Source organism: Bos indicus, chromosome 4 (genome assembly GCF_029378745.1).
Source record: "Bos indicus isolate NIAB-ARS_2022 breed Sahiwal x Tharparkar chromosome 4, NIAB-ARS_B.indTharparkar_mat_pri_1.0, whole genome shotgun sequence".
Taxonomy (NCBI): domain Eukaryota; kingdom Metazoa; phylum Chordata; class Mammalia; order Artiodactyla; family Bovidae; genus Bos; species Bos indicus.
The window spans coordinates 93,060,732-93,196,955 of NC_091763.1; the positions used below are offsets into that span (position 1 = coordinate 93,060,732).

At 50.5% G+C, this 136,224-nt stretch overlaps 9 protein-coding genes, 1 non-coding gene and 1 pseudogene across 28 annotated transcripts in view; 8 read left to right on the forward strand and 3 right to left on the reverse strand.

Moving 5' to 3' along the window:
• Positions 1-4,799, forward strand: part of GARIN1B (golgi associated RAB2 interactor 1B) — a 16,061-nt gene extending 11,262 nt beyond the window's left edge. For 2 of the 4 annotated variants that reach the window (XM_019959041.2, XM_070788111.1), the window contains exons 6-7: positions 3,063-3,233; positions 4,167-4,799. In XM_019959041.2, the coding sequence (XP_019814600.1) occupies positions 3,063-3,233; positions 4,167-4,180 (185 nt within the window). In that variant the 3' untranslated portion in view covers positions 4,181-4,799. Of the gene's footprint in view, positions 118-3,062; positions 3,234-4,166 lie in introns of those variants that run through there. The other 2 variants (XM_070788109.1, XM_070788110.1) reach the window with 1 other exon arrangement.
• An 8,420-nt stretch (positions 4,800-13,219) lies between these two features.
• Positions 13,220-36,656, forward strand: CALU (calumenin). 2 transcript variants are annotated; one of them, XM_019959044.2, is made up of 7 exons: positions 13,220-13,368; positions 20,973-21,204; positions 26,013-26,206; positions 30,194-30,360; positions 30,558-30,618; positions 32,444-32,643; positions 34,281-36,656. In XM_019959044.2, exons 2-7 carry the CDS (start codon positions 20,984-20,986, stop codon positions 34,383-34,385), a joined length of 948 nt encoding a protein of 315 aa, XP_019814603.1. In that variant the 5' UTR covers positions 13,220-13,368; positions 20,973-20,983; the 3' UTR covers positions 34,386-36,656. The 2 variants fall into 2 exon arrangements, with proteins under 2 accessions (XP_019814603.1, XP_019814604.1); XM_019959045.2 differs by lacking the exon at positions 26,013-26,206 and adding an exon at positions 26,280-26,473.
• A 262-nt stretch (positions 36,657-36,918) lies between these two features.
• OPN1SW (opsin 1, short wave sensitive) lies at positions 36,919-40,701 on the reverse strand. The gene is made up of 5 exons (XM_019959042.2): positions 40,356-40,701; positions 39,891-40,059; positions 39,412-39,577; positions 38,755-38,994; positions 36,919-37,844 (listed from the first exon to the last, which is right to left on the reverse strand). The coding sequence occupies exons 1-5, from the start codon at positions 40,699-40,701 to the stop codon at positions 37,725-37,727; spliced, it is 1,041 nt and encodes a 346-aa protein (XP_019814601.2). The 3' UTR covers positions 36,919-37,724.
• A 7,573-nt stretch (positions 40,702-48,274) lies between these two features.
• Positions 48,275-48,346, forward strand: TRNAP-AGG (transfer RNA proline (anticodon AGG)). Its single transcript has one exon. It is a non-coding gene; the product is annotated as a tRNA-Pro (tRNA).
• Positions 48,347-55,155: 6,809 nt separating this feature from the next.
• CCDC136 (coiled-coil domain containing 136) lies at positions 55,156-83,295 on the forward strand. 7 transcript variants are annotated; one of them, XR_011566301.1, is made up of 19 exons: positions 55,156-55,267; positions 56,046-56,153; positions 57,707-57,961; positions 58,045-58,119; positions 63,787-64,110; positions 66,332-66,443; positions 67,034-67,202; positions 67,452-67,592; positions 67,929-68,084; positions 68,362-68,532; positions 69,010-69,195; positions 70,725-70,919; positions 71,364-71,591; positions 73,029-73,535; positions 73,914-74,141; positions 75,202-75,483; positions 76,231-76,539; positions 82,715-82,840; positions 82,966-83,295. XR_011566301.1 is itself a non-coding variant. In XM_070788113.1 (19 exons), the coding sequence occupies exons 1-18, from the start codon at positions 55,210-55,212 to the stop codon at positions 78,691-78,693; spliced, it is 3,606 nt and encodes a 1,201-aa protein (XP_070644214.1). In that variant the 5' UTR covers positions 55,156-55,209; the 3' UTR covers positions 78,694-78,698; positions 82,966-83,052. The 7 variants fall into 7 exon arrangements, 6 of the variants coding, with proteins under 6 accessions (XP_070644214.1, XP_070644215.1, XP_019814605.2 ...); XM_070788113.1 differs by lacking the exon at positions 82,715-82,840 and adding an exon at positions 78,592-78,698 and having other exon boundaries at positions 82,966-83,052; XM_070788114.1 differs by lacking the exon at positions 82,966-83,295 and adding an exon at positions 78,592-78,698 and having other exon boundaries at positions 82,715-82,827.
• Positions 83,296-89,548: 6,253 nt separating this feature from the next.
• Positions 89,549-117,512, forward strand: FLNC (filamin C). 3 transcript variants are annotated; one of them, XM_070788118.1, is made up of 49 exons: positions 89,549-90,125; positions 94,709-94,957; positions 96,486-96,583; positions 96,691-96,841; positions 96,935-97,053; positions 97,226-97,303; positions 97,513-97,675; positions 97,899-98,099; positions 98,478-98,543; positions 99,481-99,618; positions 99,981-100,107; positions 100,257-100,393; positions 100,611-100,804; positions 100,898-101,011; positions 101,629-101,772; positions 101,981-102,104; positions 102,255-102,415; positions 102,633-102,723; positions 102,806-102,975; positions 103,191-103,308; positions 103,402-103,664; positions 104,273-104,870; positions 105,489-105,662; positions 105,774-105,936; positions 106,177-106,337; positions 107,123-107,290; positions 107,368-107,491; positions 108,056-108,212; positions 108,288-108,477; positions 108,573-108,596; positions 108,717-108,964; positions 109,397-109,477; positions 109,791-109,890; positions 110,180-110,320; positions 110,579-110,707; positions 110,792-110,965; positions 111,527-111,688; positions 111,796-111,999; positions 112,449-112,601; positions 112,690-112,812; positions 112,925-113,167; positions 113,340-113,609; positions 113,708-113,845; positions 114,110-114,225; positions 114,899-115,031; positions 115,121-115,297; positions 115,441-115,659; positions 116,307-116,516; positions 116,631-117,512. In XM_070788118.1, exons 1-49 carry the CDS (start codon positions 89,771-89,773, stop codon positions 116,816-116,818), a joined length of 8,229 nt encoding a protein of 2,742 aa, XP_070644219.1. In that variant the 5' UTR covers positions 89,549-89,770; the 3' UTR covers positions 116,819-117,512. The 3 variants fall into 3 exon arrangements, with proteins under 3 accessions (XP_070644219.1, XP_019814610.2, XP_019814609.2); XM_019959051.2 differs by lacking the exon at positions 98,478-98,543; XM_019959050.2 differs by lacking the exons at positions 98,478-98,543; positions 109,397-109,477 and having other exon boundaries at positions 89,550-90,125.
• Positions 117,513-120,500: 2,988 nt separating this feature from the next.
• On the forward strand, positions 120,501-123,167 carry ATP6V1F (ATPase H+ transporting V1 subunit F). The gene is made up of 2 exons (XM_019959053.2): positions 120,501-120,744; positions 122,787-123,167. Exons 1-2 carry the CDS (start codon positions 120,587-120,589, stop codon positions 122,986-122,988), a joined length of 360 nt encoding a protein of 119 aa, XP_019814612.1. The 5' UTR covers positions 120,501-120,586; the 3' UTR covers positions 122,989-123,167.
• A 137-nt stretch (positions 123,168-123,304) lies between these two features.
• On the forward strand, positions 123,305-125,845 carry SPMIP1 (sperm microtubule inner protein 1). The gene is made up of 2 exons (XM_019959052.2): positions 123,305-124,197; positions 125,736-125,845. The coding sequence occupies exons 1-2, from the start codon at positions 123,777-123,779 to the stop codon at positions 125,843-125,845; spliced, it is 531 nt and encodes a 176-aa protein (XP_019814611.2). The 5' UTR covers positions 123,305-123,776.
• Positions 125,590-132,555, reverse strand: LOC109557943 (collagen alpha-1(I) chain-like). The gene is made up of 10 exons (XM_070787135.1): positions 132,345-132,555; positions 132,187-132,273; positions 131,945-132,106; positions 130,763-130,839; positions 130,286-130,392; positions 128,238-128,305; positions 126,714-127,856; positions 126,553-126,642; positions 126,228-126,319; positions 125,590-126,144 (listed from the first exon to the last, which is right to left on the reverse strand). The coding sequence occupies exons 1-10, from the start codon at positions 132,468-132,470 to the stop codon at positions 126,027-126,029; spliced, it is 2,070 nt and encodes a 689-aa protein (XP_070643236.1). The 5' UTR covers positions 132,471-132,555; the 3' UTR covers positions 125,590-126,026.
• LOC109557608 (2-iminobutanoate/2-iminopropanoate deaminase pseudogene) lies at positions 132,554-133,971 on the forward strand (annotated as a pseudogene).
• Positions 133,972-135,577: 1,606 nt separating this feature from the next.
• KCP (kielin cysteine rich BMP regulator) overlaps positions 135,578-136,224 on the reverse strand; it is a 46,562-nt gene continuing 45,915 nt past the window's right edge. For all 7 annotated transcript variants that reach the window (XM_070788122.1, XM_070788121.1, XM_070788120.1 and 4 more), the window contains 2 exons: positions 136,144-136,224; positions 135,578-135,999 (listed from right to left, as the gene is read on the reverse strand). The exon at positions 136,144-136,224 is cut by the window's right edge and continues 226 nt beyond it. In XM_070788122.1, the coding sequence (XP_070644223.1) occupies positions 135,731-135,999; positions 136,144-136,224 (350 nt within the window). In that variant the 3' untranslated portion in view covers positions 135,578-135,730. The remainder of the gene's footprint in view (positions 136,000-136,143) is intronic.

The window sequence follows — 136,224 nt, forward strand, 5'->3', positions numbered from 1 at the left end:
AGCAATCTCCTGCTAGTTCATTCATTCATTCAAAAACACATATTGGGCACTTGGTAAGTGCCAAACACTGTCGAAGGCTTTGGAGTCACAGTGAAGAAAAACACAGCACCCCATTCAGGGGTTTATAGTTTTTGGAGTCGAATGGGTAAATTCCCAAATCACATAACCTCTCCTTCCAGGCAACATTCAAAGCTCAAGACTGGGGTGCTCCTGTCTTGAGGGCACAAAGGCAGAACTCCCTCACTCCTCCTGGGAAGCTGTCCCAGAAGACCTGGGGTCTGTGCTGAGTCACAGAGGATGAGTACAAGTGGGCTGGCCGAGGCGGATGAGGCAGGGATCCTAGAAAGAGACACAGAGTCTGTGTAAGACAGTATGACATGTTCTGGAAACAGCAGCCAGTTCCCGATGTATTCTCAGGTTCTAGTTTACCCCAAATCCACTCATTTTGGCATGGCTGATCCTGCATGAGCCTTCCATCTCTTACCCATCTCACCTGATTACTCTCTCCTTCTTAATCAGGAGCTCTCTGCCTTCTTTTCTCCAGCTTAAATCTTCTGCTCTGGTCAAACCTCAGTTATCCTTTCCCATGACTTATTCATCCTCCTCTGCTCCCTTCTTCCTGACGCCACTCTAAATCCTGCCTAATCATCCAGATACACTCACAACTGGGGCTTCCCCGGTGACTCAGCATTAAGAATCCGTCTGCAATGCAGGAGACACGGGTTCAATCCCTGGGTCAGGAAGATCCCCTAGAGAAAGAAATGGCAACCCACTCCAGTATTCTTGCCTGGAGAATTCCATAGACAGAGGAGCCTGGAGGGCTACAGTCCATGGGGTCGCAAAGAGTCAGACACGACTTAGAGACTAAACAATCACAACACCTTCCTGTCCAGGCACATCTTGCCTTGCTCATAACCTCTCTTTCATAACATAAGTTCCCTAATTGTTTCATAGGTTTAAGCCTTATTTCTTCAAACAATGCTAAACTTTTTTGTATGCCTCTGGATTCCTACAGTGGGAAGCACAGGTCTAAGAACGCAATAGGAGCTCAATAAATATTCATGCACCACATCCCTAAGAAATTATTCCTCCAAATTGGCTCATAAGGCAGCCAGAATATCATGTTATATTTGGAGGAGTGCGTAGGTCCCAGAAGAGCTGTGCCAACTTTTATCCAAACCAGGGATTCAAACTCAAACATCTGCAGGTGTTATAAAGGAGTAAAGAGTCTACATGTCATAGATAGAACAAACGGCTAATTTTTCCCTCATCCCTATTATTCATAAAACAACAGCTGGGCTGACACGGTTCAGCACTGAAGAGACAGTAGTGGGTGATGGGGACTGTGGCAATGAAAAAGTGAATGTTTCAATTCAAGTTTCATTAATGGTTGCCATGCTGCAACACAGGCCTGGCATTGCCAGATAATCTGATTTTTCAAGAAAAAACAAAAATCTGAATTTTTATATCACATACACCCCCACCCCCCACTTCATAAAAATCTATAGTGTGAAAGTGATAGTTCAGTCATGTCTGATTCTTTGTGAACCCATGGACTGTAGCCTTTCAGGCTCCTTGGTTCTTAGAATTCTCCAGGCCAGACTACTGCAGTGGGTTACCATTCCCTTTTCCAGGGGATCTTCCCAACCCAGAGACTGAACCCGAGTCTCCCGCATCACAGGACAATCCTTTACCATCGGAGCCACCAGGGAAGCCCAACAAAGTACAGTATAGGCCAGACTTAGTGGGGAAACAAAAGGTACCTGCAGACCAAAGTGAGCCTAGAGGCTGCCAGTTTTCAGCCTCTGTTCTCTATGGTAAGCGGAGCTGACTGCTGGCCCACATTTTCTGCAAGTCTAGAATTGCTTTTTAATATTATGTGATTGTTAATACAATGGTGAGTCATTAATGTTTTTACACATACATTCAAACACACACACACGTACATACACACACACTCAAAACATATCTCATGAGATTAGTGTCGAAGAAGATAAAGCTAGAGAATATTTCAAACTTATTTCTAGGACTTGAGAGAACAGCTAGAATTTCAGAGTCACAGGACATCTCTGACATCGGAACTGTTGCTCCCAAGATGTCCCTAGGCTGATTGCAATGAATGATCCTGGGATGTCCTTAGGACCCTGTTCTTTCCTTGGAGCTGAAGGAACCCCTCTTTTCTCTTTGGGCCAAGTAGCGTACACTTTCAGTTTGGAAGGACACTTACACCCCAGCCTCTTAAGACTTTTGGATGATGAGAGGGAGAGACAGAGGGAGCTACATTTGGAAAAGCCAGCATCCCCAAGTGTACCTGTGTAGTTGAACATGTCACTTCCCCATTTGTGGGTGATGTGATCTATATTGCTGTTGCTATGTTGCTAAGTCGCTTCAGTCGTGTCCAACTCTGTGCGACCCCACAGACAGCAGCCCACCAGGCTCTGCCTGGTCCTTCCTAAAACTTTAATGTGCAAATGCCCCCCTAGGGATCTTGTTAACATGTAGATTCTGATTCAGAGCATCTGGGCAGACCTGAGACTATATTTCTCACATGCTCTGGGTAATGCCAAAGCTGCTGGGCTGTGAGCCACCCTTAAGTAGCTCAAGCCAAGTGGACCAAGAACAGGCTCTGGCTTCAGGCCATCTGGGTTCAAGGGCATTGCCTGTTCAGCTAGCTGAATCTCCTGGGGAAATTCACTTGGTTAACCTCTCCAAGCCATGTTGGTTGCCTTGTTTTATGGGTACTGCCTGTTGACATGGTATAGTGGTAAAAACACGGGCTCTGTTGCCTGGCTATCTGGCTTGGGATTCTGGCCTTGCCTCCTCACGATGTGACCACGAGTAAGTGACTTCACCTTGCGGGGCCTAAAAATCCTCACGCATCAGATGGGGACTATGGCAGACTGACCTCTCAGAGGTTGTTGTGAGGGTTAAAAGAGCATTAATGCGTGTAATTGTTTGGAACAGTGCCCAGCCCATAATAAGCACCTCACACATGTTGGCTGGAACCTGTGAGTGTGCTCTGTGAATTAAAGTACAAACAATTGCATTCCTTTTTGACCTAGGAAAAAAAACCTCTCCGAGTGAAGACTCCATCCCTTGCACCCGTGACCTCAGTTGGAGGGATTCGTTCACCTATGGAGAGTGGGAAAGAGAGAACCCCTCTGGGCCACAATCCCTCTCGCTCCTCAGCACTCTGGCAGCTTCCACTGGGCCTCAGCTGGCCCCACTCATAGGTACGGTGACGGCATCATCCACTGCCTTCCTGGGACCAGCCTGGGTTCAGGTTCTAGGGTCTTGGGAATGATTCCAGGAGGCTGTGGGTTGGGAGTGGGGGACCAGCCATAGCTGCCTCAACACTCTTTCTTCCTGCCCTGTTCTTCTCTACCTCCAACTGGGCTGAGTGAAACCCTAAGTGTGGCACCTCCAGAGCTACCAGAGGCCCCTGGGCTTCCTGCAAGTGGCTCAAAAGAGACAGAGACTAGCAGGACACGGCTGTCATTAGAGCTGCCTTCTCTGTGCTGTGCGGGAGGCATGAGGGGCTGCCTCTGCAGAGGGAGGAGCTCCTTCTCCTTCTCTGGCCTCCATGGGAATCCCAACCTTCTGCTGTGTAGAGTGGGAAGGAGGAAGTCTGTGAGGAACAAAAGTGAAAGTCGCCTCTGACTCTTTATGACGCCATGGACTGCAGCCCACCAGGCTCCTCTGTTCATGGGATTCTCCAGTCAAGAATACTGGAGTGGGTAGCTGATCCCTTCTCCAGGGGATCTTCTTGAACCTGGGATCAAACCCGAGTCTCCTGCAAGGCAGGCAGATTCTTTACCATCTGAGGCACCAGGGAAGCCCAGGAGGGATGAGGTGTAGGGATCAAATTTCTCTGAGGCCCAGCCCTTATCTTTCCATGCACCAAGGCTCATCCATCCATCCACGTATTCATTTAACATTCATTAAGTATTTCCTATGTGCCTCTGTCTGACCAGAGATCCTTAAAGAAGGTACAGTGGTTTATGTTTTCTAGAGTAAAGTATTATCAATAAGCCACTAACTCTTACAAGTTACCTATTATCAACAGTTGACGATTTAAAAAACTAACAGAAGTATCTAGGTGCCTATAGAAGAGCTCATAAGGCAAGCTACATCTTATTGAAAGTTTTTCTCTCCTATACTCACAGGAAGTTCTATTTGAGCCACCCTTTCACAGTAGAGATAATCATACGACCCTTGCCAACACCACCCTGCAGCATTCAGCTTTCTGTGGGATACTGTCTTTATGGAGGGGAGGAGAAAAGCTGCACCTAAGGAAAAACTAGAATCATCTCACGCTGACAGCACAGCCTTTCCCTGGAGAATCGCTTGGGAGCATGGCTTCCAGATGAGAAACGTTATTACAGCATTATTCTGGTCCGTAACTTTGCATCCTCACCACCACACATCACTGCACCTCACCTCCCTTCCAGCACAAGAACATACGCTCTCAGAAGGACCAGGATCAAGAGAGAGAGAAGGAAGGAAAGAGAACCAGAACCAGAAAAGAGGTGGAAGAGAACAAAACGGGGCTGAAGAGGAAGGTGGAGGGCGGAAATCAGAGAAGAGGGGAGATGCAGAAAAGTGGTAACAGAAGGAAATGAAGCACACTGAGAGATGCCTCGCCACACTTCTATTTATCTAATTTAAAACTTTAAAGTAAGGCCATATACCAAAGGAGACATGTGTTTTCTTCTCTGCTCAGACTCCTCTGGACAAGGATAAGGGGACAGAAATGAATTCCAGCCAAAGGCCTCTCCTTAAATGTTCCTTTTTGCCAATTTTTCTCCTTAGTCCCTCTGTTTTGATTCAAGCCTTAGACCTTCCTCCTTAGTGCATTTCCTGACTTGGACCTGCTAGCCTGGCCCTGCTGTTCCAAATGGTGGTTTGGGTCTGAGGCTACACAAGTTTCCTGCGGGAGGTGGTAAGACAAGGTGCATGTGGTAGGGGGAGTTTCTCTTGCTGAGTTTCAGAAATAAGGCTTTCTATTGTCTCAGCCCTACAAACACTGGCTCAATTTCTTTTGCATATCATACTCCCTTGAAATAGAGTATCTTGTTAGTACTTATATATGCCAAAGAGAGGAGACACAGGCTCAAGCTACAGGTAAATCAGAGGTTCCAGGCTCAAAGCATAGGTAAAATCAAGGGTTCACAAATTATAGATGAAGAGAGTCACTAAGGAGGGTCTGCTAGAGAGACCATGGACTGGTCTCTATTTAAAATGCACGATATTGCATATTCAATAAAAGCCAGACTATACATATTTCAGAAAAGGTACCCAACCTTCCAATTGGAAAGCCTTTCTGGACATCTTGCTTTGATTTAGGCTGTCCTAGGGGAGGGTATTTTTCTTCAATGAAGCAGTTTTCAGACTGAAATGGTTGGAGGCCTAAAAAGTAAGTTCCTCGATCATCATTGGTCTTGCCAAGGATGAGTTATGTCCTAATTCTTGATGATTTCAGTATCCACATAGATGATCCTTCCCATACCCTAGTCACTGTCCTTGTCCTTCACCCTCCTCAGCCACTGACCCTCCCTCCGCGATTTACCCTAGAGTTTGCCATTAATAACTGCACCCACCCCATCATTTCTACTCTCCTACTATATACTATCTCCTATCTTTCCCTGAGTCCGATACTCCTCCGACCCCACCAATCCTGCAATTTCTTGCTCCTTCTGGGTTTTCATCATCCCTTCCTGTCCTCACATCCTCATTCCCTTCTCCTCCAGCCTAGATTCCACGATCCATCCTGAATGCCATCACTCTCTTGCAAGTACCCTCAGCGCCTTTGCACCTCTTCCGCTTTATTAACTGACCGGGTCGAACTCCCCACCATGACGCTAAACTATTTTTTGGCTGCTCTAGGTCTTAGTTGCAGGACCTGGGATCTTCGATATTAGTTGAGGTATGCAGGATCTTTATTTTTCTTCGTTCAGACTCTTAGTTGCAGGATCTAGTTCCCTAACAAGGGGTTGAACCCAGGGCCCCTGCATTAGGATCACGCAGTCTTAGCCATTGGACCACTAGGGAGTTCCCCACGCCACTAAACTTGCCTAGAGAAAAAATCACATGCCATACTACCCAGTTTCACCTCAACATTATCTCAGTTCTCAAGAGGGTCCTTAATATTGCCTGGAGCTCATACTATGTTTCCCTCATCGGCTCTTTCTGCTGAATGGCTATTTCACATCTTCTCCTTTGGGTGGGAGGCTTCCCCCAGTGCCTCCTGATGACCCAGCTTCCTATTTCACTGGGAACATAGTAGCAATTGAAAGAAAACTCCAAGTTCTCACTGACCACCCCTACCACTCACCTAGAACCAGACCAGTAGATCTAGATTCTCTCCTTGTTAATCTAAAAGAACTGCCTAGCTCTAAGCAAAGTCCAACTCTTCCCCTTTTGTACTGGGTCCCCTCCCACCTCACCTACTCAAGGACATTGCTCCAGCAACTCTCCCTTCTCCCTTCATCATCAATTTGATTCTCTCTCTTAGAGGCTTCCCATCAGTAACAAACATGCTGGTATTTTTCCTTAATATAACTGCTATTTCTTCCATTTAAAAACATGAAAAAAATAAAACAAAACCTCTCTTGGGCTCTCTGCCCACTCTGTTCCCCTTTAGTAAACTCCCTAAAAGGGTTTCCAATGTTTTGCTTCCCATTTTCTCTTGAACCCTTCCACTACAACACCAAACCTGATCTTCACATTGCTAAAGCCAATGGTCAATGAGTCCTCACCCCTCTGTTCAGTTCAGTTCAGTTCAGTCGCTCAGTCGTGTCCGACTCTTTGCGACCCCATGAATCGCAGCATGCCAGGCCTCCCTGTCCATCACCAACTCCCAGAGTTCACTCAGACTCACGTCCATCGAGTCAATGATGTCATCCTGCCATCTCATCCTCTGTCATCCCCTTCTCCTCCTGTCCCCAATCCCTCCCAGCATCAGAGTCTTTTCCAATGAGTCAACTCTTCACATGAGGTGGCCAAAGTACTGGAGTATCAGCTTTAGCATCATTCCTTCCAAAGAAATCCCAGGGCTCATCTCCTTCAGAATGGACTGGTTGGATCTCCTTGCAGTCCAAGGGACTCTCAAGAGTCTTCTCCAACACCACAGTTCAAAAGCATCAATTCTTTGGCGCTCAGCTTTCTTCACAGTCCAACTCTCACATCTATACATGACCACTGGAAAAACCTAGCCTTGACTAGACGGACCTTTGTTGGCAAAGTAATGTCTCTGCTTTTCAATATGCTATCTAGGTTGGTCATAACTTTGTGTGCATGTAACATACTTGATTTCTCCTGGAAACACTTCCTTCACTTGGCTTCTAGAACACTATGCTCTCCTCTTTCACTGGCTTTTCTTCTCAGTTTCCTTTGCTAATTCATTCTTATCAACACCCCTCCACCACCACCATCACCACCATCTCCAAACACTAGAAATTTGCAGGACTTAGTCTTGGGTCTCTTCTAATCAAACCTCATGGTTCATACCACACATAAACCAGTTACTCCCAAATGTATCTCTCTAGTTCAGAACACTGTGATCGCCAACTGCCTACTTGACAACTCTATTTGAATTTCTAATAGGCATCTCAACATGTCCAAAAAAAAAAAAAAAACCTCTCAATACTGACTTGCTCCCCACAAGGTCTTTTCTATCCTTGTAAATGGCAGCTCCATATTTCTGCTTACTCAAACCTGGAGTCATCCTTGACTCCTCTTTCTCTCCATCTCATTTCCAAACCATCAGGAAACACCTTTAAAGTGCTTTCAAAATATACACACAATCTGACACTTCTCAGAATTTCTACTGTTATCACCCTGGACCAAGCCATCATCATCTGTATTGTTGTAAAAGTCACCTAAATGAGTGGCTTGTTTCTAATATTACCCTCTTCAATTTCATGTGACCCCCTTTTTTTAAAGGTTGGCTTGATTTTTTTTTCTATTGATGGTAACATACTTTTCCATGACTCAGATGGTAAAGAATCCTCCTGAAATGCAAGAGACCCTGGTTCGATCCCTGGATCAGGGCAATCCCCTGGAGAAGGGAATGGCTAACCATTCCACTATTCTTGCCTGGAGAACCTCATGGACAGAGAAGCCTGGCAGGCTACAGTCCATGGGAATCACAAAGATTTGAACACGACTGAATGACTACTACTACTTTTTCTACAGAACATTATTTTATTTTTTAAAAACATATTTATTTGGCTGAACCAGGTCTTTGTTGCAGCACACAGGATCTTTAATCTTCAGTTGCAACATGTGGGATCTAGTTCCCTGATCAGGGATGGAACCTGGGCCCCCTGCATTGGGAACATGGAGTCTGAGCCACTGGGCCACCACCGAAGTCCCTAATGTGACCCTTTTAAGATCTTAGGCATGTCACTTTTCTGCTTAAAACCTTCAAATGGCTTCCCATCTGTATTAAGGTAATGCTACTTCTGTAAGGAATAAGCCCCAATATATCAATGGCATAAAATAATCAACAGAACTTCATTTCTCAAACACAGAAAAAGTTAAAGAAGGGTGTCCTGTTCAGGGAGTAGCTCTTTAATGGGACCCTGGGCTCCTTCCATCTTGTGACTTGCCATCTGTGCTACATAGCTCCCAGGGTTGCCATAGAAAGAGCAAGAGCTTGGAGAATGGCCCATGGCAGGTTTGCATGGCCAGTACTGGAAGGAGTGGACATCATTTGGCCCAAGCTCTGTCCCATTGCCATATCCCGAGAAGGGGGATAATGGGAAATGTAGTCGAGCTGTGTCACAGGATAAGAGGAAACAGTTTGGTAAACAGCCAGTCTCTTCCACATTACTTCAATCATAGTAGCAGCTAAAGACTTTAGAATGGCCTAAAGCCCTCCATGGTGTCCCTCTCATCTTCACCCCCATCCCTGCTCTGACCTCATATCCTCTACTCTCCTCAATTACTTTACCCAGACACACTGACTTCCTGATGCTGCTCAAACACTCCAAGCAGGCTCCAGAAGCTCAGGACCTTTGCTCTCACTGTTGCCTTTTCCTTCACCAAACTCAGATGTTCACTCACACTCATGTGTCATTCTCTTCATAAGCCTTCTCTGGCTACCCTCTTGAAGACTGTAAACCACTCCTGATGGTCCGAATGTTTCCTTTTTCCTTTCCTGCCTTATTTTTTGAAAAATAATTTATTTGGCTGCATTGGGTCTTAGTTGCGCCATGAGGGATCTTCCGTTGTGGCCCACAGACTCTCTAGTTGTGGTGTGCAGGCTCTGGAGCAACTGAGGTTCAGTAGTTGCAGTGCCGGGCTTTAGTTGCTCCTCGGCATGTAGGATCTTAGCTCTGTGACCAGGGATCAAACCCGCATCCCCTGTACTGCAAGATGGATTCTTAACCACTGAGCCACTAGGGAAGTCTCCTTTCCTGCCTTATTTTATTCTGAGGCATCTATCACCACCTCTCATTCTATATATTTTGCTTTTGTATACTGTTTATAGGCCACATTCCAGAATATAGGCACCATGAGAGAGTTTGGGGCTCCCCTGGTGACTTAGATGGTAAAGAATCTTCCTGCAATGCAGGAGACCTGGGTTTGATCCCTGGGTCAGGGAAGATCCCCCGGAGAAGGGAATGGCTACCCATTCCAGTATTCTTGCCTGGAGAATTCCATGGCGAGAGTTTTGTCCATTTTGTTCACTGCTGTACCTCCAGTGCCTAGAACAGTGTCTTGCACACAGGAAACAATACATTTGCGGAGTGAATGTTCAGTAGCGCCATATGAGAGCAGTTAGGATGTCTGAAGAATATTATCAGCCCTTTGAGGTTGACATTATTCTATCTGCCATGAACAGTCTTTTGGTGCTTCCCTTACAGTTTGATGGGCCTTGGGTACAGCTATGGTGATATTTCTTGACGTGTGTCAGCCCTCATGTCCTTTTCCTCCTCTACTGATTTTCTAACTCTAGGGCTCCCAAGAGGCCTAATCTGCTTTTCTCTCCTCAGAAACCTCATGTGTTCTCATGGCTCCACCAGCCGCTGCCTGGACAATGACCCTAAGTATCTCCTCCAGCCTACTGGTTCATTCTTTTTAGATGTTCTCCTATTACCTTAGACTCATCATGTCTTTAATTCAACTCCATTCCCCTATCTTCCATTCACCTAGCTCATTCTCCCAGTTTCCTACAATTAAAACTTTAAATTTTTGAGTGCTCCTTTTTCACTTCTTTCTTCCAAGCAGTCACTAAGTCCAGGAAATGCTTATTCCCACTTTTTAAAATTCTTTTATATACAAGTGTTCATTTGCATTTCTCTTGCTTGCCTAGGCCAAACCCTCATTCATAGGGGACCTCAGGGTTAAAGGGTGCCCCATCTCTGGCAGAGTCCCACTATCTTATCCAGCCTCTTCTAGAACACTTCCAAGATGATGGCATTTCCACTAGGCAGCTGTTCCTTGAGGGCAGAGGCCATGTCCTATTCTTTGTGGGTTTACCAGCACCTAGTACAGTGCCTGGGAGAAGGCAATGGCACCCCACTCCAGTACTCTTGCCTGGAAAATCCCATGGATGGAGGAGCCTGGTAGGCTGCAGTCCATGGGGTCGCTAAGAGTCGGACAAGACTGAGTGACTTCACTTTCACTTTTCACTTTAACACATTGGAGAAGGAAATGGCAACCCACTCCAGTGTTCTTGCCTGGAGAATCCCAGGGACGGGGGAGCCTGGTGGGCTGCCGTCTATGGGGTCACACAGAGTTGGACACGACTGAAGCGACTTAGCAGGAGCAGTACAGTGCCTGACTTCAAGGAGGCATTTTCAAAATAATTTTTAAAGTGGCTCCTGATGCAGCTTATTCTATAGTTAACCTGTATGGAGATGCATCTCCCTGACAGAACACTTTCAACCTCATTCCACCTGCCACAAAGGCACAAGCTTAGAAACCTTCAGAAGAAGACCCACAATTCCCAGTGCCTTCAGCTCAGGCTCCTCAGAGCTCAGGCCCTCCCCTCCCTATCCCCCCTTTTAATCTCCCTCATCCCCTACCTGACCTAAGAATTTAACTCCTACTCTGTCCCCCACATGCCCTTTTCCTAAATAGTGCTCAGGGATTTTTTAGTCCAGCCTGAGTCACACCTTCTTCGGAAGCCCTCTCTGGCTGTTACCAAGGGTTACGGCCACACCTTTGAATTCCCAAAGCATTGGTCAACCTCTCACCTTGATGTTTAAAGTAAACTAAGTTGCTTTGTATTTAACTTTCTCATGAGAACACTACTTGTCTCAACTGGATTTTAAACTATACAGGCTTTATGTGCTAAGAACACAGTAGGTTTATATTCCATTGACATTGCAAAGGTAGTAGCCCCTAGTGAAGCAAGTGAAAGTCACTTAGTCGTGTCTGACTCTTTGAGACCCCATGGACTGTATAGTCCATGGAATTCTCTAGGCCAGAATACTGGAGTGTGTAGCCTATCACTTCTCCAGGGGAACTTCCCAACCCAGGGATCGAACCCAGGTCTCCTGCATTGCAGGCAGATTCTTTACCAGCTGAACCACAAGGGAAGCCCAATAATACTGGAGTGCATAGCCTATCACTTCTCCAGGGGATCTTCCCAACCCAGAAATCAAACCGGGTCTCCTGCATTGCAGGAGGATTTTTTACCAACTGAGCTATCCTTATTTAATTCTAACTTCATGACTTGAAAATGAATAAGTTCATGATTTCCTGTGTTCCTCTTCAATTGGGACATCATATAGGTTCCACCCATTCAGTTCACTTAACATTATTAAGCATTTACTTTGAACTGGGCAGTAAGCTGAAAGCTTCAGGTACAAAGATGAATAAAGGCAGATCTCTCTCCTGGAGCTTAGTCTGGAGGACAAATGGATAAAAAGCGTTTTATAGCAAAATTTGTTCTTCCCAAGTGGCTCTAGTGGTAAAGGACCCACCTGCCAATGCAGGAGTCGAAAAAGAGGAGGGTCCATCCCTGGGTCAGGAAGATACCCTGGAGGAGCAAATGGCAGCCCACTCTAGTATTCTTGTCTGGGAAATCCCATGGATAGAGGAGCTTGGGAGGCTATAGTCCATGGGGTTGCAAAGAGTCCAACATGACTGAGCATGCGTGAACATACATACCAAAGATACAAAGTGTATTAAGGTAAATAAGGGAGGAACTGCTATGCCTAGCAAGGTCAGGAAAGGCTTTTACAGCTAACATCAAACTGGGATTTCTGTGAACTGGGACTTGTATTGTCATTCACAAGGCAGAGCTCACTGTCGGTTGATAATGAAAGACTATAGAGATGTGAATGAAGGGCTTCCCTGGTGGTTCAGACAGTTAAAGAATCTGCCTACAATGCGGGAGACCTGGGTTCGATCCCAGGGTTGGGAAGATTCCCTGGAGGAAGGCATGGCAATCCACTCCAGTATCTTTCTTGGAGAATCCCCATGGACACAGGAGCCTGACAGGCTACAGTCCATGGGGTCACAAATAGTCGGATAGGACTGAGCGACTAAGCACAGCACAGATATGAAAGGGCGGGCAGTTGGAAACATCTAGACGATGACACTCACAGCACAGGGTACGTACCCATCTAGGCGGCAGAGCTGAAGGGAAAGAAGTGGGTAGGGCTGTTCAACATACTTGGCGAATGATTCAATTAATTTGGCCCTGGTTTCTTGTGGGCATGAAGATAACTAGGATAATTTAAGAAGCCCTGCAGAGGCCGAGTCACGCTCTGCGAACCGGTACGTAGCGGCCAGACAGCCGCGCCCACACGGCAACCCGAGTAAGGGGTTGCTGCTGCTGCTAAGTCGCTTCAGTCGTGTCCGACTCTGTGCGACCCCATAGACGGCAGCCCACCAGGCTCCCCCGTCCCTGGGATTCTCCAGGCAAGAACACTGGAGTGGGTTGCCATTTCCTTCTCCAATGCGTTAAAGTGAAAAGTGAAAGTGAAGTCGCTCAGTCGTGTCCGACTCTTAGCGACGTCATGGACTGCAGCCTACCAGGCTCCTCCGTCCATGGGATTTTCCAGGCAAGAGTATTGGAGTGGGTTGCCATTGCCTTCTTACAACCCGCCAACTCCACAGGGCCCAGGACAGGAGTTGGGCGGGAATCCTGTCCACGCAACCCGGCGCGCTCGCGGGGACGTGGCGCTTTCCAGCCAATCCCTACTACGCAACTGTGGGGCCAATGGCTGCCCGGGGAAGCTGCGCGTAGGCGGCGGGCTGGCTGATGATTGGTCTGGAGGCTGCCGTCGTGGAGGACAGCGGCGGGGAGCGGAGCCGCTTCCGGCTGGGCGGGGCTTGCGCGCCAGAGCTAAGCCGGTGGGAGAGCGGCGGCAGCGGCGTCCTGGGCTGTGGGTGCGACGGAGAGAGGTAGGTACCACGGTACACAGTTCCTCTGCCGCCGCCGTCTCCTTTTTCACTTTCTTTCTGTCTTCTGGGCCTCGCTCCCGGTGCGGCAGGGCTTCTTTGGCTCAGGGTCCCCGTTTCTGCCCTCTTGTGGTTCTGGGGCCTGATACTGCTCATGACTGCCCGGCCCTCGGCGTGCAGCCTGGATTAGAGGCCGCCGCTCACCTTCCCGCGCGCTCTGGGAAGGGGCCTGGGGCCCTGAGAGCTCCTACTCCCCGCTCTGCGTCCTGTGGGGGTACTGTTTTGTTCTTGGCTTGCCACGTCCTCTGGCCGTGGGCCCCGCCAGTCACCAGCTCCCTCATCCTAAAGGGTCACGCTTGTTTGTCTCCTGAAGGTCGGAGGGCAGTCAGATAGCGTTATTGTTACAGCTCCCTGCCACTTCCCACGCTTGGGCCTGCTTGTGTCTGCCAGCTCCGCCCCAAAGCCACATCCCGAGAGGACATCTGCATCTGCCAAGAAAGTCGTGTTCGCTGACTTGGAGGGTGTAGAAACGAGGGGGGAAGAAAGCATACAGACCCTATGTGATTTTTTTTAAAAGTTGTCTATAATTTTAAAGAAAAGACGAATATCTCGAGCATGTTTGGCTGCATGCCTCGGTCAGAGACGGAAAATAGTTTTTAAAAACTCCAATAAAGAACTGTATTATTACATGGTTTCGTTGCTTTTAGCCCCAGATCCTAGTTCTGATTTTTAGCATGCTGAGTTCATAGGTAAACTTAATTCCCTACAGCTGCCCTGATCGAGTTGAGTGATTTTCAGTTCTGAAAGCTGCTTTTGCTTCAAGGCAAAAAGCTCCCTGGATCCCCTGCTAAAACTTTAGTAGGAGTTTTGATCTGAAGTCCTAAGTGTATAAAGTCCCAGGATAATGTCCTTGAGAATTGAATTGCAGTCACTTCCTGGCATGAACCATAAAATAAGCATGAGTTGGAAATAAGGTTTCTTATGATTTGTTTTTGTAGCTTAGAGGTAGAGAACCATAGGATTTCTGATAACTTATATTTTTGCTATAGAATGGAACTTGACACAAGGCACATGCACGTTTGACCTCATTCGGTAGATTTAGTTAACCAAGGACCAAACGATGGTCATCGTTGAAGAATTCATGTATATCTAGTACTATTGCGGCTCCACAGATAACCTGTAAATTGTATTTGTGTGGAGAGAAGATGAGTTTGTTTATCTTGGCCTAAATCTGAGATTTACAGGGATTCAGGGGTATCCAACAGGACTGTTTTGAGAATCACTAGGAGAAACACGAGCTAACAAAGATGCATTGAGTATGCCTGAATGGCTAGTAAACTTATAATCATCACTGTTAATGTAATCACTTGCCTGCATTTATCCAGTGATGTGTCAAAAGATACTCAGGGCATTTTCTGTACAGTGCATCAGTACAAGAGATCCGTTCATTGATTTTAACACACGTTTTCCTCTGTGTGTGGCACATGCATGGTTGTGCCAGGGGTGTTGGAAGCACAGAGGTGTAGTCAGGAATAGCCATTGGAGATGCTTACTAGGCCATAAGGTCCTAGTTCCAGTCTTTCTTTGAACTCTTAAATATGGCTGTTGTTGATGTTGTAATTTATGTATTAGAGTTAAGACAGCTGAAATAGCACTTTTTTTGTTGCTGGCTGATGACCAGATCCAGTAAGGGGAATTGGGGGATGGGGAGCACTGGTGGCAGGCAGGAGCTGTATTGCTGCCAAGTACAGTCCAACTAATGCAGTAAAATGTGTTAGTATACAAAAAGCACAAGACACAGTGTTAGAGATTACGATGATGGATGCTCAGTCAGTCATGTCTGACTCTTTTCAACTCTATGGGCTGTATCCCACCAGGCTCCTCTGTCCTTGGAATTTTCCACTCAAGAATTCTAGAGTGGGTTGCCCTTTGCTTCTGCAAGGGATCTTCCCGACCCAGGGATCAAACCAGCAACTCTTGCATCGGCAGGCAGATTCTTCACTACTGAGCCACAGGGAAGTCCATTAGGGATTACAGATGAGTATTAATTTATATTTAGCTGAGATCCCTGCCTTCCTAAAGTACATCTATAGAGGAGCTAAGGAGACAACTTAAGATAACCTATGATCATTATTGTGGAGTGGTACAAACAAGTTCTATAAAGTTCTTTAGAGGAATATATACAGACCACATGGAGAAGGCAATGGCACCCCACTCCAGTACTCTTGCCCAGTACTCTTGGACGGAGGAGCCTGGTGGGCTGTAGTCCATGGGGTCTCGAAGAGTCAGACATGACTGAGCGACTTCACTTTCACTTTCCACTTTCATGCATTGGAGAAGGAAATGGCAACCCGCTCCAGTGTTCTTGCCTGGAGAATCCCAGGGACGGGAGAGCCTGGTGGGCTGCCGTCTATGGGGTCTCACAGAGTCGGACACAACTGAAGTGACTTAGCATACAGACCACTTGCAGCTGGAGTGATCATAGTAGATAGGTCTTTTCATCTAGGATTTTAAATTGTTTATTTACATTTGGCACTAAAGGAAGGTTGAGCTAAAATAACTACCAAATTCCCAAGAATTTTGTGCATGTTACATATGCACAGCAAAATTGCAACTAGAAACCAAAACTCTTGCCCCTACATTTTACATAGCTTTCCTTTGGCAGTTAATAATTTATTGAAGTTTCATCAGCCAAAAGGAAACCTTCATTCTCCCAGGGTTTCTCGAATTTATTTCTTAAGGAAATTTTTTTACTCTTTAGCAAGAAAAATTTTAAGTTTGCACTGGGTTGCTTTGGTTATAGAATTAATGAAACCTAAGTAGTAGCCATTTCAAAGCTTTTCTCCTACAGCCAAATTTTGCACTTTTATATACTTGGCTAGCTTATAAAGGTATACCCTCAGTCACACAAATGATTTAATTAGAATGTATTAATGAACAGATCCAGATCCATTGATTGCTGGAGAAACGCTGAATAAATGGTTTGTCATTATTACAATTCTCATCAAATCATGAAGGGTGATGTTATTACCTTAGTATGATCCATTGGTGGTACTAAAGTCTGGAAGTGAAGAATGTCAGGTAGATCCCCAGGTGGCTTTAATTCCTAGACCTTATAACAAGAACTTTAGTATTGTTAAATTGCTATCAGACTCTTGCCCTCAATTCCCAATTGAGGTAGATGCTTAAGCATTGAGATTCCGCTTTTGCTGCAGTATAGGAGAAGGAAATGGCAACCCACTCCAGTGTTCTTGCCTGGAGAATCCCAGGGATGGGGGAGCCTGGTGGGCCGCCATCTCTGGGGTCGCACAGAGTCGGACACGACTGAAGCGACTTAGCAGCAGCAGAGGAATGCCTCCCCGCCTCCCGCCCCCGAATATCCAACTCACAGAACTGGCATTTTAACCACCACGCCCATTTCTCCCACTGTTAACACTGAGCAATGGGTCTTTGGTCAACTAGAATAACTGTGGGGTCACTCATTGTTAATGTTCTTGAGAAGCTGAATTTAATCCAGACCTCTAAATTTCCCTGAATCAACTTACTTTTAACTGTTCTGTGACCAGTGCATTTTTATTAAAAATGATTGGGAAGGAAAGGAGAAATGGCAAGAATTTAAAGCTTTCAAGAAAATTTTTGAATGGGTAAAACTGATTCTTAAGGCTATCATTGTTACTAAGAGAAATTCAAGTTTATGCTATTACCTCTCTCTCCTTATAAATTTACTGGAACAATTCATGAAAATAACTTTGTAGGAAACCATTATGGCTGACATAGTGCAAAAGTATGGTAGTAACTTGATACATTTTCTGTTCTAGCTCTTTATTTATGTCTGTAACATGGCACAGTGAAATAGAAATTAATATAAGCCACATATGTAATCTTAAACTTACAGGTGAGGGACTTCCCTGGGGGTCCAGTGATTAAGATTCTGCACTTCCACTGCCAGGGGGCATGAGTTCAGTCCCCAGTCAGATTCCTGCTGGTCGGGGCTGGGGTGAGGGGGATTTTTTTTTTTTTACAAGTGAATATTTAAAACAAGGGGCTTCCGAGGTGGCACAGCGTAAAGAATCTGCCTGCCAGTGCAAGAGATGTGGGTTCCATCCCTGGGTTGGAAAGATTCCACTGGAGGAGGAAATGGTAACTCACTCCAGTGTTGCTGCCTGGAAAATCCCTTGGACAGAGGAGCCTGGTGGGCTACAGTTCACAGGGTCACAAAGAGTCAAACATGACTCAGCGACTGAACAACATTTATTAATAAAGCATGTGAAGTTAATTTTAATAATGTATTTAATTCAGTACATACAAAAGTACCATTCTTTTATCATAAAGTGTAACATACCACATCCTTAATTCACACTAGCCATGTTTCAGGTGTTTGGTAGCCACATGCAGCTCTCATCCTGGACAGTGCAGGTCTAGTTTTCTGATTTTGTTTTTCTTTTAAGAAAAAATATTAAATGTAGTCAGACATGACTTAGCAACTGAACAGTATCAACAATTAAATGTTACCCTTGGTGAGGGAGGGGCAGAATTTGAATGAGAGAAACTTATAAGTCACTTGAAAAATGGAAGTGGGAAGATGTATTTTTCACAACCATTGATTTACCTTTAAGATCATGTGCTACAAGTCCTTTCTCAAAAAAGAAAAACAAAAATCTCAAACAACCTAACATACCACCTAAGATAAATTAGAAGAAAAAAACAAAAGCTAAAGTCAGCAAAGAAAGAGTTAGTGACTCTGTCGTGTCTGACTCTCTGCAACCGTGTAGTCTGTCCTTGGGATTCTCCAGGCAAGTATACTGAAGTGGATTGCCATTCTCTTCTCCAGGGGATCTTCTGACCCAGGGATCGAACCTGTGTCTCCCACATTGCAAGCAGATGCTTCTTTACCATCTGAGCTACCAGGGAGGATGGGTAAAGTCAGCAAAAGGAAGGATATAATAAAGATCAGAGGCAATAGAGATTTAAAAATAGAAAAAACCAAAAGCCTTTTTTTCCCCTATTGTTTGAAAGGGTAGACAAAATTGATAAACCTCTGGTCAGGCCCCATCTAGATCATGCGGTAAAAAGCCATACAAGCAAGCTATCGTGATGGAGAAAGAAAAGGGTCTGTTAGCTTTCTATTACTTGGTTTCAGTTTGGTTGAAAAGAGAAAGATGCTTCAGAAATAACTGCTGATGTAGTTCTTCAGGAGGCTTGTATAAGTTGTTCTATACTTTTCTCACATCTTTCCACGTTATATGTCCTTTGTCTTGGGAGATACCCTTTGTTTCTAATGGACATTTTTATATGTATGGATTTAAATAAATTTGGTAGTCTTTTTTAGGGTCTGTATTCATAAAACAAGAGCCCTTTTGTTAAAGTTTCTAACAGCCAAGGGGGCTTCCCAGGTGGCACTAGTAGTAACGAACCCACCTGCCGATGCAGGAGACGGAAGAGACACAGGTTCAATCCCTGATTTGGGAAGATCCCCTGGAGGAGGAAATGGCAACCCATTCCATTATTCTTGCCTGGAAAATTCCATGGACAGAGGAGCCTGGTGGGCTATAGTCCATGAGAGTCAAACACTACTGGCAGAGTCAAACTCTACTAAGCACAAGCACAAACAGCTAGGAGTTGATATACATGGGCACAAAAAGTATATTTTAAAATATCTGCTAAAGTACAGATTTTTCATTGCCCGCTGCAGAGAGATGAAGGTGAAACCATTGCTTTGTCTGGTAGGTAGTCCTTGGTGATGTTTTTAGGCACTTTCATCAGTAGTCAGTAGAAACCTAGATTGCAGGGAGACAGTAGGTGGTGTGGAAACAGAGACAAGAGTTCCTGGACACTATGTGGGTGAAGGAACAGGGAAGAGCACGCTTGAAGTAATAGTGCGGTCTGAGAAAGACTGATTTTGGATTATGAAGACCTGAGAAGTATTGATTGACAGAATGAAGGAACCTGTAGAGGGGCAGGATTGAGTTTAATTGTGAAGGGAAAGGATAGAGAGATGGATAAATGATAAAGCTGAATCACTTGGCTTTTACGCTGACCTTCTTCTTTTATCACTGGATCAAGATGTTAAGTCTCAATCTTAAATGTAGTTTTCCCTGTAAATCACAATGAGTCAATCTGTTACATTTCTGTATGTTACACAGTATCAAAACTTGACACAGTATCCCTCCCAGGCCCTGATAGTGTTCCCAGGTTTAAGCATTAATTTATATTATAACAATGGCAGTTTGCAAAAGCTGTCAGGGTATTATGCAAGAGTTGGTAGGCTATTATTCTGGGGATGTAATTAGTCATTTATAAAATTTTCCTAAATGTGAGGTCACCTTTTTAATAGGCATAAGGAAGATACTGTTGCTGTGACTCTTGATTTTTACTTGATTCTGTAAGCCTTTAACATCATAGATATCATTTGAATATGTCACAGAATAACAGCATAAAACTCATTCCTTATCTCTAAAGAATTTTATTTAAAGAATTATTTGTAGTTTGCAGTGAAAGTTTCATTTTGTCCTAAAATAAAGAGATACTCACTGTGACATTTGAGAGAGCCACTAAATCTAATTTTCTCTCTACTCTTCCACTGATCTGATTGATTAGTTCAATTATTGAAGTAGCCTGGAGTGTTTTTCTCCTTGGGCAGTGTTATTTTACTTGAAAAATAGCGTTTGTATCTTAAGAATAAATATATGTTTTTTTCCTTAAGAATAAATATGTCTCCTTTTCCAGTCAGGAGAAGTGGCTTGAAAATGTATGCTACCTAACAATGAAATTAATGTTTATCATATTGTTTAAAAAGTACACACAAAAAGGTAATGTACTCATTTAGAAAAAGGAAGATAGCACAACAGAGTACAGCATTAAAGTTCTCTCCATCCCAGCCTCACCACCCCACCCCCATCTCTTCTTCAGCCTAGGGCGTTGTTGCTATTTATAGATAAATGCTTATCCTTCCACACCATTTTCATGCATATATGTTATATTTTATGCAAACATAAGCAACCTGGAGAGGTTAGTTGATTTTTGCTTTTTATATGAATGAGATCTTGACATTGTTTTGCAACATGCTTTTGTTGTTTTCATAGACTTTTCTGGAATGTAACAGTCACTATATCTACTTTGTGGTGGTAGTGGTGGTTTAATACATATTTACTAATTCTTTGATTTAGTTCATTTTTCATTTTTTAATCATAAAATATCATCATTGATTAAAGCATCTTTGTATGTGATTTGGGTGTTTTGATGGAATAGCATGAAAAAGAACATTGATAAGCTTTCAGAAGCATGTGCATGCATGCACGCTCAGTCACGTCCCCTCTATGTCCACAGGTTCGTTTTCTGTGTCTGCATAAAGGGAGACTGCTTATAAGATGGATGTTCCTTGTAATTCCTTGTTCCTGTAATTCCTTGTCAGCCTACAATCAGACGAAGGAGAGTGGTGAAAATTTCTCGGAGTAAAACTAGAAAGTCTCATATTCTAGCATACTTTTTTATGGGTTAAATAATTGTATTTAGGATGATGTCATTAATAATTTTACTGGGTCTGAGCTTTTAATTTCCTGTTGAATTATTAAGCATACTGACTGAACTGCCTTTCTTTTTTCTTTAAGATCTGGTTATCATGGACCTGCGACAGTTTCTTATGTGCCTGTCCCTGTGCACGGCCTTTGCCTTGAGCAAGCCCACAGAAAAGAAGGACCGCGTACATCATGAGCCTCAGCTCAGTGACAAGGTTCACAATGATGCTCAGAGTTTCGATTATGACCACGACGCCTTCTTGGGTGCCGAAGAAGCAAAAACCTTTGATCAGCTGACACCAGAAGAGAGCAAGGAAAGACTTGGGTAAGTGCCAGCTCGCAGGGGGCTAGTTAGAGTAATGACCTTTCTTTATAAACCAACTCATTCTTTTTTTCCTCTTCTATCTCAGTCACCCAGTAAAGCTGTACTGAACTACATCTGCTGAAAGCTAACCATAGAATTGCTACCGCTAAAATTTAATCTCTTTCCTCATTTCTCCATTGAATAACAGTTTTTACCTCATTCTACAAAACAAAGTCATTTCTGCATTAAAGTGCCAGATACTGTAGGACTCGGCTTAAACCGCATCATCTTGATCCCAAAGGAACGTTACATGGGGATTTTCTCAACACTGTTGCTTTTAATTTTTAAAAGCAGTCTGTGACCTTTGTTGTTGACCATGCCAAGTCTTTGAGTGGATAATAAACTGCAAATTAGACCCCTGGACTGACTAATTTCTGTAGTTGATGATTTCCAAGGATGTCCTTCACCCTCTTTGGTTCATTCTCGGGTATTTGCTTAATTAAAAGCAAAACCAAATCAACCTTGGCTTTCAGAAGGTTGTATTAAGCTGTGATCTTATTGTCAGAGTATGTGTTGCTCTTGCAGTAAACAGCTGGGCCATAGTCAGGTTCTGTGGCTCTCTCCGAAGGCATCTTTTTACCTAAATAGTTGATTTGGTAGAATTCCAGCTGATTATTTCTAACTGAGAGTCTGAGAATGTCTTTTTTAGTTCTTTCAAAGGCTTGCTTTTTAAGGAAATGCAGGTTAATTGGTGAACATTTTCTCTTCAATGAATAGTGACCATCTGTGTAGCTTTCTGAACTAAATTTAACAGAGTTGTCTGAAAAGTTATATCACATAGGAATTTCCAGAAATATTTTTCCCATGGATAGTGCTGTGATTAGAAGATATTATAGGGTTTGCTTTGAGTGGTACTTAAAAATAAATTTATTCTTTCAGTGAGTTATCTGCCAACTGAAGGATACAGTATTCTTAAACACTGACAGAAATAATCAAAGATTTTGCCATGTAGAATGAGAAACTTTCCCAAAACATTGAAAATAGAGAAAACAAGCGCATCAGAGTCAGTCTTCTGTTAGGTTGTTTTTTGACTTTGAAGGACTGTGCTCACTTTTAATCTCTTAACTGTGCTAACATTCCAAGCTGAAAATAGGCGTGCATGAGGGTGTTCTCAGTCGTCATGTCTTGCCTGTTAATAACATGCATGTCCAGCCTAGATTTTGGTCTGCACACACGTCTCTGCAGAATTACTGTCAGATAACAAAGGGCCTCTAGGTTTGGTGGCAGTCGGTGTTCTGGCCCTGTGCAAGTATTGGGATTGCTCTGCTAACAGCCTTCAGTAGAGGAAAAAATGTTTCTTTTAGTCCTCAGTAAATATCAAAAGTTCAACACGTGATATTCTTATCATATTTGATAAGAATAAGATGGTTAAAATGATCTTTTTCATGGAATGTGTGAATGAACCAAGTCTGGTTTGCTTCTCCCACATGTGGAGATAATAACGAATAGCCCATTAATAAGGTGATATACTGTTGAAAGCAAGAATTCCAGGTGAACTTTTTTTTTCTTTTAAAGTAGCTTACTATGGCATTTTTGAACATTGTTTGGTATGTGACTGTACACCAGAGGTTAGGTACGACAGTTTCCCCTTTCCATCTATCTAGGAGGCCAGTGATTATTAGGAAATCAGAGCATTGTTTATACCTCTAGTTGCAAAAATTCACTACTATTTTTAAATATTTAGTAATAATATCTAAAAAGCTACAGGAAGCACTTAAAAACAATTTTAACATCCAGGTTTTAGTTTCTTTTTCTTATGAATAATCAAATAGAACATTTTTTTCTTCTGTGTGTATTCTCAACCTTACCCCACCCCAAGCAGTCTGAATATACTTAATTTTCATTTATGTGTCCTTCACATGATGATTTATCCAATTTGAGGTGGTGGTCCTTAGTAAAGTTTTCACTTATTTTGATATAGAAATGAAGTAGAGCTGTTCATCGTCCTTTTTTGGGGTCACAGGCCCAATCCCTTTGGCAGTCTGATGAAAACTAAAGTAAAGTGCAAGTATATGAATATATGTAAAATTTTGCATCCTTAAAATTTCTGGAATATTTTGAACCCTCCTGGAATCCTTTTATTGACCCAGGTTCTTAAAAAGCCAAAGGATTTGGCTTTACGCCTTTTGAAATGTAGAGGCATATGTCACCTCTTAGAAATGACATAATATCCACTTAAGTGCATTGTGTCTGTCCTAGAGTAAATACTTATTTAGTGGCATCATGCATTTGTAGGGTTCTCCAGTGTCATAGAAATACAATACCATTAGCTTTATAAATTAACATGGGCTTTTAAAGATCAGAGTTTAGAGCTTCATGCCAAAAATAGGCTGTGCCCACTTCCAGTGTACTTTGACAACTGCCTGCAGGCTGGATAACTAGAAAGATAAGGATAGCTTTTTTATTTTTAAATAGTTGCGTGGTTATTTTTACTATTGTTTTTAAGATATGTGACAGATGATATGTGGCCCACAAAGTGAAAAATATTTGACTTTTTCAGAAAAAGTTTGCTAACGTCTGAATTGAACCATTTGGGATATTTCTGTTGGGATGAATAGAATAGCATTCAGCCAACTTCATTAGGAAAAGCCCATCTTAAAGAGTCATGCCTTTTTTATCTTAGTGATGCTTCTCTTTAGGCTATTAATAATAGTTTAAAATTTTCTTTCGGGAATAAGTACCTTGCCTTTTTTGTCTTAATAGTACAGTGGAACTCTTGGTAGCCAATGCCTTTCAGACACAAACTGGATTCCATTATAGATAATGTAGAGGTTTTTGAACAGGTAAAACTTAATCTGTTGGGGCTTCCCTGGCGGTCCAGTGGTTAAGATGCTGCACTCCAGTGCAGGGGGCATAGGTTCTATTCCTGGTCAGGGAACTCAGACCTCTCGTACTGCACAGCACAGCCCCCCAAAGAGTAAGAAAAGCTAATTTATTAATATTGTTAAGATTCTACAGATTCAAGTTGCAAAAAAATTTTTGTCCCATGTCCATGTAGATGCAGAAGGGTATTTGAGGTGACTTCTTAGTATTTTAGGGGACTTCCCTGGTAGCTCAAACCATAGTCTGCCTGCAATGCAGGAGACCCAGCTTCGCTCCCTGGGTAGGGAAGATCCCCTGGAGAAGGGAATGCCAATCCACTCCAGTATTCTTGCCTGGAGAATCCCATGGACGGAGGAGACTGGCAAGCTACAGTCCATGGGGTTGCAATGAGTCAGACACAACTCAGCGACTAACACTTACTGTTTTACCTTTTTAAAAAAATATTTTAGAGTAAAAACTATAAGATTCTTTGAAGGAAAATGCTTGTTAATTACAGGATTTAAGTAATAGACAATCGTGGCTAACAGCATATCAATCAATATCGAGGTGAATTTGTGTCACTTATATTCTCTGATTCTAATCACTTTCCAATGTTGTATTCATAAGAATACAGACTGGGAAATGACAGTCTTTTTCAATCCTACAAACAATAGAGCATAGGGGTATGCCAAGATTTCAGTTCCAATAGAAGTTTTTTTTTTTAACAGTAGAAAAATTATTTATTCTTGACCCTTGAATTCTTTCTAAAATATTCCATGTGATGAAATAAGTGTGCATAATGGACTTCTACTGTGTCAATTCCATTAGAAGTTTTGATTTAAAGTTCTTTTGACTTGAGCCTCCTCCCTACAAAGGGCCAAGGGGTGTTTACGTGATCTTTTCCTGGCTCTCTTAAAGAATGTAGTCAGTGAATATTACTGCTCTTAGGCCATTAAATAATTGGTGTGTAAAATTGTAAAAAAAAAAAAAAAAAAAAAGTTCTTGTGACTTTACATAGGCAGTTTTAGCTTATATAAGTAAGCAATTGCATCTTTTAACAGAAGTTTTCATATCATGCACATATTTTGAAATCCTTAAAAAAGTCTTTTTAAAATGTCTGTTATTAATATGACAGTGCTGAAAGAAAGAAGCTTATGAAGAGCAAAGTATATTCATTCTTTAGCCTTGTAGTTTAGTTTATCATCTGCACCCTAACCCTCTCAGCTTATTAACATTCTCATAATCAAGGATGTATGTTCTTACCACATTACTTCTTCAGAGCTCTCTGTTTTTGTGGTTATATGTAAAAATCCAATTCAATATAGTGTATAATAACTGCTGGCCCCCTTTTTTTTTTATGTATAAGCATGCCTATGTCTCTGTACTTATTTTGGGGTTTAAAAGAAAAATCTTGACTTTAGGTATAACTGATCCTGGAACTTTTTTGATATCTTTATATTTTTAGCAAAAGTGTTTTGGTTTAAAAAAAAGACTTAATTTTTTAAAAAATCTGGTTACAATTTTTGAATTTTTAGAAAACCAAGTCAGTGGTTGTGATTATTTACCCAGAAATAGAGATTCTCCTAAGAGCAATAAAGAAAAAATATAAAAATTTGCATGTTGTTTGATACTAAGAGTGAAGAACCCAGATAGGAAAGGATATTCACTCCAAAGTTCTGACCACTGGCTGAAACCTACCTCTAAAGGGATAGTCCATAGTTTGCTTTTGGTTCCAAGTACACCAGCCATGGACTGTGCTTGTCTTATCTGGATGACTCATTTCAGAGCAGCAACAGGCACTCAAGAGAAAAATTTTCAGTTGCCCATCTGGCAGTTTTGTTTTGGAGACAATTTTTATTTCCATCCTTTAGCCCTGGGCAACACCCGTGGCCACAGCACACATCTGGCTAAGTCCAGAGCCTTGTGTCCTTTTAACCTCTTGCTGGATTTCTCTGCATTTTCTACAGAAAGATTGTAAGTAAAATAGATGGCGACAAGGACGGGTTTGTCACTGTGGATGAGCTCAAAGACTGGATTAAATTTGCACAAAAGCGCTGGATTTACGAGGACGTAGAGCGGCAGTGGAAGGGGCATGACCTCAATGAGGACGGCCTCGTTTCCTGGGAGGAGTATAAAAATGCCACCTACGGCTACGTTTTAGGTAGGTCCCTACTCTCTGGGGGAAAAAGCCTTGTGGAGCCGGCACCTTGAAACGTAACTGTTTTGTCTTGTAGAATGATTGTAGATAAAATAGACGCGGATAAAGATGGGTTTGTGACGGAGGGGGAGCTGAAATCCTGGATTAAGCACGCCCAGAAGAAATACATATATGACAATGTTGAAAACCAATGGCAGGAGTTTGATTTGAATCAAGACGGCTTAATCTCCTGGGATGAGTACAGAAACGTGACTTATGGCACTTACCTGGGTAAGGGGCAAGGTGTCAGCCTGGTGGAGACCATGGTCTTGAGTCAAAGAAACAAATGGGTCAAGCAGTGAAGGAAAGGAAGGAATTACACTTATCTTAGACAGTTTGATGCTGTGCTGATTCTCCTTCACTTTATTAATTTTGAATTTGTATATTATTTATTTTTTAAAATTTGTTTTATTTTGGTTTTCTAAGGTCTGACATCTTTTACGTCTTTTAGCATTTCAGATATATTTTCCCATTTTTTTCTTGCTGACATCCCTCAAAGAGACCATTTTTGGAGTAAATTCTCGTTCAAAAGGCTGCATTGTACCAACAATGCAAAGCAGGAGGCTTTGAGATGTCTCTTGACATGGTCACATTAAAGCGTTGGACCTGAAATTTAAACCAAATTAGATTTCTTTGTAACTGGTGACTATAGGAGGAAAATTACTCTCTTCCCTTGCTAAAATAAAAATCAAGTGTAATGGCATTCCTTGATGAAATTTAACTATTTCAATATGTCTGCTTACTGAAGTTTAGAAATGAGTATTTCCCATTTGTTTTCTCTGACACATGAGTTTATTAGCCTGCTTTGCAAATGCTTCGAGGCAAATCAATGTGACTTTGATTGCTTTTTGTTGTTTTGGTAGCTTGTATGCTTGGGCCACCTGTTAGTAATTTTCTTTTACTTATTCCACTTGCCTGCTATTAAATGCTAGGTGGCGATCTTACCAAGTTGATGACTTAGGGTGTTTTTGTTAGTGATATTCCTCTTTTGTACGTGGTCACAGTTTGAGATGAAACAAGAATGTATAAATGTTACTTCTTGCATTTTTATTCTGGAAATGAAATAAATTTCTGGGTGAAAGCAGGCGTTCTCCATCACTAACAGGCAATGACTGTATGATGGTCTGTTTCCCCCATTGGATAACCAGCTGTCCGTGTTAATTACAGGACTGCATGCATTTCTGGTGAACAGATTTTTATTTCTGTGTGGGGCTTGTTCTCATTCCTGAGACAAGAGTGGCCACCTCTCTCATGCTTGACACTTAGCCAAGAACCAAACATATCCTCCTCCCAATTAAGAACACATGTATTAAAAAGTCAGTGCAGATAGAGAGACAACCATGCTTCTTGCTCTCTGTCTGAGACCCAGAGCTTCATGATGTGTTTGGGATTAATTATAAATACAAAGTACTGGGTAGGCAATTGGTGATCTCAACAGAATGATGTGTTACTAAATCTCAGCTCAGACCTAGGCACTCACTGTCCAGAAGGAGTTTTAAACTCTTTTTATGATTATGTGCATACAAATCTGTTGAGAGCTTTGTTACCTCACAGGGCCAATGATTCAATGTAATGAGTATTTCTACTGACTTGAGACTCTGCATGAGCTGAAGCACTGGCTGGAGAAACAATGTCTTTATAAGGCATCTTTCCCTGGCGGCCTGGGGGTGGACAGTGCTGGGGTAAGGAGGTGCCTTCCAAAAGTGCTGAGGAGTTTTTTGTGAAAATGTGTTCTTGACTCAGTTGAGTTAAGGTAGAAATCATCTTAGCTTCTAATTAGGGTCTGTCTTAATACCTACTTTCCACAAAAGGAACATTAACCCCATCTCTGCCACAAGTAAAATATGAGATGCTAAGATCTGCCCTGTCTATACCAAAACCAAAACTAGATCACGAGCCTACCCTTCACTGTGTGCAAGCCAGCTGGCCCAGTAAACTGGTGCTTAGGACAGATAGGGCACTCTGAGCAGTGATGATAGACATGCGAGTTTAGTCATTAAATACAGTTCTGTAGCTTTCTTCTTCATCCTCATATATGTGTGTGTGATCCTAGTCACCAAGTTTTACTTAAGGAAAGAGGGCTCTCAGCTAAGAATCTACTCTTAACATGTAAGTTCTGTTATCTTATTTATGTTACATAGTTTGTACTGATGATTTGTTTAGAAGAAATGACTTAGTATCTGAGTGAAGTAGTATTTTCCTTAAATTCTCAGTCTCTAATCTATTATGGCTTTGAGTATACACATAGGGTCCCCAAAGCCCCAGTTTAATCAGTAAACTGTCTTACTGAATTTTGACCTCATCAAAGAATGAAGCTTCAAGTTGCTTAACTCAAAATAGAGCAATAGTTTATTGTTGTTGTTTTTGACTGTACTTAAAAGTATGGAAAGACTGAATTACAATATCAAAAGTCAGTAGTGTAGTGTTAGTAAGGGGCCCTGTGGGTTTGTTTGTTTGTTAATAAAAACTAGTGCTATATCTTTTTTTATTTGATCAGTATGTTTTGGGAATAATCATTTCTTACCTTTAATGTGGTGTCTTTTACTTTTCAAAATATCTTCACGTGTTATCTTATTTTGGTCCATATAGCAACTCAGATTGAAAAGTTGTTTTGTTTTTCCCCCTTTTTTGCCATGAACTCCTTCACATTTTTTCAATTTGAAGTTCATTTTTCTAGATTCTTAGGAAATGAAGTGAAAGTCACTCCGTTGTGTCCGACTCTTTGCGACCCCAAGGACTACACAGTCCGTGGAATTCTCCAGGCCAGAATACTGGCATGGGTAGCCTTTACCTTCTCCAGGGCATCTTCCCAACCCAGGAATCGAACCCAGGTCTCCTGCATTGCAGGCAGATTCTTTACCAGCTGAGCCACAATAACTATTGCTTGTGCAGTTCAGCATCCTAACAGATAGGTCCAAATTCAATTTGGTTGTAATCTAATATTTATCTTCTGTAACAGATTTATTGAAGTATAACTGACATACAGTTTATTGCACTGCACATATTTAAAATGCACAACTGATGAGTTTTGCCATATTTGTATGCATCAGTGAGCCCCTCACTGTAATTAAATATTTCCATTACCCCCAAAAGCTTCCTTGTGTCCCTTTATAGTCCTCACCTTCCTCGTGCCCTGTCCATGGCATCCACTGATCTGTTTTCTGTAACTTGATTTGTTTGCATTTTCTAGGATTTTATAAAAATGGAGGAAGTGGGGGTAGTGAACTGAACTTGTATTTCATGGTATATTTCTGAATTGACAAAAGAAACTAAAATGTGACCTTTCAGAGTGGTGCTGTTCTGGTATTGAATCTAAATGGCCTGTAATGGGATAGAAGGCCTTTGATATCTGGCTTCTTAATGAGAGCCTAATGTTTAATAAATGTTTAAATAATGTTTCCTAAACATAGCAATAGTTAACATGTATTAAAAGCCAGGTCTGTGCCAAGCAGTGTTCGAGGCACTTAACTTCTATTTATTTGCTTATTTAACCTCGTAACAATCCTGTGAGGCCAACTCTGTTACTGTCTGTATTCTACAGATGAGTAAATTGAAGCACAGTTAAGTTGCTTGTCCAAGGTCACATGGCTAAGAAGTAGTAGAGTTAGGATTCAAACCCAGACCATGTGACTTTAGAGCCATCACTGCCCCTTGGATATAACTAGAAAACTGAAGCCCTCTAGTAGCCTAGATATTGATAACAATGAAGCATTTATGTAACGGATCACATAGGCCAAGAGCCAGGGTTCCATGTTGAATTTACATTCAACTCAGACCTGACTTTGTAGTCTTTGATCACCAAAACTGAATGCCTTTAGACTGCTGTAGTTTTCCCTGAGTAACCAAGTTAATTCTTCCATGCTAGGTTTATTGTTCTTGGAAATTGATTTCCATACATTTTCATGTTTTCTGGAAGTCTTTTAAGATTTGACCTAAATTTTTGTTTCCTAGATGATCCAGACCCTGATGATGGATTTAACTATAAACAGATGATGGTTAGAGATGAGCGGAGGTTTAAAATGGCAGACAAGGATGGAGACCTGATTGCCACAAAGGAGGAATTCACAGCTTTTCTGCACCCTGAGGAGTATGACTACATGAAGGACATAGTAGTACAGGTGGGTGAGAGTGAGGATTCTCAATGGAAACTTCTCCTTTTGTTGCTTACACTCTTTCCTATGGTTTAACCATACTTGAATAGATATACATTAACACATACATACGTGTGTGTTTAATGAAGCACAGTTACTTGTCCTAAATAATTGCCTGAACTAATTCATCCAAATACTAGATCTAATTATTCTCTTCTGTCTAGGAAACAATGGAAGATATAGATAAGAATGCTGATGGTTTCATTGATCTGGAGGAGTATATTGGTAAGTCTGTTTCTAGTGTTTTTCTTAGAAGAACCTGGGAAACTTTGGAAGATATGTTCACCAATAAAAACAATCTACTCCATGGGTCAACTCTTAGCACATCATTAACTCAGACCAGCATGGGAAATAGTGGGTCATGATAAAGTGTTGAGTAGCACTGGCCAATCAAAATGTGAATGTGAGCCCCAAATGTAATTTTAACTTTTCTGTTAGCCACATCAAAAATAATGAAAAGAAACAGATGAAATTCACTTCAAAACTGTATTTTATTTAATCTAACTTTCCAAAATACTACAATTTCCACATTATCAAGGGTTTTTTTTTTTTTCTTTTTTCACACAAGTCTTCAAAAGTTTTACACTGTAGCACATCTCAGTTTGGACTAGCCACGTTTTTTTTCCTCATAGCCTGTGGCTACACAGTATGGGACTAGCTACGTTTCCTTTCCTCAGCAGCCAGTGGCTGCTGTAGTGGACTGCACTAAAATAGCGCATCCCAGCTGCCCTGTGGAATTGGCACTGAGGAGTTGTAGGGGACCTAGGCTGGTATTAGGCAACTAGGGAACAGAACAAAAGAGACCCTTGGGTGAGTAAGCAACCAGGAGTTGATGATTCCTCTTCGTCTTTCCTTTTCTCTGTATTCTATTCGTAGTTTCTGTAGAGGTTTTCTAATTTGTTTCCTTTTGTCCTTTTTTTTTTTTTGGCCATGCCATGCAGTTTGTGGGATCTTAGTTCCCCAACCAGGGATCAAACCCCACCCTTGGCAGTGAAAATGTGGAGTCCTAACCACCGGACTGCCAGGGAATTCCGAGTTGTTTACTTTAGATGCTGTACCTTCAAGGCAGTTTCTCTCAAGTACAGCTTTTTTCTTTTTTTTCTGCTATGCCGCTGCTGGCGTGTGGAATCTTAGTTCCCCAATCAGGGATTGAACCTGCATCCACAGTATGGAATCTGAACCACTGGACCACCAGGGAAGTCCCTAAACATTGCTTTAAAAAAAAGGAGCTGCCTCTTACCAAGTAGTTGACCAAATTGTTTCACAGTTCATGTGATAGAAAGTAGCATAAGACAATGCCCATCATTTTAAGAGATACATTGTAAAGTATATTTAGGCATTGACTGTAGACAGTTTGACTGTTTTACGTTTACAGACACTTTTACATCTCAGATTTTCCTGAGGATTTACAACCACATCTTTCTAAAACTAGTGGTCAGGTTAATTAACTGCCTTGTAGTGAAATGGAACGCAGGGAACAGGTGTCTTACGAAAGTTGGTCTTTACCTTTCTTGACACTAGTCATCTCCCTTTGTTTCTGCATTTTAAAAAATACTTATGGCTGCGCTGAGTCCTCACTGCTGCACGCAGGCCCTCTCTAGTTGCAGTGCCTGGGCTTCTCACTGTGGTGACCTCTCCTCCCACTGCAGAGCGCGGGCTCTAGGCAAGTGGGCTGCAGCAGTTCGGCTCTCAGGCTTAGTTCCCCCGTAGTAGCACATGGGATCTTCCTGGACCAGGGGCCAAACCCGTGTCCCCTGCATTGGTAGATGGACTCCTAACCACTGGACCACCTGAAAATCCCAGTTTCTGCCTTTTTTTAAAACAGTTCTCTTTGCTCATATCATTCAAGACCAATAGCTTGAAATATTCTTTTTGCAAGATCATCAGGAAAATGCCTTACTTCATAATATCTCTCCAACCTAAAATACCCTTATAACTTCCTGTGAGATTCCAAACTAATGAGTGAGGAAGAAAGGTCAGATCAGATTTGCATGGGGCAGGCTTTGAGAGAAGACACACCCACCTTATGTATGGATGTCTGTTCGTACAGGTGATATGTACAGCCATGATGGAAATGCTGATGAGCCAGAGTGGGTCAAGACGGAGAGAGAACAGTTTGTTGAGTTTCGAGATAAGAACCGTGATGGAAAGATGGATAAGGAAGAGACCAAAGACTGGATTCTCCCCTCAGATTATGACCATGCTGAGGCAGAAGCCAGGCACCTGGTCTATGAATCAGACCAAAACAAGGTAAGCCTGACTAGGCCCAAGCAATCTAGCAGTGGTCCAAGTCTGTCTCTAGGAGATTGCCTAAAAAATTCCTATTAATGTACATAGAGCATCTAAGGTTTTAATTAGTCCAAGTCTGCTATGGAGCTAAAGTTGGCGACTGAAACTTACAGGGCAGCACTGGCTCTATGCTCTCTCGTTTTAGAAATCCCTTTGCCCAATGTTCTTAGCATTGGAGGAATTTAGGCCTCAGCAAGAGCCTCTGGGTATAGCCTGTGCCCAGTGTGCCTCATCCACTATCTTTGGAACCCCAAGAAATTTTCTTTGCCTTTTTGTTGTTATTTCCTTTGTTCTTTTACCTTTTACAGTCTCACTTTGCCTACTCAAAGCTGATTATTTCCTTCTTAAATCAAGTATGCTTGTTGTAGCTTATAAATCAGCTTTTCTCTATTATAATTCAGTTCAGTCGCTTAGTTGTGTCTGACTCTTTGCAACCCCATGGACTGCAGCACGCCAGGCTTCCCTGTCCATCATCAACTCCCAGAGCTTGCTCAAACTCATGTCCATTGAGTCAGTGATGCCATCCAACCATCTCATCCTCTGTCGTCTCCTTCTCCTCCTGCCTTCAGTCTTTCCCAACATCAGGGTCTTTTCCAGTGAGTCAAATCTTCACATCAGGTGGTCAAAGTATTGGAGCTTCAGCATCAGTCCTTGACCAATTATCTCGGAAGGCATTTGGTTCATTGAAACAGTGGTGTTACTACTGAGCCCTGTCACCTTTTTCAGAGAACATTGTCCTTAGAGCAGACTGAAAATCAGTCTAAAGATGGGTTTTAGAATTCTCAATGTTCTTTTATTTAGATTAATCTTTGGTTTTTATGTAGTTTCTTATCGATGAGCCTTTTTAAGGGTCAGTCTGTTTTGAGTTCTTGCTCAGTCTCTTCAGTAGCCAGGTGCTGAGACATGAGGAAAGGAAACTCATAGTCATCCCTTGGGAATCTGCCCTAGCTAATTCTTGAGATAAGATCTGGACCTCCATTAGGGGTTCTGTCTGGAATCTGATTGGTAGCTAGCGCATTTTGGTGGAGATGGCAGTGGCACCCCACTCCAGTACTCTTGCCTGGAAAATCCCATGGGCGAGGAGCCTGGTAGGCTGCCATCTATGGGGTCACACAGAGTCGGACACGACTGAAGTGACTTAGCAGCAGCAGCAGCAGGACATTTTGGAGTTGAAAACTATGCTTGATAGTAACAGATTTCATTGTCCCTATTAGACAGTGACTTGATTCACTTTGAAGTATTTTTCCTGGCTCTTGTTAAATATCTCTTACCCATATCTAGGAGGTGTCCCACATTTTGCTGAAAAGGGAGCATTTTCTCCCCAAGAAATAAACCCATACCGCTGGCATTGTCCTATTCAGCTGTATTATTTTCATCCTTTTAACCTTCTTGATAAGGAAATATATTAATTGCTCTTTTCTTCCGTGTGTGTGTGTGTTGGGGATGGGCCATGAGTACTGAGTTCACATTTAATTTAGTGGGAATTAGAATCTTAAATCTTGACAATTCTTAGATCCCCTATTATATGATAGCAGTGTTTCTAAATTTGAAATGGGAACTTATATTTCGCCTCAGTTCACTGTTCTTTCTGCTTTTAGGATGGCAAGCTTACCAAGGAGGAGATTGTTGACAAGTATGATTTATTTGTGGGCAGCCAGGCCACAGATTTTGGTGAGGCCTTAGTACGACATGATGAGTTCTGAGCTGCAGACAGAGGAACCCACATTTCTTCAAAATAATTTATTTTTACAGCTTCTGGTTTCACATGAAATTGCGCTACTGAGACTGTTATTACAAACTTTTTAAGACATGAAAAGTTATAACAGAAATGATCCCGTCCCCATTCCTCCTCCTCTCTGAGGGACAGGAGGGAAACCGTGCTTCTGAGGAACAACTCTAATTAGTACACTTGTGTTTGTAGATTTACACTTTGTATTATGTATAACATGTGTGTTTATTTTTGTATTTGTTCTCTGGTTGGGAGTATGATATGAAGGATCAACATCCTCAACTCACACTTGTAGGCAAACATTAGCCCTTCTCTCTTTCTCAACCCTTATCATGTAATTTTTTATAATTTTGACTTAAGTTTAAGCCTGAGATCAATAAGAAATGTTCAGGAGAGAGGAAAGGGAAGAAATATTCCCCACTATTTAGAAAGAGAACACTTAAACTTGCCTATTGATAAGTGTATTTCATAAGTAGTAGGGGCCGCATGTTCCATTCAGTTGCTTCATGTCCAGGTCCTAGCATTATCTGGGCAAGGACAGATCCCTGTGCTATAAGAAAGCTTGAATCGACTTTATTTCATTCATCCTTTTTTTTCCCCCCTTCCCTGTAAGACTAGCTGTTTGCTAATTTTGTCAAGCACAGCTGTGGTGGGAAAAGTTGGGGCCAGTGTCTTGAATATCAATCAAGTAGTGAGTGTGATCTCTTTACAGAGATATAAATAGAAACAGCTGGAAAACTAAAGAAAAAATCCAAGTGTTCTTAGGGCACATGCTTTTTTCTGGGTGTGCGTCTATTGAAGTGCTCAAGCCTGTCTTTATTCAATCAGTCAGTGCCCCATTCAGCTTCTATTTCCCCAGGTGTTCCAAGGAACTAATTTTGATTTCATTGCAGTCAAAATGTGCTTTTCCAATTGTGTCATTGAAAGTGCCTTTAATGAGAGAAACGGTCACTGAATGAGGATTCTCTTAAGAAACCCTAAGATAAAAAGAAAGCAGACGAATTGGACCACCTTAAATGAAAGCTTAGAACCTCCTGTTGTGGTGGGGATTTTTTTCTTCCCTTTCTCTTTTGGACAGTGGTTCAATAGCAGTATTAGTTAGGGGCTTGGTTGCAGTGTTCTTACCTTGTGGGCTGATTGCTGAAAACCACATGCTGCTGAATTTACCAGGGATCCTCATACCTCAGAATGCTAACCACTTACTACCAGGCCTGTTTCTGTGTCAGCTGAAGAGGCTGAGCTAAGGCTCAGAGATGAGGGGACTCTTTGGTTTGAGGACCGTCGCTCACCCTTCCTGCCTTAGACCCATCCCTCCCTATGTCCCCATCTCCCCGCTGCCAAAAAATGTTTATCATGGATCAACATTGTCAGTCCTTATCAAAGAGAGGAACATTGTAGAAAGAGCTGAAGAAACCACCTCTGTTCCCAACTCACCTATATTTTACGTAACAAGAAACTGCCTTTTTTTTGGTCCCTTTCATACACATGGACCTCTTTTGAGAAGAATTATGTATTCCAAGTTTTTAGCCCTCAGGTTACTAAGACAAATATATATATATATAACCTTTATTATTTCATGTATCTTTCTGGATAATACATTCAGGTGGTGCTGGGTGATTATTATAATCTGAACCTAGGTGTATCCTTTGGTCTTCCACAATCATGTTCAGGTGGGCTCCTTGGCCTGGTAAAAGGCCAGATATCACGTAACTTCACCCTGGCCTTTGCATTGAGCTCTTGAGAGTGGATACATTCTTTGAACCCCCATATAAGGAAATGGAAATTCTCTGCCTTCCAGATTCCCCATTTGAATTGTTAAGAAGACTGGGGATAATTAATAATGCCACCAACCCTTGCTTGGAGAGGGCACAGTGCAAATTGTGTGGCAGGAGAGCCTCGCAGGTCACTAGGTACAGAGAACCCAGGCCTTATGTTAAAGTCATGCACTTAGAAAGCAAATCTCCATCTGCTAAGATAGCGACTTCTGGATGCTGGGTGCTCATCAGTAAGCATTTGTACTCTAATCTCTAATGACCCTCCTGGATTTTTTTTTTTTTTTGGTTTAAATCAAGCCTGAGGCTGGTGAACAGTAGCTACACACCCACATTGTGTGTTCTGTGAATGCTAGCTGTCTTGAATTTGGATACTGGTTATTATTTTTTATAGAGTGTAAACCAAGTTTTATATTCTATAATGCAAACAGGTACCTATCTGTTTCTAAATAAAACTGTTTACATTCACTGAAGGGTGTGTATGTCCTTTGTTTTCTTAAGAAATGGAACTCTTGCTTAGAATTATGGGGTTATAAAATGTCACAGAAAATGGACCTCTCCTAGAAGGTTTACCCCACCCCAACCCAGAGAAGTTGCTACCTTTTCCCAAATTGGTTACTGAAATCTTTAGCATCCTTATACAGCCATAACCCTTCTCTGCTTCTCTTAGGCCATGTAACTGGAGAGGAGCCCAGCTGCTCATTACATAATTGTCTGATACCAAACACAGCCATTTCTGAATGTACACACATTCATCTTGATTTTTATTTCAAAAAGGCCTACATGGAGTAGGGAGACAGAATATAAGGTAAAACAGTTTTTTGAACATTTTGTATAGTTTATAAACAGTATTGAGACGTGCCAGTTCATTTTGAGAACATGAAGGGAGTTGAACTATTGACTTTAGTAAATACACAGCTTAAGACAGATAAATCGGTTTAACCAAATAAGAGACGTCGGGGCATGGGGGAGGAAGCACCTGGAATAATTCATGCTGGTGCAGGCATTTATGGGCTTGTCAAAGTGATAGCGATTACTGGCAGTGACAACATAAGAAAGTTCTTTCAAACTCATATTTAGAAGCTACTAAAGGGTTTTTTTTTTTTTTTTTAATGTCTCATTTCTAAGGTGTTTTCCTAAATTCGTTCTGATTCAAAATGTGTCATCTTTGAATGGATCCCCAGGAGGGAAAAAAAATTCCTGAAAAGGAAAATAACTGTCTGTACACTGAAAAATTAGCCATACTCCTTTACAATTGCCTTGTACATAGAAATCCGTTTTCCAAACGCTGTAAATTGTGCCACTTAAGAGTAGAAGCTGATGACTGTGGCAGTGGCCCTTGAGGTGGTCTGAAGAAGACCCAGCTGGAGCAGTTACTTTGTAGGTAGGAAGGAAATAGTAGGAAAATGGAAAACTGACCCCTCAAGTTGCTATCACTCCCCTTCCCATTTTCTATGTTGATAGTGGTTTGGTTTTTGACAGAGAAAGTAGAAATGTCCTCAAATGTAAAGTCCTCACTGCACACAGGCCAGTATGGCTCCTTAGTTGGGGCCAACTTGGCTAGAAGAGACAGTAGACACTTCGGTTTTCTGGGAGCTAGACAGCTCAGACTCATCTGTCATGGGTTTTCCACACACCATCTCCATGATGCAAGCTCGGAACTAGAGGGAAAGAGCACAGATAGTCTCCTTGGCAGACCAGTACAGAGGAGGTAACATCAGGAAGCATGCGAGAAAAAAGATCTTTGTATCCCCATAGCCTTATACATGGGATCTCCTCGAGCAGTATTGATATGTCTTCTCAATCCTGAGAGCTGGCTAGTCCAGGCTAACTCTACTCACTCCTGGATCTACAATAATAATCTCTACACGTTCTGGCTAACCCTGAGGCCTCACTGTTGGGAAACCTCACAAAGCACCCCGTCCCAGGAAAGTGAAGTGAAAGTCGCTCAGTTGTGTCTGACCCTTTGCAACCCCATGGACTATACAGGCCATGAAATTCTCCAGGCCAGAATTACTGGAGTGGGTAGCCTTTCCCTTCTCCAGGGGATCTTCCCAACCCAGGGATTGAACCCAGGTCTCCCGCATTGCAGGCAGATTCTTTACCAGCTGAGCCACAAGAAGCCCAGGAATACTGGAGTGGGTAGCCAGGAGAGCACTGTCAAAAGTGACCCCACTGTACCCCCACCCACCCACCATTACTAGAAAGTGCTCCCAACTAGGAAAGGACTGCCAGTTCTGTTAATACTCAGGAGCTTCCTCATTAGTTTTTAATCCACTTCTGGAACTGAGGAAACAAAATCTCAAAGCAGAGTGTTTGGCTCTATAAGACAGGAACCCTCCTTGATTTGTCTGAGTTTGGGTTATTAGCTTCAATTCAGGATTTGGGGTAGGCAGAGCAACTAAACCCACGTGCCACAACCACTGAAGCCCGAGCCTAGAACCCGTGCTCCACAACAAGAGAAGTGACAGCAGTGAGAAGCCCCCTGCTCACCACGACTAGAGAAAGCCTGTGGGCAGCAACAAAGACCCAGCACAGCCCCAGATTTGTTTAAAAAGAGAACAACTTTACCTGCTTATTCATGAAGCAGTAGATGATGGGATTGTAGACACAAGCACTCTTGGAGAAGAAGGCAGGAATGGTGACAAGCCGTAAGTCCACCCCATGGTTACGGTTGTTGACTATATACATGGCCAGGGCAGCGTAGGGTGTGTAACAGAGACAAAAGGATCCCACCATGACCACCACCATGTGGCTCACCTCCCGCTCAGCCTTCTGGGTCGAAGCTGACTCCTGCTGCTGAGCCGCAACCTGGAAAGAGCGCAGAAAACATCACGCCTTCTGCTCCCTGGCCCTGAACCCCCAAGTCTCTGGACGTTTTTCAACAAGGGGGCCATCTGCTCTAATTGTCTCTCTGCCGTCCCACCTTCTGACCTAGTTCCTCTGTTCCCCTTTCATTGAGGAAGGCAAGATGGAGCCAGCTCTCTTTCCAGTCCGTGATACTGGATGGAATCACAGGCATCTCTCGATACATCTGAGCTGGGATGACTCCACCTCACTCTTCATCTCCTCATCTCCCTGTCCCTGCTTCCTGCACTGCTTTTTGATACCCCTCACCCTGGCTGTGGACATTTCCGGGTGTTTTGTGTTCTAGAGCACATACCCACTCTTCCCTCTCATCTAGAGCCCTGTGACCCCTCCTCCCTGACCCTCACAAAAGCCACTCACAGCTCTGAGGGCCCCCAGCAGCTGAGAGTAGGAGAAGCAGATGAGGGAGAGAGGCACAATGTAGCAGAAGATGAAGAGGAACCAGGTATAGTACTCGCTGTAATATTTGGTGCCCACGGTGTACCAGTCAGGACCACAGGAACACTGCAGGCCCTCAGGGACGAATCTGCAAGGGACCAAGCACTTGTTCACCGTGAGGCTCACAGCAAGAATTGGTAGAGTAGGAGCTGAGATTCCTGGGCTGTGTTCTCTGCTTAGAACCCAGAGTTATGTCAGGCAGAGGGTACTTTCTGTCCTCACTAGCCAACCTTTAGCAATTCCAACCACAGAGTAAACCTTAGCACTTGTCTCCCACAGCCCTTTCCCTTCTCTATTCCTCCAGCTCTTTAAAAATTAGAGATCAATGACCATACCCCACTCTTCCCACCCTGAGAACCTGAGCTTCTAGCTAAGTCAGCATAACTGCCCTGCACTCTCACCGGCTCCAGCCAAAGAAGGGTGGGATGGAGACACCAATACCGATGGTCCAGGTGGCCACGACCACCATCAGGGCATGCTTGGAGCTGAAGCGGAAGTTGCCGAAGGGTTTACAGATGATGATGTAGCGCTCAAAGGCCAAGAAGGCCAGTGACCAGCCTGTCACCAGACCTGTGATGAAATGGGCGGATAATGGGGTAAACAACTCCACTCATCCTAGCAGGCAGAGTGGAATACAGGTGGTGTGGAGAAAGCACAGAGAGGAAGGGTTGGACTGGAGAGTGAAATAGAGTTTGGGACTTGCTCAGACCTCTGGGTGGCTCTCTACCTCAGCATTCAAAAGAACACCAAACTTCTACCCCCCGGACTCCTCTTTAGGGGTCCACTCTAACCCAACAGACTGGCCCCTGGCTCCCATCCTGAAGCAGGATCCTTCCCATCTCTCCAGCTCCCTTCGCCTGCAGTACCTGCTGTACAGCCCAGGAAGGCCTCCAGGGCACAGACATGGCGGCCGAAGACGAAGTACCCATAACAACTGGTGATGAAGACGATGAAGACAGAGAAGATGCAGTAGATGAAGCCCCCCAGAGACACGTTGACCAGAATATAGTTGAGCGGCTGCCGCAACTTTCTGTAGCGCAGTGTGGCCACCAGCACCGTGGCATTGAGTGGCGTCCCTACAAAGAAGACAAAACCCATGAAGACTGCCTGGAGGTGGAAGGCCCAGACAGGCGCAAGGTGGTACTGAGGTCCATCCCACGGCCCCACCAAGGAGATGTTCTTGAACAGAAGAAACTCCTCCTCCTCTGACATCTTGCTCATGGGATGTCCCCCACCCCCTCTGATTCCTCTTATAGATCATCCTCCCCCATCACTTCTCCCCCACCTGCCAAAGACCCTCTCCTCCAAAGCCACTTTGGGGCTCCCTGAAAGATCAGTACTGATCCTAAGCCTCCTAAGGACAAAGTTTGAGATTAGAGACCCCAAACCCCCACCTAAACCTTTTGTGGCCCCAAAGCCGATTGTGTGTTCTTCAGAGGATAAAAGATTGGGCTCACAGAATCCAGATATGCGATGCTGCGGGCTGGAATAAATAAGGGTGGACTCAGTAGGGAGATGCTGACCCATATTTAATGAAGACCCTTCCACCACTCTTTTTCCCTTTGAGTGGAACTGTTGAAGGCAAGCCTCTTCGTTTCGCTTCAGGCACCACTACATCCATGTAGGTGTTTACACACCATCTGCCCCATTGTGGTAGGTGCCCCCTAAGTCTCCCTCTCCAGGGGTCTTGGGCTCAGCCAGCCTCAGGCTGCAGGAAAGGGTAAGGGATAGACAGAGTTCTTGAACAGCCTTCATGGAACAGTCCAGGGGCAACTCGACAATGCCTAGAGGTCTAAGGCATCCCAGGCTGCCAGTTTCTTCATGGCGAGTCTCCCCAGAGATGGAATCTTTCCTGCTCAGAACTCCCCCAGCCAGGTCCAGGTTGGTGTGCTGTGGTCCCTCTCACACCACGTTCACACCTGCCCCTGCCGTTAACTCAGCAGTGCCTCAGCGGCCAGACTTCCTCCTCTCTGCCCATCCCAGACCTGCCCAGCTCTTAGCCTGATTTTCTGAGAAGCCCACCCCAGTGACCCCAGCTCCACTCTAAACTCTGCGTGGGGACGTCCCTGGTGGTCCAGTGGTTGAGACTCCACACTTCCGCTGCAGGGGGCACCCACGGGTTTGATCCCTGGTTGGGAAACTAAGATCCTGCATGCCACATGGAGTGGCCAAAATAAATAAAATACTTAAAGCTCTGCTTGCACTTATACTCAACACTACACTTCAGCCTTTATGAGTGTATCTTCTTCCAAACCTCAGTAGACTATAGATATATAGATAAGTTAAAAGTGAAAGGATGGTCCGGTAATGGCGGTCATTTGGATCAGATGAATCCCATCAGAGATAAAAGTTATAAACTCTGGACAAAATATGAAAAAAAAAACTATTTGAAAGCACTATAAAGTATCCTCAAAACAGGCAGAAAATAAAGGGGACTCAACCCTTGAATGAAAGGAACCACCTACCATCTACATGCAAATGGATTTTCCCTAAGGACAACCCCCATCTAAAGGGCAATGACCAGCTAGGACTCCTCAAGCAAAGTCCAGCCTTTATTGACTTGGAGAGTCACAAGACAGAGCCTGGGACTCCAGAGCAGCTGGAAATTGAAGGTGGGTTTCTGAGAATGAAGGAAGCCATGAAAGGAGAAGCCTTCAAATCTGCGTATAAACTCCCCTCAGATCCTAAGACGACTGCTGAGCTATGCTGGAGGAATCTGAGGAGCCTAGCAAAAGGCAAGAGCTGGAGGTCTGAAAGCTCAGCAGAGATATGGGCTGCTACCTACTGCAGGAGACAAAGCGTTTATGTTTGATTCCTTCCAAGTTAGACAAGTTAAGCAAGGACTTCAGCTTCTCCAGAAACTGAGACTCTTGAAACTCCCAGAAAACCACACTTTAGGACAAAAATCTGTCCCTTGAATCCTGAACTAGAAATACTAGATGGAGACATGTCAGCCATTTCTGAAAGGCTGACATTTCCAGGCACACAGGGACACGTGTGCATGAGCACACACACACGCTGCACACAGACACTCACCCACAGGTAGGATTCCTCGCAGAGGTTCCTGGTGAAAGCCAGCTAACTGTCCAGGAATTGCAAGGCCAGTTGGTCCCCACTAGATTGCCTGAGTTGGCATATTCTGTGCCCTGGGCCCTTAAGACCAGGGCCAGAGGCCCCCCTGAAGGCAGTGTTCTAAGTGCCCATCCCTGGGCAGGGCACGCAGCGATGTGTCAGCCTGGGCTGAGTGGACTTAGTCCACCTCAGCTGTCAGCAGGGCTCTGCTGAGGTACCCACCTCTGCAATTGGTTCTGACAGGAGCCCGTGAGGGCAGCCCCTGGGCTTGGGCTGTCAGTCCAACCGTTATGGGTAAGAGAGGCCTCTTACTCCCACTCCTCAGGCCAAGTGGCTGCATCTTTAGCCTCTCCCTCTATTGTCCTGACAACTTCCCAGACAGTGTCTTCCTCTCTATTCCACCCCACATCAGAAGAAGGGGCAATGGGCCCCAGCTGAGGACAATGCAGCCACAGTTAAAAGGAGGCAGATGCCCCTGTGGGGCTCAGGCCAACCGAGCCTTGCTCAAGCATAGAGTCTCACTGGCAAGGGATAAAAAATTTCCAGTCATTGAAGCCATGGAGTAGGAGGAGGGGAGATTTTAAGGAGAGGACAACTGGTAGAGGAGAAGGGTAATGATATAAAAACTGGAGACATTTTAGGTATGGTGGACCCTCTGCTTCGGCAAGGGTCAACCAAAATATTTAAAAATTCCAGAAAATTCCAAATACCAAAACTTAAAATTGCCTTATGCAGGCAACTATTCACATAGCATTCACATTGTATTTATAACTATTTACAAGGTATTATAAGTATTAGGTATTGTCAGTAGTCTAGAGATAATTTCAAGTATCCAAGAGATGTGTGAGATTATATGCAAGCACTAAGCTATTTTATATAAGGGACTTGAACATCAGAGGATTTGGGTGTCTGCTGGGGGTCCTTACCAATCCCCCTGTGTATTTAAAGGGCAACTGTATATTTAATATATAATACTGTGCCCTTTTCAGATTTAGAGTTATTTTATTAATTTAGGAACATGACAATACACTGAGGCTTTACAGAATATCACATCAGGTGCATTTAGACCAGGGTTTTCTCAGCCTCAGCACTACCACTGCACTGGATGATCTGGGGGGACCGGGATGGAGGGTGGTTGTCTTGGGCAATGGAAGATGTTTAACAGCATCCCTGGCCTCTGGATGATGAGAGCACCACTGTCACCCCCGTGATAATAACCAGTCATGTCTCCAGACACAAATGGCCCCCCGAGAGGCAAAATTGCCCGCTGCTCTTCTCCCCTCCAATTGAGAACCGGTGATTTCAAGTTGAACTTATAAATGCCCAGAATCAAATGGAAAAGAATTAAGAGAAGTTATGTTTTTCTAGGACTTCTAATTATCCAGAGAAAAAAAAAAGAAAGAAAGCCCTAGTGAAAGAGGAGATTTTCTGATTTGTTTCAGGGTTTTTATCCCCCTATTGTCCTTAGTAGTGTATTCATATATACTCCCACCTTTTCCAGAGATAGTTTAAGGAAGGCTTACAGAACTATATAGGGTAAATGAGAAATTATTAATCAAATGTGAAAGCAAAAAAAAAAAGACAGAGAGAGAGAGAAACAACAGAAGCAAGTTCAGGGGCGAGAGTGAAATACAGCTACTCCGGGAGCTCGCTATTGATGGACCACATGTTCGTGCTTCCCCAGGGGCCCCATTTACAAAATTCAATGTCCAGAAAGCAAACACAAACTAACCATTCTTCGGATTATGAGAGGCAAAGAGGGGGGTTCACAGAGGAGACATCGGTGTGATATAATAAACAAGGTCCTTAACAACATTCCTGAGTAGCACAACCACCAGCTTCACTGGCCCGGGTCTGCTGCTGACTAGCACCTTCAGTATAGGCTCCACACAAGGCATGATTCAGAACAGGACATAAACCAGAACCATTCCCCAGGGGGCCAAATACCAGCTCTGCCAGGCTGCTCTGATCCACAAGACATTTCAACTCTCTGGAGGCTTGAATCATTGCTTCTCTCCACTTAGTGTTTTATCGTTTAATTCCTGTTTCGAGTGGATTGTATATGCCCGGGGCTCAAAATTCAAAAAGTACAAAAGAATATACAGTGAACATACATTTCTTTCCCACGCAGGCTCCCAATTGCCCTCTCCAGAAGCAACCAGCGTTTGCTTTTTGCTGTGTTTTTCCTGCATAGGAGGTGACAACAAGCTTGAAATGATGTGTTGTGACAACGTTGTCTGTTAAATACTGACCGGTCACTCTCCAAAGAAGTGGTGAGATAAGGGAAAGGTTCATACATGCTCTTTTGAAAATGAGAAATCATCCAAGGTTTACTTGAACAAATGCCATCCTCATATCTGGGAGGAAAGGACAGAAACCACCCCCATCCCCTATCCCCACCCCGAGGCAGAGTCATGACTCTCCCTAGAGAATTTCATCTGCTGGCCTTGAAATGCAGAGACAAATGAGTCACCGAGGGCCTGAACTCCTACTGCTTAGAGCCAGGCCATAGTCACTTTGGAAATCAACGCACGGTAGATGCCAACGGATTGCCACCAGGAAAGCGATCCTCTCCCTGACCCCACCATCTTGGAGGCATTTGGAAGTGTGTGGATGGGGAAAGGATGTCTTATGGCTCTTGGCAAAGAAGCTAAAACTGCTAAAACACATTTCATGCCCAGTCGTGTTTGACTCTGTGTGACACTATAGACTGTAGCCTGCCAGGCTCCTCTGTCCATGGGATTTCCCAGGCAAGAATTCTAGAGTGGGTTGCCATTCCCATTCTTCAGGGGATGAGAATACCTTCCTGATCCAGATATTGAACCCAGATCCCCCACATTGTGGGCAGATTCTATACCATCTGAGGGCCACCAGGGAAGCCTCAAGAATACTGGAGTGGATAGCTATTCAAGAATACTAGAGTGGGTAGCTGTTATTTCAAATCCTGAAAGATGATGCTGTGAAAGTGCTGCACTCAATATGCCAGCAAATTTGGAAAACTCAGCAATGGCCGCAGGACTGGAAAAGGTCAGTTTTCATTCCAATGCCAAAGAAAGGCAATGCCAAAGAGTGCTCAAACTACCGCACAATTGCACTCATCTCACACGCTAGTAAAGTAATGCTCAAAATTCTCCACGCCAGGCTTCAGCAATATGTGAACCGTGAACTTCCTGATGTTCAAGCTGGTTTTAGAAAAGGCAGAGGAACCAGACATCAAATTGCCAACATCTGCTGGATCATGGAAAAAGCAAGAGAGTTCCAGAAAAGCATCTATTTCTGCTTTATTGAGTATGCCAAAGCCTTTGACTGTGTGGATCACAATAAACTGTGGAAAATTCTGAAAGAGATGGAAATACCAGACCACCTGATCTGCCTCTTGAGAAATCTGTGTGCAGGTCAGGAAGCAACAGTTAGAACTGGACATGGAACAACAGACTGGTTCCAAATAGGAAAAGGAGTTCGTCAAGGCTGTATATTGTCACCCTGTTTATTTAACTTATATGCAGAGTACATCATGAGAAACGCTGGACTGGAAGAGTGTCTTATGGCTCTGGGCAAAGAAGGGTTTACTGGTATTGACTAGGCAGGACACTGCTCAAGACCGCCCACACTGAGAAGGATCTGGCCTCAAACTCCATCACCTCCCCCAGAGAGAAGCCCGGGCTGGGACCCAACCCCAGTCTCAGCCCTGAAACATTCTCCACAAAGTCCCCCTGGAGCCCTTACTAGGAGCCACCTCACTCCCTGGCACACCCAGCGAGAGAAACAATTAGGGAATGCATACTGAGGTAATGGAATGACGCGTTGAGTGGCTTTTATTTATAAGCCAGTTTGAAGCTGGGGAACAATTACCCAAAAAAGTCCCTTTGGTTTGAGAATAGATGAGCTGTTGATTTTCTCTCTGGCCATGACTAGTTAGCTGAGTCAGTCATCTGGTCCAGACACTCCTGGATGGAGATAATAAAACTTGATCCCCTGAGTACAAAGGAATGTTGGCCAATCTGTTCTCTAAAGTGAGAACCATTCTTCCTCCTATCCAAGAGAAGAGGGTGGTTTATTAGGAAGCCTATTTTTATGTGGACGGTGGAGAGGGTTTCTTCAGGCTTATGGTTTTTACCAAGTGAGTATCTGTTGCCCCTGGTGGGTTTTTTTGTGTACACCCCTGACTTTCTTTCTTCATTCTTGCACTCATTTATTCCACAGTCATTTGCTGAGAGATATCTGCAGCAGCAACTGTGCTGTGAGGGTGAGATGAGATTAATCTGATAGAGTGCTTACCAAAGGCCAGGCACACAGAAGTGCTTGGGAGTCATTTGTTTTGTCAGCAGTATTGCCAAGTGCCAGATGCCAGCCTAGATCCAGAGATCAATAAGATAGATCTCTGTTCCCCCAGAAGCTCCCAGCCTCCTAGGGGGCAGCCCCACCCCTGGAAGCAAGCAAGCGTCCTGGGATGTGATGGGTGTGGTGCCGTGCCGGAGCCTCCTGGGTCTCCTACAAGGCCCCAGTTTCTAGAGGGGTGACCTCCTCCCTCTCTCTCATTTGGGGAACCCCATCTTGAAGAACCCCACCCTGGCCACCCTTAGCTGATTGGCCAGCTCGTCCCTGCAGCCTCCCTGGATGGGATGAACAGGGCAGGCCAGGGTGAGGGAGGAAATGTGTGTATTTACAGAATGTATTCCCATTTTTGGTTTTCTAGAAAGTCTGGGTAGCATGTGTACTGTGTTTAAAACAGGCTTTGGATTCAGATAAATGTGATCCTTGTAAGCTGAGTTTTGCCAAGTTTCATTTTCTTACAGTGGGGTGACAGCTATTTCACAAGGCTGCCATGAAGTTAAGAAAGAGCTGTAAAGCACAGATCACACCGCTCACCCTACCGTAAGCATTAAGTGGCAGCTCTCCTAGCGTGTATTTTTTTCCCTGCTCTCAGATTACATCATTATAACTCCTTTCCTTTTCCAGCACTTTACAGTTTGCAGCATACTTTCTTTCTTTTTTAAGTCTATTGAATTTGTTACAATTATTGTTTCTGTTTTATGTTTTGGCTTTTTGGCTACAAGACATGCAGGATCTTAGTTCCCTGACCAGGGATCAAACCCAACCCTCTGCACTGGAAGTGGGAGTCTTAACCCCTGGGCCACCAGGGAAGTCCCTGTAGAGTGCTTTCACTTATGTTTTCTCACCTGATCCTCAAATGACCCTGTGAGACAGGGCAAGTGTTCCTTCCCCAACTGACAGATGAAGAAACTGAGTCATTTAGCAACTATCACCTAATCAAGGGTGATCGAGGACAGGTTTCTCAGTCCCCATCTAGGAGACTGATGAGTTTGGAGGATTTTTTCTGGTGGTCTAATCATGAGATAAGAAAGAAGAATGGTTCATTCTGGGTGCGGGAGACATCAAACTGGCTCCCCTCAGCCCTGGGCTTCTCACAAGGGCAGCTGGGGGAGCCTGGCCCCTTCTCTGCCCTTCCCCAGCAGCACCACATGAACTCCACTTGGCAGCCTGGGGGAGAGCTGGATGGTCACAGGGAAGATGGAACAGTCCCTGCAGTGGGCTGGGGAAGAGCAGAGAGCGCTGAGAGGTGAGGCCTGCTGGAGTGGAGCCGGCCTGGGCTGGGAGCCAGCCTGGACGAAGAAACTCTTGCAGGAACCACAGACTGTGGCTGCTGCTGAGGTGGCAGAGAAGGCACATCTGGCAAGGGATAACCATCAGTGGCTCGTTGGTCTAGGGGTATGATTCTCGCTTAGGGTGCGAGAGGTCCCGGGTTCAAATCCCGGACGAGCCCTATTTTTCCTGGATTTTTCTTTTTTTCCATTCCCTTTTCTCCACCACACACACAAGTACACACTGCCTGCCTTTTCTAAAGTTAGAAGCAGAGATGATGCAGTGGTGAATGAATAAAGGACTCAGGACAAGCTGCCAGTCAATTTCCCCACTAGCCATGTCCTGTAGATAGCCCATTATTCCCACTGAGGCTCCAGGTGGGAGCCTGAGAAGATTATAGAGCCAAAATGTTGCCTTGTGTCAGGCAGAAAGCCTCTCAGCCTCAGAGAAAGAGCAGGGAGTCAGGACTGAGGAGTGGGTCTGAGTTGGAGGTCAAGAAAAGGCAAACCCACCATGCAAAATCCAAGCTATAAAATACACTGGCTTCAAAGTCCAAAAGCTAGGATCAAAGTTACAATTTGGAGTCTCAGCTTTCCTCTTGGTAAAATGGGAACAATAATATTCATTTCTCAAAGTTGGGAGGATTAAATCAGAAACTGTATGTGAAAGCCCTTTGCAAACTATAATGTACCTTACCGACAGGGATTATTAGGAATACTACTAAAGGTAAAGAGAATCTAGAAAGGAAATTCTGACAACGTGACAGACTGAACTAACGTAGCTCTCCCTTCACCTAGTGTCCCTAAAACACACACAGAAATATTGCATAAAACAGAATTTAAAAACTAAAGTATGAACAATTGCAAAATTGACTTTGAAATTTCCAGATATCAGAATTTAATAAGGAATACAAGGGACTTCCCTGGCAATCCAGTGGTTAAGATTCTGCTTCTAATTCTGCTTCTAATCCCTGGTCAGAGAACTAAGATCCCATATACTTCACTGTGTGGCCAAAAAGTGAAAGAAAAGAAAAAAGGAATACAAAACAAAGAAGGGAGAGGGGAAGAAGGAAAAGAGCTATCACAGGAGCCCATGGTTTATTTCAGACACAGATAACAGATATATTGCTTTCAGTTCTAGGCTATGTCCCCTCAGCCCAGCAGACACAAAGGGCCGGGACTGAGCCTTCTACATTAAAGTTTAGAACATCGAAGATCTACCTTATCCATGGCAGGAAGACTAAAAATGGCACACTCTAGTTCAAGGAAGCAGAGGAAAAAGGGGGAGAAATATAAGTCAGCTCTGAGAAACTGAAGTCCAAGCCTGAGAAGATGCTTGTGTTGCCTCTGGGTTTATCTGCATGATGCTGAATCCTCAAGCCAAGAAATTCAATATAAATTGGTTTAGGAAAATCCCTAGGAATACCACAGGACTCCCTGGGAATACCACAGGAATCCCTAGGAATACCACACAGCCACAGAAAGCAGGAAAGAGCTCTCCAAGCATGTTTCATAACCCAAGGTATATCTCACTAAATAAATGGAAATCTCACTAAAAAGTGACAAGTCAAAAACACCTACTGAAAAAGAATTCATAAGAAAATATTAAAAGCTAGACAAGAAAGCAATCCATCATAAGGAAGAATTGGCAGACACAGCAGACAGGACAATTAACACACTAAGAACGGTGCATAATAGAAAAATATGACAAGCAGTGTATAAGTTTTCTTAAAAGTGTTAAAGATGAAAGACAAGAAAATAAACAATAATGAAAATATTGCACTATGAAGAAAAGCAGCTCATTGAGGGAAAAAAAACAAAACTTTAGGAAATGAAAGATACACCACTAAAGACTCAATGCATTAAACAGTAGACTTGACCCAGCTGGAAAGAGAATTGATGAACTGGAAGATGAGGCTGACGAAAGTGTTCAAAATAAGGGGGGAAAGGGGAGAGTAATGAGATACAAGATATGAAAGAATAGTTAAAAGACATGAGGAAAAGAACACTATATATATATATGTGTGTGTGTATATATATATACACATATATATTATATACTCATAGACTTTTGGGCTTCTCTGATAGCTCAGTTAGTAAAGAATCTGCCTGCAATGCAGGAGACCCCAGTTTGATTCTTGGGTCAGGAAGATGCGCTGAAGAAAGGATAGGCTATCCACTCCAGTATTTCTGGACTTCCTTGGTGGCTCAACTGGTAAAGAATCTGCCTACAATGTGGGAGACCTGGGTTTGATCCCTTAGTTGGGGAGATCCTCTGGAGAAGGGAAAGGCTACCCGCTCCAGTATTCTGGCCTGGAGAATTCCATGGACTATACAGTTCATGGGGTCACAAAGAGTAGGATATGACTGAGCAACTTTCACTTTCACTTTCAAAGACTTGCACTGAAATGCCACCAAAGGATATTTGTGTTTTGAAATAAAAGATCTTTTAACACAAAGACTGAGAATGTTTGCCACTCAGAGACTTCTGAAATGCCACCAAAGGATATACTTCATAAGAAGGAAACTGAAATAAAAAGAAAGGCATGAAATTCAAGAAGGAATGATGAGCAAAGAGATTTATAAATATGTTCGTTAATCTAAACAAGCACTGAAAGCCACTGCTGGTAGAATGTAAATTGGTCCTGCTGCTTCATAGAACAATTTGGCAATACTTTGTAAAGTTTAAGGTGCATGTATCCTATGATCCACAAATTCTACTTCTAGGTATCTACCTTAGAGAAGTGCTTACATATATGCCAAAGAGGCACACACAGCACTATTGATCACAGCATTGCTTATGATCTGGAATACTGAAAATGTCTTAAATGCCCACTAGCAGAGGAATGGATAAATAAATTGTGGTATATTCAAACCATGAAACAGTATTCAGCAGTTAAAATTTATGAAGTGGCACTATATGAAACAGCATGAATGTTTGCATTTAAAAAAGAATATATTTGAATCAGTTCTAATGAGGTGGATGAAACTAGAGCCTATTATACAGAGTGAAGTAAGCCAGAAAGAAAAACACCAATACAGTATACTAACACATTATGTGGAATTTAGAAAGAAGGTAACGATAACTCTGAATGCGAGACAGCAAAAGAGACACAGATGTAGTGAACAGTCTTTTGGACTCTGTGGGAGAGGATGAGGGTGGGATGATTTGGGAGAATGGCATTGAAACATGTATAATATCATATATGAAACGAATCGCCAGTCCAGGTTCGATGCATGATACAGGGTGCTCAGGTCTGGTGCACTGGGATGACCCAGAGGAATGGGATGGGGAGGGAGGATGGAGGGGGGTTCAGGATGGGGAACACATGTACACTCATGGTGGATTCAAGTCAATGTATGGCAAAACTAATACAATATTGTAAAGTAAAATAAATAAATTAATTAAATTAAAAAAATAAATATATTTTTAAAACACGCAAACCAGTATTGTCTATTGTTTGTTGTTGTTCAGTCATTAAGTCATGTCTGACTCTTTGTGACCCCCATAAACTACAGCATGCCAGGCTTTCCTGTTCTTCACTATCTCCTGGAGTTTGCTCAAACTCATTTCCATTGAGTTAGTGATGCCATCCAACCATCTCATCCTCTGTTGCCCCCTTCTCCTCTTGCTCTCAATCTTTCCCAGCATCAGGGTCTTTTCAAATGAGTCAGTTCTTCGCTCAAGTCCCGAAGTATTGAAGCTTCAGCATGAGTCCTTCCAATGAACACCCAGGACTGATCTCCTTTAGGATTGACTGGTTGGATCTCCTTGTTGTCCAAGGAACTCTCAAGAGTCTTCTCAAACACCACAGTTCAAAAGCAACAATTCTTCAGCGCTCAGCTTTCTTTATAGTCCAACTCTCACACCCATACATGACTACTGGAAAATTCATAGCTTTGATTAGATGGACCTTTGTCGGCAAAGTGATATCTCTACTTTTTAATATACTGTCTAGATTTGTCATTGGAGAAGGCAATGGCGACCCACTCCAGTACTCTTGCCTGGAAAATCCCATGGTCGGAGGAGCCTTGTAGGCTGCCGTCTATGGGGTTGCACAGAGTCGGACACGACTGCAGCAGCAGCAGATTTGTCATAGATATTCTTCCAAGGAGCAAGTGTCTTTTAATTTTGTGGCTGCAATCACCATCTGCAGTGATTTTGGAGACCAAGAAAATGAAATCTGACACTGTTTCCACATTTCCCCCATCTATTTGCCATGAAGTGATGATAGGACCAGATGCCATGATCTTTGTTTTTTTGAATGTCGAGTTTTAAGCCAGCTTTTTCACTCTCCTCTTTCACCTTCATCAAGAAGCTCTTTAGTTCCTCTTCACTCTCTGCCATTAAAGTGATATCCCCTGCATACCTGAGGTTGTTGGTATTTCTCCTGTCAATCTTGACTCCAGCTTGTGATTCATCCATCCCGGCATTTCACATGATATACTCTGCATATAAGTTAAATAACCAGAGTGACAATATGTTGTCCATTGTTTGTAAATACATATATTTAAGTAAATATATAATAGATGGGCTATCGGAATCAAACGTGTCAAGAAATGAACAGTTGTTAAATTTCAGTGGTAAGTGCATGGATATTTATTATGTTACTTTCTGTATTGTACTTTATGCATCTTTAAAAGATTTTCTTTTTTTTTCTTTTTAATGAAAGGATCTAGGTATTTAGAAATAAGGGTAAATGGGGATAAATGGCTGCATCAGTCCTCAGAGAGGATGATCTGCTGGGATGGGATTAGGAGGGAGGCTGAGTCCTGGGTCCAGGGATTATGAGGATTAATTCAGATCATCCCCCTAAGCTGATCACCTGCTTGGCATTCCCAGCACTCCAAGCCCTTCAGAGATGCATCTCTGGACCGCAGTCCACGTCCCCCCATACCTCCTGCCTCCTACCTCCACTCTCATGCTCAACCCAGTACTGTTCTGCTCAGGGATTACCCACATTTGGGTCCCTAGAATAGATGGGTTCAGGTGTCCCCTGAATACTCCTCAAATCAAGGGTAAATGATGACCTGCACCCAGGACCCAAGGAGAGATTAGTCCTAATACTCAGGATCAGAGCTCCCTGAGGAGAGCCTGGACCCTTGGATGTTATAGTTGACAACTGCCTTCCCAGTCCCTCCCTCTATTAGCCAAGAGGTCAGCAGTCAAGGTCTGCTAACTGACCCTGCTGGTCAGTCAGAACCAGAAGGAGCTGGGCTGGTGCAGAACAAAGAGTTGCTCTGCTTCCAGCATTAGACTCTGTCATTTCTGGGAACCCTATGCCCTTCATCTTCCTGATGCCAACCCCTTCCACCATCCCTGACAAGCACTCTGCTCCCCAAGTTTTGACAAACCTAAAGTCTGCAGCAGTCCCTCTGGAAGGGGTCTGGGTGGACTTGCCCAGCAGTCTTTCCCCACAGCTAGATCACATTAACCACAAGGTCTGGAGTGGAGCCCTATTCCTCAGGGAGCACAAGAAACATCTTGATCTGTGCTCACCATCTCTCTGAGCACATACTGAGCTGGGAGTATGAGAGGGAGAAAGAAAGGTGAGGAGAGGAGGCAGGGTGTGGAGGGAGGGAAAGAGAGACAGAGGCTGAGAGGCAATATTATTGTCAACAGGCAACACTGAACTCCTTGAGTGTGAGATCATATACTAAATGATAAGCAGAATATACAGATGTGAAGTTGGGAGATTTACCTTTACTCATTCATTCTACGTGTAAGAGAATTTGTCAGATGCTAGAGATACACAGAAGACCGTGGTAACTTCCCAGTCTTCAAGAAAATGGGCAGACAGAAAATTAAAAACCTGACCATGACAACCCTGAGTGACTGGCACTGCCCTAGAAAGAAAGGAGGATAGGGTGTGTATAATGGGGTGGAAGGGAGAGTTAGGAAGGGCTGCCTAGAGATGACTCCCTGCTGAGTGTTGAAAGATAAGTAGGGGATGTCCAGGTGAAGAAAGGTTCTCCCCTGAAGAATATGGAGGGATCGTGAACCTGGGAGCCTGTGGCGGTGACAAAGACAATATATGCCAAAGACCTTGCGAGTGGATGGGCGACAGAAGGGATTGGTGTGTGTCCCTGGCTTAGGAATCTCGCAGTGCTTTTCTGGATGTCCTGGGACGCCCCAGTTCTCAAGTGTACCAATATTTTTCCTAGCTAAGACCTTCAGAGATGTGAGAACAATTGCTTCTTCAAGACCTGGCCCCTGGTAGACGTTCCTTGAATGAATGATGAAGTTAAGTGACATAAGCCCGCGGAAGTTTCACATCTCCCATTTTTAAGAGTGTAAATCAGCAGTGCCCACCCTGAACAGGCTATGCGTGCAGGATGAGTGGGGGTCATGCTCGCAGCCCACCAGGAGTAGGGCTCGTGGGAAGGCAAGCGGTGGAGAAAGGCGGCCTTCGGACACTAAGGACTGTGTAGGGCCACGGAGCCGCCGCTCCTAAGAGGGTCCCTGCTTCTGGCTTGGTGAGGGGCGCACTCAAGGACAACAGAAGGATCAGGGCCCCGAGTTCACGTATCCTGGCCTCAGTTTCCCCGCTCCTGCCCTCACACAATTCTGAGTCTGGGGCGGGTGGCCGGGGTCCGCGCCGACTGCGGAGCTGGGGGGCGCGCCCTGCGCCGTAGGGAGCCAGAGGAGTGGAAAAGCATTCGCGTGTTTTCAGGAAACAGGCCGGGAGGATCCGTCCATCCTTTTGGTTTTCCTGCCTCATCACCGAGCGAGACGGGATCCTGGCACACGGAGCAGAGGGGGTCCCCCCGCGCAGCCGACTCCTAGCTGCTCGCACTCTCCGCGCGGGTCTCCTCCCATCGCCCGCTCGCTCGGCCTCGGGGAACTCGGGAGCTGCGGCTGCAGACCGGCTTCCGGGCGGCGGCGGGGGCGGTGTCAGGTGGCCCGGCCAGGCCCCGCCCCCTCGGCCGGCCCGCCCTCCCTCCCCGGCGCACCCGGCTCCGGTACCCGGCCTCGCGGCGGTGGCGGCGGTGGAGGCGGCGGCGGCGTCTGCTCCGGGAGGCAGCGGCGGTGGCGAGAGCGGCCATGGAGGCGGGCGCCGGGGCCGGCGCGGGCGCCTCGGGCTGGAGCTGCCCGGGCCCAGGTCAGAGCGCCCCTCCCTCACCTCACCAATGCCTCTCCTTCCTCTTCTCCATCTCTCCTCCCCCCAGACCCCCACGGCCTCTGCCCCCTCCGCTACTCCCCACCTTGACGTCCGAAGTCTTCCTCCTCCCTCCATCCTGCCCCCAACCCGGGCCCGGTCTCCATCTTTCCCGGCTGGGTCTTCCCCACACTGGCCGCATCCTCCTTGGCAGTCCCTGCCCTGAGCCTTCTCAGTCTCGACTCTCCAGCCTCATACCGCGTCCAGCCCTAGGGTCTCTACAGATCCTGCACCCGCTCGCACCCCTAAAGCTTCTGAGCGCGGGGCGCGGGTGGGGTGGACGAAGTCTAGGGAGAGATGGAGGGGAGGGGAGGGGCTCCGGTCCACGCGACCCCCGCCAGCCATCGCCGGCCCCCCTTAGGCGCACTACCTCACCCATTCAGCCTCTTTACTGGCTCCTACCCTCTGCCATTCTTGTCCATCTTACCACTCTTCCCCTCTGGGCTAAAGAGACACACACCCTTTCTGCCTGTGCAAGGGAGAGGAGCCTGGAACAGAGGTTGCAGAGGAGGATGGGCAGGGCAGGGCGGGGTCCCCAGAGGCCCAGCCTGAGGGGCAGCTTGGGGAGAGGAGTCACAGTGCCTGGGAGAGTGAGCCAAGTACTTCCACCGGAATGAAAATCCCAAGGGCTCCGAAGGGCTAGAAGGTGTGTCCCTTCCCCTCTCCGCCTCACCCCAACCACCCTGGCACCCCACAATCCCTCCTCTCTCCCTGCTCACAGGACCCACAGTGACCACTTTAGGCTCCTATGAGGTGTCCGAGGGTTGCGAGAGGAAGAAGGGCCAACGCTGGGGGTCCCTGGAACGGCGGGGTATGCAAGCTATGGAGGGTGAGTTTTCCCATAAAGCTTTCTTTCCTTCCCCCTCACCCAATTTTCCTTCCTCCCTCTGACCCTCCAGAACTCTGAGCCAGGACACACACCTTCCCCCTAGTTCAGCTCAGCACCTGCTAGCCCTCCTCAGGGCTCAGGCTTTGAGGGAAGTTCAAGGTACATCCTTTTGGGGTTCTAATCACCAGCTAACCAGGTTGTGTGTCCCGAGGGAGCTGCCAGACAGAGAAAGAGGCCTCTTTGGACAGAGCTTTGAAGCAGCCTTTCAGCAGGGGGTTTGTTCTCTCTGCCTCCCGACCCAGATCCCAAGCTGTCTCTTATTTTGAAAAGCAGGGAAGTGAGCATGTGAACTGTCTTTCTGGTGCTGCCACCACTGACTTCAAATGGAAGCCTGGTGGCTTTGGTTCTCTAGGCTATCTTACTGCCTGAAAGAGGGAGCCTGGGAAGGGGGCTGCTGAAAAGGCCAACCTCCCAACACATGTGTATTCCCACCACACCCATGTGACTTGGCAGTTGCTGCCAACACCCGGAGGATGCTAGAAGGATGCTGGTCCTGTTGCCAGGACTTCCTGTGAAGGGTCCCAAGGTCCCTGTGCACATCCAGTGTGGACAATCTTGCCCCCGCCCCGCCACCCCGGGGAGACAGATGATGCCAGGGGTCCCAGATGAATCTTAGGCTGTGGTTACTGGACAAAACCAGACCAGAGATTCAGAATTTTAAAACAAAACAGTTGCCATCCAGATAAGGTTTTGCTATTTAGAGGAACTGCATTGCAGTAAAGGAGGGGGTGCTTGCCAGCCAGAGACTGGAGACCAGCACACCCCAGTTTCTTAACTCATTAAAATGGCAGGCTTTCTTTTACACACAAGTACAACCTATGACTTCCCCCTAAAAACTGCCTTGTGGTCAGCAGGGGAGGAAAGGAGACCTCCAGACACTCAGCAGGGAAAAGAAAAGTGGACTTGGTAGAAAATTTCAAAAAGGCTATTCGATGGAATATGTTTGGAAGGGCCCCAGTGTTTGTCCAGTAAATCCTTTAGATCATTTCATTCAGATGTTCTCTTTCTCTGCCTACTGATAGGCAACACTTTCTTATCATGGAAAGGTTAGTTTCTCACAAGCCACTTGGATCGTTTGTAAACTTTGTACAAACCTCCAAACCGTAATTCTTGCCCTGTTTGGCTTAAAGACACACCCAGTGTCTGAATCCTTTCTTGACTACTTGTACCCAGAGACAAGGATGGAAGAAGCAGGTATCCTTGTGCAAGCCGGTCCCTGGCTGTTCAGTCCACCTGAAGGCAGTCCTTGGAGGCCCCAGAGGCAATATTGGTCCAGAAAGCGCCTGGGAGGGGGATGGATACCTCCAAACTTGACTCTCACACCTCGGAGCTCCTCAGGCATGCAGGTGCTGCCCAGGGGCTCCTTGGGGGACACCAGGTGGCACTATTATACCATCTCTGCCCTCTAAGGACAGTGAGGTGGAGGGCCCTCTAAGGACTGGGGAAGAAAGTTGGCTCTTACTGGCGGGATGTTGCGGGGGGTTCTCTCCTAGGGGAAGTGTTACTCCCAGCTCTCTATGAGGAGGAAGAGGAGGAGGAAGAGGAAGAAGAAGAGATGGAAGAAGAGGATGATTCAGGGCAGAAAGGTGGCAATGCGGGCTCCCTGTCGATGAGCAAGCACCGAGGCCTGAGCCTCACGGAGACGGAGCTGGAGGAGCTAAGGGCTCAGGTGCTGCGGCTGGTGGCAGAACTGGAGGAGACCCGGGAGCTGGCAGGGCAGCACGAGGATGACTCTCTGGAGCTGCAGGGTGAGCACCTGTGATGGGGCTGGAGGGCTTGGGCCCAAAGGCACTGGGTCCCCAGCCTGACACCAGCTCCCCTGTCCCTGCAGGGCTCCTGGAGGACGAGCGGATGGCCAGCGCCCAGCAGGCAGAGGTGTTCACTAAGCAGATCCAGCAGCTCCAAGGTAATTTCTTGCACTTGGACTGGCGGGTAGGCAGTCATCTGAGTACTTGTGTCTTGAGGGTTTAGCAGAGGCACAGCAGACCAATGGAGCCGAACTCGGTACTTTCTCCTCACTTTCTTCTACTATTCTTACCCTTTTCTCCTCATCTCTCCATTACCCTCTTAATTTCCGTTTTTGTTTTTTTTTGGCACCTCTAACTGACTCTTCTGTCCCCCTCCTCCTTCCCTTTTTTTGCCCTCCCATTTCACCCCCTTTCCTTGAGGCTAACTCCCTCTTCTCCCCTCAGTCTCTCCCCTTCTCGTCCCTTTTTCTTTGTTCTCCTGGTCAGTGCCAGGGGTAGGTAGTCAGGGTTGAATTGCAAACCATATTACTTTTTCCCCCATCCCTCCAAGAGCATCATGGGAAGAGTGGTGAGCCAATGAGAAGTGACAGGAGGGGACTCAGATGAGAACACTTCTCTTGCTACTGAGGACCGAGCTGCTGCTGCTGCTGCTGCTAAGTCGCTTCAGTTGTGTCTGACTCTGTATGACCCCATAGACGGCAGCCCACCAGGCCCCGCCGTCCCTGGTATTCTCCAGGCAAGAACACTGGAGTGGGTTGCCATTTCCTCCTCCAATGCATGAAAGTGAAAAGTGAAAGTGAAGCCGCTCAGTCGTGTCAGACTCTTAGCGACCCCATGGACTGCAGCCTAGTGGCCCCCAAAGCCCTTTTGTTTCTAACGCCCACGTCTCTGGGAAGCAGCAAGGCAGGCATCCTACAGTCCACTGTGCCACCAAATAAAGAGGCAGGTTTTGTTACATCTGTGGGCTTTGGGAAGGTTTTGGGGAGCTGCCCTAGAAAACTGCAGGGACTCTCCAGGCAGAACTGAGATCAAGCCAAAAGAGAAGTATAAATGGAAAAATAAGGAAGGCTGGCAAGCAGGCCTGGAGAGGAGCAAGCCAAGGTGGGAGAGGAGGAGGGAAAGAGGAGGGAAAGAAGACGTAAGCAAAGGTAGAAAATAAAACAGGAAAAGTAGACAATAAAGGTGCTGAGGTGGTGGGGAGGTAAAAGTGTTAGTCGCTCAGTCGTGTCCGACTCTTCGCGACCCCATGGACTGTAGCCCACCAGGTTCCTCTGTCCATGGGATTCTCAAGGCAAGAATTCTGGAGTGGATTGCCATTCAGGGAGGGAGAGAAACTGCAGGAGCCATGTTGCTCTGGGGAAAGAGTGTGAGCATTGTTCTCAGGTCACCTAGATTCTTGAGCCCAGTTCTGGCACATAACAAGCTTTGTGATCTTGAGCAAGTCACTTTTATCTTTCTGAGACTCAGTTCCTTAGCTGTAAAATAGGGCTGACTTATATGCTTTATCAACCATTTATTGAGTGCCTGTATACTTGGAGGACTAGCTATGGACAACATAGATCAGATCCCTGCCCTAATGAAGAGTACATTCTGATGGGAAAGGCAGAAAACAGACAAACACCATCAGTTCAGGAAGAAAATATAACAATATGATGTGGATGGGGGTAAGATGGAAGTGTATTTTTGATAGAGTAGTTAGAAATGTCTGAGAAGGGGTCATTTGAACTAAGACCTGAATCATGAAGAAGATCTGAGGGACATGCACACCAGGCAGGTGAATTAGCAACTGCAGAAGCTCAGAGGCAAGAATAAGCTTCATGTGTTTGAGGGATATCGTGGCTGGAGCAAAGTGTTTGTGGGGGATTTTGCTAAGAGAGAGTTCTGAGAAGTGGGAGAGTTCAGATTACAGAGGACCTTATAAGCCAGCTGAGAGGTTTGACTTGTATTCTAAGTATAGTGGAAAACATGGGAGGGTATTAGCCAGGGCTGGAGGGATATGATCCACTTTACATTCTTAAAAGAATACTTTGGCTACTCTGTGGAAATTGAATGACAAGAAAAGAGTCAAAACAGTTGAGTCTGGTCAGCAAATAATTGCAATAGTCCAGCAAAGAAATGATGGTTATTTGGATTAGAGCAGTAGAAATGGAGATGATTGAGAATACAATTTGAAATTTAGAGCTCTCAGGACTTGCTGAATTGGATTGGGGGATAAGAGAGGCATGAAAGATGACTTTGCCTTGAGAAACTGAATGGATGGTGGTGTCATCTACTGGAATTCGAACAACTTGACAAGGAACAAATTTCAGGGCTAGGAGAACCCTTTAAGACATGTTTTCTACATGTTGAGTTTGAAATGGCTATTGACATCTAAGTCAATATATTAAAGGAAGCTGCTGGATATATGAATCCAGAACCAGAGGATAAATCAGGACTGAGGATATAAATTTGGGAGTCATTAGCATATAGATTACATTTGAATCCATGGGAGATCACAGTGAAATCACATGGAGAGATACAGGAAAAGGAGAGAAAAGGGTTCCAGGGATGCTCTGAAAGTTAAAAGTCTCACAGGCAAGGAGAAATGAACAGAGACTGAAGTAGGAGGAACCACTGAAGCATTTGGTTACCTGGAAGCCAAGAGCAGAAAGTGCTTCAGGGAGACAGTGATCAGCGCTGTCAAAAGTTGCTAAGTAAGACGGCCATTGGTTTGGGCAAGACGGAGGGCTCTGAGACGTTTCAGTGAAGATAGAAGCCTGACTGTACCGAGCTTGAAGAGGAAAGGGGAAGTGAAATGGAGAAGGTGAGTACGCATAATTCCAGTAGTCATGTCTTGGAGAGAAGCAGAGAAACAACGGAAAAGAAGTCAAGGGACAAAAAAAAAAAAAGAAGTCAAGGGACAGCTCCTGGTGTTTCGTTTTTGGGGGATGGGTCACACTGGGTCATGTTGGTATGATGAAAGAAAGGATCCGCTAGAGCATTAGACCTCACGTAAGCCCAGGGGTGGGATGGGGCGGCGGGTGGTGGTGGGGGTGGGGGTGCTGCAGGTCTGGGTGGTGGTGGTTTTTTCACTAAGTCGTGTCCAACCTTTGCAACCCCGTGGACTATAGCCTGTCAGGCTCCTCTGTCCATGGGATTCTCCAAGCAAGAATTCTGCAGTGGGTTGCCATTTCCTTTGCCAGGGGATCTTCCCGACTCAGGAATCGAACCCGGGTTTCCTACCTTTCAGACAGATTCTTTACCCACTGAGCTATGAGGGAAGGTTTGGGGCAGGCACTCAAAGCCCACGCCACGGAGGAGTCCTTGCGCACGCGCGTTGCCCGTTTCCGCCAAGAGGGGGCGCGCGCGGCCTCAGAGGTAGCTGGTGTTGAGAGGCCGTTCCGGCCGCCACAGCCCTTCGGGGGCTGGGACCGGCCGGCGGCGGGAGGCCCCGCCCAGAGAGACCGCTTGGTGAGGGGCGGGCCAGTGAGATGGAGGCCATAACCAGTGAGTGAGAAGTGATTTTTCTGTGCCCCTCGCCCGGCTCCAGGGCCTTCGGCGTCGCCCCGACGGCCCCAGTCTCACTGCCAACCGGCGCTGGCTCTTCAGCACCCCGGTCCGGCCTTTCCAACTCCTAGCGAGGCCGCCCCAGTAAGGGGCCGCCCAGCCCAGCCTCCAGATAAGGTCCTCCCTGGTGTCCGCAAGCTCCACCCCGCTGCCCCTGTGTGTTTCTAATTAAGAGCTTTTCAAGGTTGACCCTCCGTCATTCAGTGGATCTGAGAATGTCCTTTTTTTTTTTTTTTTTAAAGACATAGAGGAAAACCTCAGGGATACTTGAACCTGAACATCAGGGGCAGAGTGGGGAAGTGGAGGTTTCTGACAGAAAACCCACCCGGGCCTTTATCCTAATGGCCAGTGACTTGTGTGTCTCCCCGACTAGGCTATATGCTCCAAGGGGCAGACTGTTAAGTAGTAAAAAGAGCAAGGACTTTGTTTCCTTCGAATAGGAAGGAAGTCGGAGAATCTAAGCAGAGATGTTTGGGCTTGGCACAGAGGTGATCAACTAATACTTGTTGAGTAGACTAAGTAGAGGAGACAGCTAGGATGCTTGTAGAGAAGGGAAGACTGGCAAAAGGTGTGCCCGGAACCGCACCTGTGAGCTTGGCAGTGTAGGGCCAGAGACCTTCCCCCATGCCTCCGGACTCCCCATCGGCCCAGCGTTTATGTCTGTAGTATGTCCAAGTTTTTCTAGTCAAACCTCCATTTTCTGTTCTAGTGTTTGTTTGTTTGTTTTTAATATCCAAACATACAATTCTGCACCTGTAGTCCTCAGTAAAAGTTTGTGAACTAGATGTATCCCCCGCCTCATTTATGCATGTATACAGCAAATATTTATTGAGTACATTATGCTAGGGTCTCTGGCAGATCCTGGAGCTATAATGGTGAGCAAAACAGACATGATTCCTGTCTTCATGAAGCTTGCAAGTGAAGGGGAGGCCAGCGTTTTAATAACACACGCTGCAAAGTACAAGGGGCTATGAGAGCATTTAATGAAGGACTTCATTTATTGAGAAGGTTGGGGGAGAGGCTAGGGAAGGTTGAAATCTGAAGGGAGTTGGGGGCAAGGGTTAGGGAGAGGCTGCCTTGCAAAGAGTTTGTGGGAAAGTCCTGACCCTCCTAACTGAATCCTAATTTCCTAATCCTGACCCCCAAATTTTGAATTCTGTGTTGGTGGCAATATCTTTTTACTCTTGCTCCACGTTTAGGTTCTCCTGATTCCCAATGAGTACCTCTATTCAGAAACCCTGAGATGCTCCACAGATACTGAGAGCTCTGACATGTTTATTTTGTACATTAGAACATATTATAAAATGTAGGCTTGTTGTGAAAACTATCAAAGCAGTGATATATATAATGTGGAAAGTAAAAGTCCCTCTCACATGCTAAATCATTCCTTAGCAGCAACTGTGTTTTATGGTTGAGGACTTCTATCTTTCCAGACCCTTTTCTATGTCTCTATATATTTGTGTTATATACTATACGTATAAATATTTTTGCAAAAATGGATAATACCATGTATTTTACAGCTCATTTTTCTTTCTAGTTAGTATATTATGGAAACCCTTTCATGTTTTCTCTATAGATCTGCCACTTTCTTTTAAATGGCAGCCAATATTCTATTTCATCTTCTTCAATTTAAACAATCCCTTATTAATTGGCATCTAGTTTATTTCCCCATTGTTTGATTACCTTGCTATGAGCTTATATTTGAATTTCAGCTGTGAGCTCTAAATACACATTGTTTTGGGACCAGCCCTTAACACAAGCAGTTCATGGAAAATCTGAGCCTCTGTAATTTCTAAGCTCCCAGACTGAATAGATGAGAATAATCTATAAGTGTTTTTTTAGTAAGATACTTTTTGGGAAGACTCAGGGCATAAGTAAAATGCTGAAAATTAGGTCTGGTCTTTAACTGTTAGGTGATTTCTTAGAAGTACCTAATACTTTTTGCTTGGGGTAGCCTAATTTGTTTTTTGTTGTTGTTGTTTGTCTTTTGGGTTTTTTGGGGTTTTTTGTTTGTTTGTCTGTTTGTTTTTGCCTAATTTGTTTTTGATGCAAAGCCTCAAGATCTGCTTTCCTATTGCACCTTACTACCTAGATTGACTCTGTTCTCTTAGGTATTCCCTTTATTCCACATCAGGTGAAGCTGTACTTCTCTGATGGGGTAGAGACCAGGTTGTCAGGAGTTTTCCAGATAAGAAATAAACCTGCCTTTTAACTTTGTGCCTCTAGAATACGGTTGGTTATCCTCTTGATCATCTCAATATCATCTTTGCGCTTTGCAGGTGAGCTGCGGTCCTTGCGGGAGGAGATTTCCCTGTTAGAGCGTGAAAAGGAATGTGAACTTAAGGAAATAGAACAGGAGTTGCACTTAGCCCGGGCTGAGATCCAGACTCTGCGGCAAGCAGCGGAGGACTCCGCGACTGAACACGACAGTGACATAGCCTCCCTGCAGGAGGACATCTGCCGGATGCAGAATGAACTCGAGGACATGGACCGAATCCGAGGAGAGTACGAGATGGAGATCACCTCCCTCCGTGCAGAAATAGACATGAAGAACTCTGACCCTTCCAATAGTTTCAGTCTCTCAGATTTCTCTGAGATGCAAGGTATGATAAAGTGAGCCCTCCTCCCGGTCTGTGAGTCAAATCAAGCAGAGGGAGCTAGGCTGCAAGAAGGTGGGCTTAGATCATGAATTGGGAACCTGTAGAAGAAACTTCTAGGTGGGATTCAAGACTGTAAGAGAGAAAAGCTTGAGGTCATGTAACCAATCTATGACGGTATAAGAAACAGTACCATGGAGATGTCCCCTGAGAATTCTTCCTCACAGAGCCATCATACATTTGTTGATTTGCCTGTGCTAAAGCCCTTCCTGCTTCCCTAGTGGCTCAGATGGTAAAGAATCTGAGTGAAGACATGGCAACCCACTCCAGTATTCTTGCCTGGAGAAGCCCCTTGGACAGAGGAGCCTGGTGGACTGCAGTCCATGGGGTCACAAAGAGCTGGACATGACTGAGCAACTAAGCACAGCATAGCACGCAGCCCTCCCCAAGTAGAAGTTTTAGGGGGCAACAAACCAGAGCACAAGACAGCTGGAGAGGAACAGAGGTTATTTCTAGTAATACATGAGGTACACAAAAGCTTAGAGCTCTGCTCAGAGTCTCCCAGTGAGTTGCTAGGCTTCATGACGTAAGAGACTTTGCCTTTATTCTGAGGCTAGATTTATGATCTGAGTATAATGGGAGGCCCTGTACTAGGCCAGGTCAAGCAAAGGCAGTCAACAAGGAATCAAAAGAACTTCAAGTTTTCCCAGCTGTAACAGGCTTCTCAGAAGCGCCTTTGGACTGATATACTCTGAGAAGGAGGCTAACACAGTTGGAAGGCTTGGGCTGTTCAGAATCTCAGCTCTGCTAATTAGCAGGATAAACTTAGCCTGGTTATTATCTCACAGTTTCCATAGCTGTGAAAATTGATTAATAAAACTTTATAGTTGGATGGGATTCTGGAACAGGAAAAGGACCTTAGAGAAAACGTAGAGAAATCTGAATAAAATATAGAGTTTAGTTAACAGTAATATACCAGTGTTCATTCCTTACTCATGACAGATGTACCCATGGAAAGATGTTAACAAGAGGGGAAGCTGGGTGAAAATACTCCCAGGGAATTTCGCACTATCTTTGCAACTTTTCTGTAAATCAAAAACTGTTCTAACACTAAAAGTTTATTTAAAAAGGAAGAAAGAAAGAAAACCTTATAGGGCTTTTTTGGGGATTAAATGAAATGCCTAGTATGCTGAAAGCACTCACACACAACTAACGCCAAGGCGGGAATCATCCGGTCTAATGCTTAGCACATGGTTAGCTTTTATTAAAGATTAGTTTCCTTCCTTCCTTCTACGGTAATCTGGAGTATGCCGAAAACTTTTGAGTGGACTAAAGAAGGAACACTAGAAGTGAATGTCAGGGTGTTGACTCTTAGAGTGGGAAAGATAGGCCTTGGGCTCTAACTGGAGCAAGTTAGTGTTCTTTAAACATCAGCAGAATTAGTATTCTGAGAGAATTAATTCTTCATCATGAAAAAACAAAGCAGATATGTGTGTTTCTATTTTCACATCATGAAAAAGTATTGGTATCTGGAACTTAGGATCTGTGCTGGGCATTTTAACCAGATCTCTGCTGATGCTTGTGGATGTATAATTTGTGGGTTCAGTTGTGGTGAGCTTTTTTGCTGGCAGATAAAAAAGATCATTAGAAAGAATTCTTGACCATGTGCAGGCCGATGGATTGGGTGTGATGATAAAGGAAGTAAAAGGACAACAAGAAGTGCAAGGATGCCTGGGTTGTCTCTGAAAGCTGAGGACTGGCAGTTCACACTCTCAGCTTTTTGTACTAAAAGTGTAAGGACAATAACCATAAACAGTTGAATGGGAACTTTAAATACAATAAACCAAAAACCCTCACAATTAATTCATTAAACCCTCAAAAGCTCCTAAAAATCTGAAGACGCTGTCTTGGTTGGTTTTGCTTGTTTCCCCTGCCACCTCCGCACCCCCCACCCCGGCCCTCTTGGTTGAAGTTTTGAAGATGGACACCCAGGGCCAGTCTTCTGGGAAGTTGAAAATAAGGGCAGCACACTGAAAGAGGACAAAGACCCATTGCAACTTGAAACTTTCTGGGCCCCGTCTTCTAAACCTCTGCATGGGGTATCTCATCTGTCTCTAGAAAAAGAAACTCTTCAGCTTTCTGCAGCCAGATTTCTGGGCTAGAAAACTGGGGGCTGGTCATCTGTGCTTCCTCCCTGGGGTCTCACCTCTCCGCCTGTCCTCTGCAGAAGAGTTGCAGCAACTGCGGGAACGTTACCACTTCCTGAACGAGGAGTACCGGGCCCTGCAGGAGAGCAACAGCAGCCTCACAGGGCAGCTTGCAGATCTGGAGAGTGAGAGGTACAGCCCACAGGCCCACAGGGCTCTTTAGGACAGGGCTATTCCCTGACTAGAACCACCGAAGGCAGATGTCAGGCTCCCCAGCCTTCCTCCACTGTGGGAGAGCTGGTCTTTCCCATGGTATTTGAAGGGTTTGAATACTGCTGAGAAGCAGGTATGGGGATCCAACCAGATGTCTCAGGACTAGAGCTGGGCGAGTTCTGAAATTTCATTTTCTTCCACTATAGGCAGTTAGGTCTGGTTGGCTCTGCTCTGGAGTAGAGGAGAAGCAATTCCTTTATTGTCCTCCCAGACTTGATCCAGTCTAAGGATGCACTGCTTCCAAATTGGAGCTGGCTTCACTCCAGTCCCAGCCTGGAGCCTGACTCGACTAGTACCCTTAGGGTCTCTCAGAGCCAGACATGCCTTTGCAGGTTGAGGTGCTGGGGACTTTTTCTGTCATCCTTCAAGTGTGTTTGAGAGGTAAATCACAAGAGAAGGCTCCTTAACTGTCTTTTGCCTAAAATGAAGGCATCAGGACCAGGCATACTTGGCCGGTTGTGCTGGGCAGAACGCTCTCCCGAATGTGGCTCTGGGGTTCTGAATTACAGGACACGAAGAGCAACAGAAAGGTGGCTGGAGTCCCAAACGCTACGGACTATGAGGTCAGCAGAGTCTCAGACCTCAGAAGAGGATTTCCTGGAGCCCGATCCTGGAATGCATTTGTTGCGGCAGCAGCTGCTGGGAGCCAAGGAGCAGATGCATGACATGCAGAGCAAGGTAGGGAAAGGCCAGCTCCTTCACTGCCTCGCTCTTACCTTCTCCTGGCCTGTGTCAGCAGCATCTCCTTAGACACAAGGTCAACAAGGGAGACAGGTGCTATGGCAAGAGATCAGACTCTGGGGTCTCACTTGTGTGCCTTTCATGGAATATTCCAGTAAAAGTACTGCCATTCTCTGCCTAGGTCCATTCCCAGAGTTCATATGGTCCCTGTAGTAATTCAGGCTTCCTGTTCCATTTCCCACACAGTGTAAGAAATTGACTTGTGAGTTGCAAGAGCTACATCACCATCGCCGGACCAGCGAGGAGGAGCAGAGGCGGCTGCAGAGGGAGCTCAAGTGTGCACAGAATGAGGTGCTTCGGTTTCAGACGTCCCACAGTGTCACCCAGGTAAACACGGATAGGGCTGGGCACCAGGGGAGGGCAGAAGGGCCCGATTGGAGTTACTGCTTCCAGGGAGGATGAAGGCAGAGGTGGGCTGCACTCTACTGACTCTTGGCCTGCAGCCAGGGGTACGGCCAACTGGAGAGCAAGTGGAGAAGTCACACAGCATTGCATTCTAGAATGGTAGTCATGATGGAGCATCTGCTGCAGAGAAGAAACTAAACGCTAACGCCCAGGGGAGCTCCTCAAGATGTCTGCTCGGCAAAAAGAACCACTCTGGTGTGGAGAGGGGTCTGCTGATTTCTGAGAGTAACCACTCTTCCCACATCCTCCCCACCACAGAACGAGGAGCTGAAGACCAGACTCTGTGCCCTGCAGCAGAAGTACGATGCTAGCCAGGATGAACAGAGTGAGCTCTTGAAGGTGCAGCTACAACTTCAGGCTGAGCTCCGGCAGCTCAAAGTCATGAAAAGCACAGTAGAAAGCCAGAGTGAGAAGGTAACAGCAACCCGAGATGAGGGGCTGCTCAGGTGCCAAGAGGTTTGGGCAGGGTGGGGAGAAGAGTAGAGTGTTGAAATAGCTCCAGCTGCCACCTGTATGGCACTGCAGGTCCAGGACTCCAGCTGCCCTCGAGTCCCCCATTGGACCAGAGGGCAGCATGTAAGCGCAGGGCAGGGACCAGTGGATTCTCAGACTGTGTCTGAGGGCGATTCCAGCAGAAGAGTGAGTGGGTGGAGGACTACAGAGGCACTGCCCCAGGCCCCCTCCACCGCAGGAGCTACAGTGCCAGCTACAGAAGCTGCAGCTGCAGTGCCAGAGCATCTCATGTGAGAAGGACAAGCTGCTGGACGTGCAGCAGCACCTGCGGGACACTCTGCGCTGCCATGAGGCCGAGGTGCAGCACCTCAGGGGTGTTGTGACCACCTACCAGGAGAGCAGCGAGAAGGTAAAACAAGCTTCAGGTGAGGGAGAAGGTAGCCCGGCAGACCCTCCCATGAGAGGCTGGGTCCGCAGGAGAAAAGGATGGTAGTTCTATGGAGGAGCTGTTGGTGAGGAGACTTTATACCTTACTATTAGAACCATAATCACATCCTGTCATTCATGAAGAACATATATGTAGGTCCATATACACAACTATGACTGTGCCCAGTGGAAAGGTGACCTCAGAGGGTCACAACACACTCGGCTTCCTGTGATTTTAAGTCCGAAATGACTGTAGAAAGGAGGCCCTTTCCCTTCCCTGCCTCCCCAGAGAGGAAGCCCCCAGTATCTGTGGAGAGCCTGTTAGGGATTCGTCCATCTCAGGGAGTTCCCCCCTAGACCTGGAAAGGACAGGATAGGACCCCCTTAGCCCCTGCCCGAGAGGAGAGAGTGTGGCCATGGGTCTCTGGGGATAATGGCCGGGTCTGCCTCCCCACCCCAGAGTGCAGAGGTCCACGCCCAGCTGCAGGAGACGAAGCGGCTGTACCAGTGCAGCCAGGAAACACTGGACCGGCAGAAGCACATGTATGACCAGCTGGAGCAGGAGTTCCTGCTCTGCCAGCAGGAGCTGCAGCAGCTCAGGAGCACCCAGTCCATCCTAGAGGACAAAGGGAAGTGTGCTAATAAGGTAATTGTAACTAAGACAGGTGAGGTCTCCCAAGCCTTGGAGAGAGGAAGTAGAGGGGCAAGAGATGAAGTCATGCAAACGAAAGGCTTGATGGACTTCCTGTCCAGTCAAAAGCTGAGTGTGGAAAGGCAGGGAACAGAGACAGAACCCATGCTGTTAACATTAAAACTTTGACTTGACCTTCACTTTGAGCCTGAGCTACAGCTTAGTAGAATCAATACATCTGGGTCCAGTCTGAATACCTGAAGGTTTTACACATGATTCCATGAGTGTAGACTTTATACTTTATTTTTAGAACTATAGTGAAATCCTGTCATTTGTGGAGGAGAACATACACGTAGGCCCATATGCACAACTATGACTGTTAGAACTAGAAAGAGAAGGTCCAGTTTTCTGAGGCAGATTGTAGCTGCTCTTGTCAGAAGGCATGGTTGGTGCCCTGAGTGCTGATTGTTATTAGAAGAACCTGGGCTTTTCCAGGATTTATTCCATGACTTCAGAGTAGTTAAATTCTCAACTCAAATCTTACCCTTTTTAAATTGAGCAGAATATTACTCTTACCTCACTTTGTTTTAGTGAAAAATCCTGGTGATCAATAAGGCCTTCCTTCCTCACTTTCCCTTTTCTCCATAGTGTGTAAAATGCAAGTCATTATTAATTAGCCTTATTGAGTACTTTCAGCTCCTGATCACTGGCAGGAAATGGAAAAATGTCAACACATGATGCAAAATACTGCTAGAATACTCATTTGCTCCTGCCACAGCAGGCTATGTCTCCAGGGGAAGGCCTTCCGAAGACACAGAGCTGGAGATGTTTTTTGGGCTGCCCTAGTAGTCCACCTGCCTTTCTACACCCAGGCTCACTTTCCCTTCTCCCGCCACACCGACTCCATTGAGAGGGCCAGGGGGTCCATATCCCGCTCATCACTTCCTCTACTAGGGGAGGGGACCATAGGAAGGGAGAAGGATGTTGGCACACAGAGGCAGTCTTTTCTCTAGTCCTAAAAGAGCATTGAGACTAGTCTGATACTAGAAGATTGGGTTTTTGGAGTCATAGGATACTTTAGTCTTCTCAACCCCAGCTTAGCAATAGTTCATACTTCTCTAAAGATTTTTAAAGCTGATGATGAAAACAAATATGGGGGGAAATTAGGGTGAAAGTACATCCTTATTGGTAAGGAACATAATCAGTTATAGAAACAACTGGAAAACTAGAATTCCCAGCACGGTGGGAAAATGGTCTTCACCAGAGGAAAGAAGCAAGGGGGAGGTAAGAAGGGAGGGGCATTGCCAACACTCTCTTGAAAACCACCCTCAGAGAGGACTAGTAGGCAAAATATCCAGCACAGCCAAACTTCAGCCCTGAGCCGCCTGCTGGGGTTCCCGTTCAACATCTAGGCCTCTAGGGGGCGCAGTGGGGCTTGGGGTGATCAGTCTAAGGTGACCACAGGGCGGGAGATCCTGGAGAATCACAGAACAGAACACAGGCGTGGTCCGCTGACCACCCTGCGTGCCCCGCCCCATCCACAGTGTGATGCGCTGCTCTTCAGACTGACAGAATTGCAGGAGACTTACAAAGCCAGCCAGAAGGAGATGGCACAGCTGCAGATGGAGCAGTGCGAGCTCCTGGAGGAGCAGAGGAGGATGCAGGAGGAGCAGGGCCAGCTACAAGAAGAGCTGCACAGGCTCACGTTCCCACTCCCCAAGTCTGGTCTCTTCCATAAGGTAATGGCGGCCAGGGCGGCCGTCAGCTGCGAGGCCCTTCCCGGATGTGAGCGACCTGAGGAGAAGTGAAAGGATGCAAAAGGAACTTTGTCTTAACTCCTCACTTTCTCACCAGTCTCCTCACACAAAACTGCTCAATATAGCCGATTAGGGCTTTAAATCTTGAAATACAACCTCAACTCTGGAATCTGTCCAGCATTTTAGATATTTAGTCCATCTGGAGAAAATGTCCTTGAAATCACTTTGTAAAAAGCAAAAGACATCCACCCACAGGAGGTCTTAACTCCTCCACTGGCAGGTCTGTGTAGAAAGACTCCCCTCCTATCCCAAGTGGGCTGAGCAAAGCCAACTCCTTTGAGGGAAGGGTCCCCAGAGGGAAGGAGGCAGAGGTCTTTCCGTGTAACTATCACAGTGCCGCCCACTTCCTTCCACTCCACCTCACAGAGTCAGGAGCTTCTCACAAAGTTACAGGACCTGTGTGAAGTGCAGATGCTCTACCAAGGCATGCAGGAGGAGCAGAAGAAACTGATACAGAACCAAGAGAACATAGTAAAAGAACAGTTAGAACTGCAAGGAGCGCTGCACCGTTTCAAGGAGTCCAGCTTCCGGGAAGTGTTGGAGAATCCCGAGGATCCCAAATGGCCTAAGTCCTCGAAGTGTGGTCACAACAAGGTAACCATAGCAAGAGGCAGGGAGACAGTTCTGGGGGCAGCAGTATGCTAGGGAAAGGTGCTCCATAGCAGGGTCTGAGTTCCGAAGGCCTGTTGGGCCAGGAGCAGAGAGGAAGCTGAAGCCCACTCATGGGCTCCTTAGTCACAGCTTTAGGTCTGGCCTGAGCTGCTCCTCCGGATGGATGCCCACCTGAAGCACTGTGATGATCAGGAAGTCTGTGATCTCCTGATACTTTGAACTCAGTCTCTTTAATACCTCATTTTCCAGATGTAGTTGGAAGTAGAGCAACCTAGTGTTTGTTTGGGTTCTTTAGGACTGACTCTAAACATGTTGTCTTTTCCTCATGAGCTGGTTGATGATTGAGAAGTTCACTTTCCAGTGATCCAAATTTGTAACCTTTTGGTGTTCTACATGAGGCATATCTGGGGCCATTTGTTTCTAAGAGAGAAATTCCCAGCATATGGGGTTCTTGGTACTGACCTCACTGTCTTCATTGGATTGGAACTTTGCAGCAGTAACAGCCAGGTCAGAGGCGTTAGACTAGAGAATCCATGTGTCTCAAACACCAGTGAGTGGTCAGGCCTCTGAGGTCATATTGGTGGAAATTTCTAAACAAGTATGTTCGGGATTGGGAGATGCATTTGGTCTGAGGCCTCAGTGTAGGCAAGGAAGAGCAGGAAGACAGTTTCCATTTAAGTGAGATCAATTTGTTCAGATATTAGCCTAGACAGGCAGATAGATGCATAGAGCAGCAGAAGTCCAAACCCTGCGATTTGGTTGATCAGGTTCCAGGGGCATCCGATTTCAGCCTGGATAACAGAGACCAGGAACCAGACCAGGAAATAGAAAATATTTCCTTAACTGATCAGATCTCATCCTGGGCATCAGCTGCCAAGGAGCCAGACCCAGAGGGCCCAGAAAGCATGCCCAGAAGCCAGATTTGGCATTGAGGCAGGAGAGGGGCTCGTAGTGAGACCCTGATTGGAAGTCTTCATCTTCCAAGGGAGGAGTTCTTCATATGCTCATGTTCGTGGCCAGGGCTGATTTTAGAATTGGGAGTGGAGGAGGGGACTGAGCCCCAGAGGTCAGGATAATGGATCCACCTGACTAAAAAAAGAGAAGGGAGGCTGAGTGACCTTGAGACCCACTCAGTGCTGCTCCAGGGAGAGAGGAGGTTACCAGAGCATAGCAGCCGGGGGAAATGAGAGCCCAGAAATTGCGGAGTGTCTGCCCTAGGAGATTTTCTCCAGTGAGTAAGAAATTGAAACATGCCAGGTACCTGCAGGCTAAGTGGAAGTCCTGGGCTGCGGTGAGCTGGGAGGGCCAGGTGTGCCATTTCCTGACCTGGGATATCAGACATCCTCACCAGGAGGGGTTCCACTGGAAGGACCACAGCGTCTGAAGTAACGCTGGTGTCTCTCCACCCACTCCCGCCAGTCCAAGATGATCATTGCCCAGATGCAGGCCCTGCAGGAGCTGTATGAGGCCAGTGAGACTGAGCAGGAGCTGCTGCAGCAGGAGCAGGAGCGGCTTCTGGAGGAGCGGAAGAGGCTGCAGGCCGACCTGCAGCTCTGTCTGGAAGAAATGCAGCTGCTCCAAGACCAGTCCCCTTCAATCAAGATGAGCCTGGACTCCTACAGGAAGAGTTATTCGAGCACGACCACCAGCAACGAAAACTGCCACAAGAGCTGCAACATCAATGACGATGAGGGCTACCAGAAGAGCTACAGCAGCAGCCAGGCCAGTGAAGAGAGCCTCCTCAAGAGCTACGAAAGCAGCACCAGTGCCAGCGAGTCCTATCAGCGGAGTTACCTCAGCAGCAGCAGCAGCAGCTCCGACACCTATAAGAGGAGCTATGGCAGCAGCAGCAGCTCCGACACCTGTCACAAGAGTTACGTCAGCAGCAGCATGGACGACGAGCTGGCCAAGCCTGGAGATGTGGAGGTAAAGGCAGTCAGGTGTCTGGTCAGACAGGGGACAATGGTTCTTGTCTCATTAGGAGAGGCCACGGGGAAGGGCCCGAGAGGTGAAGTGGGCAGCGGGCTGAGAGCTGAGCTGGGTGACCGTCAGGAAATGAATGAGGTGCTCTTCCCACTTCCTGTGGAGATACAGTTCCATCTGGACGGAAGTCTAAGATTCTGGACTTTTCATCAACACAGTCATGTGCTCTTCATGGGAAGAAATCCAGTGTTCTCCCCCTGGGCAGCTTCAGATCCTTTCGGCCAGTGTTTTGTACCCATGAGAAAAAAGGGCCCAGCGAAGAGAGCGGGTGGAGGGGCAGGGGCTCCTCAGGGTGCCCTCCTCACTCCTCGCCCTCCACAGCACCTTGAGGACGTGGTCGCCAAGGTGCTGATCAAGCTGCAGGGTGTGCAGGCCATGTACCAGCTCAGCCAGGAAGAGCACACGCTGCTGCAGCAGCGAATGAAGAAGCTGCTGGATGAGCAGAAAGAGCTCAAGGAGGAGCTGGATGCCTGCGAGAAGGAATTCAAGGAGTGCATGGAAGGCCTTGAGAAGCCCGTCGCCTCCCAAAACGACAAGGATAAGAATGAGGTAACTGCTTTCAGCGAGGCAGGGCTTCTCATAGGTGTCTCCAGAACCCAAGGAGGTTGGAGTCCTTTCAGAGAGGCTGAGGGTGAGATGGGAGCTCACTGCTAGCTCTCTACAGGTGCCATCCTCCTGGTGGAGGGACAAAGCAGGGGCTGAACCCCAGGCAGCAGGGCAGTCTGCTGGGCCTCTGACGGGCATTTCTCAGGCGCCCACTGTTCTGGAATTTACTGATCATCAAGACCTCTTGAAATGATTTTTTTTTCCCCTCTGCCATTTTGTTCTCTCTTTTGTCCTAGAGCACTTCTGTAGAGTTGCATTTTTTTTACCTGCCAATTTTCTTTAGTTTGTGTGTATTCCACCTTGTCTCTTTAACTAGATTGTAAGCCCCTCAAGGACAGGGCCAGGTCTTTTGGATTTCTCATAATACCAAGCAGAGTGCTCTGCATGCCTAGGAATGGGATAGAGGGCATTGACTCTGACCAGGAGTAGTCCACTGTCCAGTGGGGGTCACTGTATGCATGGGAGAGGCTCAGAGAGCGGGAAACACATGGGCCTCTGTTGCTTAGTGTTGGTACCTACCTTGGGGGCCACAGTATGCTGCCAGAAGCCAGGAAGGACAAAAACCAGTGAGTAGTGAGCAGGGTTGGCAGTTGCCTTTGTTTCCAGGGCAAGGTGCAGGAGCCCAGTCTGGTCTCAGAAGGATACGACACAGTTCCTATAGTAATGATTGACCTGTTAGAGAAATAGCCTGAGTCAAGTCCCATGGTTCAGTTAGTCCAGCAGTCATTCCCCCACCAGTTCATAGTAAAAGCATAATTTAAGTCATCCTTTTTTTTTTTTATCACATTAGACTTACACTAGATGTAAGTCAGGTGCCTCAAGTTAGGGAGAACCTCTTTGTAAAACTGCTTTTGAGGCTCATTTTCCACGGTTTTCATGTTTTCTGTATTATCTGCCTCCCCCCGGGCTTTAGCAGGGAGATCCTGAGGCCGGGACCCCCAGACAGGGGCCAGACTGATCACGTAGGCCCAGCCACGGGTAATGGGCTCTCCACTACCAACAGATCAAAGAACTGCAGGCCAAGCTGCGGGAGCTGCAGCTGCAGTACCAGGCCAGCATGGATGAGCAGGGGCGGCTCCTGGCCGTGCAGGAGCAGCTGGAGGGGCAGCTACAGTGCTGCCAGGAAGAGCTCCGCCAGCTCAAAGAGAAGAAGTCCTCTGTTACCAAGGAAATCAGGGGCAAGAACGGCAACAAGAACATGAACAAGAATGCCAATGGGGTGAAAAATAAAAAGGTGGCCAAGCCAAGCCTAGAGAGTACTGAGAGCGGCCTTGAGACCACGAAGGTGAGTAGTAACCTTAGTAGTCAGACGAGTAGGAAGTTAACAGAGATCCTGGGAAGAAAATTCATCTTCATCACCACTGTGACCAGATGAGGTCACTGTAGAGAAGCTTCTGGGGTCTCTTAACTCGTCTATAGTAGATCCATCTTGGTAGTTGTTTGGTCCTCCCTTTTCTTTTGAGGTCAAGGGGAGGGTAGAATACGGACCACTTGGATCTGGAGCTTTAGCCCCCAGGCTAGATGACTGTTTCAGGTAGCCCAGTGCAATTTGTGGAGGGATGGGAGGTTGTTTTCCTAGATCACATGCCCAAGAGAAGCACCAAATGGATGAAAAGAAAGGAATTTATTCAAAGCCCTGTGTACACATAGGTGGAAGAAGATTGGATAAAATAGGAGCCACCATGCAAGGGTAGGAAACAGCAGTTGAGATGTAGGATCTTTAGCTCTGGGAACTGTTGGAAATGGCTAATAGCTGGATAGGTATAGTGCCAGGTAGGTGTGGTCCCGGATAGACATGTGGTCCCAGGTAGGTGTGTGGTCCCAGGTAGGTTTGTAGTCCCAGGTAGGTGTAGTACAGGCACAGAGAAGTTGGGTGTGGCTACCCTCCACATGGTGCACAGGGGCATCAGTTGGGTCCTGGGACACAGTACTGTGTATGCACCATGACACACCAGGAAGCACGTGTTCCCGAGGTGGTTGAGCATCATCCTGAAGGTGACAGCAGCATCCCCGGTCCTGCCCCCGCCCACAGAATCTGGAGGTGGTGCTGTACTATAAGGCCAGCCACACATCCTTGGATGGTCCAACAAAGGAGGAGAAGAAAGAGGAAACAGAAGAGGAAAAGGAGGAGGAAGTCAAGGAGGGAACAAAGGAGGAGTCCCAGGACGGAATGGTTTCTGAGCCATCAGGTCCTAAAGAGGTTAAGTTCAAGGACGATCAGGAGGAGAAAGACGAAGAGTTCCCCAGCCAGGAGGGTAAGGACGAAGACGATGAGGAGGAGGATGATGACGAAGAAGCTTCAGAGGAAAGCAACCCCCTCAAACTTTCTGAGAGCAAAAAGGTAACCATAGCTGAAGGCTAGATCATGTGGGAAATGGGATCTTGGTTGCAAGTGCCAGTGTTTGGGGGTGGCCCAGCCCTTGGATGGACTTTGGCAGGAACAAAGGCTGGAAGCTCTGAGGCACCACACTGGGGAAATGGGAGTAGAGGTGGGGACCACCTTTTCTGGGAACCGCAGTGTGCTGGTTGGAGTCCCACCTCCTTACATCAATGAGGTAGCCCTTGTCACTTCAGGAGGGTTCTTCACCCTCTGCTAGCGCTGCGCTGAGGACACTGATGGGCATTTCTGTCAGCCGGGGCAAGTCATCCAGTCCTGCTTTCCCGGGGTGCACCCCTAGGGCTGACTTCTGTTGCCGTGAGGGGTGTGGAGAGGCTGGTGTGCCTCCTGGGTTCTATATAGTATTACAGGCATGAGGAAGGGGGCGGAGCCCATCAGAAGTGCTGGGACATTCCATCTGTACAGCGGGGCCGTTGGCCAATCTCAGGAGGCCAACCAGAGCCCTAACCCTCTAGTTACCAGATCTTGGGAGGTTGGACAGGAGTGTCCTGGGTAACATACCAACGGTACAAAAACATTTGTATATTTTAACAACTGGTACATCTGTACAGGAACATACTAGCTGAATCTCTGCCCTGGTTGAAGTTAACTGGGGGCTCTGATTTCTGAAAGGTTTGATTAGTATCTGAAGAAGTCCTCAGTTTACAGTACTGATTATTTTTGTCCCTTTGAACACAGGGTAAGAAAGTAAGTCTCTTGTGGTGGGATGTCCCAGTCAACTCTTAAGGTTTTCTGGAATTTTCTGTCAGTCTGTGGCACGGGCCAAGGACCCAGTTACAGTTCTCTGTCAATCTTTTGACAGAGGACCTTGACTTAGGATGTGGGAAGTAGGAGTAAGCTCAGCCCCTCCTGCAGGGTTCCATTTCTTTGAGGTCTTTATATCCCGCCACATGCCTGTTCAGAACCTCCTCCTCAAAGATATCCTTGCCTCATGTGCCATCTTTCTAGACAGCAGCCTGGATTTTTCTACTTCAAAATCTAGTACATTTCTTGTGTCTGCTTATGGAGATGTCCCTTTGCCTCCATGGGTCCTGCCTCTTTTACAGGCAGCTCTACTGGTATATGTGTTGCTGCTGCTGCTAAGTCGCTTCAGTCGTGTCCGACTCTGTGCGACCCCATAGACGGCAGCCCACCAGGCTCCCCCATACCTGGGATTCTCCAGGCAAGAACACTGGAGTGGGTGGCCATTTCCTTCTCCGATGCATGAAAGTGAAAAGTGAAAGTGAAGTCGCTCAGTCATGTCCAACTCTTATCGACCCCATGGATTGCAGCCTACCAGGCTCCTCTGTCCATGGGATTTTCCAGGCAAGAGTACTGGAGTGGGGTGCCATTGCCTTCTCTGGCATATATGTTACTACCTGCAAATCCAGTTTCTCTCTGGAAGACAGTTGCAGTCACAACTAGACCTTCTCCATTGTCAGCTTGTTTTAGTGCATTTTGTCTCACAATGACAGCATCAGACTCCTAGGGGATGGTAGGGACCAGAGCCCAGAACACAGACTTGGTGGAAAGCAGCCAAAACACGTGGCTAACAAAGGGCGAGGTGGCCTGGCAGAAGACTGCCCTTCCTAGAGTGACCCAGGCGGAGCAGACATCCTGCACATCTGGAGCGCCCAGCTTTACTCCCTGGAGCTTCACTTTGCCAGAGGTACTGATCCACAGGAAATGTCTTGGTGCAGATAACCCTGGCTTGACAAGATACAAGTGGGATATGACAAGCCAGAAACCTGGTCCCGAATTGGACCTAAGCTGCTGCTTTTAACCCGTTCAGTTTTGCATCTTCTGCAGGCCACCTACAAGAAGAACCAGGCCCGAGTTGTGGAAAAGAAACACCACTGCTCTTGCTGACCTGTTGTTTAACCTTTTAATCTCTTTCTCTCTTCCCTTTGTTTTATCATCTTCATTATCTGTTGGATTCATGTGTGTTTGTCTTTTTATACCATCTCTCATCTCCTGGTCTCTCCTCGTGCCTCTTCCTCATTTGACATGTTGCAGTCATCCCCCGCCCCCGATCCCCCCATCTTCTCCTTGCCTCTTGTAGGCCTGGTGGTCATATCGGCTTTGCTCTGGTGCTGGTGGGCCGAGACGTCGTCCTAATGCAGGTACTGGTATTGCGTCCTCTCCTTCCGAGGGGTAGAGGGGGTTGCAGGTTGCCCTGGCCTCTCCTCTTCACCCTGTCTCTCAGCGGCTTGCTGCTTGCTTTTGCCATTTTACAACAGGTGACAGTAATGACTGAGTGTTAGTCCTGGCTTCCCATTGGGCTACCACAAAGCCCATAACATCTCGGAGCATGTCTTCCTAATGTGTGGGGAGTTGGAATGCTCACCATTGACACAGTTTGAGTTTCTGTCCTCTGGGTTGGAAAAATCTGGATGATTGCAGCCCTGTGGCTACTTTCAGAGCCCCCTCAACTACTTCCAATGAGAGATGTCTGACTGCAAGGCTCGCCTGGCTGCTCTTTGTCTTTGTTTAGCCCTAGAGCTAAGTTCTTACTATAACCATTAATTACCGCCTCCCCACTTGGGTGAGAGAGGAGGTCTGGAGAGCTGTGAGCCCCAGGGTCATTTGTATGAGGGCAGTCTCAGTTGTCTGTCAGCCTTGGCATCAAACTCCACCATATTATATACTTCCTACTGAGACATTCTCTGGTTTGGGAATTCTGGTCTCCAAAAAAAATCAGAAAAAGAAACCCACATCTCTTTTGAGGGGTCAGATTCTGTTGTAATTGGCTTCCCAAGCTAGACTTTCTGAAGAGGATGTGGTATTGGTGAAAAGTTTCCATTCACCAGAGATGCTGTGTTCTCAGGGAACCAAACTGATATATTCTGGGCACCAATCCACGTAATCTGATCTGTTAACAGGACACCAAGTTCAGGAGGTAGAATGTAGAACACCCCAAAGTAGAATCCTTGCAGAACCCATAAACTATTCTCCCTTGGCCCATTTTGGCTCCTTTCTCATGCTCCGCCTGCCACTTCCATCGCCCACCCTCTCTTCTGCTGCTGCTGCTGCTGCTAAGTCACTTCAGTTGTGTCCGACTCTGTGCGACCCCATACACGGCAGCCCACCAGGCCCCGCCGTCCCTGGATTCTCCAGGCAAGAACACTGGAGTGGGTTACCCTCTCTTCTAACGTCCCTGTAAATGGGGTGCGGTTGGCTCAGAGCACACGCAGGTTCAGAGTAACTGCTGGACCATTCGTCGTAGCATTTATCTCTGTTTCCTTTTCTCTCCTTCCTGTTTTCCTCCTCACCTTTTGTTTTCTCTTCAACCCGTCTCCTCCCTTCTGTTAGACATTCTAGTTACTTCTCTCGGATGGTCTAACTCCTTTGGTGTGAGGACTCTCTCCCTCTACACTCCCGGATTTCTGAGTTCCTCCCTGTGGGATGAGACCCAAAGCACTCAGCCATAACCTTTCACCAATTCACACCCAGCCAGGCCTGGTCCAAGGGAGCTGAAGGAACTCCTGGGTAAGGGTCCTCTGGGAGGAACCTGTTAGCCCAGAGCCTGGCTGTGCCCTAGTATGCCGCCCCCCCATCCAGGAACTGAGGCTTCAGAGTGTGGCAGGGATGTTGGGTGAGTCTGTCTCTTACTTACAGCTCAGTCCCAGTGGGAAAAATGGATAATCTGAACATTAGTCTCTTCAAATGTAAGCAAAAGATGGTAAGTCCTCTGGCTTCCTCATATGAGGAACAGATGAGTTCATGTGTATGAAAATATTTTATAAATGATAGAACACCACAAAAATAATAATGAGCGCATACTCTTCTTACATAATGCATACTATATGCCAGGCACTGTTCTAATCACCTTGTTTAATTCTCGCAACAACCCAACAAGGTAGCTATCGTCAGTTTATACATGATAACACTAAGGCCTAGGGAGGTTACGTAATACAGCCAGTAAATTGTGAATCAGATTCTAAGGTCTTAGTATTAGCATCAGATAAGATTCTAATCTCTTGGACTTCACTGTGGTCTCGTAGTTAAGATTCTGTGCTTCTACTGCAGGTAGGGTATGGGTTCAGCCCCTGGTTGAGGAATTAAGACCCCACATGCCATGCAGTGTGACCAAAAAAAGAAACAAAAAAATTCTCATCCTGTTTCACTGTATCTCTCCTTATTTTGAGCAGTTTTCCTTGGTTACTTCCAAGTAGTTAGGAAGACACCATTCAGCAGCCTCTTAGTGCAGCCTCAGATCTCATTGGCTCTCTTGCTAACTAATACCACATTGCTAACTTATATCATGTATTGTTTATAAAACCCCTTTGCACATTGCATATGCTGAGCATTCTTTCCCTGTCCTCTGCCTGCAGTTGATTTTTTGGATCCAAGACAGAATTTTCCATTCAGCTCTGAAATCTAGTTCATTGTCCACTGTTCTCACCTATAGATTGTTTCTGTTTGTTTTTTCTCTTGGCCCTGTGGTTTCAAAATATGTTCACTCCCAGCTTCACCTCACACTCAGGGGTGACCAGCCACCATCTCGTCTTCACCTGAGTTACAGGTGAGGGCAAGCCTCTGGAGGCCCTCTGCAGGCTCTCAGGCTCACTGGTCACACGCGAGTGCTCATGCAGCAGGCTGCTGTCAGCCTGCTCTTGGCTTCTCATATTCTTTCCAAGGACAGCATGGAAAATCTTGTCAAACACCTTGATTAAGTCCCCAAAACACGGATTTCCTTGATCAGTCAATTCAGTAATGCAGTCTGAAAAGAAAGCCTGACATGACTCACTCCTTAGGGACATCCACACCCACCCTCCCCTCAACCAGTCTAAAGTCTCGCCTCTGCCGAGTGTAAAAGGCCACCAGTTCATATTTATGGGTTCAGCTCTTTCCTCCTTTAAGAACCTCAGGCTAATATTTTTCTTTTTTTAACTTATTTATTTGCCTGCATCGGGTCTTAGTTGTGTCTCACAGGCTCAGTTGCTCTGCGGCACGTGGGATCTTAGTTCCCTGACCAGGTCCTAAACCCTCATCCCCTGCACTGCAGGGCAGATTCTTAACCACTGCACCACCAGGGAAGTCCCAGACTGACATTTTTCGCAATGCATGTCAGGTTGTAAGCATCTGAGTAAATGTTTTTTCTAGCTCCCTTTTCAGTTATCTTCTCACGTGAATTACTCTGTATTGCACTTCCAACATGGTTTTGCTTTTCTTTCATTTCATATCTTCTATTCTTCTCAGTACCTCTTTCTACAAATGTAGGAGATTTTCTTTGATCTTTATCCTTGGCTTAAAAATTCTCTTTTTAAAATACAGAGGTATGGCCAAAAGGCCAAAAGATAATATTCAATAATTACTTTTAAATTAACCCAAGGAAGGCAAGAAAGGAGAAACAACAGAACAGAAAACAGTAGGACAAACAGAAAGTAAATGTGGAAACAGTACACCTAAAAGGCATAACAATGATGCCACAATGAAATGAGGCAGCACTCCCCAGAAAAAATCTTCTTAGACCCATTTTTCTCTGAGCAAATGCATCCTTAGCGTAGTGAGTTATTCTTTGTCCTTACCTAAAACCATTCTTCTGTTACTTTATGCCTTATGCCTTTATACTTATGACTCAAAATCCAAATTGTCTTCTAAGTTTAAAAGAAAAAGGAATATAAAATAAGAACAATTTCCCAAGTATATGTATTTTCTTGTCCAAGACGTCACATTCCCTGAGTGATGCTTTTCCTTTGGTCCCAAGAATCAGCAGGATTTGCTGTGGTCTGCAAAGTCTGGAAGCCTCAGCAACTCCAGCACATGCTCAGGAGGCTAGTCACCAGGGCCGGTTACTGGAGGTGTTTTAATGACCCTGGTGTTTGCCTCCCAGGGCCAGTGACCGGCTTCCTTGAATTCATCCTTCAAGGATATCGTCCTCCACAGACAGTCTGGGCTGCATAAGAACCTCACATTGGCTTATACTCCGTGGTGCAGTTTCTTCCCTTCTCCCCCCAAGTCTTATCATCCTCCTTCTTGACTCTGAGTTCACTTTTCCTCCATCAAGCTAATGATGCTTCTGCTTCTCCCAAGGACCTAAATTTACCCTCTTTTTTCCTACCATGGCATCTAATCCTTTGTGGCAACCATTTGGATGCTCTAAAAATCTGCTCCTGAGCTTGCCTCCTACACACAGGGGCTGGTTTTCTTTACACCCCATGGGACGTGAGTAGAGGCAGCCCACTCAGGTGATCCAGTGTTGTTCCAGATACCTAGTGGTGCCGGAGCTAAGCCCTCATTGTCTGCAGCGGTCACCCAGGAGGTAAGAGAGACTGGACCATAATGATGTTGCTGAGGTATCTCTCAGCACCAGTAGGCAGGGTGTTCTCTGGCTTAGGGAAGGGTTCAGAAGGCTGGGCACTCACCATCTGTCTTTGGTCCCCACAGAACATGTTTGGGATGTGGAAGCCTGTGGTGTTCTTGGCTCTTGCAGCTGTGGCTCTGTATGTGTTACCCAACATGCGACCGCAAGAGACAGAGTTCTGCCTCATGGAGTGATGGCAGGCCTGGGCCAGCCGTGGGGCAGACTCCCAGTGGCCACTACCCTCAGCTTTGGGCAGGACACACTGTGCCAGCGGCCTCACCCCACCCACATGTTCCCCGTGTCCCCATCTCCTTAGCCTCCGCCATTCAGGCTTACGGGGAACTGCTGGCTCCCATCTCCTGCCCTGTCTCAGAACCTGGGTTCCTTGTAATTAAATGTCAACTGAATTACGAGACTTTGTGGCTTTTTACTTGTTCAGCACCTCAACACAACCAGAAAAGAGTGGTTCCCCTCTAACCAGGTACTCACTAAGGGTCTGGCTCCTCCCTACAATTTCTAACCCTGCCAGTGACCTCAGCAATGAGGTCGGCTCCTTGTGTGGCCAGCCAAGTCACAAATGGATTGTTCTGTCCACACTCACCCCAATCTCGAGGAACTCATTTGAGCAAAGAGAAACTGAATGATCTGGGTGCTTTGTGTGAGGGGGGCCACCTGGCTTGCCCTTGGATCCTGTGAGAAGGATGCCCTGAGAAGATCTGTGTGTGGGCCTTCATGGCTTAGTTCTTATGACTTCTTGAGCTATTTACCCTCAGAGATGACTTAAAATCACCCAGGCTCCTAGCAGTGAACTGAAGGGAGTCCAGTAGCCTCAGGGTTGGAATTCTGGGTTTTCACTGCCACAGCCCAGGTTCAATCCCTGGTTGGGGAACTGAGATCCCACAAGCCATGCAGTGCAGACCAGAAAAAAAAGCTTTAACTGAAGAGTTCTTAGTGAACAGACTGTGCAGAGGGCAGAGGTAGGAGAACCAACAAGAAATGGCGAAGTCCCCAGGCACCAGTGGGCTTCCCAGGTGGCTCGGTGGTAAAGAATCCACTTGCAAATGCAGGAGATAGAAGCAGATATGATCCCTGGGTTGGAAAGATCCCCTGGAGTAGGAAATGGTCACCCATGCCAGTATTCTTGCCTGGAACATTCCATGGACAGAGGAGCCTGGCGGGCTAGAGTCCATAGGGCCCTAGAGAGTTGGACACGACTGAACGACTAAGCAAGCACCAGGCACCAGCAACAGTGGAAAAGTGCTGCCATCATGGGCTTGAAGGGGGAAGAGGAGGGAGCAAGAGCTGGAGACCTGGTGTGGGCCAGACACACACTGTGTGGGCCAGACACACGCAGTGGCTACAGGGGCTGCGGCCTCTGTCAGAGCCGTGGTGAGGTGGGCAGTATACGTGCTACTCCTCCCTCTCTTCTCACCTGCCAGTTCTATGTTGGTGTGTCTCATTGGCAGATCCCAACTAGCAGCTAGAGAGCAGAGGTGCCCAGGTGACAGTCTTTCAAGGTCAGCCTCCTAAAGTTTGGAGCAAGGCGGAGGACTGAGTTGGTCTAGGTGGGAACAAGCAGAATGATGAGAATAATTTATGAGTGTTCCTGTTGACCTTCATTCCTGCAGAACCCTTTGTGACAGGTTGTTCTCATCATGGATGTTTCCATGTGAAAGCCCGCAGGGACTTCCCTGGTCATACAGTGGATAAGAATCCACCTGCGAATGCAGGGGACACAGGTTCAACCCCTGGTCCAGGAAGATTCCACGTGCAGTGAAGCAACTAAGCCCAGGCACCACAACTCCTGAGCTTGTGCTCTAGGGCCCGCGAGCCTCAACTGCTGAAGCCCATGCACCCTAGAACCCATGCTCTGCAACAAAAGAAGCCACCGCAATGAGAAGGCTGCACACCACAACGAAGAGTAGCCCCCACTCGCCCCAACGAGAGAAAACCCACACACAACAACAGAGACCCAGCACAACCATAAATTAATAAAAGAAAGTCCCCAAGTGTATTCATACACCATTGTGGGCAGAATGGTCCCCATAACTGCTGGTTTCCTGGCACTCTTATCTCTGCCTCCTTTCTACCTGATACCAAGGGAGTTTGTTTCATTTCTCCAAATATCCAAAGCAGCACATACCTATCGAGTATATACTGGGGTGGGCACTGCTGAGCACGAAATGAATTCATTTCTTGCACAGTCTTTTCCTAGGGGGAGTAGCAAAGACATTTAGAATTAGGAGATTTTAAAGTTGTGTGCAGCCCAGAGGAGTGGCAAGGCTGACTGGGGCCCCGAGGAGACCTGGGGCCAGGCCCCAACTGTGACCAGCCCCTATACACAGGGTTGCACGCAGGCAGATTGAAGGTAGTGCCACAGGTCCCTTTTGCCTCCCTCTAAATGACTCCTCTTTAAAGACAGGGATTTAGAGGGGACTGGCCCCTTGCTACTCAAAATGTGGCTCAGGAGTTGTGGTGCCTGGGCTTAGTTGCTTCACTGCACGTGGAATCTTCCTGGACCAGCAGCATGAGCATTGTTAATTCATTAGGAAGGTAGAATCTCAGCCCTCAGCTCAAACCCAGACACAGTATCTACATTTTAACAAGATCCTCAGTTGATTAGTATGCACAATAAAATTTGAGCTTCACTGCCTTCAACTATATTAGATTGCGTATTCTCAGTTGTAACCTAATTGAAATTCCTTCACAATCTACCTGCTACCCTGTCCCCTTGCTATTGAGACTGTGCTTTTTATCCAGTTTAGTCCAGCCACCAATTGGCTGGAGAACGTGTGGTGGAAAGAACCGGAAGATTACCCAGCAGAGTATCATTGCTTTAACTTCGAATTTGAAGCCAAGATGGAGGTTATGTTCTGGGAGGCAGTCAGCCTCCATTAAGGACTTTTATCTGGTCCTTTTCAGGCCCAAACCCAGAACCTGCAATGACAGGGAAGTAGTCCTTTTCTGCAGTCTTTTTGTTTAGAATATAGAGCTCTTCCCTTTAGGACGCTTGTCCTTGTGGGCTCATCTTAGAAGACCGTGCTCTTCGTTGATTTGGACTCTGCTTTCTGGTCTTGCAGGTGCACTGTTAACTGGAGTAGATTAAAGAGGTCTACCTATTGAATGTGAAACAGTCCCTTGAATTAGCTTTAAATCTACAGGGATGTCACAGGCAAGCACGCACCCTGGCCCAGGTACAGATAGAACCAAGGACTCAAAACACCTCCAGGGGCCTCCATCTCCCCGCTCTACTGCCCTCTGCAGAACTTTCTGCTCTCTCCCTGCAACACGGCCCCCCTTTGCTTTCCCTTCCCAGGCCACATGGTAGGCACACCACCTGCCACCTCTTTCCACGACCAGCTGCTATTGGGAGGCAGGGTGGCTCTAACGACTGTAAGTAGTACTCTGGCTCTGATTCTGGCAGGTGGAGTGTTAGGATGCAAGGAAGGGAACGGGGAGCCAAGGAAGATGCTGGCAGTGGGTGCCACACGGGGCAGAGGTAGCTGTGAGGAGGGCCCAGCTCACTAGAACCCACGTGGTCCCCAGGATACCAGCAGAGGATGCAAACTGTTTTTTCTGATCACATATGAGCTGCCCAGCACCATGCTAATCATTTTACCTGTTATCTACTTTCACATCTTCACCCATTAAAAAAAAATCCCTATGAGAGTACTGTTAATTCCATTTTGCAGATAAGAAGACTGAGGGCCCAAAGAGTTACATTGCCTGATCATGTCTATAGAACCAGAGGTGAAGAGGCTGGAATTCAGCCTAGGTATCTTCCCAACCCTACCACACCTGGGCCAGGGCCATGTCAGTATCACAGACTGAACACAGTGCCTGCTGGGAGCCTGGTCAGCCTGGTGCCACCACAGATGACTATGGAAACACAGGATCTTCAGACATGGCCCTTCAGACATGGACTTGCTCACTCAGATGCTTCTCAGCTCAAGTTAAATATGGCCAGCATTGGTGGCAGAGAAGTAGTGCCCCTTGGTAGGAAAGGCAGGGCCAGGTGAAAGGCCAAACCTGGTCTCCTGAGACAGGTCAGTGGGTGGTGAGTCAGGGGGCTATAAACAGTCTGTAGCCACAGCAGCAAAGCCCCCAAATACTCAGCTGATGAAAGCCCCCGTAAGCCCCTCCAGGAGCCCCTGCCTGGCTCCGAGAGGAGCACATCAGCCCTCTTCCGGGAGGCGGCCCCTGCTTGGCAGGCCCCAGGACCAGCATTGTGCACGGCCTGTTCCAGCTCTCATGGCCCGGCCCGGGCTCATGGGCTATATTGAGGGCTGAGTCACCAACCTGTGCCTGGGTAGCTGACTGTGACTGGCTGGCTGGGGCCTGAGTCAGGCCCTGATTTATCCTGGAGAGCAACGGGCTCTGGTTTCTGGGGTGAGGGGGGAGGGGAGGTGTGAGAAGGGTGCCGGGAACCATCCTTGGCACCGGGCACCCTCTGCCGACCATTCACTCACTGCACACAGACCTCTCCCAAAGAGAGGGAACAAGAAGTGGGAGAGGGGAGTCCTTTGTCCACTTGCTGGCTTCCCTCTGAACTCCTACCACCTTAAGAGAGCACCTCAACTTACTGGAGGACCTTGGGAAACACCCTCAAAACAAGACTATGAGCCTTTAGGGTTTGTAGAAGGCTGTCAGCTCCAAGCAAAACCACTCTATCCCTCTCTCTTCTCCCTAGGAGCTCAGTAAGAGGGATCCATCCTTTTCCAGATCTATATATCTCAGTTTCTTCATCATTGAACCCCAAACTGGCACCTCAGGTTGGGTGTCAGAAGTCTGCCTTTTTACACACACACACACACACACACACACACACAGAGTTCCCTTGTGAGACCCAGCTACATGTCATGTGTCCCCAGGAGCTGGGCATCTCTCCACAGGAGAGCTCAGCCTCTCAAGCAGACAGACAACACTGATGGCTGATGGCTGGTCTTGGCCATGGGACAAAGGTGGCATGGGGGGAGCGAGAGTTCTGGAGACAGGCAAGGGGGTGCCAACAGGAGAGTGGAATTCCTGAGCACCTCGTCACAGGCAGCCGACAGAACATGAGCTGTGGGGCCCAAGCTATTTATATCTCGCCTGTCACTCTCAGGGCCCCCAGAGCTCCCCCCCCACTGAAGTCACGCACAGCAGGTCCCTTTTCTGTTTCTGGTCCCTTCTCTCCTCCTCCCCCTCCCTAACTGATGAGAAGGGAAAGAAATCATTCTTGGAGCCCTTTCACCATTAGCGCTGACCCCCCCTCCCCACAAGCTCCTGAACTTCTTCCCTCACAGAGATGCCCACCATCCCTTCCCTTTTCTCTTGGCTTGGTTGGGGAAGAGCAATAAGGTCAAATGATTCACCAGAAATGTGCCCAACTTCAGTCATCACACAACTTGAGTTGGGGCCCAAACTTAAGGGTCCAGAAGGATGGGAAAGTGGAGGAAATTTGGCCTAAAGGGGGTACCAGGAGGTGTGGAATACATGTTATCCTACAGAATCTCAGAATACATAGTCTCTTTATGTAAGTATATTCTACCGCTTTTTCACCTCATCCCAGGCCAACTGCTCTGAGTGCCTCAGTTTCCCTGATGTCAGCTGCCCTTGGCTTATTCTGAGCCCAGTCCTGCCCAGACTTCCTGGCGGGCTCCCTAGGGCTCTCCGTGTCCCCCAGCCCCCATCACACTTCCCCGAGGCTGCTCTGGGCAGGGCTCTCTGTCTCTTGTCTGGTTAACCTGCCCTCTGACCAGAAAGATCTGCCCAGTGGCCCAAATGGGCACACCGCCCAGGGGGCTCCCTGGTAGTACAGGCCAGAGGCTCTGCCTCCTCTCGCGTCACCTTAGTTGAGTCAGACTTGGGGGAAGGGGGCACAGTGTGACTCATTGGGTACACTTTTCCTGAGCTCAGCTTCATTCTGAGAGGATGAGGACAAACGGACTGGTGACAGGGACACTGAGTCAGGGGTAACGTCCGTCTTTCCCCTGGGACCCTGGAGTTGCAGAGGGTTTTTTTTTTTTTTTGGTTGCAGAGGAGACTTTTCTACCTGTAATGTGGAACACCCCCACCCAGGCCTTCTCCCTAATCGGCCTGCATGGAGTTGTCGCTTCCTCTCAGTCTATCTACACACAAGCACACACACTTCCCCTGCCGGTCCGCAGGTGGACAATACCCTGGGCTAGCAGCCAGGTCTCCCCGGCCCTGTCAACAGCCCTGCCACCAACCAGTCCAGAAAATTCTGTCAACACCCGATCAGCGTGTTTTGCCCTAACCACTGGCCTCAGTTTCCCTTTGCATCTCTTTAGTCCTGCAGGGTGGGGGGTATATATTTCATCTCTGACTAGCGATGCTTAAGTTTGGGGTGTTGGGAGCCCTCAGTCCCCCTAATTTTCCAGCTCCACTATTCATCTGTCCAGCTTGGCGGCCTCGGGCCAGAGCCTCCTTCCCCGGGGGTGGGGGCAGCAGACCCGGGACCCCAGCCTGGACGGAGGGCCGCGTGGGGGAGGGGAGAGGAGGGAGGGAAGGGAGGGAGGCGGGGCCGGCGGGCTCGGCGCGGCCCCCACCCGCGGGCCGGGCGGCATTCCTGGGAGGCCGGCGCTCTGACGTGGACCCGGGGGCCGCGGGCTCGGCGGGGGGGACGCGGCCCGGGGGCTTCTTAAACCCCCCGCCTCAGCCCGGCCCGCACTTTCCAGAGCACCGCTCCGCCCCCGGAGGGAGAGAGAGACACACACACAGACAGAGCGCGGCCAAGGAGCCGAGGAGGCCCGCCCGAGTCCCGCCAGCCAGGGGCACAAGAGAAGTTTAGAGCCGCGGAGCGCACAGCCGCCGGTCCTGTCCCGGACAGCGCCCCACTAGCCCGAGCCCCGCCGGCCCCCAACCCCCGCCCCAGCCCGCGCCAGCATGATGAACAACAGCGGCTACTCCGAGGCCCCGGGCTTCGGCCTGGGCGACGAGGTGGACGACATGCCGTCCACGGAGAAGGACCTGGCCGAGGACGCGCCGTGGAAGAAGATCCAGCAGAACACTTTCACGCGCTGGTGCAACGAGCACCTCAAGTGCGTGGGCAAGCGCCTCACCGACCTGCAGCGCGACCTCAGCGACGGGCTGCGCCTCATCGCGCTGCTCGAGGTGCTCAGCCAGAAGCGCATGTACCGCAAGTTCCACCCGCGCCCCAACTTCCGCCAGATGAAGCTGGAGAACGTGTCCGTGGCCCTCGAGTTCCTCGAACGCGAGCACATCAAGCTGGTGTCCATCGGTCAGTGCGTGCGGCGAGGGGGCAGTACCCCGACGAGGGGCTGGCCCACGGGGACAGGGTGCTCGGGGCTGGGAGGGCGCGCGGGGAGCCGAGGCAGGGCCGAGGGTGGGGGGCCCGGCACCGGGAGAGGATCCTGCCCCGGTTCTCCCGGAGCCCGCCCACGCCAGCCCCGAGGGGGCTCTGCCTTCACACGCCGCCCTGGTCGGCCGGCATCCCGAGGGGGGCCCCCGGGGGCATCCAGCCCAGGCCGTTTCTGAGCCCTCCAGCTTCAGCTCCCCTCGCACGCTCTTGGCCAACCTGCTTCTACCCGCTCGTCTCCTTTTTTGCCACCCGCACCCTCAGCCCAGGCTTGAGAGGATGGGGCCAAAGCTCATTGCCGATTCCCGGGGCCGCCCCCTCCACCCCAGACAAAGCAAATGGCTTCCCAGTCTCCCAGCACCTCCACCGGGGAGGAGAGGCTGAAGGCAGGTCCCCATCGCTGCCCGGTCCCAGGGATCCCAAGGAGAGCGGGAGAGCGGGTGGCTGGGCGGGCACGGGGCCCGGGCCCCCCGCCGGCATGTGCTCGGCAGCTGGGTTCAGGCCCAGGGGCCAGAGCCGGCAGGGCCCGGCCTCGGAAACCTAAAAAGGCTCTGAGCGAGCGCAGGCAGCCTTAACCCCTGCCTGTCCTCCATCAGCTTCAGCAGGCCAGGGAGGGGGCTCCCTCCCGTCCACTCCCGGCCCCAGCCCACCCCCTAAGCCCCGATTGGCTACAGCTAATGATCTGGGCTGAGGGGAGGGAGGCAAGGCCTGGAAAAGGGAGGAAGTCATTGAGTGTAACCAGATTTGGAAGGTGTGTCAGTGCTGGGTGGGGGCGGGGAGGCACTCCAAGCTGGGGAGCTGGGGGAGCCAAGGATGGGTTCTGAGAGCCTAGGAGTTGGCTGTTCCCTCTCAGCTCTGCAGTCACCCCTTCAGGCTGGGGGCCTGGGCAAGACCCTTACCCCTATGGTGAGCTGTTAAGTGTCCTGATGTGATTTTCAGGAAAGCGCCCCTTGATGGGGTGCACCCCAGGGCCCCAGAAGGGGAATTTCACAGGGGGCCCAATGCCTACCCCCAGGCTGCCCCAGAGATTTCTTCAGATAACTGAAGGTCTGTCCATCCTCAGCCTCCCTCAGGGCATCTCTGGGCCTCCTGAATTAGTAGCTGAGGTCAGTCTGGGGCCCTTTGGCCCTGTCCAGTCCCCTCTACGCCTTACCCTCTCCTGCCCCAATACTGCCCCCACCACCACCCCACCCGCTCCAGCCTGGAAATAGCCCTGCCTCCGTGACACAGCAGATGTCTCTGAGCTTTCCAGAGGACAAGGCTGAGGACAGGGGGTGGGGGAAGGGGCCACCCTGGTGTGTGTAGTGGGACTGAGGGCTGCCCAAGAGTGTGTGTGGTTGGGGGGGGCCAGGGGTCAGCGAGGAGTCAGCCCTGGGCCCTTCCACCCCCCCCTGGCAGCTGCGATCTGACCGCCTGGACTGACTGTCCCAGGTGGGATCCCGAGGGGAGAGCCTGGGGCCTCACCAAGACTTTATAGGAAATGGCTTGGCCTCCTCCTCCCCTCCCTGCTGCGGGGGCGCTTGGCCCCTCTCCTGGCCTCATCCTTCCTGAGCGCACACCTCTCCCCTCCCCAACGGTGGTGCCTCTGGCTCCAGCCCCCTTGGCTCAACTGTGTATGGAGAGGCCTTCTCAGAATAGAGGGGGAAGGAGGGAAAGCTGGCTTGGGGGCGGGAAGGAACCCTTCTTTCCCTTTCCTGCAGGGAACTGTTCCCCATTTGGGCCAAGTGGCTGACTCCCGCTGCCGATGAGATAAGCTGTCAGCAATTCAGCTGCTGGGCCCGAGGCGGAGGCTGGAGGAGAGGGGGCACAGACAGCAGCGGCTACCCATCCATGGGGAAGGAGATGTCAAGGGTTCCCCCTTTCTGCTTCCTCTGATTCCCTTGGTCCCGCTTAGTGGTGGGAAGGGGCTGGGACGGGGGCTTCTCTGGGTACCATCTCAGGACTGAATGTGAGCCTCTAGGCACCCCCATGTCCCTTTCCAGGAGTGGAGTGGGAGCTGGGCATCGAGCAGTTCCTCTGAAGGAGGGCCGGGTACACAGTCTGGGTTGAAGGGGCGGTGTGCCCTCCTTACCCGCACCACCCCCTCCGCCCCTCCGAACAAAGAGGCCTAGAGGCCGCTTAGCCCCGCAGCTGTTCCCCAGTTGCTATTCCTTCTCCTGGAGCCAACCGCCGAGGGAGGGGCTGGAGGGGGCAGCAGCTGTCCTGGCCCCTCCCTCACTGGTCCTCTCCTTTCCCCCCACTCCACCGAAGGCCTGGGGTGCCCTCAGGGACTAGCTCTGGAGCTCCTCCCACCCCTTTGGTGGTATCCCCAGTGGGGTGCGAAGAAGGAAGAGGCCTGGCTTGAGCAGAGCTCCCCTCCTCTGCCTGGCCTCCGATGGGGAGGAGGGCGAGGAAGGTCATTGCTCCCAGAGTGGGACTCTGGACCCACCCCTCTCCTGCCACTTGCTGTCTGGCCCAAGGCCAGTTGCTGGGGAGAAACCTCTCCCTGCAGCAAATATGAATGACCCCCCTCACCCGCCCCCCCACCTCTTCCCAATCCTGGTGATCCTCGGGGCCTCAGGGCCTCCCTCCCAAGGATCTGGCTTCAGTTTGCAAGAAGCACTTCTGGGTGTGTGAGCACCAGCTTTGGAGGCTGTCAGGGTTGTGAGAGGCCGTGAGGCCCTTGGTGTCAAGGCTGTGTGAAAGTGTCCTGGGCCTGTGTGTGTTTGAGAGAGACCGCACCAAAGCACCGGGAGGCTGGGAGTGAGTGTGTCATGGAATCTGCAAGCTGCCAAACCATTGTGCTGCAGCAGAGCCAGGGGGAGAGGGGGCGGGCCTGGGGAGCTGCTGGGGAAGGAAGGATGAATCAGTGAAAGGGTGGGGGAGCCAAGGGGACCAGAGCCCAAGATCAGAGGGACAGAGAGACTGAGATTCCCCTCCAGGGGGCAGGTTGGGGAAATGCTGGGGACAGGGTGTGTGTGTGGGGGGCGCATTCTGGAAAAGATATGTAAGGGGAGACACCTTTGGGATCTTTACTCTCTAAAGGCTGTCTTCCAAGATCTAGGCCGGGTGGGCAGGAAAAGATATAACCCTAACCTCCAACACCACGCTTTCCCATCTCTCGGGTAACACCAGTAAACAAGGCTGAGTCTTTCACCCCCTCCCAACCTCCTGAAAGCAGTGCTCAGGGAAGCTGGTGGATTTCAGGCCTGCCTTGTCCTTTACAAGTAAGCTGGTTTCCAATGACCTGTACTCTAGGCCACCTCCAGCTCCTGGATGTTTCTCTCTGGCTGTTACGGGGGAACTAGGCGCACCAACCCCCCCCCCTGCCCCGCCAGCCCCCAAATCTTGGAGTTCTGGTCCATAATATTTATCAAGGGACGGGATGAGTCTAGAGTCTCAGCTCCTGAGACTTGAGTCCACATGGGTAACACTCCCCCAGCTCTTGTGAAATCTCACTAGTCCCTGCCATTAACAGAATGTGTACTGTCCCCAGCCCCTCCTCCCAGAACTTTGTTCCAAAAGCCTTTTATAGCATTCAAAGGAGAATTTGGCTGGAACCAGGTTGGTCCCACTCCTCTCCAACTTCAGTTTTTAAAATGTTCATTCAACCAGTATTTATTGAGATTTTACTAAGTTCTAGGCTCTGAATATATGGAGAGAAAAATACAGTATCTAGAGTGAAAGAAGGCAGACAAAAAAGATACATACTCTATGATTCTATTCATATAAAACTCTGGAAAATGCGAACTAATGTATAGTGACCAAGAGCAGATTGTTGTCTCAAAAGATAGACGAGGAGGGGCAGGAGCGATGGATCACAAAAGAAAGGAAACTTTGAGGAAGGGTGGAAGTGTTTACTATCTTGATTCGTGGTTATGCACATGCTGTCAAAGGTAGGGCTCCCCTGGTGGCTCAGATGGTAAAGAATCTGCCTGCAGTGCAGGAGAACCAGGTTCAATCCCTGGGTAGGGAAGATCCTCTGGAAAAGGGAATGGCAACCCACTCCAGAATTCTTGCCTGGAGAATCCATGGGCAGAGGAGCCTGGCGGGCTACAGTCCATGGGGTCGCAAAGTCGGACACAATTGAGCGACTAATGTTTTCACTTTTCACATATTGTCAAAACGTATCTAGTTGTACTTTCTAATATGTACAGTTTGTTGTATATCACACAAAGAAGAAAGGAAACAAAACAAAACAGTGTCTGCCCCTAGAGACTTACAATCTTGCATAACTCTATAGATGCTTGTAGCCTGATAGAAGGCCCATGCAAGTGCCATCAAAGAGTTGAAAGTACCTGCCCAAGGGACATATTGGGATGCAGCCATGTTCTGAAGTGGGTGGGAGGTACATCAAAGACTGCGCCTTGTGGGATGCAACAGTGGTAGGCAGAGAAGTGGTAGGTTCCAGGAGGAGTCCAGACCCAACGCTTAAGCAGCAGCCTCAGAAGCTGGGCCAGGAGAGGGAGGGTGCTGCATCAGAAGTGGGGCACTCATGAGCCCTGCTTGTCTCCTCCTCCCTGCAGACAGCAAGGCCATCGTGGATGGGAACCTGAAGCTGATCCTGGGGCTCATCTGGACCCTGATCCTACACTACTCCATCTCTATGCCCATGTGGGAGGATGAGGACGACGAGGATGCCCGCAAGCAGACACCCAAGCAGCGTCTACTCGGCTGGATCCAGAACAAGGTGCCCCAGCTGCCCATCACCAACTTCAACCGGGACTGGCAGGACGGCAAAGCTCTGGGCGCCCTGGTGGACAACTGTGCCCCTGGTGAGTGGACCCACGGCACACTGTGGCTCCCTGACCCGGGAAGGGGTGCGGGATGAGCTGGTGATGCCAAGGCTTGTGTTTGTCAGAATGTGTGTCCCAGGGCTGGGGGAATCAGGGCCTCCTCCTCCAGCTGAGAATCACTGCTGGAGTTGGACCCTTCCCAGTGAGTTGCCAGATCCTGCAGTGGCAAGGACACAGAGGTCCAGAGAAGGCCAGTGACTTGTCTGAGGTCACACAGCTTATCTGTGGCGGAACTGAATCAGAGGCCGGCGGGGACCTGGAACTCCCTGCTCCGTGAACTTCCTATTTTGCTACACAAGGGTCATTTCTGCTCAGCCAGCAGAAAGAAAATGTGGTGGGACTTGTAGAGAGAAGGCCAGGACTTTAGGCCTGGAGAAGGCTGTTCTTTGCAAGCCCCTGGGATAGCTTTGAGAAGGGGTTGAGACCCAGGATGATGTGGTCTGAGGCTGGTGGGACACTGCCCCAGGGGCAGGTGACCCAGGCCTGGCCTGGGCAGGTGGGGGCTACTGAGGGCCCATGAGAAGACTTAGACATCACAGATGAGAACAGTACCCCACACACAGCTCCCTTTCTGACCCTCATCTCCTGAGACAATCTGTCGTCTCCCCACCTCTTGGAGCCATGTCCCCCTGGGGGAATCCTCCCCCAGCCTGGGGTCAGCCGGGGAGCAAAGGGTGGGAGGAGGGGGCACCGACTGCCTGGGAAGCATTCCCAGCTGCTGAGCCATTGCCCACGGCTGGCTCGGCTGCCAGCAGTGAGCTCAGCTGTTCTGGCCAGTCATGGATTCCAGCCTTTGAGCTGGTCCCCTCCCCGCCAGGGAGCATCACCCTCCTCCGCCAGCTCTGGCTGGGATCCAGCACCCCCTAACCATGCAGCCTTTCCCAGGAGGGACCTGTGGCTGCCTCAGCTGTCCTCCCATCAGGAGGGCTGGGCTCTAGGTGGCCAGAGAGAACTCGGCCTCTCAAACAAGCCCTTCAGTGCCTTCATTTCCCCGAGGCGGAAGTTAGGAAGCAGAGAGAGCCCTATGCTCTGCGGCTGATGTGGGAAGTGCATGGACACTAGGGCTTCAGGGCAGCTGTGAGGAGACCTTTCAGGAGATGGGTCAGAGGCACTTGTGGGACAGGGACTGCCCACCTCTGAGCCTGCTGGAATGAGGCAGGGGGTCTGCAAGGGGTGCACTCCCTGTGGTTTGGTGTTCAGGGTTGGTGCTGGGGCCTGGGCAGGCCGGAGGCCGGCTGGCAGGACTGGTGCCAGGCTGCGTCAGCTGGGGCAGAAAGGCCTCATTGTTGGTGCTCAGGAGGGCTGCAATGTGTCTAAACAGTGATGGGCATCCTGGCTGACGGGCCGTAAGGTTGGGGGTCAGCAGGAACCCTGCTGGTCAGGGGCCTGGGGCCGTATGGGAAGCGGGTGTGAACCCACGGCCTGGGAGGGTGTTGGTGGAGCAAGTGCTCTGTGTCCTGGCTGAGCGCTTCCCCCTCATCATTGCTTCCCTCCATCATCTCTCCAGGCCTCTGCCCTGACTGGGAGGCCTGGGATCCCAACCAGCCTGTGGAGAACGCCCGGGAGGCCATGCAGCAGGCGGACGACTGGCTCGGGGTGCCCCAGGTAGGCAGAGGGCAAAGGGACCCGGAGAGGGCCAGGGTGGGGTTGGGTCTACCTGGGCAGGATGCTGGGGACAGAGGACATTTTCTGACTCCCTTCCTCCCTGGCAGGTGATTGCTCCCGAGGAGATCGTGGACCCCAACGTGGATGAACATTCGGTCATGACCTACCTGTCCCAGTTCCCCAAGGCCAAACTCAAACCTGGTGCCCCCGTTCGCTCCAAGCAACTGAACCCCAAGAAGGCCATCGCCTATGGGCCTGGTATGTGTTGAGCCCTGACGGTCTTCGCTGGGCAGCTGGACACGGGCTGGGATGGTTCTCCCTAAACTCTGCGGCCCTGCCTTCTGCCCTCAGGGATCGAGCCCCAGGGTAACACCGTGCTGCAGCCTGCCCACTTCACCGTGCAGACAGTGGACGCTGGGATAGGCGAGGTTCTGGTCTACATCGAGGATCCTGAGGGCCACACCGAGGAGGTATGGAGAGGCCACTGGGGATCGGACAAGAGCGCGGACCAACAGCGGAATGGGCTGGCGATGGCTGCTGGGGGCACCCTCCAACGCTGGAGAAGGGGAGGCCTCACCATGGGGGTTGCAGAAGGCGTGGGGTCAGAAGGAGCTCTGACGCCGATTGTTTCCCTTCCCGTAGGCCAAGGTGGTTCCCAACAATGACAAGAACCGCACCTACGCTGTCTCCTACGTGCCCAAGGTCGCCGGCTTGCACAAGGTATCCCTCTGTAGGCCCTCCCATGTCTTCCCCACTCCTTTCACATCCTTGCATCCGGCTGAATGGACCCCTCCCTCAGGTCACACCCCGCCCCACCCCCATGCACCAGCCCCACCTGCCTGCCACCCCGCTTGGCTCTGCCCCGCCCCTCAACCCCCCTCTCAGAGCTGCTTTCTTCCAGAAGCTCACCTTTGGCCTCTGACCTCCAGGTGACCGTGCTCTTTGCTGGTCAGAACATCGAACGCAGCCCCTTTGAGGTGAACGTGGGCATGGCCCTGGGAGATGCTAACAAGGTGTCAGCCCGTGGTCCCGGCCTGGAGCCCGTGGGCAATGTGGCCAACAAACCCACGTACTTTGACATCTACACCGCAGGTGGGGATGGGCCCTTCCACCAGACACCCCATGACTGTTCATGGTGGGGGGACCTGGGGGCCAGGGGCAGGGCCCGGCCAGAGGGCCATGGTCTCAGGGTGAGGGAACCCGAGCAGGAGGGACACCCCATGACTATTTTTTTGGTGGGAGGGGGTGCCTGGGGGCTGTGGTCTCAGGGTGAGGAAACCCGAGCAGGAGGGGCTGACGGCTGTTGTCGTGACAGGGGCCGGCACTGGGGATGTTGCCGTGGTGATCGTGGACCCGCAGGGCCGGCGGGACACTGTGGAGGTGGCCCTGGAGGACAAGGGTGACAGCACGTTCCGCTGCACGTACAGGCCTGTGATGGAGGGACCCCACACAGTGCACGTGGCCTTCGCCGGAGCCCCCATCACCCGCAGTCCTTTCCCCGTCCACGTGGCAGAAGGTAAAGGCCCTTCACCCACCCCCATGAGCCCCCTCGCCAAAGGCCAGGACGCAGAGTGTTGCCACCGAGTCTGAGGACTTACGGGAAATGAAGCACTGCAACCGGGGGGTGGGGGTGGGTGGGGATGGGGTCAGGGGGAGCCTTCTGCCGGCTTAAAGTGGGCAGAAAGAAGAGCCCAGGGGTGGGGCTCCCGAGAGCTCGTCTGTCAGCCCCTGCCCCCGAGGTCGGTCAGGTCACTGTGAAGGATACCAGACAGGGGCCACGGTGGAAGGGCTGAGGAGGAAGTGACCGGACCATGTGGGCGGAAGGGCATATTCATGGGCCCGCCTTGCACCAGGCTCTCAGGCAGTGACTCCCCACTTTCTCTCCGCCACTCAGAGCCCCTGCCGCCGCCGCCCGCCCCCTCTGTGCCCATCGTCCACCAGGCCAAGAAAGTGGTGCCACGTTAGTACACGCCAGCAGAGGCGGGCCGGGCATGGCCATAGCTGACTGGCCTCACCTGTGCTGTGTGGCATGGCGCGAGCGGGGTGGAGTCGCCCCCCCTTCCGTGGCATTCTGTGACAGGCCCAGGTTCCGCGCCTTTGCCTCTGTTCTGTGGCAGCTCTGGTCTCCTGGGACCGGCCTGGTGATTTCTGTGGGAAGGGTCTGGGTTCCGTGCCGTCGCCTGTTATGTGGCAGTCCCCAGACGCTGTGCCGTTTGTCTGTGTTCCAGGGCAGGCCTGGATGGATGATACATCGTTGCCTGTTTGGTGGCACCCCGTGGGTTCTGTGCCATTTTATGTGTCCCGTGGCAGGCTGAGATCCCTGTCCTTTGGTCTGTGTTCAGCAGCAAAGTCATTGCCACCGGCCGCGTTCCGCAGCAGGCTGACCTTCATGCATTGCCTGTGATCTGTGGCAGGCTTCTCGTTACACGACCCTTCCTCGTTCCATGGTGTGGCTGAGTGTTTTGTGGCATGACTCGGTTCCTGAAGCTGCTGTGGTGGCTCCAAGAAGGCTCAGATGGCTCTAGGTGGATGGCCGTGGGGTGAATGAAAGGCCCCTCCCAGTCTGTCTTAGCTCTGGGCTCCGCCCGGCCTTTGTCCCAAGTGATCCTGACAAGGAGACCCGAGGGAAGGGTTTCTTGTAACCAGCCTGGGGACGGAGGTCTGGGGGAGCTGTGGCTGTGCCCTGCCCAGCATGGCTCTCAGTCGTGTTGGGGGTGCCAGGGAGCAACAGGGGAGGGCTGCATGAGGCCACGGCCTGCGCCTGGGGAAAGAGGACGGGGTGGGCGGGCTGGTCAGCAGGACTGCGCACAGTGAGGTGGGGACAAGTGGTGGTAAGGGCTGAGGCTCCGTCTAGGGCCCCTCAGCGCCCTCAACCTCACCTCTCCTCTTCCTCCCAGCCTGTAACCCCAACGCCTGCCGGGCCTCTGGGCGGGGCCTGCAGCCCAAGGGTGTGCGTGTCAAAGAAGTGGCTGACTTCAAGGTGTTCACCAAGGGTGCTGGCAGTGGGGAGCTGAAGGTCACAGTCAAGGGACCAAGTGAGTACCAGGGCCCAGGGCCATGGTGGGGGGTCAGGGAGCTGGGAGGAAAGGCAACCAGTGCTTCCGACCCCCTGATGGCAATGACAGCACTGTGCACCCTCCCTGGGGGAGGGGCTCCAAAAAGACACTGACCAGAGACATTGTGGGACCTCAGGTGAACCGCCCTGCCTGGCTCAGTCTCCCAGGCTGCAAGCTGGGAAGGCTGCACTAGGCTGTTACACGGTGCCTGCTCACCGTGCCCACGAGCAGCGCTGTCCTCAGCCAGGGACTGTCCCACAGCACAGTCCCAGGGGTCCTTGAGGGGACTGAGGTGCGGAGACGCACAGATCATTGATCCTCCGCTTCCCACGTCTCCTCAGGAGGCACAGAGGAGCCGGTGAAGGTGCGGGAGGCCGGGGATGGCGTGTTCGAGTGTGAGTACTACCCCGTGGTACCCGGGAAGTACGTGGTGACCATCACATGGGGCGGCTACGCCATTCCCCGCAGGTGAGCACCACGCAGCCCTGAGCCCTCCAGCCTGGGCCCTCACAGGGTGGGTGGAGGGAGGCAGGCTGCCTGGGGCTCCGAGTGAAGCGAAGAGGGCTACCTCTGGTGGGGGCACCTCGGGTGTTGACACCAGCTCCCTCTTTTCCCAGCCCCTTTGAGGTGCAGGTGAGCCCAGAGGCAGGCATACAGAAGGTCCGGGCCTGGGGTCCCGGTTTGGAAACTGGCCAGGTGGGCAAGTCAGCCGACTTTGTGGTGGAGGCCATTGGCACAGAGGTGGGGACACTGGGTAAGTGGCCGAAGTGGGAATTCCGGGGAGTGGTGTGATGGAGGGACACTGGGGAGTGACTGGGGGGCAGGAGGCAGGAATTTGGGCCAGTGTTGAGATGAGACAGGCGCTGGAACGGGCATGACTGGGGTGGTGATGCTGGGAGAGTGATGGAGGACCTGTCTGGGTGTCCAAGTCGCTTCTGGTGCCCCCTGACCCTCCCCCACCTTTGCCCCAGGCTTCTCCATTGAGGGGCCTTCGCAGGCCAAGATCGAGTGTGATGACAAGGGAGACGGCTCCTGCGACGTGCGATACTGGCCCACGGAGCCCGGGGAGTATGCGGTGCATGTGATCTGTGACGACGAGGACATCCGAGACTCACCCTTCATCGCTCACATCCAGCCAGCTCCACCCGACTGCTTCCCGGACAAGGTGTGTCCCCAGCTCCCGTAACTGGGCCTGCACCAGGGTGAACAGACCCTCCTCCCGTCCCCAGCTCAGCCCTCCACTCTCTCCCCTGCACAGGTGAAGGCCTTTGGGCCCGGCCTGGAGCCCACCGGCTGCATTGTGGACAAGCCAGCGGAATTCACCATCGATGCCCGGGCTGCTGGCAAGGGAGACCTGAAGCTCTACGCCCAGGTAGGGTGTTGCCCCGTCTTTCTGCCCCTCGCCCTGGGAGGGTAGGGTAGGTTAGAGAAAAGGGCCTCAAGGCATTACAGGAATGATTCTCATGAATCTATTTGAACTATGGGAAGTCTAAAGTTTTGTGTTTTCTTATTGATGATAATCTTAAAAAACATTGTACCAGATATGTATTTTTATGTTAACTATTTGCAATTTAAAGATGGTTGAGTTAAGACATTGGTTTCCAGGTGAGTTTCTCAAAATGGTGTCCTTTGACCCCTAGAGGTTAATGAATATGTTCTTTGGTCCAGGAGGATGTTTCTTTTATTAAAGTTTGTTTATTCAGTTTTAAGAACATTGGTTTAGCTGAGCGTTTTCCCCTGACAACACATTTTGGAGACCTAGGCTCAGAGACCAGGCCACACAGATGACCCCTGTGTGACCCCTGGTTCCTCAGCTCTCCAGGGTGTGCCCTGGCCCCCAGAGCTCTGGCACTAGGCTCCAGTGGTTGGAGGTCTGTGATCTGTTTGCGGGGAGGGGCTTTGATGGTGGGCAAGCAGCCCAGCAGAGGGCACGGGCGCTCTGAGACGGCCGGGGCGCTCTAAGAACCTTGCTTTGGGTGATGCCCACAGGACGCCGACGGCTGCCCCATCGACATCAAGGTCATCCCCAATGGCGACGGCACCTTCCGCTGCTCCTACGTCCCCACCAAGCCCATTAAGCACACCATCATCGTCTCCTGGGGAGGCGTCAACGTGCCCAAGAGCCCCTTCCGGGTGTGTCCTCCAAGCCCCGTGCCCCCTGCCAGCGACCCCAGAGGGAGGGTAGAACCCCAAGCGGGGGGATGTTGGCTGTCTCTGGGCCCTGTCCCCACTCCCCACTTCATGGCCCCTGTGAAAAGGCTAAGACCGGGCCTAGAAGTGCTGGGGAAGGGATGGACCTTGAGGGAGGGGCCCCACGCTGACCGTCGACTCCTCCCCACAGGTAAACGTGGGAGAGGGCAGCCACCCCGAGCGGGTGAAGGTGTATGGCCCCGGCGTGGAGAAGACAGGCCTCAAGGCTAATGAGCCCACCTACTTCACAGTGGACTGCAGCGAGGCGGGGCAAGGTGCATCCAGGAGCAGGGAGTGGGGGGCGCGGCCGGGGGTGTCCAGGCAGGAGGCGCTGGTGCCCTCCACCTGTTCCCCGGAGTGGGACCTGTCACGTGCAGGAGGTTGTGGAGCCCCCAACTCATGGCCTCGTGCCTGCCTCCCTTCAGGCGATGTGAGCATTGGCATCAAGTGCGCCCCCGGCGTGGTGGGCCCCGCAGAGGCTGACATCGACTTTGACATCATCAAGAATGACAACGACACCTTCACAGTCAAGTACACACCTCCGGGGGCGGGCCGCTACACCATCATGGTGCTGTTTGCCAACCAGGTACCCTGTGCTTGGGTTTTGGTTATCAACCCTAACCTCACCCCCTTACCCGATCCCAACCAGCAGCTTGAGAGGCTGTCGTCTAGGGACAATTCTATTGCCCCTGACTGAGCACTTCCTGTGTGTGGACAACATGCCTCAGAGGAAGCAAAAGGGACAAGGGGCTCTTTTCAGACACTGCCCGTGTCTACCCTGACCAAGCCTTTTCTCCCTCCAGGAGATCCCCGCCAGCCCCTTCCACATCAAGGTGGACCCATCCCACGATGCCAGCAAGGTCAAGGCAGAGGGCCCTGGGCTGAACCGCACAGGTAGCTGTCTGGGCGGGGCGGGGCTGGGGTGGGGCGGGGTGGCCACCTATCCCTCACCACCATCTCGGGATGGGCGCTCCAGGTGTGGAAGTTGGGAAGCCCACTCACTTCACCGTGCTGACCAAGGGAGCTGGCAAGGCCAAGCTGGACGTGCACTTTGCTGGGGCCGCCAAGGGCGAAGCCGTGCGAGACTTCGAGATCATCGACAACCACGACTACTCCTACACCGTCAAGTACACGGCCGTGCAGCAGGTGTGCCCCCCTCCCCGGCCCTCCTGTCCTGGCTGACTGGGGGCGTGGGGCTCCTTCTTCCAGCCCCAGAGGGCCTGCTTGGCGTCTTGGCCCCTTGCCTGCCTCCCCGTCCTCTCCTGCCGTGGGTCTCTGAGCCCCTGGTCTGTGTTGGCCAAGGACATGTTGGCGGGCTGGGTCTCAGCCCCTCGCTTCTGACTTCCTGCTGTACCCATTAGGGCAACATGGCAGTGACAGTGACCTATGGTGGCGACCCTGTCCCCAAGAGCCCCTTCGTGGTGAACGTGGCACCGCCTCTGGACCTCAGCAAGGTCAAGGTTCAAGGCCTCAACAGCAGTAAGTGGGGAGGAGCTGCCCGTGCAGTGAGGAGGGTTGAGGGGGGCAGTGGGTTGGAGTCTCTGCTCACCGTGTCCCTCGCCCTCCACACAGAGGTGGCTGTAGGGCAGGAACAGGCATTTTCTGTGAACACACGAGGGGCTGGCGGTCAGGGCCAGCTGGATGTGCGGATGACCTCACCCTCCCGACGACCCATCCCCTGCAAGCTGGAGCCTGGCGGTGGAGCTGAGACCCAGGCGGTGCGCTACATGCCCCCTGAGGAGGGGCCCTACAAGGTGGACATCACCTATGATGGTCACCCGGTGCCTGGCAGCCCCTTCGCCGTGGAGGGCGTCCTGCCCCCTGACCCCTCCAAGGTGAGGAAGTAGGGGCGGGTGGGAGCTGGGGGCTTATAGGGAAGGTGGGTAGTTCACAGGGGCTGAGGCCAGAGGCCTTATGTCCTGGGGTGAGCACAGCCAGGGCCCAGAGCCAAGGCAGTCCCCCAGCTCAGGACTTGCCTTTGCGACAGCTTAGTTTTTGTTTTTTTATATTTTTATTGAAGTATAGTTGGTTAACAATGTTGTGTTAATTACTGCTGTACAGCAATGTGATTCAGTTATACATGAGTACAAATGCATACATTTAAAAAAATATTCTTTTCCATTATAGTTTATCACAGGATATTAAATACAGTTCTCTGTGCCATACGGTAGGACCTTTTTGTTTATCCATTCCATATATAAAAACTCATACCAAGACAGCTTAGTTATTAAGAGCCTGGCCTTGGATCTGACCTGGGCTTCAACCCCCAGGTCCATCAGCCGGGACAGATTTTTTAATCTCCGTGCATTTCCTCACATGGAATTGTTATCAGGACTCAGCCTGTGGGAGCTGCTACAGTTGAAAGTGCTTAGCTGATTCGGGAGCCATGAAGGCTGGGCGTGGGACCAGTCGAGGTAACCTACACACCTGCTCCTTCTTTTAGGTCTGTGCTTATGGCCCTGGTCTCAAGGGCGGGCTGGTAGGTACGCCAGCGCCCTTCTCCATCGACACCAAGGGAGCGGGCACCGGTGGCCTGGGGTTGACCGTGGAGGGCCCCTGCGAGGCCAAGATTGAGTGCCAGGACAATGGGGATGGATCCTGTGCCGTCAGCTACCTGCCCACAGAGCCGGGCGAGTACACCATCAACATCCTGTTTGCCGAAGCCCACATCCCCGGCTCGCCCTTCAAGGCTACCATCCGGCCTGTGTTTGACCCAAGCAAGGTGCGGGCCAGCGGGCCAGGCCTGGAGCGCGGCAAGGCTGGGGAGGCGGCCACCTTCACTGTGGACTGCTCAGAGGCAGGCGAGGCCGAGCTGACCATTGAGATCCTGTCGGACGCCGGCGTCAAGGCCGAGGTACTGATCCACAACAACGCGGACGGCACCTACCACATCACCTACAGCCCCGCCTTCCCCGGCACCTACACCATTACCATCAAGTACGGCGGGCACCCCGTACCCAAGTTCCCCACCCGCGTCCATGTGCAGCCCGCAGTCGACACCAGTGGGGTCAAGGTCTCAGGGCCTGGTGTGGAGCCGCACGGTGAGTGAGAGAAACCTGGAGCTGGTCATGTCACCAGTCAGGGGAAGAGAGAAGCGGGCCTGAGGCCTTGGGGGGCAGCACTGGCGTCCTAGGGGCTCAGATACCCCTGAGAAGGTATCAAAGCCAAGGGCAGGGCATGGAGCTTTGCCTTGGTCTGGGTGGCAAGACTGCTTCTGCCTGTGGCCATTTTCCTCGGGAGATCCTCAACTTTCATCAGCGGATCTGAAAATCAAAGAATCTTGCACTTGATGATACAGAGGGAAGGCTTTGGGGTTGAGGGCAACGAGAGTCAGGAGATAGTTCTGCTCAGTTCAGTGACTGAGTTACCATCTGCTGGGGGCCAGACCCTGGGCCAGGCAGGGTGGGGCATGCAGAGGGTTGGAAGAGCCAGCCCCATGCTCCAGGGGCCCACGGCCAGGTGGGGAGACTCAGGTGAACAGAATGTTACTATCTGCTGAAGGCAGGGAAGGCAGGGGCTATGGGAAGCAGAGCCTGGGCTGTGGGGATGGTCCAGGCTGGGGAGTAGCAGGTGGAGAGGAGCGGCCACCTCGGAGCTGGGGAGGGAGGGCAGGGGTGGGCAGGCGTGTGAGGGCTGAGCACTCGTCTCCTGGGACTCAGGTGTCCTGCGTGAAGTGACCACTGAGTTCACTGTGGACGCGAGATCCCTGACAGCCACGGGTGGGAACCACGTGACGGCTCGCGTGCTCAACCCCTCGGGCGCTAAGACGGACACCTACGTGACCGACAACGGGGACGGCACCTACCGCGTGCAGTACACGGCCTACGAAGAGGGTGAGGGGCTGGGCTGGGCAGGGACGCCGGGGGTCTGGCCCCAGCGTTTTCAGAGGGGCGGGTGGTGGGGACCGCGCACACCCTGACCTGCGCCGTGTGGCTGACCTCCAGGAGCGCACTTGGTGGAGGTGCTGTACGATGACGTGGCCGTGCCCAAGAGCCCCTTCCGTGTGGGCGTGACTGAGGGCTGTGACCCCACCCGTGTCCGGGCCTTTGGGCCGGGCCTGGAGGGGGGCTTGGTCAACAAGGCTAACCGCTTCACCGTGGAAACCAGGTACGCCTGCCCCTTTCCTAACCTTGACCCTGATGCTGTGGCGACCCTGAGCCCAGCCACCTGCCCTTCCCCCTCATCCTCCTGTATGGACCTCATCCCCACCCACCCCCTATCAAGGCTGCAAACCTCCCTGCTGTAGCTGCTGGTCTCATCTCAGCCAGCCCCGCACCCCCATTCACCTGCTTCTCCATCCCAACTCACTGGTCCTTGTGGCGCTGATGTAGGGGTGTCCTCTTGTAGGGGAGCTGGCACCGGGGGCCTAGGCCTAGCCATCGAGGGCCCGTCGGAAGCCAAGATGTCTTGCAAGGACAACAAGGATGGGAGCTGCACCGTGGAGTACATCCCCTTCACCCCCGGCGACTACGACGTCAACATCACCTTCGGGGGCCGGCCCATTCCAGGTGTGCACTGGGGGCGGGAGGGGTGTCAGGGAGGCCAGCAGGGGGCCTGCTCCGCGTGAGGGAAACTGGAAGGAAGTAGGAGGAGGAGCAAAGCCCCAAACCAGCAGCAGGGACAAGGAGCAGGCAGGCACGGCTGCCACGGTGAGGGCTGAGGCAGGGCGGTGGGTACAGCTCATTCCCAGAGGCCCAGCACTGGTGCCCTTTTGCCTGGAGCACCAGATCTCGTGAGTTCCGTCACTCACAGTCCAAGCCAGTGTCGCTGGCTCAGTCAGGACAGCCTCTCACACCCTCTTGCTCTGTCAGCAAAGCCAGGAACCCCCCTGCCCTCCAGCAGGGGTGGGGAATGGTTGGTGTCTTCAATTATCACATTACCCAGGCTTGCTGAAATGGGACTGTCCCCGCCCCGCCCTACTTATCTAATTTCATGCTGGAAAAAATTCATTTTCTTTTACAAATACTTCTTTTAGCAATTTACTAATTTAGGAGGGCCTTCTTTCAGGCATGTGGCCTAAATAAGTGGATTCACCCTGCCTCAGCCTGTAGCCAAGTTTTTGGGTTTTGTTTTTAAATTTTACTTTTATTAATTTTTATTGGAGTATATATTCTGTAGCCAAGTTTATTTCTCCTTGTTATGTTTTCTTAGCAAGTTTCTAAGTGTTTGCACATTTGGTCTGGTATCCCAGGGGCATTTCAAAGGCAGGGGAAGCCTCGCTTTCCTGGGTCCTCTGAGTTGGGGAAACCTTCTGGGGCAGGTGGGCTGGGGCTGACGACCGTCTTCCTTGCAGGGAGTCCATTCCGGGTGCCAGTGAAGGACGTGGTGGACCCCGGAAAGGTCAAGTGCTCAGGCCCAGGGCTGGGAGCCGGCGTCAGGGCCCGGGTACCCCAGACCTTCACAGTGGACTGCAGCCAAGCTGGCCGGGCGCCCCTGCAGGTGGCCGTGCTGGGCCCCACAGGTATGGAGTGTCTGGGGCTGGGTGGAAGGAGCCGGAAAGGGTGCCGAGAGGCTCTGCTGACTATTCCCTTTGCCCAGGTGTGGCCGAGCCTGTGGAGGTGCGTGACAATGGGGATGGCACCCACACCGTCCACTATACCCCAGCCACGGACGGGCCCTACACAGTAGCCGTCAAGTACGCTGACCAGGAGGTACCACGCAGGTGAGGCCCAGCCTGGGGTTCTGTGCTCTGCTGGGCTCTGGGGAGCTCCCACCAGGGCCACAGCTGCGGGGCCGCTGCGGGGCCGCTGCGGGGCCACTCCAGGGCCCTGGAAACACTCCCCTACTTGTCTACGCCTCATCTGTTCTCTGCTGCACCATCACACTCTTCCTCAGGGCCCCCTGCCCATCTTCTTCTCCACCCTGGAGGTGGCACAGCCCCAGGGGCTCTCCTCTGGCTGGGCTGTCCCCCTAGTTAGCTACAAAATCAGCACCTTGGGAAAAGGCACCATGTGGCTACAAACAGGTGTGACAGGGCAGCCTCCTGCAGCCTCTCTGTAAACCATCGGAAACATCTTCCCGGAGAGTGGAGAAGAAATGCCTAGGCTTTGTCAGGGCCACACCTTTGTGACCCTCCTCTAAGACTCAGGCTTGACCTGGTCCCTCCTCCCTGCCAGGACTCCTCTCCCCTGCTCATGAATGTAGGGGGTATTCCAGGCCCCAAATGAGATGGGATTCCTTCTCCCCCTGAATCCCAGCCAACTGTCTATCCCTTCTGCCTCTCAAGCCCCTTCAAGATCAAGGTGCTTCCAGCCCACGATGCCAGCAAGGTGCGGGCCAGCGGCCCTGGCCTCAACGCCTCTGGCATCCCGGCCAGCCTGCCCGTGGAGTTCACCATCGATGCCCGGGATGCTGGGGAGGGCTTGCTCACTGTCCAGATCCTGGTGAGTCTATGTGCTGCCCACCTCTCAGGCCAGGGTCTGGGCACAGGCAGGCCTTAACCGCTGCTTCTCCCCCAGGACCCTGAGGGTAAGCCCAAGAAGGCCAACATCCGAGACAACGGGGACGGCACATACACCGTGTCCTACCTCCCGGACATGAGCGGCCGGTACACCATCACCATCAAGTACGGCGGCGACGAGATCCCCTACTCGCCCTTCCGCATCCATGCCCTGCCCACTGGGGACGCCAGCAAGTGCCTGGTCACAGGTGGGCACCCACCCCTGCCCTCCCCTCCCTACACAGCCCCACCCCCACCCCAGCTCATCCTTAACACTGCGGCTTACGCTTTTCTCTATTTCCAGTGTCCATTGGAGGTCACGGCCTGGGTGAGTGTCCTTTTTCTTCTCTTTTTGGTGTGGGCTGAGGTGATGGGGGCAGCTGGGAACTGAGCGGGGGGAATGGGCACAGGTCCCACGGACCCCTGACCGGGCACTCCTGTGTGGCAGGTGCCTGCCTGGGCCCTCGCATCCAGATTGGGGAGGAGACGGTGATCACAGTGGATGCCAAGGCCGCAGGCAAGGGGAAGGTGACGTGCACGGTGTCCACACCCGACGGGGCGGAGCTCGACGTGGATGTGGTCGAGAACCACGACGGTACCTTCGACATCTACTACACGGCACCCGAGCCCGGCAAGTACGTCATCACCATTCGCTTCGGAGGCGAGCACATCCCCAACAGCCCCTTCCACGTGCTGGTAAGTTCAGCGGCCACAGCAGAGCTGGGGGTGGCAGGGAGGGGGGCCAGGCCCTCTTAGTGGGAGCAAGGAACCCCAGAACCCGTCCTCACATCTGATGGATCCTGGGCCCGGAGTGCTCCAGGGTGGGGCCTGTGCTTTCCCACAGCCTCCCAACCCAGGAGGCACGCAGCCCTGCCTCTGGCCCCTCTGGGCATCAGGCAGCTCTCTGGTGGAACCTGACCCCCAGGCCCACCGTCCCCGTCCATCTCCTCAGGTGGCCCTGCAGGACAGGGAAGCCCTCGGGAGAGTAAAGCACCCAAGATAGCCATCCTGCCCTGGGGGCAGCCCAGGTTATCAGGTCCCTGGGCCGTTCTGAGTCAGCCTGTGGTCACCCGAGCTGGTGGGGACTGGCCTGTCACAGCCCCCACTCTCCCGTGCCTTGCCTCCCAGGCGTGTGAGGCCATGCCCCGCGTGGAGGAGCCCCCTGATGTGCCGCAGCTGCACCGGCCCAGCGCCTATCCCACACACTGGGTACTGCCCCTCCCACCTGGGCCACACTCGCCCCCCACCTCCTCTTCCTTCATCTCTTCTCTTCTTCAGCGGCCAGGGCCGGGGCATGGTTTGGGGGCCATCTTGGGGAGCAGGCGGGAAGTCAGGCGGGGCAGACAGATCCCGGAGCTGGGCACGGCACCTCTTCTCTTGCAGCTGACGCGCCTTTTCTGCCCTCTGGTTTCACCATTAACCATCTTGCTCTTTCCTCACCTTCTCTGACTTCAGTCACGGCTCAGTCTGAGTTCCCCAGACCTTTCCCAGCCAAGTGACTGTTCCCTCTCCCCCGCCACAGGCCACAGAGGAGCCGGTGGTGCCTGCAGAACCCATGGAGTCCATGCTGAGACCCTTCAACCTGGTCATCCCCTTCACTGTGCAGAAAGGGGAACTCACAGGTACTGCCCCAGGGCCCTGTGGCAGGATGGCCCCAAGGGAGGACATGTGTCCAGGCCCAGCTCCTCCTTAAGAGATGAAAGCTGGGGCCCAGAGTGGGGAAGTAAGCTCCCCGGGGTCACACAGCAAGCTGAGCAGAGCTGGAACTCGAGACTCCAGCCTTCTGTCTCCCAGGTCAGGATTCATCCTGAGGCCTCCTGGCTGTCTCCTGGCAGCGGGGGAGCCTGGGACAGCAAGGGGGTGGAGCCGGGAGAAACTGGGGTCCCACACATACCCGTGTCTGCCTGGCAGGGGAGGTGCGGATGCCCTCTGGGAAGACCGCCCGGCCCAACATCACTGACAACAAGGATGGCACCATCACGGTGAGGTATGCGCCCACCGAGAAGGGCCTGCACCAGATGGGGATCAAGTATGACGGCAACCACATCCCTGGTGAGTCGGGGCTGAGCCGGGCTGAGGGGAGCCCACAGTGACTTCCTCCTCATCGGCCTTCTTTCACTCATAATTGAGCATGTGCTGTGTGCAGACATGTGTGAGGCCCCAGGAAGGCTGGTGTCCTGGTGGGAGGCCCCGTCGGCACAGATGCAGGGCCTGGCGGGGAGGCTGTGGGAAGGTGTGGGGGTCCGAGGGGGGCTCAGGCAGCCCCTGTGCTCACTGCTGACCCAGCCCCCTTTCCCCCCCCACCCCCAGGGAGCCCCCTGCAGTTCTACGTGGACGCCATCAACAGCCGCCACGTCAGTGCCTACGGACCAGGCCTGAGCCATGGCATGGTCAACAAGCCGGCCACCTTCACCATTGTCACCAAGGATGCCGGGGAAGGTGAGGCGAGCTCCGGCAGGGGCTGGGGGCGGGCAGCGGGGCAGGGGTGAGGCCCTCTGACCGCCGCCCCGCCTCCACCCGCAGGGGGCCTGTCCCTGGCCGTGGAGGGCCCGTCCAAGGCAGAGATCACCTGCAAGGACAACAAGGACGGCACCTGCACCGTGTCCTACCTCCCCACGGCGCCCGGGGACTACAGCATCATCGTGCGCTTCGACGACAAGCACATCCCCGGGAGCCCCTTCACAGCCAAGATCACAGGTGGGTGGACGCGTGGGCACACCCCGGCACACGATGGCTGTGCAAGCCCGGCACGTCCAAGTCTCTGGGGTGTTTAGGGTAGGGTGCCCTCCAGGTGGAAGAGGTCATTTTTGGATACGTGTAAGGAGTACGCTGTTCTCTACAGCAAGTGAGAATCACTCAGCCACCCTTTGAAAACACACTCTCGAAGTCTTTTAAGTCAGGATGTTGATGATAGGTGAGGAAACCGGTAGGCCCGGAGGGGCAACACAGCAGGTAAGGGAATGGGCTGTGTGGTCTAGTCTCAGTTTTTTTTTTTTGGTCCTACCAAATTACCTGACTCGGAATTTAAATTTATGTAAATTAGGGGTTTAACCCATTCAGGACTGGGGTGCTGACTCATCCCTAATCTCGGGCCCCTAACATGTGCATGGAGACTGTGCTCTCCCCAGTCTCTCTGTGCCTGCTTTGGGGATTGAGGGGGGTGGGCAAAGGCTCTGTTGAGTCCAGGGAGGCTCCTGATCCCCACGAGGGCAGGGCCTGCCAGGAGTCACCCCGTCTGACATGCCAACTCTCCCCTAGGCGATGACTCAATGAGGACGTCACAGCTGAATGTGGGCACCTCCACGGATGTGTCCCTGAAGATCACCGAGAGTGACCTGAGCCAGCTGACCGCCAGCATCCGTGCCCCCTCGGGCAACGAGGAGCCCTGTCTGCTGAAGCGTCTGCCCAACCGGCACATCGGTGAGCGTGGTGCCATGGCAGGGGCCCAGGGAAGGAAGGTGGGGGAGCTGGGAAAGGACTATTGCCAGGCCCAGAGCTCCATTCATGCCTGACCTCCCCCTCAACAGGCATCTCCTTTACCCCCAAAGAAGTTGGGGAGCATGTGGTGAGCGTGCGCAAGAGTGGCAAGCATGTCACCAACAGCCCCTTCAAGATCCTGGTGGGACCATCTGAGATTGGGGATGCTAGCAAGGTGCGGGTCTGGGGCAAGGGCCTGTCGGAAGGACACACGTTCCAGGTGGCGGAGTTCATCGTGGACACTCGTAATGCAGGTACTTCTTGCCCCGGAGACCCCTCACTGCAGCTGGTGCCTCAAGTGGGGACCAGTCCTTTCCTTCCCAGTGCCCCTGGACCATAACCTCCCCTCCCCTCCTGAACTTCCTGGCCCAGTCTCTGCTGAGATTCCCATTCTGGGGCCCACTTGGGAAGAGTAAATGTCCCCCTGTCGCTTCTCCTGTGTCTAAGAGAAAGCTCAGCCATCCTGAGTCTCTCTCTCCTTCACTCACCAAAACCCAAGAGGCCTGCCTTAGAGGAATTTCCAGACTACCTATCCCTGACCCTCTGGGTCACTGCCTGGCTCACCCCTCCTTCTACTGAGCCATCTTTCCTTAGTGGTTACGATGCCCCTTGGGTGTCTGTTCTGGGCGGAGCCTGGGGTTTGGGGAGGGGAGAGCAGATGGCAGTGGGGACTGAGGGAGACGTGTCCCTTGCCTCCCGCTAGGTTATGGGGGCCTGGGGCTGAGTATTGAAGGCCCTAGTAAGGTGGACATCAACTGTGAGGACATGGAGGATGGCACGTGCAAAGTTACCTACTGCCCCACCGAACCCGGCACCTACATCATCAACATCAAGTTCGCTGACAAGCACGTGCCTGGTAAGGCTCTGGGCTGTGGCCGGGATGGACCAGGAGGCTGGAGACGAGTGACCTGAGGTGGCTGACCCACTCTTTCTTGTCCCTACAGGAAGCCCCTTCACAGTGAAGGTCACTGGCGAGGGCCGCATGAAGGAAAGCATCACCCGGCGCAGGCAGGCGCCATCCATCGCCACCATCGGCAGCACCTGTGACCTCAACCTCAAGATCCCAGGTGGGCGCCGGAAGAGTCTGGTGGGGAGGGCCCAGAGCCTGTCCCCGGGGCCTCTGTCCTTCTGGCTTATTTCTCACCTCCCTCCCCTCCGCCCGCTCCACGTGTCCCACAGGGAACTGGTTCCAGATGGTGTCCGCCCAGGAGCGCCTGACACGCACCTTTACCCGCAGCAGCCACACATACACCCGCACGGAGCGCACGGAGATCAGCAAGACACGGGGCGGGGAGACCAAGCGCGAGGTGCGGGTGGAGGAGTCCACCCAGGTTGGCGGAGACCCCTTCCCCGCCGTCTTCGGGGACTTCCTGGGCCGGGAGCGCCTGGGCTCTTTTGGCAGCATCACCCGGCAGCAGGAGGGTGAGCAGGACCGGGCTGGGCTCTTCACAGGGAGGTGGGCCTTCTGTCCCTCGGGACAGGATGGGGAGGCTGCTGGTCTGAGCAGAGGAGGGGGTGTTTACTGAGGGAGGGAGGGAAGGGCGAGGGCCTGGAGCAGCCCCGGAGTTGCCCTGACACTCCCCACCCCCTGCAGGTGAGGCCAGCTCTCAGGACATGACCGCACAGGTGACCAGCCCGTCGGGCAAGACGGAAGCTGCTGAGATCGTGGAGGGGGAGGACAGTGCATACAGCGTCCGCTTTGTGCCCCAGGAGATGGGGCCCCACACGGTCACTGTCAAGTACCGTGGCCAGCATGTGCCAGGCAGCCCCTTTCAGTTCACCGTGGGGCCGCTGGGTGAAGGTGGTGCCCACAAGGTGCGGGCTGGAGGCACGGGGCTGGAGCGAGGGGTGGCTGGCGTGCCAGGTAAGGGGGTAGGTTCCCGGGACGGGGGATGGGGGAGGACAGCCAGCAGGGTAGGCGACGGTGCTGAAGAGCTGCCCCCGTCCCGTTTCCATCTCCAGCCGAGTTCAGCATCTGGACCCGAGAAGCAGGTGCCGGGGGCCTATCGATCGCCGTGGAGGGTCCCAGCAAGGCGGAAATTGCATTTGAGGACCGCAAGGACGGCTCGTGTGGGGTCTCCTATGTTGTCCAGGAGCCAGGTGGGCATCTTGCTGGGCCTGCCTGACTTTCCAGACCAGGCTTCTGCTCGCCCCGGCAGGAGATAGGGCTCCCAAACCAACCCCTCACCTGGGCCGCTGCAGTTTCTCTGCCCCATTTCCCTCCACCCTACACTCCTGGGAACATGTGTCTCCAGAGCTGAGCTCGACCTAGGAGCTTGTCCGGTACTGAGATCAGGGTGGGGTTGTTTCCCACGCTGCTGTCCCCTGTCCTGCAGCTTGAGCTGACTGGTCTTCTCTCTCCAGGTGACTATGAGGTCTCCATCAAGTTCAACGACGAGCACATCCCAGACAGCCCTTTCGTGGTACCCGTGGCCTCCCTCTCAGATGATGCTCGCCGTCTCACTGTCACCAGCCTCCAGGTGTGTGCCCGGGGGGGATGGGGCCCTCCTGCCACCCTGAGGGATGGGCAGTAGAGGATGGTAGGCCCATGTGACCAGGGACTTAGCAGTGACCTTGGAAGGGCCATACAGGTGGCCCCTCTCTCCCAGTGTTTGGACAACAGGGGGCTCTAGCTATACTAGCTGCCCCTTGGGGTAGTCTTGGCAGCCTCAGGTGCTGCTGTGTCCTCCACCCCCTTCCCAATCCTAGAACTGGGTTCATCTTCACCACCTGCCCCCCTAAACTTCCCCATCGGCCCCACCTTCCCCATCAAGTGCCCCCAGGGCAGTCCAGCCCACATGCCTCTTTTTCCCATCCCAGCACTGGGTTCTCTGCTATCAGGCCAGCTTTATGGTATCTGGGTCTTACCTCCCCAGCCAGGACAGGGCATATCATCTCTGGTCCCTGACCATGCCTGGCACAGCCAGGTGGCCCCACCTCATAGCAGGTGGTTGCCAAGGCCAAAGACCCAGCCTCTGCCTCCCATCGCAGCCTTGTTCAGAGCCTCCCTAAGCTGGGTCAGGCGGCAGGGGGCAGCTGGGGGTGGGAGGAGGGAGCCTCCGGGCTGGGCAGGAAGGGATATCAGTGCCAGGCTGCAGACATGAGCCCTCCAGGCCCTCCCAGGAGTCTGAGCACCCTCCGTGGTCTCTGCAGGAGACCGGGCTCAAGGTGAACCAGCCGGCGTCCTTTGCGGTGCAGCTGAACGGTGCACGGGGCGTGATCGACGCTAGGGTGCACACGCCCTCGGGCGCCGTGGAAGAGTGCTACGTCTCCGAGCTGGACAGTGGTGAGCTGGCCTGTCCCTGCCAGGCTAGGACCTTCTGGAAAGGGGGGGGGGGGAGACTAAGGCTCACCCACCAACCTCTGCCCCCACAGACAAGCACACCATCCGTTTCATCCCCCATGAGAATGGCGTCCACTCCATCGACGTCAAGTTCAACGGTGCCCACATCCCTGGCAGTCCCTTCAAGATCCGAGTTGGGGAGCAGAGCCAGGCTGGGGACCCAGGCTTGGTGTCGGCCTATGGTCCTGGGCTCGAGGGAGGCACTACAGGTGAGTGCCTGGGGCTGGGGAGAGGGGTGGGACAGTGCTGATGAGCCCTAAGTCCTGGCAGAGGTCTGCTCCGGGGAGCCGGGACCACCCAGCTCTGGGCCCCAAGCCCTTCTGCCTACATCCTTGCTACCTCTGGCCCCCAGGCGTGTCGTCGGAGTTCATCGTCAACACCCTGAATGCAGGCTCAGGGGCCTTGTCTGTCACCATCGACGGCCCCTCCAAGGTGCAGCTGGACTGTCGGGAGTGTCCCGAGGGTCACGTGGTCACTTATACTCCCATGGCTCCTGGCAACTACCTCATTGCCATCAAGTATGGCGGCCCCCAGCACATCGTGGGCAGCCCCTTCAAGGCTAAAGTCACAGGTGAGTGTCCTGGGTGGGGTGAGGTCCCACCCTGGGCTGGGAGCCTATTCTGGGCTGGCTCCAGTGGCTGTTCACATCTGGGTCAGAGTTGGCCCCAAACATCAGTGTTTCAGGTTACCAGGAATAAAGTGCACCTGGCTTTACACAACGTGCCATTCCCCACCTTCTATGTGTGCACTTGTGTACATCATTTTAAAAAAATCAAATCCCTCTCTACTGTCCATCCCTTGACTAATCTTTTCCCTGCGGTGGCTCCCCAAGTTTTCACTTAACTCTGCCCTTCTGGCATCCCCGTTTCTGGCTTCCAAGAAGACAGAGCTCAGCAGACATTTACCTGATTTTCCTTCTGGAAGCTGTGTGAAGGATTGGTTGGATACTTGTTCCTTTTTAAAGCAGGGCTCTACCTACCGTGTGACTTGGGGTCCCAGACAAAGCCCAGAAGGGTGGGGGGTGGGTGGACAGAGCCATGGAGGCCCCAGACCTGGAGACAGGCCTGCCCGAGAGCCCTGTGTGAAATGGGCTGCTGCTCCTAGGATGCTGCAGCTGAGGAAGGGAACATGGGCTGTCAGGGCCGCCACACGGGGCCTACCACCTTGGGAAGAGCAGGCCTCTGACCCGGCTCGTGGCCACCCCACCCTGCCCCTCAGGTCCCCGGCTCTCTGGAGGCCACAGCCTTCATGAAACATCCACGGTTCTGGTGGAGACTGTGACCAAGTCGTCCTCAAGCCGGGGTTCCAGCTACAGCTCCATCCCCAAGTTCTCCTCAGACGCCAGCAAGGTGGTGACACGGGGCCCCGGGCTGTCCCAGGCCTTTGTGGGCCAGAAGAACTCCTTCACTGTGGACTGCAGCAAAGCAGGCAGGCAGCGGGCAGAGCGGGGGAGCGGGGGCGGTCTCCCAGGGTGGGCAAGTGTGTGCGAACGTGGGGCCAAGGGCCGGGGCTGAGCCTGTCCCTCGCTGCCTCTCTCTCCAGGCACCAATATGATGATGGTGGGCGTGCACGGGCCCAAGACCCCCTGTGAGGAGGTGTACGTGAAGCACATGGGGAACCGGGTGTACAACGTCACCTACACCGTCAAGGAAAAAGGGGACTACATCCTCATCGTCAAGTGGGGCGACGAAAGTGTCCCCGGAAGCCCCTTCAAAGTCAATGTGCCCTGAATCCCAGAAGTGCCTCCCCCAGCCTCGGCCCCCACCTCTGGCCAAACACACTCACACACACACACACACACACACACAGGCCACACCCAGATGCATGCTCGCAGAATCAGACACCACAAACACCTGCCCTGGGGTGTGGACGGAGTGGCACTGCCCCCTCGCCGCCAGGCCCTCTGGCTGGAGGGCCTTGCCTGTTTCAGGGCAGTGTCCCTCGCCTCAAATGTGACCTGAGGGTGAACTGGGGGTTGGGGGGCCAGGGAAGCCCTGTGTTTTCTGGTGGGGCTGAGGCCAGTGGAGGAGCATGTGTTTGGGGGTGTCTGCATGTGTGAGAGAGGTCACCCTCAAATCGCACTGCCAGCCAGCCCTCCTAGCCGCTGAGGACTGCGTCCAGCCCCTCTGGTGGCCACAACCCCAGAGCGTTACGGCTTGGAAAACGAAGCACAGTCAGAGGAGAAAGTGTACCTAGCGGCAGCTGCACACATGTCCTGGCCCCAGGCGATTGAGACCCCAGCCAGGCTTCCTGGGGGACTGATTTCTTTTTTTTTTTTTTTAATAATTGCACAGCTCTGCCCCATGGGGGGGCCTTTTTTACACACTGCGAGGCCCAGCTTTCTGGGGGGCTTTTGCACATGTCATGCGGCTCAGCTGGGAGCCGTTTAGGCGGAAAACTCCAAATAAAGTGCGGCCTGTCGCAGAGGCGTGGTTGTGCCTTGTGTGTGTGCGCTTTCCTTGGCTGGCCAGCTCTGGCTGTTGACCCTCAACCAGGCCTTGGGAGGCAGAGGCTGGCTGCCTGTCCCCTCGAGGACCGAGTCAGGTCCAGGGGAAGGGCCTGGGGCAGAGAGGCACCCCTCTGGGCCATCTATTTGTCAACATCTATTATGTTGACAGAATGCTGCAAAGAAAGGGGGGCATGTCAGGGATGTGGGCTTGGTCCTCAGATTCCCGGAGAGCTGGGGGTGGGAGAGGGAGGGGGACACTGTGTTGTAGAAGATTGCCCCGGGGACTACCGGGAGGCCGGTTTCTGTTCGGACTGAGCTCAAGGATGTTCTCAAAATCAGGACCTTAAAAAAAAAACAGTCACCCCTGGCTCATGCAGGAACGCTCCTCAACCAGCAGGCAGGCAGAACCACAAACGAACCCAGGAACCTGTCACTCCAGCTAGGTCCTGGGTCAAAGCTGGGTCTCCTCTGTCCCTCCAGCCCGACCTTGCTCAGGGCCTCCCTCCTGAACTGGTCCCTCCTTCCTGATCCACCAGCAGCTCCCTCCAGCTCACCACACTGCAGCCAGAGGAGGGTGGTCACATTACAGGAACTGTGGCCCTCTCTGGTCTAAGGCCCTTCTGTGGCTCCCTTCTAGTCTAGTCTACGTGTCCTAACAAGGCCCCCAGAGCCTCCCTACCCATTCATTGAAACCTCCAGCCAAGCTGGTGGTGTACCCTTTCTCACCACACCCTCCACCTCCTACCCTCTTCACAACTTCTAGATTCCCAGACCCACGTGCTGCAGTTTGGGCCTCTGCCCCGGAACATCCTTGCCTCTCCACCCTCCTCACCTTCCTGGCCAACAGGAAGCTTTCCTGAACCCCTCCCTATCCTCCCAGACCTGCCCCCCAGCTCTCATGCTGCCCTGGGGCACATCTCTGGCTGCATTTATTACTACTACCCTCGTCTGTAACAGTGAATCTGAGGGTGGGCCTGCCCCACCAGACTGCGCTCCCTGACCTAGGAGGTCGAATACAGACAGGTGTGACCAACGAGTAAATGAGCAATTGAGTAGCCAGAGCAGGGCAAGGCAGCTTCACTCAACTGATCCCCCAGCTCTAGACTCATTCCAGATATTCGGCACATAGCGGTGGGTTGACCAGAGAAAACCCAACACACGTGGCCTGGCTCCAAATACGCCCATCCCCTACCTCTTCACTCAAAGGATGTCTGCCTCCTGGCTCCTCTTGTCCTTCTCTTCCCCCTCAAGACCCTTCCAGGGCCTCTCTTTCTGTAAGTCCATCTCCGTCCCTGTGATATTTTTACTCTCCTCTCAGTCCCGAGAGAGTTCCTTGAGGACAGAAACTGTATTTTATCAATCTCATGTTCTCAGCCTCTCCATGGCCACAGTTGATAAAGGCTGGTTGAATGAAGGTGTGTGTGATGAATGGGGTGCTCTCACAGCTCCCTCCCTTACCTGACAGACCCTTGAAGGCGAGATCCCTTCTCAAGTTCCCAGCCATTCATGGCCATTAAGGGCCAGCCCTGTGCCAGGCACCGAGCCAGGTGCTTCTACTCACATTCTTCCTCACTCTCTGCCTCCCCTCCCACCTCGCCCCAAGATGGGAGCATTTTCCTGCCAGGCTGCCGGCCTCCTCCTCCTCCTGCTGCCCTCCACCTGTGAGGGGATGTATTTATGGATATCCAGTCCCGCTGCTCTCCCTCAGTGGTAGCATGGCCTCGGCTGCTAAGCATGTAAGGACTCTACCTCACTTAATCCTAACAGCTCTATGAGACGGGCACATTATTACCTGAAGAGATAAAGGTCCTGAGAATTTTGGTGATGAGTCCCAAATCATACCTCTAAGTAGCAAGGCCGAGATTCATACCACTTAGGTTAAAATCCCGAGCCTATCACACATGTAACCACCAGACCAGACCATCCGGATGGCTCAAGTGCTCTCAACCCACAGATCAAATGCCAGATGCCAGGACGCCTGTTTGTTAGAAGGGAGGGGGAGCGAGTGGCCCCTTCTCCTTCAACATGTTCATCTCAGAGTTCACTCTCTCAGGAATGTGACTCCCGTCCATCTAGCTGCACAGGCCAGAAACCTGGAAGTCACCTTGTCTATTTCCCCCCTCATATCTCCCCAAACATATCTAATACCAGTTCTATCCTCTTTGTCTCTAAATACTTCTTGGCTCCACCAGACTCTCACATTCCCCATTCCCACTCCCTGGGTTCTGCCCACCATCATCTCTTCCCACAACGGTTTCTCTCCCTTCAGTCCTGCCTGCTCACACAGCACAGGTCTCAACCTATCCCTAATACATAAAGTTGGCCGTATCATTCTCTTGCTTAAAATCCTTCAGTGGCTTCAGAATAACTCTGTCCTCAGGATAACTCCCAAATTCTTTTTCTTTCCTTGAAGGCACTTGTTTTCTCTAGTCCCTAAGTCTTCACACGTGCTGTTTCTCTTTCTAACAACACCCTCTTGTTCTCATCGCTACCAGCCTCATCCAGCTAGCGGCCTTCTTCGCGCGCCTCCTCTCCCCCATGGGTTAGTTACACCTGATGGGTGCTTCCACGTACGTTTCACATTTTAGCAATTGACACACTACTCACTGAAGAGTATCATCATTAACTTATCTATCCTTTTATTAATTGAGCAAATATGTACTAGTTGTTAACTACGTGCCATAGTTACATACATACACGATAAAGACTCGGACCTTACTCTGGAGAACAGAAACCGTCTCTCCTTTGGCGTCCAGACGTCCAACAGCAATTGCCTCACCTGGCCAAAGAACCAACGAACTTACCTGCGCGAGTCGACTGTGCCGCGCGGACTTCTGGGAATCGTAGTCCCCGGGTTCAGGGCTCCCACTATGGCGCAGGCGTATTCTGAGTCAGGCGCTTTTGCTCCTAATGCGCATGTCCGAGGAGGCGGAGTGGTACAACTGCGCATGTCTAAAGCGTGGGGGTGCGGCCGAAAAGGCGGTGCGCTGCGAAGGCGGGGCTTCGGTGACACCCGGCGGTCGCTGAGGATCTCGGGTGGTCTGTGAGGATGGCGGGGAGGGGGAAGCTAATTGCGGTGATCGGAGACGAGGACACTGTGACTGGCTTCCTGCTGGGCGGCATAGGGGAGCTTAACAAGAACCGCCACCCTAATTTCCTGGTGGTGGAGAAGGATACTACCATCAATGAGATCGAAGACACTTTCCGGTAAGGTAGCCCGCGAGGCCTGAACTGGACCCTCTGCTGCCTGGTGGGAGCGCGGGGAGGGGAGGGGGGGGGGGGCGACACTGGCTGAAGTGTCAGACCCCGTCCTCGAGGGTCGGAGAAGTTGGTCCACCGATTGGAGAGGAGGCCACTGCGGCCCAAGTTGCCTTTCGGGGCTCGGTGGGACCAGGGCTAGATCGGGTCCACAAAGGCCCCCCTCACATGACCGTGTGTCAGGAAAGAAGAGGAACCGCTCATGTAGGACGGGCACCGCCCTTTGGTCCAACCTGTCCCGCCAGAGCTGAACTTCCAGGGTGCCCAGGCCTGGAAAGGGCCACTCTCAGCTCCCGGTTCACCCGTAGAGCAGGCCCCGGTCATTGCCAGCGCTGGACTCTTCTGAGTTGACTCCTAAAGGAACCACTCACTCAGTGAACACCTGGGCAGTGGGCTCGGGCTTTCAAGTGTTTTATCTCCCTTAGAAGCTCACAATCATCATGTAAGATAGGGGTTATTCCCATTTACTGGTAAGAAAACTAAAGTTCAGAGAGGTTAAAGGCACACACTAAAGTCATACAATTCGGAAAAAGATGGAGCAAAGATTTGAACCCAGTCTCACCTTTTCTGCCTTTCTTAAGCCAGGGCCACACTCTGCTCCTTCAGCTCTCAGTCTGCTTTGGAATTTCCCGTTGTCCTGAACTCAGCGGACAGAATATCAGGACTGTCCTACCTTCTACTGATACCTTGTGCTTCAAAGCTTCATTTCCTGTCCCGGATTAAAAGCAGTAGTTTCAAGCTGTGGGTGCAGGCATGTCCTTTAATCCAGGAGGTGACCTGGTGCCTAGAGTTGAGAGCGCCAGCCCTTTGTTCTTTCCCACACCCCTTCTCTGGAGCCCCTATGCCAAGTGCCAGGAACAAACCTCTCCTGCCTGTTTTCCCCTAAACAGCCCAGCCCTGAGCTGCTGGCTGAGACTGGTTCCTTTTGCCTGGGGTATGATCAGCCCTGACCCAGGAGGCTGATCTCTAAGCAGTCTGGTAAAGTGACTCAAGTTGTCATGAGAGAAGGACAAATTTTACTTCAAGATCTTTTCAAGTTTCCAACCAAAAGGGACCTCTGAAATCATCAAATCTAACCTGCCTTAGTGTCTGGTAAAGAATAACTACTCTGTAAACAGCTTTTATTTTTTAATAGTAAATAGTTTTTAGTGAGTAAATAAATTAATGAATGTGTGGGTGATCACAAGAAAGTAAGAGCCCAGTGCCAGGTTCCTTCTGTGTGGAAAGTATGATTCCTTCATTGCTGATTTTCCTCTTCCTATGCTCTGTTCCTGGCTCAGGCCAAACTTCCCCTCTGATCCACCCCCTGCCCTTATCAGCATAGACCATGAGTGGTCCGAACAATGCCTTCCCCCCTTAAAAATTTTTATGGGGACTTCCCTGGCGGTCCAGTGGTTAAGACTCTATGCTTCCACAGTAGGGGGCACGGATTCGATCCCTGTTTGGGATACTAAGATCCCATGTGCCACATGGTGTGGTACAAAAAATTTTTTTGTGTGTTTAGAAATTTAATCTGTTTCCTTTTGAAAAGTTAACATGTTCATGTAGTTTACAAATTAATCTTTAAAAGATCTACACATTGAGAAGTCACACTCTCAACCCCTCACCTCTTCTACTTCATTACTTCCTTCACCATGTATTTTTTTTCCATATCTTTCTGCTTTTTTCTTTATGCAGATACAAAGAGACTGGCATATATATATATAGTCTTGTCCTCGCCCATTCTTACCTGAAGGCAGCATAAGGAACGCACCAGCACGCACCCTCATCTTATTAGCAGATCATTTGGGAGTCTTCCAGGCGGCGGGGGTGGGGGTGGAGTAGAAGCTATGCCCTTAGCTTTTGAATGAAATGGACTCTAAACAGAGTGGAGAGTTTAGTGTAGCACCTTTTTCTCTTGTCCACTGCGCTCTCTGGATTAAGCCCATTCCATCTGTGGCCACCAACTCAGAGTGGGCCGCCCTGGACTCCCTTCTCATTTCTCCCTCCAGGCAGTTTCTAAACCGGGATGACATCGGCATCATCCTTATCAACCAGTACATTGCAGAGATGGTGCGGCACGCCCTTGACGCCCACCAGCGCTCCATTCCGGCTGTACTGGAGATCCCGTCCAAGGAGCACCCGTATGATGCTGCCAAGGACTCCATCCTGCGCAGGGCCAGGGGCATGTTCACGGCTGAAGACCTGCGCTAGAGGACTCCCCTCCGCCTTGCGGCCTCTCCCTGGGCTTGCCATCAGCCCTTCTCTAAGATCTTAGCCTCTGAGTTCCAATTCTCTGCCCCTTCCCATTCTACTGAGAGGCACCAGAGCTGGGGTGCTTCCAGTTGCTGGGGCTCTGCCATTAAAATTAAGGCTGGTTGGGATACAGGAAACCTGAGTGTCTTCTCTCCACTGCCTCTTCCCTGTGCTGTCACTGTTGATGTTAAATTAAAATAACATTCTTGCTTCTCTCCAATCTGAGGCTGGGTGTTAGAAACGACATGTGTAGAAGGAGGCTCTTGGGGGGGATTTGATTGGCAAGGCTGGAAAAGGTTTTGCCAAAGACCCAGGCCTAGAAGAGTTAGACCAGGAAGATTGTGCCAGCCCGGCCTTCTGAATTAAAGGCGACCGGCTCTGGCAGGGGGAACAGAAGCAGGCTTGCGTTCAGACCCCTGGTGCCCCTGCTTGAGTCTGTATTGGCTGGGAGTGGTCGGGACCTCAAGGGATGGAAGCAGGAACCACAGCAAACTTGGAAACCAGAGATACTTAGTTTGAGTCTGGCAAGAGGTTTGCGGGTCAAGGCTCTTAGCCAGTGGGCCCTGGCCTGAGGCTGCCCCAGCAAGCAAGGCAGGTGAAGCGTGCTGAGGGCATGGCCCTGTGTGAGGTGAGGCATGGTTGCCAAGTGACTGTCCCTGGGCAGCCACCTGCTGTCAGAGGGACTCTGCTTGCTGTGCTCACCCCTTGGCAGCAGGCACCCCACGCCTGCTCCTTCCTCTGCCACCATGTCTCGGCAACTCAGCATGGACACGGTGCGGCAGAACTTCTGGAAGGAGGAATACCTGAGGGAGAAGATGTTGCGCTGCGAGTGGCACCACAAGTACGGGTCCCTGGTGAAGGCCAAGCAGAAGGCCAAGGCTGCAGCCCGCCTGCCGCTCAAGCTGCCAACCCTGCCCCCCAAAGCTCCACTCTCACCCCCGCCCGCCCCCAAAGCAGTTCCTTCCAGGGCTTCCAGCCCCGCCCTGGAGGCTCCTATTCAGTCAGAAATGTACCCAATCCCGCCTGCCACCCAGGCCCTGCTATACGAAGGCATCTCCCACGACTTCCAGGGCCGCTACCGCTACCTCAGCACCCGAAAACTGGACATGCCAGAGAAACGCTACCTCTTCCCCATCACCACCAACTTCACATATGGCTGGCAGCTGGGTGAGCCCCAACCTCCCAGAAATTATCCACCTCACAGAAAACCTGCCACGAGTCACAGCGCTCTTGGCACTAGACACACGAGACACATGGACACTCCTTTTGGGGGCGTCCATTCTAGTGGAGAAACATAAGAGCAAGAGAGGGCCAAGTTCCAGAATGAAACGGCATGATGGGCGAGGAGGCAGGGGCGTGTGGCGCTTTGGGATGGATTGTCAGGAAAGGCCTCAGGACCTAAAGGCCGAGTGAGCTAACTGACAAGGGGGAGGAGCTGGGTTTTATTCTAAGTTTAAGGGGAAGCCACGGCGAGTTTTAAGCAGGTGAATGATACTGATTTACTTTAAAAAAAAAAAAATCACCCTGACTGTTCTGTAGGTTGTGGCCTTTTTGGGGGTAAGAACAAACTGGCAGATGGTTGAGTTATCCTGGCAAGAAATGACGGTGGCTTGGACTAGAGTGATTAGCAGTTGAGCTGAAATCTATTCTGGATGTGTTTGGAGGAAGACTCAATGGAACTTACTGGTGGTTTGAATGACAGGAGAGAATGCAATGCCAACACGCAGGTGTTTGACTGAAGCAGCTACAGCAAGGGAGACTGGGGGTAGGGAGAGTGCTGGGGGGTGTGAAGGTCAGCGTTGCTATGTTGTGCTGGAGGTGTCGGTGATGTGGCCCTCTGGAGTGAGGTCAGAGCTGAAGGCACAGTTTTGGGGGTTATCAGAATATAGGTGCTCTTTAAAGCCTTGAGAGTGGGTGGGCTCACCCAGGTTGCTCCAGAGGCTGGATCACGCAGGGAGAAGGTGCGGGCTTGGGGGGAACAGTGATATGTAAGGACATGGTATTGGCAAGAAGGCTGTCCATCTGGATTGACTCATAGTCGTTAGTTGGGTGGGAGAGGAGCGAAGGCAGTGGTGTAGTTTGAGCTGAAGAGTCAAGGTGTGGGACAGAGAATATGCCAGGGAGTGTCATGGGTTTGCTGCCTGATGAGAGTTCCTTTGCTGTCTGTGGTCATGAATTTCAAGTGAGACTACTCAGTCAGGTGTTTTCTCCAGTTCCTGCACCGAAAAGGTGGATGATTGAAGATAAACAGTTGAAATTTGGCCTTAACAAAAAATCCCCCCAGGGCCCAAGGATTTGCCCCAGGATTTCCTCTCCCTAAAGGGAGAGGAAAGGAACAATTTCCAAATGAAAGCAGAAGGTAGAAAGAAGCCCTGTCTGCCCCAGAGAAGTCCAGCTCTGTCTGTCCCTGTAGCAAGCACGGCTGGGAGTCCCACCACCCTCCTCTGTGAAGGATTCTGAGGCTGGGGGAGGTGCTGGCACACAGCTGACTGGCATTTGGCCATCACTGCTGACCCGGGTGGGCAGCCAGCCAGCTCCCTGTTTCCCTGTAACTCCCGCTTCTCAGAAGCATTTCTTTTTATTTCTGCACACTTACAAAGTGGATACAACACAGGCAGACTCCTAGGGCTATGCAGGCAGGGCTCCTGTGCTCTGCCGGTTCTTTTCCCAGGAACCCACTCCTGGCCTCTGACATCTTTTCCCAGGCCCCCCAGTGAAGCAAGAACTGGTCTCCTGCAAGATGTGCCGCATTGAATCTTTCTTCCGCAAGAATGGGGCCTTCTCGCTACTGGATCCCCGGGATTTGGCCCTCTGACCTCGAGCAGGGCAGAGGGCTTAGGGGAGGGAAGAAGAAATAACACACCTCCTGGTAGGGCGAAGCTGCATGTGTGTCTGTGTCTGGCTCTCCCAGGCGCTGAGGCTGCGTTCTGGGCCTTTCTGGAACTCCCTCTGACCTGCAGGTTGCCTTCTTGCTTTTCCCTTAACCCCCCATCTCTTTAATCATCTCCTTGAGGATTCATCAGAGACTTGGAGAGGCCTCGGAAGGGTGAGCGATGCTCGTCAGGTTCCGCGGCGCCGAGGGGCCACAGTAGCTGCTGGAAGTTCTGGGTGTTCCTGGGGAAGAGTGGACTTTCATACCAGATGTCAGGAAAAAGTGACCGCCACCACTCCACAAGCCTCCCCGCCCGTCCCCTCACCTGACCCCGAGGGCTCGCAGCCGCCCGGTCCTTTCCCGGTGCGTTTGCTCCAGCTGTTCCCTCAGGGCGCGTCGTCGCCCTGCCGCGTCCTCCTGAGGCGGGACGGAACGCTGAGCGCCCGCCGGTGCCTCCCGGCCCCCGGGCTCGAAGCGGCCAGCAGAGGGCAGCACCCTCTGTGCTCTGGAGGGTCGGCCCACTCCGCAGGTGTTATCTCAAGTGCGGGATAGACGCCAGTCAAAGCGATCCAGGTCGCGCCCAGCTCGGCCACCGGCCCCCGCCCCTGCAGGGTCGTTGTGGCCCCACCGCCTTCTCCTAGGGGTCTTGCCTGTGGTGGGAGCTGAGCTGGGCTCGGTGGGGGTTCCAAGGGGTGCACCCGGCAATGGCGGTTCCTGGCGATGCGGAGGCGCTCCAGGACCTGCGGGAGGCGACTGTCAGCGGCCCAGAGGCCGCCCCTCTGGGCCCCGCCCGCCTGGCCCGGCCGCGCACCCGGAGCCGCTGCTGCTCGCGGTCCCGCTGCCGCCGGCGCCTGGCCTCGCGGTTCAGCTCCAGCAGCCGCTGCAGAGCCGACGCCTGCTGCGCGGCGCTCACGCTCGCCGACGCCCGGTCTCTGCTCAGGGGCTCGGGCCAGGCGGTCTTCGAGGTTCTGGGGGCCTCCGCAGCACCCCTCGGTCTCCCGAAGGCGCCCGGAAGCCCCGTGGAGCCGCCCAGCTCATGCTCCGCGGGGCCAGGGCTTCCCCCTGGGCCCTGAAGCGAGTGTGGATCGCTCAGCGGGCCCAGGTGCCCTGGGAGAGCAGCGGGCCGTTCCCGCTGCCCGGAGCCCCCAGTGCATGGGGCCGCTAGCATCACCGCTCCTGGGCCTGGGAGCAGTGGCCGGGTCGGGGGCCCAGCGAGCGGAAGCGGAGCCCGCAACCCTTCCCGGAGGGGCCCCTGCGCTCCCAGGGCCGGTGCGCTGTTTCCTCTCAGGCCGTCGGTCTTAACCTGCATCAGCTGGGTGGTCCTTCCCCGGGGCCCTGGGCCCGCCCTTCCCCCAGGCTGCCCCATCCGTTCCCCCAGGGACCTGCGGAAGTCCCCCGGGGAGCCGCTTTTCTCCCGGGGCCCCTCTCCCCGAGCCGCTTCCCAGGCAGGTGGGATACAGTCTCTGCCCTCGGGAGACTGGAGGATCTTCTCTTCCGAACCCCGGGGAGAATCTGCCCTCGGCTCTGGGAGGGCCTCCTTTCTCCCGCATTTGAGGCGACTTTCGCTTTGACCTTGAGGCGCCCCTCTGTGCTCACCCTGGAGGCCCTCACACCTTTGACCTTGAGACACCTCTTCCATCAGAGCCTGAGTGGCCTCCCCGCTTGGATTCTGGTTTGTCTTCTCTCTCTTACCCTGACCCTGAGGGTCCCCCTCTCTCTGATTGTGAGGAATCTCAATCCTTAGCAGTTTCTTCTGTTCTGCTCTCTCCTGGCCCAAGCTCCAGCCCAGCCCCTCCAGGGGATCTTGGGGTTCTGGCAGGCCTGGGGAGGGGAGGCCTGGGGGCCCTGGGGCTCCCTGAGCCAGCTTTTTCTCCTGTAGGCTTCCGGATGATAGTTGATGGGGCCTCTGGGGCGTGGGCTCTGCTTGGTTCCCCTCTGGCTTCTGGGCCAGGTCCTAGGAAGGAAGAACACTTTGTCCCAGGTTTGTGAGGGAATCCTCCCTCCAGGGCCACTTCCCCCAGCAGAGCCTGGAGGCCCCAGGGCCCCAGTGGGCCTTACTTCCATTAGGCCCCTGCCCTGACTCCTGAATTTGTAAAGCCCATGTTGTGCTGTGCTGTGCTTAGTCACTCAGTCATGTCTGACTCTGCAACCTCCTGGACTATATAGCCTGGGAAGCCCCAAACCCATGTTATGTAGTTTAAAAGGTGCTTTAACGACGGCCCCTTCTTCCACCCGGCTGTGGGCTTCCCACCCCAGCAGTCTCCTCCCAGGCAGACCCCACCTCTGCTATCCCCCATCTGAGAGGGGTCTTGCCCAGGCAACTTCACCCTTTCACCTTGAACTCTGAGTTTCCTGGTTCTCCAGGGCTACTGCTGGTGGTAGCGTTCAGCTCCTGGAAGCAACCTGAAGGAGAAAGACAGATGTCTGCTCATGTCTCAGCCCCTCACACGCACACCCCTGAACTGGAACCAGGAGGCCCAGGGAGTCCCCAGCAGGTGAAGGGACTGAACCCAGTGGTGTTGGTAGGGTACCCTGAGGGCTGGCATTGGAACTGCACGGCCTTCGCAGCTCACCATCCCACCTTTATTTACACAGCCAGCTGTGTGTCTGCTTGTCAGGTTTGCCTGCCAACAGCTGACCCCATCTTCCTCACCCTCCCAGCCAAGGACCACCTTGGAGGAACCTACACACCGTCTTCCTCAAAACTGCCAGAGGCAGCCCAGGAGCAGGAAGGGACAGCCTGCCAGGGTTACCAGTCCCTCTTAAGGACACCCCTACTTTGTTCTTGTGTCAAAGACACAAAGTCCTGTCCAGCCCCACAATAGGTGCCTGACTTTTCTATTGTTAAGGATAATCCTCTTTAGCTCTTTCTTGGTTTCTGGAAGGCAAAATCAAATGAAATTCAAGAAGTGGAATTTTAGGCCAGAGGCTAGTCTAAAAACTGCAAGTCTTTATAATTAACAAAAGGAATCTAAAAAAAGAGATGAAATGTCACTGCTCCTTTGCAGCTGTGAAGGAAGGAGCATCGTTTTGCATTCATAAAACCACTTAAAAGAACCTGATTTCATAAGGTCTTAAATTGAGAACTCTCACAAGAAATGCCATCTTTATGCAACATGAATATGTGAATATTCATAACAGTAACCAAATGGGAATGTTCTCTGTGAAAACAAATCTGTCTTTGGAAGAGTTTTGAACAAAGACATCTGGTAAGAGTCCCAAGCCTTCAGAAATTATTGCCATGAACTGTGAAAATAACCTCCAACCCCGTTCCTCTGTAATTCTGATCCATTGTCTTACTGGATCATTTATTTCACTGGTTATAATGATGTAATAGATATCTTCCGCCGATGTAGTCCCAAGAGATAATATACTTGTAAAATTTCTGTCAATCAGAAAATAATCATTTGTACTTTCCTTCTTTTGCCCATACACGATGTCACAATTAAAAAGCTTGTGACTTTGCTAGGCTTATTATTTAACCAATCATTTGAGAGCCTGTTTCATTTAAATGAACAGACCCAGGGCTCACAGCATCCATCCTGATGAATTCTAATCACCTGCTTATTGTCACACTCTCTCACTAGGCTGTGATCTCCTCAGAGATGAGGACAAGTGACTAGCAAGTCTGTTTTGTGCCCTGTATCTCCCCAGTGCCTGGCATGAGGGTGGCAGCTTGGAGCTGCCATTTTGTTCTGTCCCTGCTGGAGGACAGGGAGGACAGACAGCCATTCCCAGCACTCTCTCCTCTGAGCCCCAGCTTAGCTTCAGGATCATCCTGGACACAGGGCCTGAGATGGCTGGCACCAATCAGGTGGAGTTGGCATAGAAAAGAAAACCTGGGGCTTCCCAGGTGGCTCAGTGGTAAAGAATCCTCTTGCCAAGGCAGGAGACGCGGGTTCAATCCCTGAGCTGGGAAGATTGCACAGGTGGTGGAGCAACCAAGCCTGTGCGCCACCACTATTGAGCCTGTGCTCTAGGGCCTGGGAGCAGCAAGTACGGAGCCCAAGTGCCGCAACCCCTGAAGCCTGTGCTCTGAAACAAGAGAAGCCTCTGCAATGAGAAGCCTGAACCTCAGCTGAGAGTAACCTCTGCTTGCTGCAACTAGAGAAAAGCCTGTGCAGCAATGAAGACCCAGCACACCCAAACATACATACATAAATCAAATTATTTTTTAAAACAGAAAACCTACTTTTTGTCCCTGGTTGCCCTGGAAGCCCCACAAAAAGGTATGAAAAGAAGAATTGGTGAGGATGAACCAGAATCCTGGGACTTGGGGTGATGGCTTTCCAGCTTGCCCCAACCTAAGCTCAGCATCCACGTCACTGAATTTAACCCAGGGGCTTCTGTTCTCCTGGCTGCCAACCCCTCCTGTCAAAGTACCAGATGTGGGCCCTTCCTCAGGCAAGCCAGGGCTCTCCTGCCTTGGGTCTGCATCCAGGCTGGCTTCCCTCAGATCCGCGGCTGATGGTGGGTCCGCTGCCCGCCCCCTGCAGGAGTGCAAGGACTGCCTCAGGCACCTCTTGCTTCTGGTTCTGCTACGTGGGGGGTTGGGGGGGGTGTAGGACTCCCCACCCACAGCAGGCTGCAGGAGTCTTCCCACCCCATCATCCAAACTCAGTCCACGGCAGCCTCCCCTCCCCCTCGTCTGCACCCAGCACTGGATGCCGGGAGCTGGAACTTGAGGTTATCCTTTCCAGGGACTGTGGGGCAACCACGTGGGTTCAACTGAGTAAAAGCCCCAGGAGGAGTTAGGGGCATGAGGAGGGGCAGGGTTCTGGAGGGCGACAGGGCAAAGGGTCCTGGGTTTGGTCACTTTGTGTGGCAACATGGAGTGGACGGAATTCCATGGAGACTTACCCCTCCAGGAGCTGATGGTTCTGGCTCAGGGAGTCTTCAGTCTGGGGCAGTGGGCACAGCCTGGAATTCTGGAAGGACTGGGGGGTGCCCCAGCCCACATGGCATCATCCCCCAGTGTGGTAGGGAGCCTCTAAAACAGCCCCCAGGGATCCATCTCCTGGCTTCTGTGCCCTTGTGTGACCCCTCCCCTTTCCCTCCAAGTCAAGGAGCTTGGAGACGGATCCCTCCTACCCACTCCAACCTTCAGATGAGACTGTAGCCCTGGCCAAAAATGGTTGCTGGACACTTCCCCAGTAGTCATGACTAACACCTACTCCTGCTACAGCTACTAACCTGCCCAAAGGGCCTCAGGCAGCGGGGTGCCGAGCCAGGACTGGAAGGCACATCCTGGTTCCAGTCACCACAGCACCATCCTTCCCGGGGTGGCGGGCCAGGGTGAGGGCCACCAGCCCTGGAGGGAGGGACCCGGGGCTGGGGCTACTCGGAGTCCCATCTCAGGGGCACCTGGGCAGCAGCACCTCTGTCTCTGGGCCCCATCAGCCCTGCTTTCCTCTCTCACTGCTGTTGCTGCTGCTGCTGCTAAGTTGCTCAGTCGTGTCCGACTCTGTGCGACCCCAGAGACAGCAGCCCACCAGGCTCCGCTGTCCCTGGGATTCTCCAGGCAAGAACACTGGAGTGGGTTGCCATTTCCTTCTCTAATGCATAAAAGTGAAAAGTAAAAGGGAAGTCGCTCAGTCATGTCCGACTCTTAGCGACCCCATGGACTGCAGCCCACTAGACTTCTCCATCCATGGGATTTTCCAGGCAAGAGTACTGGAGTGGGGTGCCATTGCCTTCTCCATCTCTCACTGCAGCCATGGCTAAAGGCATGGAGTCACCATGCAGTTGATTGGGCTAGGACAGTTCATTACGGAACAGTAACAGGCTGGAATGGTCCTGTATGTCCAGCAGGGTGCTAAACCTCTACACAGATGAGTTCATGGGCCTCCCAGCAGCCCTCTGAAAAGAGCTCTTATCTTCCCCATCCTGTAGCTGAGGAAGGAAACAGGCTTCCGGTCCACAGGAAGCATCAGAGCAGAGATTTGAACCCAAAGCCTATGTTCCTCCCACTTCTCTACCACTACAAGTGCCCCAGTGTCTCACTGACCCCCCCCACCAGCTCTCAGCTGAGCCCCAGCTCACCCCACTTGACAGCCGCTCAGAGTTGTCATCGGTCTTGCTGTGGGGCTTGCTGTGCTGGTTCTGTGCATGCTGGACCTGGGCCCTCAGACCACAGAACTGGGCCCAGGGTGGCCAGAAGAGGCCCAGCCCTGCCCCAGTCAGCAACTCCAAATCCCACAGGAGCTGCAGGAAGGCGGGATGCCGGGACGTGAGGGGGCACTCGCCCCGCCCTCTGCCTCACCCCCTGGCTGGTCAGCCCCTACCTGCTCCTGGGCCCGCCGGCTCCGCTCCATCTGCAGCAGCACGGTGGGCAGTTCCAGGACCGAGGGGCAGGCTCGGCCCTCTTGCACCTGGGAAGGCAAGGTGGAATCAGACCCCATGGACACCTGCCCTCTCAGAGATGGTGCCCTGTGGCCCTCACCTGCCGCAGGGCAGCCTGGAGCTGGTCTAGGCCTGCAGGGCACCGGAAGAGGTGCTGGTACAGGGCCAAGGCCTGCCTGGGGCTACAAGGGAGCCCTAGGTCCCCCAGGGGGGCTGCCTGCTCCATGGAATTGGGGGCCTAGGAGGGTGTCCCCCACCCTACTCCCTGCTGCTCCTGGAAAGAGAAGGACCAGGAGCTGGGGACAGGGGGAAGAAGGAGACAAAGGCTCCTGAGCTCAGTAATGCAGGGCCCTGACATCTGAGCCAGGCCTGGGCCTCAGCCAAGTCTCATAGAGACGCTGGCCTGACTTGGATCCAGGTTTCTCGGCCACGTGGGTGGCAGTGTGGGGTGAGGACTGTGACTCTGACAGAGAGAGATGTGTGCGGGTGCTCGTTTGCAGCCCCGCGTGAACATCTGCTTTGTGTATACAGTTGATGCTTAAACAACACAGGGGTTAGCGGCCCCGACCCTTGCTGCAGTCAAAAATCCATATATAACTTACAATCCGCCCTCTATATCTGAGGATTCAACCTATCGGGGATGGTGGAGTACTGTAGTATTTACCACTGAAAAAAATTGTGAGTATAAGTGCATCTGTGTAGTTCAAACTCATGTTGTTCAAATGTCAACTATATATATGGAGTCCCGAGAGGCATGAGTAAGTCATATACTGGATAGTTGTCTCCGAGGGGCAGCAAGGGAAAAGGTTAGCCATGTCATCTTTGATCAGAAGGGTGATCAGCACAGCGAAAGCCCCAGTGGCCATTGGTCCCCACAGGCTGTGTTAGTCGACAGGACCATTTACATTTCAGGACACCTAGGCATGGACCCTGCAAGTGGACAACTTGTGCCAGGAGGGGTGGCAGAAGAGACTAAACAGGCTCTTACAAACATGGGTGAAATTCTGAAAGCAGCAAGCTGCAACTTCACAAATGTGGTAAAAACAACTGTTTTTCTGGCTGACATAAATGACTTCAAAACTGTCAATGACATCTACAAACAATATTTCCAGAGTAGCTTTCCTGCTTGAGCTGCTTACCAGGTTGCTGCTTTGCCCAAAGGAGACTGTGTTGAGATTAAAGCAATAGCTGTGCAAGGACCTCTCACAATAGCATGACTCTAAGTGGGCCCAGTGTTCTTTAGTCTGGAATTTTAATAATATTTTTTAACTAATAGCTTAATATTTGTTGGAAAGTGTAAGGTTGAAATACTATGAAAATACCATATAATAAGGGGAACTGAACATGAATTGAAGATTAATGATGAGTCTAGTTACCAATATTATAAATTACACTTCTATAACACTTGTATTGCTGGGTGTGGGAAAACAGACATACCTTACTTAACTCAGAAAAATAAAAGTAGAAGGAAATAACATGCAGGAAAGATGAGTTACTATTCCCGCGGAACAAGAATCAGCACACCTAATTCAATTAAACTCTTAATTTAATGATGTGAAGTATTTTGTTATGTCAAATATGTGATTCTGCTTTTACTTGAGTAAAATTAAAGTTTGAATGGTAGAGGTAAAGGAGAAGAAACTGGACCAAATTTTGTAGAGATAATATTTTTCTAATGGAAATAAAGTAGCTTGTAGATTTAAAAAAATAAAAATTGTATATATGAAGCTTGCAACTGCATTATAGATGTGATATATACCCAATACTTTGGCCACCTGATGCGGAGAGCCAACTCATTGGTAAAGACCCTGATGTTGGGAAAGATTGAAGGCAGGAGGAGAAGGAGACAACAGAAGATGAGACGGTTGGATGGCATCACCAACTCAATGGACATAAGTTTGAGCAAACTCTGGGAGATGGGGAAGGATAGGGAAGCCTTGTGTACTGCGGTCCATGGGGTCGCAAAGAGTCAGACACGACTTAGCGACTGAACAACAACATGCCCAGACAGGCAGCAGCTCCCAACAGCTTACTGCATGCCAGGACACAAGATGCTGCTGTGGACGTGTGATCCTTTCTTGAAGCAACTCTATGAAGCAACTGGAATCATCTTCATCCCCATTCCACAGATGAGAAGATCAGGCCCCAGAGAGTAAGCTGCCCTAACTAACACAGGGCACTGTCTCCCTCATCTGGAGACACAGCCCAAGAAACAGGCTCCAGGAAAATGTGGTCCCAAGTGTGAACTGTAACGCACTTCCCTAGTGCTTGCTGCAAACCATCCGTGGTCATTCTGTTTATTCCCCACAACACAGGGGATAAATGGGTGAGGACACTGTGTAAGTTACGACAAGGGGGGAGAAAGGGCATATGAGACGGTTTGTCATCTTCCCCTGCTGTCAGGAGTATCCTGGCCTGCCTGAGTCTTGGAACAGCTCCCTGAAAGGGGCCCCAGCAGAAGCGGGCTGAACAAGCAGGCACGGGGTCTCAGTTCAGCTGGCTCTCCCTTCAACCCTGTTGGAATACTGGGGGCCCCACCAAGAGAACTGAGTCCCCCAACCCCAATTGTTTAGCTAAGATCCCTAAAACACCAAGATCACACAGCTGATAGGTGGCAGAGAGAATTAAGAGTTCTCTTCGAAAAGAGACTTTTCTTGTCAAAAAAGACTTTTTTTTTCAATTTCAGACTCCCAAGTTCTTTTCCCTGTAAGGATGTCTTTGAAAGTTGCACGCGTGTCCCCTTCCCGCATGTCCATCAGGGGTGGGTGTAGCTGCGAACACACACGGGGTGCATGCGTGGATTTATCTGGGCTTCTGAGGGTCTGTGTGTGTAGTCCCTCATGGGTCTGCATGTCATCACATACATACTGTTTTCCCGTTCCTCACCCCAGGCGCGGGGTCCCTGTGTCACCAGATCTTAGAGTGGCCCACAGGGTGCCTGAGCTCTCAATATCCCCAAAACCACGAGGAAAGGGGATGCGATGTGGGGACTGAGTCCCTTCTCCGGGCTCCTCAGCCCCTGCACGATTGCACAAGGATCCACAGAAGCCCCCGCAGAGGGGCCACAGGCTGTGCCTACGACATGTAAGCACAGGGCTGGGCTGGGACTCCTGGGTCCTCCTCCTGCCCACGGCAGGGTTTCCCAGGCAGCCCAGGGTGTGGCAGGCGGGGCAGCCCAGGGATGCAGGCTCAGGGAGTGTGTACGGTCTGGGCCTGAGTCCCCACAGCTGCCACCACCCCAATTCTTGGACACTGACCTCTGGACCCCACATTGCAAACAGCTCCCCCACCACCCCAGCACCAGGAGGAAGCACACATACACACAAGGAAACCTTAGGGTGGACCCTGAGTTTACTGTTTCCGATGCAACACAGCTGGGGTCTTTGTGGGAGCCACGCCCAGCCTCCCAGCACCCAGGTCGGGCGGGAGGTGCTCGCCAAAAGGAGACTTCATGTCCGGATGAGTCCTGGTCAGTGTCGTCCGGGCTCAGGTTGGCCCCTGAAGCTCCTGGCTGGGGTTGCGCGGAGTGCTGGGCAGCTGGTCCCCAGTGAGCAGGACAGAGGGGCAGGCCTCGGGTGAGATACAGTGGCCCTCGTGCTCCACCAGGCCCGCTGGGCACTGGCAGCCGGGGATGCAGGGCCGCACGCAGTGGGCTGCCAGCTCCCCCAGGGGGACGTGCTTGTTGAAGCAAGTGCGGGGACAGGGTGGGCCACACTCATCAAACACGAAGCCGCGGTCCAGGGGACAGCCCACCACTGCGGGCAGAGTGGAAGGAGGAATCACCATCCAGTCCCCAGGCTCCCCACCCAACCCCGTAACCCTCCCTGAACCTTTCCTGTCCAGACTTGAGCCCTCTGTGTCACCCTCTCCCCAGCTTGCACTGGGCGCTACCCCCTCACCGCAGAGTGTGGGGCCCCGCCAGGCTGGTGTCACCCCTGCCTGGCGACAGTGGCTAGCATAGGCTTCCAGGGCGTCACAGA

What these genes read in the sequence shown, in the direction of transcription:
- SPMIP1 (XM_019959052.2), top strand. Translation starts at nt 123,777, where the DNA reads ATGTCTCGGCAACTCAGCATGGACACGGTGCGGCAGAACTTCTGGAAG. An exon ending in CACATATGGCTGGCAGCTGG is followed by an intron (nt 124,198 to 125,735) that starts GTGAGCCCCAAC and finishes ATCTTTTCCCAG; the next exon opens with GCCCCCCAGTGAAGCAAGAA.
- LOC109557943 (XM_070787135.1), bottom strand. Translation starts at nt 132,470, where the DNA reads ATGGAGCAGGCAGCCCCCCTGGGGGACCTAGGGCTCCCTTGTAGCCCC. An exon ending in TCCAGGCTGCCCTGCGGCAG is followed by an intron (nt 132,274 to 132,344) that starts GTGAGGGCCACA and finishes TTGCCTTCCCAG; the next exon opens with GTGCAAGAGGGCCGAGCCTG. An exon ending in TGAGGAAGGGCCCACATCTG is followed by an intron (nt 128,306 to 130,285) that starts GTACTTTGACAG and finishes TTTCTCCTTCAG; the next exon opens with GTTGCTTCCAGGAGCTGAAC.
- OPN1SW (XM_019959042.2), bottom strand. Translation starts at nt 40,701, where the DNA reads ATGTCAGAGGAGGAGGAGTTTCTTCTGTTCAAGAACATCTCCTTGGTG. An exon ending in CCCTTCTTTGGCTGGAGCCG is followed by an intron (nt 39,578 to 39,890) that starts GTGAGAGTGCAG and finishes GGTCCCTTGCAG; the next exon opens with ATTCGTCCCTGAGGGCCTGC. An exon ending in ACTGCTTCATGAATAAGCAG is followed by an intron (nt 37,845 to 38,754) that starts GTAAAGTTGTTC and finishes CTTTCCCTCTAG; the next exon opens with TTCCGAGCTTGCATCATGGA.
- FLNC (XM_070788118.1), top strand. Translation starts at nt 89,771, where the DNA reads ATGATGAACAACAGCGGCTACTCCGAGGCCCCGGGCTTCGGCCTGGGC. An exon ending in GGCTACGCCATTCCCCGCAG is followed by an intron (nt 100,108 to 100,256) that starts GTGAGCACCACG and finishes CTCTTTTCCCAG; the next exon opens with CCCCTTTGAGGTGCAGGTGA. An exon ending in CACCAAGGATGCCGGGGAAG is followed by an intron (nt 110,708 to 110,791) that starts GTGAGGCGAGCT and finishes CTCCACCCGCAG; the next exon opens with GGGGCCTGTCCCTGGCCGTG.
- ATP6V1F (XM_019959053.2), top strand. Translation starts at nt 120,587, where the DNA reads ATGGCGGGGAGGGGGAAGCTAATTGCGGTGATCGGAGACGAGGACACT. An exon ending in GAGATCGAAGACACTTTCCG is followed by an intron (nt 120,745 to 122,786) that starts GTAAGGTAGCCC and finishes TTCTCCCTCCAG; the next exon opens with GCAGTTTCTAAACCGGGATG.
- CALU (XM_019959044.2), top strand. Translation starts at nt 20,984, where the DNA reads ATGGACCTGCGACAGTTTCTTATGTGCCTGTCCCTGTGCACGGCCTTT. An exon ending in GAGAGCAAGGAAAGACTTGG is followed by an intron (nt 21,205 to 26,012) that starts GTAAGTGCCAGC and finishes CATTTTCTACAG; the next exon opens with AAAGATTGTAAGTAAAATAG. An exon ending in CACCTACGGCTACGTTTTAG is followed by an intron (nt 26,207 to 30,193) that starts GTAGGTCCCTAC and finishes TTTGTTTCCTAG; the next exon opens with ATGATCCAGACCCTGATGAT.
- CCDC136 (XM_019959046.2), top strand. Translation starts at nt 55,210, where the DNA reads ATGGAGGCGGGCGCCGGGGCCGGCGCGGGCGCCTCGGGCTGGAGCTGC. An exon ending in CTGGAGCTGCCCGGGCCCAG is followed by an intron (nt 55,268 to 56,045) that starts GTCAGAGCGCCC and finishes CCCTGCTCACAG; the next exon opens with GACCCACAGTGACCACTTTA. An exon ending in TGACTCTCTGGAGCTGCAGG is followed by an intron (nt 57,962 to 58,044) that starts GTGAGCACCTGT and finishes CTGTCCCTGCAG; the next exon opens with GGCTCCTGGAGGACGAGCGG.